Source organism: Cygnus olor, chromosome 2 (genome assembly GCF_009769625.2).
Source record: "Cygnus olor isolate bCygOlo1 chromosome 2, bCygOlo1.pri.v2, whole genome shotgun sequence".
In the NCBI taxonomy this organism is placed as follows: Eukaryota; Metazoa; Chordata; class Aves; order Anseriformes; family Anatidae; genus Cygnus; species Cygnus olor.
Genome location: NC_049170.1, coordinates 75,911,092 through 76,055,270, shown reverse-complemented (window position 1 = coordinate 76,055,270; position 144,179 = coordinate 75,911,092). Strand labels below are relative to the sequence as shown.

General features: G+C 35.0%; 1 protein-coding gene and 1 long non-coding RNA gene across 3 annotated transcripts; one reads left to right on the top strand and one right to left on the bottom strand.

Moving 5' to 3' along the window:
- Positions 1-30,116: 30,116 nt before the first annotated feature.
- Positions 30,117-126,652, top strand: CDH10 (cadherin 10). Of its 2 annotated transcripts, none has more exons than XM_040548166.1 (12): positions 30,117-30,354; positions 69,993-70,370; positions 90,600-90,894; positions 98,974-99,093; positions 99,740-99,907; positions 104,874-105,061; positions 108,030-108,283; positions 111,584-111,720; positions 113,949-114,070; positions 122,060-122,168; positions 124,115-124,366; positions 125,235-126,652. In XM_040548166.1, the coding sequence occupies exons 2-12, from the start codon at positions 70,140-70,142 to the stop codon at positions 125,726-125,728; spliced, it is 2,370 nt and encodes a 789-aa protein (XP_040404100.1). In that variant the 5' UTR covers positions 30,117-30,354; positions 69,993-70,139; the 3' UTR covers positions 125,729-126,652. The 2 variants fall into 2 exon arrangements, with proteins under 2 accessions (XP_040404100.1, XP_040404101.1); XM_040548167.1 differs by lacking the exon at positions 30,117-30,354 and adding an exon at positions 30,395-30,734.
- LOC121065368 lies at positions 104,876-108,255 on the bottom strand. Its single transcript, XR_005817015.1, has 3 exons — positions 108,195-108,255; positions 105,840-105,959; positions 104,876-104,951 (listed from the first exon to the last, which is right to left on the bottom strand). It is a non-coding gene; the product is annotated as an uncharacterized LOC121065368 (long non-coding RNA).
- Positions 126,653-144,179: the final 17,527 nt, after the last annotated feature.

Genomic DNA, 144,179 nt, shown 5'->3' with positions numbered 1-144,179 from the left:
TATACAACATACTTTTGTTGTTGAGGTTTATAGCATATAACTGGTGATTGTTCATGTTTTCCTAGCTATTATGTAAATAAGACTTACTACAAGCACAACTGTGTGGCAAGAAGCCATTTTTTTCTGTGGGTTGGCCGACTAGAACTTATAATGCAAAAAGACTTTGTTACCTGGGAAATGGTAACTCAGTCTTTGAAGTGCTGAACATCTAGTGTTTTTCTCTAAGTCAGAGCTGGGAGACCAAAAAGTATATTTTGCTTTATTTTAAGCATTGATTACACAGGAAAGATACCAGTGTTTGTGTCTTAATATTTTCTTTAAATCCTCCAAGTATTCCTCTAGCCCACAGTACTCGATGGATCTGTGGTAGTTTTTTGATTTTTGAGGCAATCACATAGGGGTGATAGGCCTGATTTTCCTATGAATTTCCTTGGCCAGATGAGGATCAGTGTGTCTAAAGCTGGTGTCTCTTCATTTGGGACTCTTCATTTAAGTGAATATGGAAAAAAAATACAGTTTTTAAATCTGAAATTAAACTGATTTTCTACATCTGTGTTATTTTATTCTATTTGAAATTTCTTAAAGCCTATAATACTGCTTTGCATTCAACAACATGCAACACTTCTGCAGCCTCAGTTGCAAAATATATCTGCAGTGTGAATTGGTAATGGAGTATTCAATCAACCTAAAACAAATTCTTTCTACACAGAATATATATAAGTAGGAAAAGTACTCTGAAGTCTAATTTCAACTGTAACTTTTTGCTTCAGATCTGTTTTGAACTATGCTTACTACAACTGTTTTTGTACTGGTTTATGTAGTTGGTAAAGGTAACTGGGACTGTCTAGCACTTCTGCAGAATTTGTTAATACAGAAGGAAAAAACAAATCAAATTCTGCTTCTTGATTTGCGAGGTCACTTGATGATAATTGTGTTGAAGGTCTATTTATTTAGTACTAATGATACTCTGTAGATTTGCAATTATTCTAAGACATACTTTGCAGGTTACTGAGCATGACTTTTTTATATTAAAATAGCAATACATAGATGCATTATTCACTAGAGAATATTCCATAAAATCCTGCAATATAACTGTCTCTTATTTGAGGCAGGATAATATATTATTCAGATTTCTCTTAAACATGTGTGAAAACATTACCTATACCACATATTTAGTGTAGCAATTATGCATTGATATTTCAGCTGAAAAATGAGCCATGTCATTCCTAGGAGTCTTCTGAGATTAAAAAACTTAACTATCTGTATGTAGCTTCGAAATTGTGTAGAGAAAAGTGTTTTAACTATTGTACTGTGAAGTTATTTTCAGAGTGAGCAACCAAGTAATGATGGTATGCGAACAACATAATATACGTAGCAATTTTACTTTTAAAGTATTTTTGTTGTGGATTTCCTGTATGTTGCAGTTTACTTCATTCCCTCCAGCCTCCAAAACTTATAAATTTAGCACAGACTGGCAGCATACTTCAGACTGAAAATATTTTTTAGGGCAAAGTGGTGATTACATTTATATCAGCTAGCTCAGAACATGTTTCTCTGAACATGAAAGGTCAGTTTCATCTTCTGACTGAAGAGACCTGATCCACTACAGTGTCTAGCATAGCATAACAAGTTATCACATTTCACCAATTTTACCTTTACTTTTATTACAAATAAAAGTAAGGAAAGTAAGGAAAAATAAGATATACAAAACACCTCTGTAGAGGATTGTGTGGAATATTTGTTGCAGTTCAGCCTAAATGACTTCTTTACCCTCACCAATAAATAAATAAATAAAATAAAATAAAATAAAATAAAATAAAATAAAATAAAAAATCTGTCTTGGTAAAAATAAAAATAAATCATTATTAATGTATAGACATTCTTGATCTTTAAAAGCATTCTTTTAAAAAAACAGATTCTTGATTCTTCTGTGAATTTTCAAAATGTAGATAAGTTAAAATTCTGAGAATACAAATGTCTGCTAAGGAACTTAATGAATTTGTGTTCAAATTCTGTATAGTTGGAAATGTGGTGCATGATGCAGAAAATGGGATCTTGTGAAATTATAAAATGAAAGATCAGAACAGCTATATACACTGGAAAACAAGCTAGAAACAAAGGAAAAACATATGTAAAAGCCCCTGAGATTTCATTTGTTCAAATGGTATGGATCCTTATATGTTTCTTTGAATCTGAAGAGCTTTGCAATACCCAACCCTGGTAAGGGAGTACTTAAATCTCCAAACTTAATGTATTTACTTAAGTGTAAATTATACTCTAATTGAAAGCAATCTTTAAAGAACTTGAAGCTTGTGCTGCATATTTTGATCAGTTTCGGCTCCATTGCTTTAGACATAAGGGTGTCTTCTCTTCCCTTGGACACTATTGTGCGTGCGTGTTAGTATGTGCTAATAGATCTTAGGAATACAGCATCTACACAGCTAAAGACTGGTGCAGTCTATGGCAATTGCAGGGGTTGGATTTGTGCTTCTGGTGCTGTTTCTTTCATTTTTGCATCTACTCTCTCTGCACAAGCACTTGCCATCTTGCCTTTCCTTGGTGTTAGCAGCAGCCTACATACCTCTCTGTGCAATAGGGAAAGAGGTGCAAGAGGAGGAAGTGTCAGGACACAGCAAAAGTTCAGGGATATAGCCACTGTCTAGAAGGACTCTACGACCTACTGACCCATCCACTCAGCAGCAACAATGTGCTGTCATTGCCAAGCTATAAGTAGCTATGTAAGCAGGTATTCCACATCTCTTTCAGGGAAAAGGCATCATGTCAGCCCATAATGGGTCTCCAGTGTAGGAAACACTAGACAGTGCTGGGCTAGTCTGTGTCTCATTAATCAGTTTTTGTTTTTTTTTATTGGTTATCAGAATGCACTCATCTCCTCCAGAACACTTTAAAATCTAGACAGCATGCCAAATAATGCATAAATGTGGCTAATGCAAGAGACTTTTTAGGTTGCACAGTTAGAAACTCAGAATTCACAGTTTCAGGCACACCTTTAGTTTGGTTAAGCCTAAGTGCCTTTATTTTTCAAGGAAGATGTAGGATGCAGAGGACTAAGACAAGATGACACATGAGTGGTATCTTTAAGAAATGGGTCCCTTTTTTATTTCTACTGCAGAGGAAGTACTGCAGTAGAAGACACCCAGTTAAAAGGATAAAGGAATAATGTATTTATAGGGGAACTGAATTGAAGGTATTGAAGGACATGATTCAAACTTGATTTATCCTTCCTGTTCAGTATATTAACTATACACTGGAAGAAGGAGAGCTTCTGTAGGAAATATCACCATGTCACTTAAAAACTGTAAAATGGCTTGCCGGTATGTAAGAAGCTTGACTGAACGTAGAAAGATAGTGATGACATGGGTATCTCTAGCTTTTGAAGGCTTTGTTTTGCAAGATATGATAGACTCCTGGTATGGAAATAAGATTTAGTATTTCTATTTTATTAGTAACTGACCTTTCACCTTTGAACTGTTTCAAGTTTCAAGGCAAGCAGAAACAGATGTTAATTGCTACTTGAAAGTAGAAGAACTAATAATTTAATAAGGATAGATATGGAAGAGTATCAGAGATATGGAAGAGTCTCTAGGTATTTTTCTTTTCATTCAGTTTTCCCAAAGCCACCTGTCTCTGCAGCATCATGGCATTCAGAGCCATCCCCAGAAGTTCCTGTACCACTGAGGTGAGGGTCTCCATGTCTTTTCTTTCCCTCTGAATCAGGAAAAACAGCAATAGCTGTAGAGATCCAATCAGCTGCTTTTTTCTCTCTCCATTAGGCTCCAAGCTACAACCTACAACATATTAGCTTTACATTTCATTTTTTTTTAGTATGACCAGTAATATTCAACATATATTCAGAATGATCTCTTTATTATGTTCCCACAATATTTGATAATATAAACCAGTATGTGTTTCTATTCTGTGGATAACACAGAATAGTCATATAAATTACTCAAGCAGATCTATGTTGAGCTTCAGTTAGAAACAAAGACTATTCAATATTCTCTTTCTCACACTTTCATATCTATGGCCAAGTTGTCAAGATTTTAACCTTCTAGTGGTCAACAGCAAACTGACTTTAACAGCTTTCTCTTTGAGCACAGGCACAAGTGTTCTATGCTCATGAAACAACAAAAAGCCTGGCTTTTGTGGATGATTTAAGAGTACCTGACAAATCAAAATAATAAAAGAAGTATGAATATATAGGTATCTTGAGTGGGCTTGTACTCTCATGGAAATAAATGTTACATTATAGTACACGTTCTGTTTCCTGGTTTAGAAACATTGGTCCTCACTATGGTTCATATTTAACAGCCTAGAAAGTTTAACATGAACTCTCTTCATATAGAATCATAGAATCATATAACTCATTTTATAACCAGGACACCCACATTCTGGTTCTACTCATAAAAAAAAGACAATTGTTATTCACTCTAATTCTTAATAGTTCTAATTCTATCCTACATAAAAGCCAGTCAACAAGATTTTATGAGAAATTTTCACTGCCTTCCAAATATTGAAATATTTAGATATCTTAGCATGTTCCTTTAAAAAATAATAATTAAAATACATATAAATTTACAGAAAAAAAAGACTTTTGCCTATGGGTAGGATAAAGGTAATAGAGGTTTAACTGAAGAAACAAATCAGTGACTCTCTTTTTTCTCATACAGTTAAATGCATAATATAAACGTACACAAATTAACTTTCCATACTATGCAAAAAAAAAAAAAATCACAAGTCTGACAGCAATTACTTTAGACTTTCTGTCAATATGGCAAGATATCCCTGCATTAGCTTGCTACCAGGCAAAATAGATGACATAATGGCTGAAATTATCAGTTTTGTGGTAAGACTCTCAAAGCAAGATCTTAATTTCTTGTACATAAGAACTAGCATGCCTCCGGAGGAAAACAACAACTACAAAAGTCTCAAACATGAAATGTTAACACTCTTAAAATAGAACTACTCAATTTTTACATCTAGTAAATGGAAAAAGTAATATTTACCATTTTATCCCAAACCTTTTGTCTTGGACCACTTCTTTTATATATCCAAGGATCATTTATCATTGCAGCCAACCCTTCTGAAAATGTGCAATATAATTTAAGAAAAAATGACCACTAGCAGAGTCAGTTGTTTCATACAACAATTCAAAAAAAACAAAACAAAACAGTAGAATGCCCTAAAAATGTGGTGAGGGAATTCTGAAGAGAAAAACCTATGAACCAACCAACCAAACAAAAATAAGAGTGTCATGCCTGTTTTACGAGTCCGAAAAGATGCCAGGTCTTCCAGCCATGTAGGGTACTGCATATTAAAAAAATGAGAGCAGCAAGTGTGATGTTTCTGTAGGAGCATGCTAAATGGTTTTTACAAGCTTCTGTACAAAAATGGTATGGATGGGAATTATTTTTATTCCGTTCCCTTATCTAAAATTTTATTTACAAGTAATTTCATCTACTGTTGCCAACTCTTCCTGCACTTCTCAACTTACATATTTCATTTAATAAATAAATAAAAATTACAGCATATTTCAGCAAAGATAGTGTCAAAACAATAGTACCGGTAAAGTTGTAAGTGCACTTATAGATCATTTTAGAGAAAAAGAATTCAAGTGTGTATTGTGCTTTAGCAGCCAGTATCGGATGCAGATGAAAAATACTAGCCAACATAAGTAGAAGAGTGGAAATTGTCCTGAATACGTATTGCCTGTTCTGTGGAAGTACTAATACTTTCAGAAATTTTATCATAAAAAATGTCATAAATTTAATTACAGGACCTTGAGGAGAAAAAAATCTGAACAGTTTTGCATGGAGATTCATCATTAGAAATGTAGGAAATGCAGTTTCCAACTGTTTTTAACTGCAGTTCTTCAAAGTGTGAGAAAAAGAATCAGACTACTGAGAATTGAACTTTCTGGGCTGTTAAGAGTGGCCTGAAACCAAGATCAGATGGGACAGAAAAGTGACAAGAGAGAATTGAAAGTATCTATGAGGTAAGCCAAGAAAAAGGGTTTTGTTGTTGTCATTTTTTTCCAGAACTGTGGAAACTTGAAGGTAGGATGGAAAAAGGACACAAAAACATTGAGAAGATTTTTTTTTTCTTTCATTGGATAAGGTGAGGAAGGGCTTGTGATTAAATTAAATGGGAAGAAAAAGTGAGAAGAAGAAAAATAATTAATGAGGGAAATACTGATTCACAGTGGCGGCAGCAGTATTTTAGAAAGAGGGGAATTTAAACAGGGCATTTAAACATTTAAAGAGGCATTTAAAGAGGGGCATTTAAACAGGGGAAGAAAGTGAATTTCTTCATGCTGGCAGCAGAAGTCAAAATTACTGATGAAGAGATTTAGTATCTTTATGAAGGGGATAAGGACGGATAACGCTGCAAAACAGAAATTAGACTTTGCTACTCTCAAACTAAAATGTCACTAGAATACTTAATAATTATTATAATCTGACATGCATAAATTCCCCTGATGTTCAGGTAATTCCCTGTCTTAGCATTTTCAACCGGTTTGATCTTTTAACTTTTAAAAGAGAAAAACTAATGTTCAGTAACATAGTGGGGCAACAAGATCAATATTACCAATGTCACTGTGACATTTGATTATGTAAAGTCTTGCCTGTCTTATCCTGAGAAAATGCTGGATTCTTATTGCTAGAACTTAATTAATTCCCACCTTTCTAATTTGATTACCTTTGCAAATTCAGCTTGCATTTTAATTGTGGGTAGTGTTTCAGAAGCTAAATACGGCTTGGATTTTCAGAACCTAGGAGATTTGTATAGTTTAGTCTCTGTGTTTCACAATGTGCTTGTGGGCTGTATCTTTTTTTTTTTTTTTTTAACTTGTCGAACTTAACTGTGGGAAGAAACATCTAATTTCTATTAGGGCTTGAAGGCTAAATAGATTAGATAGTGACATTACACTAAAAAAAGTTTTTAAACTTTTTTCTGCAATGAAATAATATCAAGGAAATCAGTTTTAATTTCAGGCTTCCTTTCTGTGGCAAAATTGTAGTTGCCATGTTGTCTTGTCTACTGGCTATCTTATCTAACCAATTAAAAGATGTTTTTTTTGGTCATCAATTTTGGAAATTTTTTTTGCAAGCTACAATCAAAATGATAAAATGATAAATAATTTATTAATAATTATAAAGGTTTTTCTTTTTGCTATGAACAGAAAAAAAAATATTGTATTGAGTCTCTGTGTACTTCTTCCAGAAAACACAATAGCTTGTAGCTTAGAAAGAAGCACATAAGCCAAATTTTCATATGGGAAGGTGTGTTGGGACCATGTGGGGAGAGGCTATGTCCAAGGTCATAAGATGAACTAACAGCCACTACCCACAACAACTAAACTTAGGTCTTATTATTACCTAAAGGTTTGGATTTATGTGGCCAAAATTCCTGAAGCTTAAAGAGACTTTGTGTGTTTCAATATTAGATGTTCATAATGTTCATAACTATCACAATTCACAAAGCTTAAAACCACGAGATGCCATCATATATTTTGCTTGATTTATAGAAATTTTCAGTTCACCTTTGTGCTATGCAGGAGTCTAAAGCTTTAATTCATCAACGTAATTCATGCTGTTACAATAATTTTCATTATTCATTATTGTTAAAAAAAAACAAAACAAAACAAAACAAAACATATTAGCCTTCATTTTAGCCTTAAAAGGCAAATTGTAGTTTAAAAACAGTTCCACTTGAATCTGCTATTGAGAGAAACTATTAAATCATTTTATCTTTTTTTTTTTTTTTTTTTCAAAGTGGGTTAGTAATAGTAGAAATGCTGAAGGTTTAAATCAGTTCAAAGAAATTGTAGATAAATTAGCACTAGTAACAGTGAGAGTTTCCTGCGGTGCATGTCTAACTTAAACAAGGAAGGTGGTAGACATTATGTCTTTTGAAAATTCACTTAGTTACACAGAAAAAAATATAAAAATCAGTCTAATTTTTCTTAGACTAACTCTTATTACAACTCTGAATGATATCTCACTAAACGATGATCTACCACAGAAAAATGTGATCTGGAAGTGCAGTTAAGCGTCTCTTGTAAACTGAAACATACGATGTTGGTAAAATTGCTGAAAAAAAAAAATCAGCAGTTGTGCTGAAGTAATTTGAGACAAAAGTTCATAAGGAATCTCAAATACACCTGAAAAGCAAACCAGGAAGAAGTTAAAGCTCTTTCCTTCAGGGCTCTTAAGCTTTTGAATATCTTGAAATGTCACTGACCTTGAAACTAGTAATGCATTTATTATTACTTCATTATATCCTATTTTCCAGAAAAATACATTTACAGATGTAGAATCTATTGTAGGCATTTCTTAATGATATTTCAATTGAAGTTTTACATCTACAAACAAGACAAGAATTTTTCATTGTATAAAAAATCTGAGTGGTACTTGTTGTTGTTCCCAAATCTGGAGCTTCTTAGAGGTCACAAGTGTGCTGACCATCCACTGATTCACTTCATATAATTATTTCTAGCATTTTTTCACAGCGAGGGTGACAGAACACTAGAACAGGCTGCCAGGGGGGGCTGTGGAGTCTCCTTCTCTGGAGACATTAAAAACCCACCTGGACGCGTTCCTGTGTGACCTGATCTAGGTGTGCCTTCTCCGGCAGGGGGATTGGACTAGAGGATCTTTCTAGGTCCCTTCCAATCCCTAACATTCTGTGATTCTGTGATAATTCCAAAACTGGCCTATAGAATTCCTAAAAGTTAATGTGAAACTCGTTGGTTAGTAAGACCTCCAGAGGTCTACCAGTCCAACCCCTCACAGCACATCCATACAGACCAGTTTGCAGAGGGCCTTGTCCACAAGGGCTTTCAGGGATGGAGACTGCAGAGCATCCCTGGACACCTTTTCCAGCAGGAGGGGCAAAAAAATTCCTTTTCTCTAACTGGAGTTTCCCAGGTTCATAACCTGTGCCTGTTACCTCTTGTCCTACTGCTGTCCACTTCCACAAAATGTCTGGCTGTCTTCCATGTATCCTCCCATATGGGTTGGGGGCACCCAAGGCTGCAGATGGGTGTCTGCATTGTTGCTGCCCCGTGCCGGCCCCAATGGCTCCACTGCAGGGCACGGCTGGGCCCAGCAGCCAAGATGGCGGTGCCTTGCCTCAGGGACAGCCTGGGGAAGAAAGGAGGGCACAGCGCTCCCGGCAGCTGGCAGAAAGAAAGAGAGAAAGGGGGAGAAACAGCCCTGCCGGCACCCGGGGGAGAAGGGGAGGAGGGCAGAAGGGGCTCCAGGCGCCAGAGCAGAGATCCCCCTGCGGCCCCTGGGCAGGAGGTGGTGCTGGAGCAGGGATTTCCCTCCCTCAGCCCCTGGGCAGGCCCCACGCTGGAGCAGGGCACGGTGTGAGGAGGAAGGGGCGGGAGAGAGGGGCTCTCAGGGACTGACCCCAGCCTCGGGCCCCAGCCCCTGTGCTGCTTGCTCGGGGGCAGGAGGTTGAGGGTTTGGGTATGGAGGTGTGAGGCTGGGCATTGTACGAAGGGCAGGTAGCAGGAAGGAGTTTTAATGCTGTCTTTGTTTCTCAGTATCCAAACCTATTTTAATTGGCAGTAAATTAAATTAATTTTCCCCAGGTTGAGTTTGTTGGGTTACTGTTACCTGTAACGGTAACTGATAAGTGAGCTCTATGTCCTTATCTAAACCCATGAGCTTCTCCACCTCATTTTCTGCTTTCCTGTTGTGAAAGGAGGAATGAGAGAGCAGCTGGGTGGATGTCTGGCCCCTAGCCAATGTCAACCCACCACCCCTCCATTTATGGTAGATGTACACAGCAATTAAATCCTCATTTTAAGGCCAAACAAGTCTTTTCCTTGTATATGTGGTCTTCAGCTGCTTAGTTGCTCTGGTGGTCCTCTGCTGGACTCACTCGAGTAAGCATTATCTTTCTTGTACTGGGGAGCCCAAAACTGGATTCAGTTTCTCAATGTTGTCATGTAAGTGCCTGTTGTTACTGAAATGGGACACGTGGTTCTGTTAATGTTAGTCTCCTAACTTTAAAAACAAATATTGTCATTTATGCAAAACACCTTTGCAATTGGATGTCTTTTGTCACAAAATAAACAGAGATGGAAAAAAATTGAAATAGCACTCATATTTGGGTAGCCAGAAAAAAAAAAAAAAAAAAAAAAAAAAAGAGTACAACAACATGAAATAAGGAATTCATAAATTATGAAGGTCATAAGTGATCACTGATATCAGCTAAAATAACAGTGTAATGGAACTTTAACACTGTCTTTAGCCTTTAATAAACCTTAACCTATTAATCTACTTTTCTAAACGCCATTGAAAGTGAATACAAAAATTGAAGAGCTATATAGACTTTACCAATATCTTTGGTAGTTTTTGGATTGCCTAGATAAATTAACCACTTTGGAAAAAAAAAAATAATAATAACAGGCATTAGATCTTGTACACATATGACTATGCTAGAACTTTTTTTTTTTTAATCTCTGGAATTACTTTGATCTTTTCTTTCTGCAGACAAATTAATCTTAGGGTAATAAAGTACATAGAAAATGTGAGAGAAAAAAGTTTGCAGAAAGTTCTTATGTAACACTGTCAGCATGACATTTCAGATATTTAAAGTCCTTAATTTAAGGACACTGGTTGGCTGGCACAATAGTATTCATAGTCATTTTAGGAAAATTGAAAAATGGTGACCAGACAGAAAGATATTACTGTATTTCTGTAATGTTAAAGTATTTCCATTTCTAAAGAATATTGCATCTGTTGAAAATTAAAAAATCAGCAGCAAAGCATAAATGTGTCTCTCAGAGCAACAAAAATCAGAACAGCTGTCAGAAGATTTTACAGGAAATAATGTACCTTTTCAATGGGATTTGTTAACTGCTTGTACTACTTTGCATACCAGTGGACCAGTAGAGCAGTTTCCCTGTGTGCTTTTCTTATTTATTTTTAATAGATAAGGAATAGCAGAAGAGAAAAATTTCCATCTTAGTGAATTACTAGTAATATTATCTACTAGTAATAGCATTATCTAATTCCCTACAGGAGGAGGAAACCTCTCTTAAAGAGCAGTTTCCCCCTTCTGTAAGGAAGTAGATAATTCCTGTGATTTTTTCCATTTTCCATATTTAAAATGATTTCTGAAATATATTGGTAAGAACTGGGGATTTTTAGTAAATTCTAAAAGAAATCAGTTGCTGTAAACTTAGAAATATTAAAATACTTCTCTTGATTCTCCTCTCTTACTCGGCTTTCCCTAGGTTACGTCATACACTTCTGGCTTTGAACTTACTACATAGTGATTGTGAAAACAAATGTGTCATTGATATTTTTTATTTAAATGGTTCCCATCCAACTCCTTGTCTCACACACTTAGACTGATCTGAAATGCTTACTTTCTTTTTACATATTTTAGGCTTATTATTAAAGCTAGAAATACTGAACACTGTAGTGCATTTAGTTAGCTAATAAAAGATTACAGTTTGAATTAGAAAACATATCTTCAAATTACCCTTATAAAATGGTTTAAGATAACTACATTAGGTACTAAATTTGGAGATTTGATACACACTTAGCAAAAAAAGAAATAAATAAAAGAAAATCCCACGATTTCTTCTATTTGTTAATGTTCCTCCCTTTGCTTTCGAGTAATTACTTTTCAGTTTCCACAGTTTTTAGTTCTCTCTTTTTTTGTTTGTTTGTTTCTGTTCTCATCCTGCCTAGTGTTCTTACTTGACTTCCTGTGAAGGATGGATTTGCTTGTTCAGTGGTTACAGTAGATGTGCATCTGCATTGCCTTGTGTTGAAAGAAGAGTGAACAGGAATCCTGCTGGCCTCACTGCTATTGTGGCTTCTGCCTTAGGTAGGTGGTCCTCCCTTGGAAGCTCAGTTTGAGGCAGGCAGAAAATGAAAATCACATCCAGTCCTCGGAGAGTGGGTTTGTGAACAAAGCTTTGACATGGTTGCCGTAACTGACTCTTTGTAAGGAGCCAGTAGATGCCATCTGCTGGGAGCTCCTTACAGATTGCTTGATTTGGCAACAAGGAAGAAAAACAGGGCCTTTTTTTTGCAAAGATGCTCAAGTCTCAGAATCTGTTTTCCAAACCTTTTATTTGTCTCACTCAGCAGAGTGGAATCTTCTTGATTTAAATAAGTTCCATTATTTCAGGCTACATTTTAATAAAATTGTACAAAAGATTGAAGATTTTGGGGTATCTCTTGATAGGAAGAAAATGATGAAGGGAGGTTCACCTCAAATCCATGAATGATGAGGGTTGCCAATGCAAGTCCCTTAATCTATGCATGTGCATCACCAAGATTATCATTGTGCTGCATCAGCCAAACATTTGGAACTGTGAATTCTAAAAGAAATTTTAGTTTGTTGCTTGAATTTGCAGTAAAACTATATCCTTCATTAGAAAAATGAATGCCTGATTGAACAGGCTTGAATACTGGCTCAAAGCTGTGTAAGGGTTTGGATGATTTTCTTCCTGTCTTCATAGTATATATCTTCCAAATTTTTGCAAGTTTGATCCAAGGCAGATTTCTACTATTTTCCTCTTCCTTTCAAAAGAAAATAAACATTATTGCTTTATTTCTTTTTCATATGCCGTTAGGCATTTTGATATCTTTTTCTTTCCGATTTTTAATTTTTCATTGTTTTTTTGACATTGACTTGTATTTAAAGCAAAACAAAAATTGTCTATGCTAATGCTTCTTTACATTTGTCTTTAGTACTTTGGATATTCTTGCAAGATGTTGCTTTGGAAAAGAAGACATAACCACTTCTAATTTTTATGTGGTGCAACATATAAAAGCGTACTAGTTAAACAGCATTATTTAATGTGTCTCGCCAAATGCACAAGGATAACAAGATGATTAAATATTCTAAGGCTGATTAAATATTAAGCTAAGGCTGATTTTTTTTTTAATGAAGAATTTAAAAGTTTCTAGCAAGAGGTTTTTCATTGAATACAGAAAGTCTGGGAGTATATAAAACAAAAGATGGTGGAGTGATAATGGAAGAAGCCTTAGTAGATACATTAATGCATGTATGCATTGTGAAAGAATACATAAAATAAATATGAGGTGAAAACCATGAGACTAGAAGTGAATAAGACCAAGAGGAATGCTGGAAAGCTTAAAGGATTAAAATTGATCAGAAACTCTTCTGTCTATAGGGAGGAGGAAATTGTAGAGGGGGCAGGAAATGAGAAGTTCTTACTGTTCTTACTTCAGTTTCTTCTTGGAAAAGGTCCAGTGTTCAGTCAAAGAAAGGAGAATTGGAGATTTGTGAAAGGACTTGTAGAGACTGCAGGAATAGCACTCACCTTAACTAGAGGAATAGAGGTCGGTCAATGGCTAAAGAAAGAGAAAAACAAAAAAGCATTTTAGACATGGGCTATCCACCCATGCAATGGTGGGAGGATGTTGGGGTGGCAGACAGTAGTTTGGAATGCAAGGGTACAGAGAAGAATTCAGAGTGGTCTGAAACTTGGAGAGGTTCATTTTCTGTTTCCTTCCTAGTTAATGCCAGCTCCTATCAGTTTCACAATGGCATCTCTTTGGAATGGTTGGTATAATTCAGAGAATTACCTTCTACAAAGCAAAGCAGTAGGGTTAATGTTAAGAAAACATTTTTAGGGAGCTGTACAACCATTCTGGGTTGGTAGTTCTTTCACACTGAGTCTCCTGTTGCCAGACTGGGACAAAAATTAAGGTGAAAACAACTCAGTATCTAACTAAATGATGAAAAGCCTAGGAGACCAAGAGTCAAATCAAGACAATAAATGAATAATTTTCCAATAGGCTTATATACCCTCTGTCACCTATCTAGTAACCTTAGGAGTAATGGATATCAAATTCCCATTGTGATGTATTTTCTTTATTATTTTAAGCAATGTACAGTAGCTCTGATGTTCCCAGATATTTCTATTTTTAAAAAGGAAGAATGAGGGAAGAGAAGGTGCTGGTAAGAGTGCAAATTTTTTGATTATAGGGAGAGAGATTCTGTATTATTAAATATATGAAAAATATATAACTATATAAAAACATATAACATTATTAATACTTAATACTTAATAAATAAATAATTTATATTATATTAATTATTAACTAAATTTATTTATTAATCAATAAAATAAATTATATAAAATATTAAGTATATTGCTTGTATCTGTATGACTCGATCGTTTTTTTTTTTTCTCTAAATTCTAGAATATGTTTCTCAAGAGATTTTAAATACTCTAGAGTGCACTGGTAGTTTGGAAAAAAAAAAAAAAAAAGCTGAACACTGACAGCAACCTTTCCAACTTGAAGAGAATGTAAAAAGTCTTGCTGTCCTAGTAAAAAAAGCTACCATTTCCACAGACAGAGAGATGATGGCTTTTGGCAAATTATGTCCCACTCAAAGAATTTTGCCTTTGACCAAATTAAACCAAGTTTTGGCTGTGATTGAGATGAAATATCCTTTTGATCTTCTTTAATAATGTACCCAAGGTTCAAATGTCATCTTTCTTTCATTGCACCTTTCTTTTCATTGCACATTAATGCCACTTTAATATCAAGCCCTCTATCCAGTGCAGATGAACACAAATGTACAAATCCAGGCAATGCTTAGCAACAGGTAATGGCTGGTGGTGTATGCAAGTGTCCAAGCCTCTTTAGCTTTATTTATATTTGACTAGAGTTATATATTTATTAAAAATTTGAATAGGAAAAATAATTAACGTGCCAATATTATCTCTTTGAAGCTGTCTCCTGAGCAGCCAAATCTTTTATTTTTCATTCATTCTTGAGTCGATACCTGTTAATTGCATTTTGTAGATATACATTTTTCCATATAAAGTGCAATATTTCTTTCTGGAATAAGTCCCCCCCCCCCCCCCCCCCCCTTTTTTTTTTATAATTATTTTGAAATTGTGAAACTAGATTGACAAATAGGTGCTACCTCAGTACTTTATGTCGGTTCTTCTAGTGGCATTAAAGCTTTCTTAGCTAAAGTCTCAGTCTACTAAGGTAGTCTGAGATAAATATTCAAGATCTCTTCACTTGTTAATGCTCCTTAATCAAACTTGATCATCTGCAGAGGGAGAGAATACAGTCCTGTCTTTTGGTCATTCAATCAGTTTGAAATGTAACTTCAGAGATGAAATATAATAAAATGTTAATGGGCTAAAAATGGTATATGATTTGTGTGATAACTCAGTTTCAGAGAGTCAATAAACTGAAGCCCTTCTAGATTTTATATTGACATAAACAATGCAAAATAAGAAATGGTATTTAAAAAGATCACATACATTATTTCATTTTTTTTTTTTTTTAAGAAGAACTCTTAATTGGTGAAAGATGTATGAGTTTGCAGGAGCCTAATTTCCAGTGCATTTGTTCATTCTGGTTGGTTGAATTTTTAAGCTAAATTACACTGGAGATTTAGTGTTCATTCATCCTTTATAAGACACAAGAAAACCCTCATTCAGGGGAGATGTAACAAACATTATAACACCAAGAAAGATTTGGGCAGCATCTCCTGCGGCATAATACAAGGTATACACTCACACTGCCATTGGCTATTACTCACCTCCTTCTACCCTTTTTTTTAGATGCACAAAATAACATTTTGTCCTGGAATAAGAATGATTCAGTATTAATTGCTTTTTTTCCATAACCTGTGTATCTCCAATTCCTGTAGGGTTTTGTTTCTTTATTTGTTTATCTGCAGATCATGCAGATTCCCACCCCATCCCCACCAAAATGTGCTGACATTAATAGGGATGTTTATTATATGTATTGTAATATAACATTTTTCTACATATTTCATAGGTCATACATGTGTTATGTGCACATATATAGTCCTTTTATTTTACGTATATCATAGAATCATAGAATAGTTTGGATTGGAAGGGACCTTAATGATCACCTAATTCCAACCCTCCTGCTATGGGCAGGGACACCTCCCACTAAATGAGGTTGCTCAAAGCCCTATCCAATGTGGCCTTTAAAACACATTTGTTTTTAATGTATCATGAAATAAAACCTTTCTAATAGCTTGTACATTACTGCCATTTCCTCTATAAGCTCCCAAATAATAATCATTACACAATATGAGGTATGTATATGTATCTAAATGACTTCAAAAGAGTATAGGAATGCCTTGAAAAAGGATGGCAAATCTCCTCTGAAAAGTTTATTAGGAAAAATTATATATGTGGCTAGCCATGTTTTATTTGATTAAAGAAGTGTAGCTTAATCAGAATCTTTAACTTCCACCCTGTCATTCACCTAAAAGATTTACTGCAGTCAAAAGTATGTCTTTTGGTTGAGGAAAAGCTGTGTTTTCATCTCAAGATGACAGTGCATCTCAAGATGCATTATACTGAGTCCTTATTCAGTTCCTTACTGTATCCTAGTTTGGCTGTTTTTAAGTTAGGAATTAGTTACCGCTGTGTACAAAATGACCCTGGTCCAAGACTTGTTTAATTCCACACTTTTCAGTAAACTGGTAAGAAAAGGATAAAACCAATAAAAAATAAATATATTTCCTAGTCACTTTTGCATATAATTGCATACTCTTCATTCTTAAGAGAAAAGAGAGAGAGAGAGAGAGAGAGAGAGAAACATGCTATACTTCCTCTTAGCCAAGAAATAAGAAGAGTTACAGTATCTATATAGCTTTTCTGTAGATCACGCTGGTGTTAACCAAATACTTTGCTTATTATTTGACATTTGTCACCTTACTTTGTAATGGAAGAAGAGGCTTTGGGGCATATGTAACCTAGCCCTAACCTACAGGTACCCTGTTTGGCTGACAAGTAACTTAAGGCTCTGGGAATAGTAATCAGATAATCCTCACGGAAAATGTCACAATTATATTACTTTAACCCAAATAATTTTATAAGCTCTTTTGCCATGTGGAAACTATCTAGATTGTGAATCTCATGAAAAAGTAGCAGTAACTATAAGTAGAAAAACCTCTGCTTTTGTCCTGAATGGTTCATTCGCTCATACACAAAATAAGCCTGTGTTCCCTGGTTATTATTGATTTTCTTATGCATTGCTGGAGAGAGATGGAATGATTTGCGCACAGTTGCTTATATTAGAAATATTCTGGTTTTTGAACTCAGTGTGTGATTTAGGTGAACAGATTTCCTAAATATAGTTAGCATATCAAAGTTTAACCCTCACATATTTTAACAAATACACCTAATGTAATGCAGTTTCCTTCTTTATCATTCTTTGTTCTTCCCTCTTCTTTTCCACAGGTAGACATAAATCTGGAAGTTTTGAAGCAGAGGGTGGATGGTGGTACTTCAAAATGAGCTAATCCATGGAATAGAACTGCTCATATTCAAGGTAAGTGGATAATAGTCTTTTTTTTTTTTTTTTTTTTTTTTTTTTTTTTTAAGGATTAGCTTGCATCTGGTTTTGTGAAGCTCTCTTCATAGACGAAGAATGTTAAAGGCTGACTGCTAGCTTGAAAGTAATACTAAATACAAATATCAGAGTTTACAAATAAGGCTTAGATCAATACAGTTTAAAATCATTAAAATATGTTATGTAAATTAGGAATATAATTAAGTACTGTTTCATTATGCTTTCCATTACAGTATATTCAAAGTAACATTTTAAAATATTCCAAGGAAAGCAGAGGGTTTTATTTTAAAAAATTGTACTGAGTTTATATGTCAAGATTTTGGTAGCCAGGGGGCTGGCTGCAGGGGTGGCCTCTGTGACCAGAGCCCAGAAGCTGCCCCATGTCAGATCAGAACCAGCTCCAGCTGGCTCCAAAAGGGACCCACAGCTGGCCAGAGCTGAGCCAGGGAACGACACTGGCCTTTGGGAGAGCAGACTTAAAGAAGAGAAAATACTGCTTTGCCACGTCAGCAGGGAGAGAGGAGTGAGACCCAGCCCTGCAGACCCCAAGGTGAGTGCAGAAGGAGGGCAGGAGGTGCTCCAGGCATGCAGCAGCAGTTCCCCTGCAGCCTGTGAAGAGGCCCCTGGTGGAGTAGGCTGTCCACCTGCAGCCCATGGGTCCCACATGGAGCAGATCTCCATACTGCAGCCAGTGGAGGAGCCCCCGGTGGAGCAGGTGGATGTGGCCTGGAGGAGGCTGCGGCCCATGGAGAGCCCCCGCAGGAGCAGGCCCCAGGCCAGAGCTGCAGCCCGTGGAGAGGAGCCCATGCAGGAGCAGGGGGTCCGGGGGGAGCTGCCGCTCGTGGGGGACCTGTGCTGGAGCAGTTTGCTCCTGACAGATGGACCCCGTGGTATGGAGCCATGTGGGAGCAGTTCTTGAAGAGCTGCTGCCTGTGGGCAGTCCCCGTAGGCTCAGTTTAAGAAGGATGGCATCCCGTGGGAGGGACCCCACATGGAGCAGGGGCAGAGAGTGACCGTGAAGGAGAGGCAGAGGTGAAGAGTTAGGGACCGGCTGCACCCCATTCCCTGTTCCCCTCTCAGGGGGAGGTAGAGGAGGGTGGATTGGGGGAAGGTGTTTGGTTTGCTTTTAGTTTCTTACTGCTTTAGTCTACTAGAGATAGGCAATAAATTATATTAATCTCCCTATGCCGAGTTTGTGTTGCCCATGATGATAATTTTTGAGTGATCTCCCTGTCTTTATCTCAACCCTTGAGCTCTTCGTGTCGTATTTTCTCCCCTTTTCCCTCTGAGAAGAGGGGAGTGAGAGGGCAGTTGTGGTGGAGTTCAGCTGCGCAGCTGGGTAAAACCACCAAAAAAAAAAAGCCAACTTAGATATGCATAGTAAACCAAATAGTGAAAGAAAGCAGATCTTGATATGGCTATTCACTTACGTGTATACTCTCAGCATATCAGTAAGAAAGTCAGTAGGTACATGACCTAAATGTAGTATCTCTGTCATATGACAGAGATTAGTCTACAAGGGTAACTCCATAGCAATACCTGTCATCTTTTAATAAAACACAATGTTCTTGCATCTCTCAGTTGTTATTTGCTCAGAATCTGAAGGGACACATTTAACATACCTAGAAAGTCAAAGATACTGATTCTAAAAGGACAGAAAGAAGACTCTAATCACAGTGTTGCATTTGATATTCTGGGCATTTTAAGGAGATTAATTTCTGTCCTTTATATCCACAAAGACTGAAAGTGAGAAATAGGGATTTAAATCCAAAATGGCTTTGAAATAATGCATGCTGTTATGAAGTAACATAATTGTACTTTGACTGCATGATGTGAAAATTAGACCAACAGGGCATATTGCCTTGTCTGGGAAACCTGACTTTCTGTTAGCATGACCCAGAAAGAACGCCATTTTGAGAAAAGCAGCATGTCTGTAATGAAGATAACAGTTGTCTTATTTGGGATTTCTTTTTGCATTATTGGTATGCCTTACATAGAAGGTTCATCTAATCCTAACTTTGCAGTGACCTCAGATCTGTAGGCTACTATGCTTTGGAGGTGGTTTTTTTATTTTTATTTTTATTTTTTGCCAATATTTCCTACCTATGCTTCTTTACTCAGTGAAAAGTTCACTGCTGCTCTCTGCAGGCATTGTTCCATCTCTGACTGAATCTGGAGTAAAGAATTCTTCTAGAAACATTCCTGTGTTCTGGGGAAAATCTTTTGACATTTCAGTGGGGGTCATGACCTTTCAGATCTGTCAAATTTACTGCAAATCCTAGACCTGTTCTTCTAGATGCAAATAAATCCAAACTGTCAAAACATGCTTATAAAAATATTATGCACTTTAATACCCTTTATAGAAAGCATATAGTCTTTGTAAATCTTTGTATTACTATTATTGTGAATATCCATTTGCTTTGTAATAACATGGTATGAACATCAGCATGACACTTCTTACAGTTCTTGGGAAAGCCAATGAATAAAAAACAAATAACGTGGTTATTTTGTAATATTTACTGAAGTTATTTCGTGTTCTTTAATGACAAATGAAGCAATATTTCCCATTATATTTCTGCCAATGTTTTTATCTTTCAATTTCCATAAATTTAGAAAATATTTTGTGGAAGGTAATTAGGAATTTATAGATACGTGTAGCTTGTAAGAAAAATTTAATTGGTTAAAAGCTATTCTCACCCAATCAGGAAAACAAACAAACAAACAAAAAAACACAGTATCATGTAGTTTTCCAGTCAAAATTAGCTGGCATTGCCTCAGTTTCAGTGACAGAAAAAAATGCCAGCTGAGAAGGTGAATGATTAATTATGCAGAAGAAATGCAAGGAAACTGTAAACTTTGCATGAACAATTTGCAAATTGAAGGTGAAATTTATTCATTCTGTAATTAATTTCTCCACTGTAGTGATGAACAGAGATAAGTGATTGGCCAAAATTCACAAAAAGGGTTGATGACAGAGGTGCAACAGAGGTGATTATCTCTAGATTTTTGCCCTGTGCAGTTCTGTTAGACTAGACAGCCTTTACAATTTACAAGCTATTGTATAATACTTATAGTGGGAATTTTCTGTTATTATCAGCTTCTTCCTACTCACATTTTTTTTCCAGCAAGAAAGACATTAACAGTGAGAGTGATGTCTCATGCATCATCTTCTAGCTTTCACGGTTTAGTGCTAATTCTTTTTTTTTTTTTTTAAATTCTTTTAAGTCATACTAGCCTTAGAAAAAATCAGGAGGGTTCTTTTCTTCACAGTTAAAACTAGGAAGCTGTCACGCTTTGAGTGTACTGTACTTTCTATTCAACTGCCCTGCGACCTACATTTGAAGAAATTTCCCATCTTATTTTCTTTACTTAAAAGCAAACACTAATCAAACCCACAGTACATTAAAAATGTTATACAATGATATTCTCTTCTTCAGGGTTTTGTTCTTTTGTCCTCATCTTAATTACCAATTCAGCATATGGCGTTTATGACAAAATGATTATTAAAAACTATTTGCTAGCTCCTAAAAAACTGTGCTAATAGTCTCCCGTAGGCCTTCATTATACCTTATAACTTCATGTTATGCTGCACAGTAGTGTAATTAAAAAAATGTCAGAACTTGGAATTCTTGAATCCTTGCTTTCTTGGGGATGAGAATGTAGCACAATAAATGACCTAATGAGAGAGTGTACCCAAGCCTCTTGGCTGCTGTCCAGCTTGCAGATAAGCTATAAAAGGCTGTTGGCTGTTTTAGGTCGTCTTTGCTTAGGTTATTTTTATTTATTTACTTATTTATTTACTGTCCTGTGGCTGAAATATTATAGTCTTTTAGAAAGCTGTATGCAAAATTCATTTCATGCTACATTGTGACATTTTTGAACGAAAGGAGAAAGCATTAAATGACTGAAGTGTGAATCACTGTTTGGAGGTTTATGTTACTATTCTTACCATATTGTGATGAAATGGTGAAGGGTCAGAGCTTGAAGGTAAATTCACTTCCTAGAACTTTAAGGCCACTTCCTGATTCCTGCATAAATACCTCATTAAAGAGGAAAACGTTTCTAGAAAGGTACATGTTGTATTTTTTTGATTTTGTGTGTGTGTGTGTGTGTATCAGTGTATTTTTCAAAAGCTAAGAAACAGTTGTAAGTATCACTCTATGTATATAAAGCCCAGAAAATGCTGGAATTTAACATCTACTTTTCGAATTATATCAAAGTAACAATTCCTGAGCTTCAAGTAATAACAAAAAGAAAACAGTTCAAAACATGTAACAAAACACAAAATAACACTTTTATCTTTGGATATGCCTGAAAACATACAATTTATACAAAAAAGCATAAAGTTGCACATAAATGTAAGTTAACATACAGTCATCTCAAAGCATAGTTTAAATCAAAGCAAGATTTTTCCCTTGTCTTGTTGAGACTAATCTGTGTAAACCAGCAAGGAAGCAACAAGCTGTGTGTTTTACCTTTCACTCTATTTAGGTACAACCAAACACAACAGTTGCTTTTTTTTTTTGTTTTCCCAAAAATTTTTGCTCATCAGATTTCATAGGCAGTTTTCTGTGCCAACATTTGTTCATCCATTTTTATTTTGGCATCAGATGCTATGCTGTCACCTAAGCAAAATCTCTTTTCCCTTTCTGTTGAGTCTGCCAACAAGGTTGCTACTCTAATTAGTAACAATAAGGATTTTTATGTGTGCATATTTATGATGTGGGTACTTATCCATTGGGCAGCTGTCCAATGCAATATAGTGATTTTATGTAAACCACTAACTGGACATTAGGTGACGATGATTTCTCATCTTAAATACAAAGTAAATTGTAGTATAAGGCACCTGCATTATTCTGTTTTCTGTTATATTTTTGCTTATTCTGATGATGTCCGTTTCCAAAATTAGACTTGCTTGTAGTTATCATGTGATTTGAGTTGTGCTTTAACATGCTGTTATCTGGATAAAAGTTGTCTTTTGACAATTAACCTGTTTCTTTTTCAGAAAGCTTAATGATGAAAGGCATGCATGCTATGTAGATGCTGATCTTTTAGATGGACTCAGTAAAAGACAGACTGGCTTGAAAATGAGACATTATTTCAGTGACACTTCAGTAGGATACTCTCAATTACAGAAAGATCAGATTTCAAGGTTTGAGAAGAGGCAACTGTGTCATCAAAATCTGGATCGGAACATTCGTTGACTTCAGGTAATTTGCCCCTGGGGTTAGAGTTGAGCACGTCAGCACTCTGAAGTCTTTTCTGCTGGGTGACAAAAGTCATTTTACTGCAGCCTGCAGTTCTATGTCTCTTTGGCATCCCACTCAAATACTAAGAGCATGAACTCAAATTCAGGGTGTTATTTCATAACCAAATCCCTGAAAGTCTCCTGATGATCTGTCTCTAGAATTGTATTTGGAACAGAGGAGCTGGTGATTATTTGACTGTTTCCCAAGGTGGGGGGGGGGGTGTGGGGGTTTACAGACGGAAGGACAGACGTGGAACAGGTGAATTTAAAGGTTAAAAAACAAGCAGTTCTGTTCTGCAGATATTGATGATAGTTTGGCAAACTCTAGTGGGTATTTTAGTTTTGATTTTTTTTTTTCTCTCTTCTTCCTTTCCTACTATTCCTGTAGCAAAGATGTTTGCTTCCCTGAGGAAAACATGCTACTATGAAAAACAAAGGATGTATGCCAATTGCAGCCACATTATTTTAGCATGAATGCAGACTTCTGGTGAATTATCTGGCACCAATTTGTTGTTGTTGTTGTTTGGCTTTTTTCCTTAATTCAGAGTAAATCGTACAAATGAGAGATTTAGCTTTGCAGTTGGGGACTTATGGTAAACTTCAGTGTTAACCTGAGGCACACTTTTTTACTCTGTTGCTTTGTTTCCTTTACAACAAGAATACAAAAACTGCCTAAAACTGCTGTTTGCTATCAGTCTTTTAACATCAAACTATGCAGAATATCATTTTATTGTTTTAGAATGTGACTAATGTCTCCCCGCTTTTGTTTTCCTTTACTTCTAATATAAAATATAACAGTAAAACTGTGTATGTCTTCTCCTTATAGTGTTCACTCTCACCCCAAGTTTTCTGACTTTAGGATACTTAGTTATAGCTTATCAATATGTTTGGTTCTTTCGGTTTGTTTTGAGCATGTCCCTAAGTCCATCCAAATTCTAACGTGATGTAGCTGTGTTATATACATATTGAAATGCAGCATACCTTTGGGGTTTTTTAGTTGATTGGTTGGCTTTATTTTTCTGGGCAGGGCTGTGGTTTTCTCTTTTTTCTTTCTTTCCTTCTTCTTTCTTACTTATGAAGTCTACATATGTAATTTCTGGTATTATTTAGATTGAAAAAGTATGCTTTATTTGATTTTGTTCTCTGCAAAAATATAAATTCTTTCAAGCCTGAGAACTGATCTAAAGCTGCTTATCTGTTTAGTAGCTTAGCTGTTCTTAAAATATCACCATCACATTTGCCAAATGCAAAATTGATACATCTAATCTATGTTCTTCCAAATATGTTATCAAGGGAGGAGGGGTTTTTGTGTATTTATTCATTTCCTTGAAATTGCATAGGCATGGACATTCTTATTTAAGTGAAATGGGATGGCACTAAGCCTCCTGATATATAGATAACAACATTGGTATATAACAGTAAAATTACAACCGTGCTGCTAAAGCAAACATCAGAATAAAACCTGTGTATAAAAATGTTATTTACCTGTGAATGCAGAGAAACATATTGATGTTAGAAAGGAATCAAACAGGTTGTTGGGATTATTTGTACCATTTCCATTGCCACTGTTACTGGATGGAAACTAAGAAAAGGAAAGACCAAAGAAAAGGAAGAACTAATAACTTTCACATTACTATTATCGTGGACATCTTTCATAGAAGGGTTGTTTACGCAGTATCATAATTTATATCTGTAAGTAAACTTCAGCAGTGTTTAAGCCAATACTAACAGAAAAATAACAAACAACTGACTGACGTGAAAAGGGGAAAGACAAAGAATAGTTCTAGTGAAATTAAGTAAAGATATTTTCTCTGTTGTATTTATTTTCATAGCATTATACAGAAATAATACCTTTTGTCCAAATCAGATTACATCTATTCTAGCAATTTTTTTCTGCTTGGTTGTATTAATACAGCATTATTTCTTTTTTAAAAATATATTTCTGTTCATACTGCTACAAAATATGTTAGGGTACTTGAAGAATGCTACCAATAATACAGTAATCTTTATGGATGTTTTAGATCTTTTTCATAATCATTGGATGAAACATAGACAAGTTTGTACACAATATGACTGTTTTATTGACGTCCTTCTTAGTAGTTTCAGCTTATGTGCATGTAGTCTTTCGTAGAAATTATGTTCTATTATACCATGTTTATGGATGTTTTCTAGGTAACTATAAACTTCTTTTCTTTTACTGTACTAATACTTACGTTTAGCCTCAGAACATTTGAACATTGTTACAGGACTCAATGATTTATTAAAACAAAACAATTTTAGCAGATAACAGTATATGTGCACTCTGGAATAACAGCAATGAATGAAAAAATGAGTAGTTCATTCCCTGGAGACTCCTTCTATGGAAGAACCATGATCATCCTTTGATAAGAAAGCTTATGGCTTACAATAATTGGGGGGGGGGGGGGGGGAAAGAGTTAAAATCAGATGCCAGAAAGTCATAGATCTCAAATAAAGGTATTTTTATCCATCATGACAGATTAAAAGAGACTTATAATGAATTCAGGACACTTCCCGGCATACACATTGCCAAGATTGCCTGGAGAATTAGAGCAAGTTGTGTTATTGTCAGAGCAGGAGGTCCAGCTGATATGAACATCACTGAGTGGAACAGAGTGGTGACATTGCTTTTAGAAGAGTGACATTTGGACTGGGTAGTGCTCTGCTTGATGTTTTTTGATTTTTTTTTTTTTTTTTTTTTTGCTTACTGCACATACTCCAAAATATTTTGCTCGTCCTTCCTTCATGAACACTCTTTTGTTCCTAGTACTATCTGTGTGTTCCTTCACAGCACTTAGACTGCCTAACATGGGAGCCTCTGTTCCCTTATTGCTATCACCTCTCTCCACTATTATCTCTATTGCTTCCCTGCTTTTTTACTTAGACACCGTTTTTTTGCTGTGATGTCCATCTTTTCATGTCTTCTTGGAAACAATGTCTCTGTGTGGGATCTGTTGTCATATTTTTGTCTCCACAGTACCTAGTGCATTCATGATCACTTAATGAATAAATAATAAAAATTTCAAATATGGATGCACACAGTCACTGTAAGAAAATAAAACAGACAAACAAAAATAACCTAGTACATTTTCAGATTCATGCATGCAGAAATTAGGAAATACTAAACCTATTTACCCTGCAGTTGACACACCATTGTGCATAACCATCATGATATTTTGCTACATTATTTTATTGATGGCACATAATTAGCAGTTTTTTCTTATTTAACAACAATTCTGCTTTAGCATTATTCAATATACAGTTTATGGCCTTGTTTGAATCCCACTTTTAAATCCTGCTGTTTAATAACATCCTTAAACACTTCTATAGTGCTCAACAGTACAACAGCTGAACTAAGTATTAGTTGATCTCCTCAATGCGTTTCTGAAGTGGGGGCATGATGCTGACCCTTTTCCACAAAATAGAATTTGAGGCATAGAGAGAGACCACACTCAGAAGTACAAGCTGACTGAGTTCACCAAATACAAGACATGGAGCACCAGCCCTCACTTTAACCATTTTTTGCCCTTATAATAGCAGAGTGTGTGCTGCAGGTGTGTGTTTAGCACTTCTTTATAACAGACCCAGCTCTTTAGTAAGAAACTTAGAAATCAGAGACCGTAATAGGAAAAAACCTATGAAAGAAATCTGGTTCAAGTAATGTGCTCAGCATCATGCAAGGATAAGTGACAGAGAATTAGATATAATCTAGTTCAAAGGGGAATGTTTTCACTGTGAGAATTTGTATTTTCCCCTCCATTCAGTTTTGTTCACGACACATTTTCTGGCTTCTGCAACATAAAAGGCAATCTTTTCTAGACAACTTTTGCCTTGCCATGGCTTACCCAGAGGCTAATCCATCTTGTGCAGTGAGGGGGGTGCTTTAGGGAGTGTATGAAGGAAAACGGAGAGGAATTAGAACAAACGTGATAATTGAATTGGTATCTTTAGTTGTAAAATTATAAATAGATAAACAATTCTGGCATTTGTTAATTACAGAGTACTTGTTTTTTATTGTTGGGTTTCTGTGTGTGACTTTATGGAGGTTAAAAAATACATCAAACATGGAATAAAAACAAGCAGAAATGGGATCGCCAGGTTCCACACAGCTCATTGCTAGGCTTGGAGTCTTTAAAAATACCACACTGATCTCTGTTTCCTGAGATCAGTTACTGATGAAGTAACTACTATGCTTAAACTCTACCTTGAGTGCAGAGAATGCTAGTAGGTTTGACAGCCACTTCCTGATGTGATACTTCAGAAAATGGGGTCTAATTCCTTTTTTTTTCTTTCTTTCTCATCTTTCTTACACTTCATCATCTTCCTACAAATGCAACTGTTGGCTCTTGGCATCTCAGCCAAGTTTGCAACTAGAAAAGAAAATAAAAGAAACCTGGTCTAGTGGGAGGTGTCCCTGCCCATGGCAGGGGGGTTGGAACAAGATGGTCTTTAAGGCCCCTTCCAACCCAAAGCATTCTACTATTCTATCACAGTAGACCCATTATTTTCAGAGGATAAAGTTGCCCACCTTGAAGACAGAGATGACATAAAGCCATCTATAATGCTCTGTTTCTCTCTTTCCAATGTTTTACTTTGCATTTTTTTTTCCCTTTTCTTTTTTCCTCCCCACCCCAGGTTTCCTTGTTCAATTTGCATGAATTTGTGTCTTAACCCCTATTCTGCCACTGTTTCTGCCACTGTTTCTTCTTTCTTGGTTCTTTATTAGAAATATACCTTTTTTTTTTCCTTGCTGGCCAATAAGAATGCATCCTCCAGCCTCCGCTCCTTCTGCTCCTAACACTCTTCCTTTATCTTAATGCTCATTGACCTAATCTGTCCCCATTGGTAAGCTTCTCTGACTCAAAGGCCAGCTGTACCCTGTGGAGTTCCACATTCTGCCTTCAAAGCATGAAGGTTGCTTTACTCCTGTGAGAAAATTCCAGCAGTATAATTTTTCCTCATTCTCTGAAATCTCAGTATTATTTTGGCTGAAATGTTTTTAAATCATTTCTGCCTGGGGTGAACCATCGGCATAGAAAATTTAGTCCTAAATAATTTGTTTGGTAAATTTATAAGCAACTATAAAAGGGCTCTTCTAATGGGAAGTATTAGGCAGTTTTATAAATGGGCTATGATGCCACCTTGTATTAAAGTTACTGCTGCATATAGCTAGATGAAAAAAGTGGATGAATGATTGTTTTGCCTGACATATTCCTATACTATCACTATCAAAAATGCTGACTTTTAAATAGTTGACCATACCCCCCCCAAAAAATGGAGTTAGTGAGTACATGTGGCTTTTCTAGTGTTCAACAGTAAATAGCAAAGTTAGCCCAATTTAAGGAAGTAAGTGTGACTAGCAGAAACTATGCGTGAATAAATTCATATATCTCTAGGATAAGATTAGTACAGTTTAGTCGAAAAAACACTAATGGAAATATACCAAAACTCTCTGTAGGGTAGGGTGTAAGTGCACACTTGGTGATGGTGATTCTGGAGTTCTTGTTCCTGAATAATTCCACTAGACCGTTGTTTTCTGTTTTTACTTCAGAATTTGTTGCAGCACTCTGTGTGTGTGTGCACGTGCGTGCATGTCTAAATTTTTTATATATACACCAACTGTCCTCTATTTCCCACTTCGTGTTTACAACTTAAATATCAGAAGACAAAATGTTAAAAGGAACTAAAGCTTTTAACTTTATTTTCAACACTTGATATGTTGTTCATTATCCAAAAAGTAATCCAACTTTAAAGAGATACTTCCCAGCCATGTATATTAATTTCCACATATTTGTGACTTTTTTCACTATAATTTAATTCATCTGTAGTACTAAGCTGAAAGTGCAGCTGCTATTCTGAGACAGTCTTCAGCTTTCTGCTGCATGGACCTGGTACTTTTAGGAGGCAGAAACATAGATCTTACAGCCAGAAAAGATGGTTCCTTATACCTCATCTTCAGATCAAGGTAAGATGATTTGCCCAAAAGAAGAGAGCTTTATGCTCCCTCTTTTTCATAAATAAATGGGTGAACTTGTAAGACAGTGCAGATGTCTCAATATTGTCAGTTCCACATGGATCACTGGGAACTGTGAATGTAGTGTAATGTCAAATGCTGGCAAAGAGAAGGAAGCTTGACTTAGATTCTACACTCTCCTCCTTTCCTGTGAAAGGACTGAGAATTAAGCTCTTTGGAAAGCAGGAGCAGATGGACATATGGCAATTCTAACTTTCATATTGGTAGAGCAATGGGAAAGAGGGAAAGAAAGCAATGGAAAAATGTTTACTGTTTGCACTGTGTATTTCTGTGCCCAAGTACAGCCAAAGCCTTAGAACATCATTGTCTTTCTTTGAAAGATAAAAAATCTATGATGGTAGATAAGTTTGTCAAAACCAAATCGTTTTATATGCGGTAGTAGGGTGACTTATTTTTCCCTTGACATTTTGCTGCTTTACTTCTGTCTATGGCGATGATGTGTTCATGTGCTAGTGTAGCATATTACTTAAATGCTCATTTGCTCATCTACCAAATGGTTGCATTCAGGTGATGGGTCATTTCTGATACTAGTTGCTTATATTAGAGATTGATACTAGGCAAGATAAGATCTTTGTTGTTGTTGTTTTTGTTGGTTTTTCTTTGGACTGATAAGTAGCAGTTGAAAACAAGCAAATAAACAAGCGGCCTAATAACAGCTAGTGATCTATCTATCTTGTATTAGATTTTCTAATGATGAAATAGTTTTATTGATACTTGCATCCTCACTCAGAAGTACAACATTTTTCAGATTCTGTTTAAGGGATTTTACTTTTTATTATTATTATTTTATTTTAGGAGGCCTTTTTTTTTTTTTTTTTTAAACCAAAGAAAGTCCTTTATGACACTTTCTGCATAGAGCAATACTGACATCCATTGGCTTAATCTTATAAATTTATGTGCCTATTTGTTAAATCTCTTCTAAGTAATGTACGGGGAACTCTCGACAGTATCACAATGATATGATCCAAGGAGGATTGTGCTGAGTCCAGATTGCTGTATTAGAAATGTGTAACCAGCACAGATTAACTCTATGGAAAGGAATATGTCTGCAAATTGCCAAGTCCAAATACAGTGGCTGAAATAAAATAAATCTAGGCATTGCAAGTATCAACTGTGGGGGAAAAAAAAAAAAGTGGGGGATTTGTAGTGATGCTGACATTTTTTTTCAGATGACCTCTGGAAATGGGAAAATATCTTGTATTATGTGAACCTGTCTTGTTTTTATTAATCATAAAACTGGCGAAGCAGGAGAAAAAAATGTTTCTAATCTAATAGCACAAGCAGCTCAGTGAAGAAAATAGCTACCCTCTGTGGCTGCATCTGAGCCCTCTGAGCTTGTAATTTAATTTGGCACCACGCTAATTTATATGTATATATATCTTATAACAATCGCCGTAAGATCACTGGTGGTATAGAAAAGTGGTGATATTTAATCAAGAAAAATACACCGCAAAAAGTGATGGTGTTCCCAGCATTACCGCGACGAGCTAAGTAGCTGAGGCTGATTACCTTAGACTTCAAAAACAGAGAACCATTCTGTCAGCGAAGGGAGGGCGACGGGCTTTAACAAAAAAGCTCTCCGTTGCTGTACCCTCCCACTGCATTCAGTTGCAAATCACTGTGTGCTTGGAAAAGCCTGCGCTTCCCCAGTCCGCAGCCTTCCCAGGGTAAGTGCTGCGGCTCCAGCAGCAGCGCTCTCCGCGCTCCCTTCCTCCGAGTGTGCCTGCGTGTGTCCGTGTGTCTGGGTGTCTGTGCGAGTGCGTGTGTGGTGGCGGTTGTGTCTTTTCCTTTTTTTTTTTTTTTTTTTTCCTTTCTTTCTAATCGGGAGCTCTGAATGAAAGCCAGGCAGAGGGAGAGCTCCCCTTAGCTTTGGGTCCCTGCTGTCCAGAGTTAAGTGATGCTAGGAGAAAAAGCCTGAGTTAGATCCAAGTGGGATCAGTCTTAGAAAATAACAGCAGAAAACAAACAAGAAAAGGACTCTAATAGCTCATTCTTCAGTTTTCTTTGGGGTGGACGCTACTTCACTTTCTCAGAAGCAGAATAAAAGGTAGGAGCCTTTCTTACTTGCATTTCCGTAAGCCCCTTGTAGTTGCTGTTGTTATTGTTATTAGAGCATGAACAGCATGGTATTTAATGTAATGCATAAAATTGCTCTACTGTATGCAACTTTTACATTTCATAAATATGCCTCAGGAGTAATGAAACAAGGGGTAGGAAACAGATGCTGTGTATTTTGTCCTCGAAGTAAACCGGTATCATATGTATTGAAGATTGAAATGCTCAGCATTTTATAATTTTTTTTCTTTTATTTTTCTCTACCAGTATCAGGCTGTCTTTGGAGCAGCAGTTGCAATCTGTATTCAGTTCTTGCAAATATAATGGGGACAACAACAATACTACTTGAATTGAAAAAAGCCCAATGTTTCATAGTGTAACTGTTATGAGCATAACATGAAACATACACATACGTGCCCACACTTTCTCTATGCCAGTGCAAGTCTGTTACAGCTTTCAGTGCTATTGGTTTTGCCCTGAATTGAATTTCAGAATAATTATATGCACTTAGAGCAAATGTTCCTTTATGAAGGAAATCCCTATGGAGAGGGATGGTGGGTGGATACAGGCAATATTTCAAATATAGGTACAGAGCTATATACACACCAATGGGGAAAATATTGCCAGGTTTGACATTTCAGTAAGGGGGGGGAAAGAGAAGAGAGGGAGGGAGAAAAAATTTAGTCTGCACCTGTGTGAGCATTTATTGTCACTGCTGCAATAAAATCCATATTTGATGTAGTGTTAAATTAATGCAGCACAATACAAACATAAATCCATGTTCCCACTAACTATTGGTGGCATTGTCAGCTGCATGAGAAATTTGCAGTAGACTAATACCATACATGATACTAGTTGCAGCCATAAAAATCTAACAGTCCTTCAGCTTAAGAGAATGCATCTGCACGTGCAATCGGTGACAAATAGCAACCAGCATTTTAAAACTGACCTATCATCTCTGTTGCTTCCACACAAATGGAGCTGTTTCCTATAATCTTCATCTTTCATTTCAGTAAAAGCTTCTGTATTACCCAACTACATATCCACTGCTTTGAAGGTATTTTTTGAATTATACAACTTGTGTTTGTATGTGTGTATATGTGTGGTGTGAGGAACAGGTTTGTTAAGAATTATGGTTTTTTGTTGTTTTTTTTTTTTTTTTCTTTTATGCTATAGGCTTTGCATTTACATGGCAGTGTTACCGGAGGGGAGAACATGAGTGGGAGACTAGAATGTACTTCTGAATCCCTAAATTATTTTAAATATGCCATGTACCAGCAATATCATGAGTCTGACACATGCATTTATTGAGATTTTCTAGTTAGTCAAACTTTTGTATTAATTGGTTACTTTTTGAATGTTATACTGGCCTTTGCTATTTTTGAGGAGAAGAAAGAATGAACTAACTTAGGGAACTGGGAAAGACGAATAAAAAAGACAAGCTATCTTTCCCTGAGTTGAAAACCAGCTTTTTACAGTCAATGTGGGCTTGCATCAGGAGAGGAATAGTTCTTGGATTATAAACTGGTAATCTAGTTTGTGTCTGGAAGGAGTCTTCTCAAATTTTTATATACTTTACTTTCTTAAACAATAATATGAATGAAAAGGTCATTTCTGTAGCAGTTTTCTGTTAATTTTAGTTAAGCATGAAGATATAGCTATCTTGTGTGCTGCCAAGATGATTTTATATTATGATTTATATTATGATTTTATATAGGAACTTTGTAATGTTTGAGTGTTGAGTATAATACAGATATTTAAACTTGAGACTGCTGCTAAGGATTTTATTTTTGTTTCTTTACATAGCATTGGAAAATATCTTGATTGCGTGCATTGCCAGCAATTTATATTTATAATTCTGTAACAGTTAATGTCAAAGAAATGGCAAGATCCGTCTTTGAGGGACTGTATGTAGGAACTTATATACTCTGTGAAATGGTCTTGTTGGTTTTGCATTAGAGCAAATGAGTGTAGATCTACTAAAACTTCATATTTGCTTGTTCTCAGTAGACAAAGGATCTGTGAAGAAACTGGTGAAATACTAAAATATGCTCACAGTAGACACTGTGGTTTCTGTTCTTTTCTGTGCTTAGACTTTATTGAAAAGCATTCAAAAATGCCATGTCAAAGCAAGTGAGCTCGTCATTAATTAAATGTAGAGAGATATGTGCACACCAGTATACAAATTTCAGCTAAGTGATATCAGTTCTAATTTTTCTTTGTTAAATAATTCATTGTAAAAGGCAGAAAAGGTTAATTTGACATGATATGTACCTCTATTTCTTAGAAAGTAATTTCCTGATCTCAACATGATTTCTCAAGGAAAAAAAGGACTGAGACAGAGCCTTCCTCATCTGGGTAGTTTCTGCAGATAACATAGTTTCTATGTCTGTTAACCATATTCACAGGCAGGTTGCAGGTGAAAATTAACTACCTTTGAAGTAGAATAATTTTATATACCCACTAGGTTGCAGCACTAGTGCAAAGGGTCAAATTAAGATTGAATATTGTTGAATTGAAGCAATGGGGTGAAGTTTCTGACTATAATCATAGTAATATTTTGAATTAATTCATTATTATCACTTGAAACCAAGTTTGTAAACACCAACACATCTTAATTGTATTTCACAATATATTATTGCTCATACGTTGGAAAAATCTGATACCCAGTTAATTATTGATATTACATAAGAGACATAAATGGAAGGGAAAGACAGAGTAAATAAAATGTGAGTTAAGAAACATTTCATGATTTCTTATAATCGACATACACATATACTCTGTATTACTGTTATTATTTATTATGGGATATTTAATGACATATTAGTTGATGTATCATTTATAGTAAGAGAAGAATATTGAAATTCAGATACAAAACTTCTTGTCAACGGTTTAAGAATGCCACAGTAAAATAGTATGAAGGGTGATTTCACTGTACATATGGAAACCATAGAACATTGTAAATTGTTCTGAATAATGCAGCTATCAATGAAAGCTCATGTTCAAACTCAAGGTACACTTCACTGAAACCTTCATTGACCATACTTTATGACACACACACACTGCACATCCTGCAGCCTCAAATCTACTAATGTGGACACTTGCTTTTTCACAAAACATGCTTTCTCTACTGTCCAACTTCTGGCAAAACTTGAATGCAAGAAACAATGAAGAACAGTATTCTGAATTCTGTCTTGGACTAAATGTTGCCCAAAACTCTATTCAGGCCAAAAGGAACTCCTCTGTTGAATGTTGTTTGTTTTTCCCTTCCTGGATTTACACCTCTTCTTATTTGAGTCCTTGGCATGATGACTTGCCTAACTTGCCCATGTCTGTGAGTTAGAACCTCTACAGTAGAGCAATAGGAAGTAATCCTCATCTCTGGGAAGCTGAGTGTTTACAGTCATCAGGATGTATTGCTGCACACAGGAAAAAATCAGCCAGATCCAAGCACTGTGTTTATTTATTTTTTTTTTCTTTTCTTTTCTTTTTTCTTTTTTCTCTATTGTGTTTTGATCTGGTGGCCAGCCAGAACACCACCCAACCAAAGAGCTATTGAGCTTATACATTCTGTTTGCTGGCTTATTGGTTGAGTTTTTAGTATGTTGAGGATTTGCCAAAAATCTGCCAGCTGAGGCTTTTAATGCCTTTCTTTGTACATGCAGTCTTCCTGATTATTAAACATCAGAGCCAGTTACATCAAGTGTGTGTGTGTGTGTGTGCAGGGGAAAGGCAAAACAGGGAATATCTTTGCTTTGTACAGGGATTTCATTCTAGCAAGCAGAATACTGTACAGTTTCTCTCAGTTTATATCAGCCTTTTATTCTCACTTTTCCTGTAAGCTCCTACTATCACTTCTTGCCTCTACTAACTTATATGAAATAAAGGTTTATCAGCTTGTTGATAAAGGAGTGCGTGCAGTAGGAGACATAAAGCTCTAGCAGTATCTCAGAGGTGTTCCCAGCTTGTACTGTCATACGGCATCTGATCTGGGATATAAACTCAAGTTGGAAGTGTGCAGTACTATGTCTTTACCAACAGGCTGCATCAAGGGACACAAAGATATAATGAAAAACTATATGGCAATTTTCCCTTTTAATGCTGTCCCCCATGCATATCATTCTTAACATGATGTTTTTCTATTTTAAACTTTATTATGGCAACTCTTAATGGTAACTCAAAGTGAAGTTTGAAACATGTATCAAACAGTAGGAAATCATGTAAGGCAGAGAAGGCAAGTGTATGTGTGTTTATGCAAAGCCAATCATTCAAAAAATATGCATTGAAAATAGATATTTTCAGAATCCCGTTGGTCAAAAGCAAGAACTGTCCTCTTCTGTTTTACAATAATAATTAAAAAAAACCCTTTCTGAAATACGTTCTCATGAAGATTATGTATTATGTGATATATATTTCTGTACATAGTGTATGTTCTATGATTTTTCTGCTGATACGCCATCATCTGCCACATTACAGATTGGTTTTATTGTATTATCCTATTTCAGTGTACTACATTACAACATAAAGATCATGATGTACCATCACTTAGCCTGACAGATCATGATCCTTAAAAAAGAATGCAATCCTCATGAAACCTGCAGTGCTACAATACCTGATTTTTAAGACATAAAGAATATACAAATGTAATTTACTGCATTATGAGCAAAACTCAAAATGAAACAGGACTGGTATTCCTCCCCTGGCCTCCATATTAACATAAAATAAAAATAGATACTGAACTGTTATTTTGGGCTTGTCAATCACACTATAGTAGTTCATACGATATTTACACCAGTTTAATGGATGAAAAGGTTATCTTATTAGTTGTTGCACTATCCTAATATTAGCACAAATAAAACATTTGTATGCCTGTGTCTAGGAAACTTGTAGTTGCTGTACTGCAATGACCATCCTGTCATTGGTTCCTATATGTAATACAAGTGTACAGCTGATTTTTACTTCTGCTGGAATAGAGAGGTATTGAATGTATTTTTTTTCTTGAATATGTTTCATATTATAGACATGAGACAAAGAAACTGCACAAAAACTTTTTCTTTTGAAATGAGGGTGAGAAAAGAGGTAGGAATGAAAAGTATTTGTAATTGTTTGGAGACAATATTCAGGACAGATAAGGTTTATTTTGCTTCTAAGGTTTCTTTCTTCTAAGAAAAAAATCCCTTAAATGTATACATTTTTTTCTTACAAACAGTCACCTGTTATTTTTCTGATGCCTTTTTCTATGGTAAGTAGAACTGGGATCATAAATGTATACAAGGTCCAAGATGTGGGACTCAGTCGACATCAGTAGCATTGCTGTGCATACAGTGTTAGCATCCTTGCCTGTGATCTCTGTCATGGGGCAGTGGATTCTCCAGGGCTAGGGGTCCTGTAACCTTGCAAAGGTCTTTGTACTGGTACAACTACCACAGATGAAGTCTCCTAAAGAGGGGTCTAAACAGCCCTTTGAAAGCAGCTGTGGGCAGCAGGGAGAGAGAGACCCCTTCCTCCATCACAACACTGAGATTTTCCTGGCTCTGTCTACTTGGTTTAATGGGCACATCATATTTTTTCTTGTTATGGCTATCATTCTCAGAATATTCTTTTAAAAATATTGTCCATCACTAGGCCTTAAAATGCTGTCTGATGTAGTCATGACAGACTTATGAGCTTCAATTATGAGTCAGGACTGTAGTGTATAATAATATCTACAAGTTCCTGCTTTCTCAGTGAAGAACTGTCCTGTTTCTTCCATATATCTTTCTACGCCTTGGGTAGAGATAAAGAGGGGCCTATACTTCTTTAAGTCTTGGTTGAAATCTGTGGATAGTGTTACAACAATTAATTTGAAATAAAAGATGGCTTCTTTCTATCCTCAGGGTATTGTTGTATAAAAGGACACCTGTTTATATTTTTAAAATATATTCATTTAAAGTCATGTTTTCATGTTTTACTTGTCCCTGGAGAAATATCTGAGCCTCAAAACAGCAGACGAAGTGTGAAAAAAAAGTTTATATTTGGGTCCCTCCCTGTTTTCTTGGTATATCCCTTGAAGATTTCCAATGTGTCATCAGTAAATTAGTTAAAGTAGATTTAGATGTCATCAATTTCTATACATCATAAAAATTATAAGTAATCCATTCACTGAAGGTGCTAATGAGATAAATAAGATTTAAACCTTAAAATAGCGTGTTTTATTTTTTATGTTGAGTCTACTCACAAGATAACCTGCATTTTCAGTAGAAGATTGACAGTTGTTAGGAATAATTGCAAAACAACACAAATAGAAAGAAAAAAAAAAGAAAAAACAACAGAATGTGTTTAAAAGAATAACCCCCAAACATGACAAATTGAAATAAGAAAATAAAATATTTCAGTCTTATTTTCTACCTGTAAGAATATATTGTAATTACAAATTATGTGAATAGACTTTAAAAACAAAACAAAACATCATGTTATAGATCATATTCTGATTATCAGTGTAGATGTTTTCTAAATTCTTGTATATTTTTTAAGGGGAGGGCTGTTATATGTAAGTACTGTTATACATGATTTTTTCTTTTTCATTATAATCTTGATCTGCAAAGTAAGCTGTTTAGAGCTACTATCCTGCTCTCATGAGTATCTCTTAAAAAATCAAAACAAAACTAACTAATTAAGCTAACTAACTGTTGGGCTATCTAATAATGAATTCTAGTTAATATATGATATTAACCAAACAAAGCAGTATTATATTAACATCATAGAATCTATGCAATCGCTGCCATAGAATACGGTGAAATTCAGCTCAGATCAACAGCATTTAGCCATTTAAAAACAGTTTTTAATCAAAACAGTACTTTATTAAATGGTAAGTAATAGTGTAGACCTAATGTTCTGTATGAGTTACTAGGGTCTACCCAGTAATTTTGCAGCTGTATGAAACATTTTGCTCTCTTTTAAGATTAGTGAAGTAAGGAGTGTCATTATTACATGAAAGATAGTTCAAGATCTGGTTAAGCATATTATAACCAAGTTCGCTAAATATGTTACTGCTACCGCCTTCCCAAGAGCATCTTTTAAACACTATTTCTGTCTCCTACTTCTAGTTTCTCTTTGGGATAGTGACCACAGCCTTGTGGCAGAAATATGTAGTGTCCATAAAAAGTAGGACAGAAGTGTGATTTTTTTCCTCTTGTTGGATGAAGTTTTTCTGCCATTAGCATGCCGAGATGTGCTCTTTCCCTTGAGTAAGAGTTTGGTGCCTGTGGTCAAGACAGCACTGAAGCTGACACCTTGATTAAAACAGGTGAATCAAGCCCCAGGCGTATAAAGTACATTTGGTTCTCTCCATGACTTAATACTTGGGCACATTTTATTGACAGTTTTTGATTAAGAACTTGCAAGCTTTTGTGTTATCTGTTACTAGATCCATTTTTTTCTGGTAGTTACATCTGCGAATGGCAGATACACAGATATAGATAGATGGATTTTCCTTTGTAATATTGTTCTTTTATAAATGATACAATTTTTTTCTTGTTTACAATTTAATTCTTTCAAATTTCTCTTTGTAAGTGTCTTTAATGAAGTAGTACCCAGATTGACCATATTTGATAATTTGAGAAAATCTTTCTTAAGGTGGAAATGTATTACTTTTAAAATTTATTTATAATATTTAGAAACTTTAATGGAATAACAGTCATTCTGATGATGAAAAGAAATCGATCTCTTTTCTAAAATTAAAGTATGTGTGTGATACATATGTACAGAATGGAAAATGGAGAAAAAATCATGCATCCCTTCTTCCTCTTCCTGTCCTTGACAAGCAAGGCATCTGAACCCATAACACGTGTTATTTGTGATATATTTTAATTGTGATGTGGTTTCCTCTACCTTTCTATTTGAGCTCAGAAAAATGAGAATTACAAAAGAATGATGAATTAAGACATAGTTATTATAGTAATAATACCATTAAAGTTTTGATGAGCATAAATCTTCAAGTTAATTCAGGAATTTATAATGTGAATGAGACAGGTCACTGGGCTTGAGCTGCTCTAAATTGGATACCTAAAATATTGTGACAAAGAAGGAGAAATCAATTATTTAAATTCTGAAATCCATAGTTGTTCAAGAACAATTTGTTGTATTTAGGTGTTTAAATTACACTTGATATGCTTAGAACAGAAATTACAAAAAGCCATCAAGGAGCGAGTTTGTTAGGTTTTCAATTCTAACAACACCCGCTTATCTGGAGTTAAATACAAATAAAGCTCAAAGTAGTTCGGCCTTCTAAGTTACAGGATGAAAACAAACGAACAAACAGCTGTGTTAACATGAGAGCCACTTCTTGCTACATTTTGGGTTATGTATATTCAGGAAAGGAAACACCCACCTTTTCTCTCCTCCATGGCTGCAGCCATCAAGATCCAAGCAGCAAGTACCTGCACATAAAGTCTGAGCTGTTTTGCCAAATGGACAGCCTGCAAAAGTCAGGTCTAATGGGATAATGTCAGGCCAGGTGGATGAGTCCCACAGCTCCCAGTTAGATGGTTCCAGCTCAGTCTCTGGAAGAGCACCCAAACAGTCTTGTCGTACAGGAGTGTATGACTATGGCATCATTTTAGTGTTGTGACTGGTTCCTTGTTACTCCTCTGTGTATGCTCACTGGAATCCATTTATAACTCTAGCTAAAATCCCCCTTCCCCCCCCCCCCCTTGTTTTTTTTAATTAAAAAAATGTACACAAGTAAATCATGCTACTTCAGCACTAAAAGATTTCTGGAGTAGTTCAGAAGCTATTTTGTTATCATTAGATAGATTAAAACTGGACTATTGGATAGCAAGCAGAACAATAACATAAAAATGTGTCATAATGGCTTGATGACTGCAAGAAAAAATGATTGTTTTTGAGAATGAAATTCTATTTAAGTAAACAGAATTCATCTTAATGATTCCAATGTGTAGTCAAGCACCGACTTCTCCAGAGTAGCCTATTAATACTTTAAAATATATGAGCTAAAATGAAGTGATATGGAAAAATAGTTTAAAGTTAGCTAAATACATTTCTGTACAATCAGAAGTACTAGCAACAAAGCTCAAGATAATACTGACACAAAAATAATTCTTTTTATAATGTTGGTATTGTTCAGGGTCAGTTTCTAAAGGAAACATTACAATGACTTACAGCAGTTTGCTGATGAATTAGTATTTCTGTGTTGTGAGATGCTTGGTTTCTTTCTGGCTGAAGTGTTCTGTGAACACTTTTTATAGTTCTTTCTTTGTTTTGTTTGTTTGTTTTCTTTACATAAGTAAAATCTATTACACAAAATAATCACCAGTGAAATAATCACCAATGAAGTAACTATGGTTTGAAATGTTTCCTCCCACACAAGCCTTTAGGTTTTTATCTTGTTTTGTGTTTACACTGTTATTGCACTCTGACCTGTTCCTATCATATATAGGATACAGTAATCCCATTATATGTCCTATAATAGAATCATAATCATATAATAATCCTTTGTGAAGGATGGGGTTTTGTAGTGGAAACTGAAAAGCATTCATCTGACAATGAGATATCTGATACACTAGAAATATTGTTTCTTCACTATCTCTCACATTATAGCTCATTATATCTCCCACATGTAGCTTTTTTAAGAGCTCGCTATATTTGAGATTAACTTCTTTTTTTTTTTTTTCTTAATTGCAACTGGGAGGCAAAATGGAGTGGAGAAAAAGACATTCTTAATGAAGAAATTGTTGAACTTTCATAAGGTTTTCTTTAGGGGAAACTATAAGTTGTTGATAGGTTTGGATTTGTTTTTTCTTGTCTGTTTAGTTTTTATTCATACATTTGAATATGTTCTCACTTCCCTGTCTGGAAAAGGAAATATATCATTCTAAATTCTCATTCCTTATTCTTCAGAATTTGTAGGAAACTTAAGCTTTAGTAAAACATTCTTTTTCTCAATATTCATTAACCCCATGGTAAGTCTCCACATTTCAGCAGTTTGTCAAAGTAAGCAGAATGGTGTTTGTTACTTACTACTGCAAGTAAAATGTTGATGACTTTTCTTGTGCAATTCCCTGAAAAGTTTCTTCCAGTTTTTTCAGATGGGAATCTTAAGAATGCAGATATTTTTAATCTTTTGGTGCCATCTTGTGGCAAGACGATAATTATATGAAAACTAGTTGCTCTTTTCCAGCTTACACTTCTATGCCTACCAGCAAAATACTTTGCTTTGGTGATAGATATGTATGAATTTTTATACTAAATGTAAAATATCAAATCAAGTCATGCACAGGAAAAAATCTTTTTGGTTGTTTCTTTTCTTGATCTTTTCATGTACATTACTACAAATATTGATTTGTGAGACTTGAGAAATCTCACAAAAATTGACTATAGTTACCACATAGAAATAGATTTTTAGTCCTTAATGCATTAGAACTCTGTAGAATGCTTAAATGCTTTACTAGTTCAAGGCAATTGTCAATAGATTTTTATTGTATTAGTTCATTAGATCTCTGTAGAATACTTTAATACTTAGCTAGCTCAAGGCAATGATCACTTTAGCATCCTGAAATGTTTAGCAAAAGCCAGTATCCATGCTAGCATTCTTATTTTTCATTTTATTTTCTGGTTTAGGTTTGGGAAAATTCATACCAGCCTGCATGCAATAAAAGCAATAACAGCACAGGAATGCTGTTTATTTTCCTGGTATTCACACTGCAGTTCAGCAAGATCAGTGTTTTTGGTTTTGAGCTAAATGAATACTAGTTCTTGTGTTTTTGAAGGTAATGCTTGTAGATGTTTGCAATCAGTACAGATAATTCTCACTCAATCTCATAAAGAGTTTTCTGTGTGGTAGTCCATATTTGCTTACTTATTTGTCTCTGAGTTCCAGTCATGCTGAAAGTCTCTAGATGCAAAATATTCTTTGTCAGTAGATGGAAAGGAAATCAAGATGTCAGTCCTGCTTTCACGTAAGCCAGTGATTCTCATTCTTTCAAAAGAAAGGATGATTTTCTCTCTCTTCCTTCTCTCTCCTTCCTTCTCTCTTCCTTCTCTCTTCCTTCTCTTCTTCTTCCTTCTCCTCTTCCTTCCTCTTCCTTCTCTCTTCCTTCTCTTCCTTCTCTCTTCTCCTTCTCTCTTCCTTCTCTCTTCCTTCTCTCTTCCTTCTCTCTTCCTTCTCTCTTCCTTCTCTCTTCCTTCTCCTCTCTTCTTTTTTTTCTTTTTTTTTTTTTTCTTTTTTTCTTTCCTGAAAGACATTTATTTAGTCTGGTCCAAATAATGTCCAAATATCTTGATGTCTTTGAAGATCAGTTGCTGGTTATAACTTAGTGAGATATTATAATACCCTTTTTTCTACTTAAGGGGTCTGAAAGCATATAAGAATTATAAGTTCTCATATCTTAGGGCTACAAAACACTTTGAAACTTTGAATTTCAGTCCAGTACTATAGCCACAAATATTAAAGAATAAATAAAATAAAAATCTTACAAGTGCTTCTTTTGTGTTATTTTCCTATCTTTCAGAATAGAATTTACTCATCCAGATTAATCCTGGCTGAAGGAGGACATACTATCAAAATGAGTACCAAATGAGAACACTTTTCAGGTTCTGATATTTAAAATGGAAGTAGTGTTCCATTGGATATTCTTACATTGGAAGATGCTTCCATCACTTTCTGTACACAAAGGCAATACTGTTTCATTGTGCATGCTTTGTAAACTTATACAGAGAATAAAAATATGATAGAAATGCTAATACAAGATACGTTTTCCAGTAATTACTGGGTATATTAAAATGTTGTTCACTACAATGTGTTTTGTAATAGGCAGTCACTAGCTGATGTACAGTTGTATGCTGCACCAGCTAGTGAGTAGATAAATCAGTCAGTTGTTGAAGGGTTCCTTTTGGATGGTTAGAGACTGTGATTTTTCTGATTAGGTTAGCTGGGTTAGCCAGAGATAAAACTCTTGCCTGTCAGCTAGACCAGAGGGAAGAATCACAACATTAATGCAATAGGATATAGGATCTCAACAGTTTTGTGTATGATCAAGAGCTGTGTCCATTCAAATTTTTCCTCCTCACACCAGTAAAATTCTCTTGAAAATTAGCTCACTTGAATGCTTCACTCTTTCCGTATTTTGTGGTGTTTTGTATAGTATGCTTTACATAAAAGATTAAAGTGGTAAGTGACCTACTGAAAGGAAGAATTGCAATTGCTTTTTCCAGTGCATTTACTTGGCATGAATGTCCTTATGAGAGAGACAGACCTAAGTCTAGGGTATAGACTTTTTGATAAAAATGTTATTGATAAATGTTTTAATAAAACGTTATTGATATTGATAAAAATAATATTTGCATAAATATATTTAACAATATAAAATTATTATTATTAAGACATTAATAATATATAAAATAATAATTGCACAAATAATGTAAATATTGTGACATATAGAGTATGCCAATATTAATTACATTGAAATCTACACTATTATTTGTATTTTTGTACCTTTTGCAATGCATATAAAACCAGTTTCAATATGTTTCTATCTGGCTTTCTAGATCTGACAGAGACAGTCTAGGCCTGGAAGAGATTTTTCATTTTGTAGCATCAGAAATATGTAGTCAGTATATCACAGAACAGTATTTTTTGTCATTTCAGGGTAACTTGTCTATAAGAATGAGATCTTTAAAAGCTTTCTAGAAAGTTACTTACCAAAATTTCAGTTTCTCAACATCTTATTCTGGATGAATCATTTTCATTTGTGTTGTGTGGTACTGTAATTTTCTTGAGGTTATATTTAATGCCAACCAAGGACAGAATATCTCTAAGAACTTTCAAGAGGGGAAAAGTATGCTATGCTATGTATATTAAAGGTCTTTTCTTTTTTAAATTTGATTTTTTTTTAAATGTGTTTACCTATAAAAACTGGAGGTGAGGCAGGACATCATACTTCAACAAACATGGAGTGAAATAGGCAACGAATCAAGCACAGATGCAGAACAACATGTAGCACATCATAAGTTATCAAAGAGAAGGTCCCCAGTGAAAAGCGGTTGTGTATATGCAGCACAAAAAGAAGAAACTGGTAAGCCAAAAGATGTTGTGAAGCAACAGAGAGAGAATTGCTTGGAATAATTGGTATGTATACCTGAAGGACTTCACGAAATTAAATGGATGCTTAGTTGAACAGAATTCTGAAATTTGAAGAAAAGATGTTAAAAGATTGCATCTCTTAATCCATCTAGGACAGGAGGAAATGGCCTCAAGTTGCACCAAAGGAGGTTTAGGTTGGAATTAGGAGAAATTTCTTCTCAGAAAGAGCAGTCAGGCATTGGAATGGGTTGCCCAGGGAGATGGTGGAGTCACCTACTTGTGGGTGTTTAAGAAAGGTTGGACGTGGTACTTAGGGACATGGTGTAGGGGGTAATGTTGGTGGGGGGGGACGGTTGGACCAGATGATCTTGGAAGTCTTTTCCAATGTTAGTGATTCTGTGATCTGAGAATACACAGCACCAGCCTTCAAAAACTGAAGTGTTATGGAAGATTTCATATGCAAAAAAAAGCACAATGTTCAGTGACAGAATAAATGATAGTTTGACCAAGGATTTAAGCAGAGATAAAGTTGACATAAGGTTAGGAGAATTTACTGCTAGATTGGCTAAGAAGGATGTAAAATAAAGGCAAGGGATAAAAAGATGATGTAGATGGTTAGGAAAATGTTTTGGAAAGATGAAATAATTCAAAGTATCATTGTCTTCACTGAAGTTAAAGAGCAAATAGGAAACTGTCAATTAAAGTGATTATTTCCATTTGTGGAGCTTCTAGAGGTGAAAAGAGAACAGAAGTTGTTAATGATTTTGTGACCGTAGTCTAGAACTTCTGGTAATCTGTCTAGTACCATTCAGAATCTGTTTTTGAAAGAAGCAGAATTGCTAGAATTTCTTCATCACAATTGCTAAATCCCTTGCATGTCCCTTCTGCAAATTGCACCTGTTGAATCGTAGATTTTTATATTTCAATCCCAGTGTGCTTCATTTAGGTAGGTAGGTAAGTAAATACAATTTATGCTGGGAACTGTTATATCCTGTGTATAAAGGGGAGACTGAAAAGTGTCTGCCACAGAACTTGTCTAGATGATCAAAAGGAACGAATGTTTTTTAAAACTGTTTCTGAGGTTAGTCTGTCAAATAAGATTGATTGCTGATCTGTGGAACTTGTATATTTAGTGTGTTCTTCTTCTGACTGTCAAAATTATTTATGTCTAGTGTGACTACCAGCTAGACTAAGCAATGTGCACCTAGGCTGTGGCAGCAAAGGAAGAAAATTCATCCTCCTGTACAACTGCAGTAATATATAACTGACATGTTTCAGGGTCTGACTGCTTAGAGAAATTCTAAACAACAAGGCCACAAAAGCACAAGATCCTAACAACCGTGAGTGCTGCCCTTATGTAGAAGATAGAGGTGTGCCATCTTTTCAGACACCTGCAATAGCAGTCTGAATGAGTTTGTTACTACGTCTTTGCCCTTCAGATTACAATAGTTAAGGCAAAGCAAGGAAGTGCCATTTAAATTGAAAAGAGAAGTGTTAAAACAGGAGCAGTGATACTGATATTTTGGTTGGAAGAGCTTTCCTTTACCAAAGTAAACTTGGCTGTTTCGTCACAAAGGTGAACAGAGAAGCCAAGTACCTCTCCTATGAGGAAGAGCTGAGAGTGTCGGGTCTGTTCAGTCTGAAGAAGAGGCTCGGGGGATCTTATCATTGTGCATAAATACCTAAAGGGAGAGTTCAAAGAAGATGGAGCCAGGCTTTTTTCAGTGGTGCCCAGTGACAGGAAAGAAGTAGTGGGCACAAACTGCAACACAGGAGGGAGTTGGACCAGATGACCTCCAGAGGTCCCTTCCAACCTCAATCATTCTGTGATTCTGGAAATCTGTGTATATACACTACCTGCGGATGAAGCACTTGCTTCCTTCACTACCTTCTACAGTGTTGAAGTAATCTAGACTGGCTTTCAGGTATGAATATGCAGCACTAAAAAAATAAAAATTATCAGTTGGACTGATATAACAGAGTCCACATGCTTCTGAAAGAAAATTGTATCTTTCTGAAATGTACTTATATACATGTCTTTTGACGTAGAACAAACTGAAATGCTTACATGGAGTTAGCTGTTATTTTTGCGTATTATAAAGAGAATGCAGGAGACCAAGGACAAAAAATTTTATTTCATTAAAAATGGGAGCAGAAGCCCTGCTGTAGCAATTTTAAAACTTTATTTTCCTAATTTAACAATAATTCAGTAATAGCCTCACAAGATCTTGGTGCAGGAAAGAAAATTTTCAGAGAAATTACAACCTTGTGCCTGTAGAATTTTAGCTTTCTCCAACAGTATTCAATAAAGTTCTCTTCAGGTAAAGGTAAAAAAAAAAAAAATCTCGGTAGATAATCCAGTAGTTTTATGGTAGTCTTAGACCAAGCTACAGCTATTTCTAGATGCTCAAATAGTTTGTGACAGCTGATTTACATGAGTGGTAACTGACCAGTTCTTGAGCTTTCTCCTGGTCGGTACACATTCCTGTCCATGAGATTGTTTTGCAATGTTTACACTTTGAAAAGACCAAGTCTTTCTTATTAAAAAATAAATAAGTAAAAATAAAAAGCCCTGAAGGGGGATAAATAAGTGTTAATTTACACTGCCTCTTTCTGTGCTTTTTGGTACTTTCTCTGAAAGGCATTTTGTTTAACAACAACAGTCAGGTGCTGTTGTCGATTAGGCCATACTTGAAATAGTAAGAACTTGTTCACATGTAAGAACCCTGTGTCTAAAGAACCAGAAGATGCAGGGATAGGAAGCACTGCAGAAGCTCCTCATCGTCAGCAAATTTCTGATGCTCTCTCCCTAATTAATGGAAGAAAAGAGCTTGCCTGTGGGCCTGTGAGGAGGATTAAAAGCCACCTCCTACTATGTATTACAATCTTGGAGTGTACTGAACTGCAGAAGTTGTGACTTTATGCATGGGAAACCCCAGCATTTTGTGTATGACTTAAGTCTGCGCTTAATTTCCATTGTGTTTGACAGGATTTGATCATATATAAACGTAAGTACATTTAAATTGTTTTTAACACTGTGTAGATACAGATCCATGTGCTTTGGCCAACTTAGTCCTTAATGAAAGCTGTGCCTTGTTCTGAGACCTTCGTTATCTAGCAGAAAATTAGAATAAAATGGCTCTGTATTTCTGGTATTAACTGGGTGTTAACCATCAACCTTACCTGTTTGTGTCTTAGTCTCTGCTTAGTGCTGTTATTAGTGGTGTTAGTCAAGTGGTGTTATGTTCAGGACTTCTAAGTTTTTCAGACATTTTACTGGTTTCCACCTAGATTTTAGTAGAAGGACATTTTTAATCCCTCACATAATTCTCAGATTGCAGTATTTTATTTTTTTTCATAACCTTTTAATGATCTCCAATAAATATTTGTCAGGTAGTTGGTTTAATTGATTTAAAGACCAAGGTGAGCATTCTGTCTCCATAAGGAAGTGCACAGGACAGTTGGAATGAATGAATCTATAAATAGAATGTATGTGACCAGAACTACTTCTGGAAGAGAAGCACAAAATGAGAGCATATGCTGAGCTGATCATTCTTACTTCCCAGGAAGTGTTTAGTTGCACTTTTGCTTCAGTGTGCACCAAACAGAAATTTTCATATCCAAAACAATATAGAATTATATATTGGATAAATTATCTACATGCTCTCTCACTTAAAAGGCTACGTTGCTGTAAGTCAAACACCGCCAAATATTTTAGAATTATTAAATCTTCAATGTAAGACTGACATAAAATTATGAGGGAAATCAAGCCACAAGCTTTCATTTCTTTGCTTTTATTTTGATCATTTTACCCCTAGGACTTTCATGTTTGTTGTGTTATGCTTTATGTATTTCTGTTCATAGATTGCCAAAATTATATGCATACATCAAATAGTGCTCAACTGTTCTGTTGAACAGAACTTGTTTCTCAGAACCTGATCACCTGCTTTCTTTCTGTGCAGGTGTTCCTTTTTTGTGTGTGTGTTCCTTTTTACGTATCCTGTTCTTTGCTTACAACATACCTATGGTATTTGCTTCTCACTTTGTTTTTCCTACCAGTCACAGATGTGTGACTTTCATCTGTATGATGTAACATTATGATATTTTGGATACCCTCACAAATAATTTTCTTTGTGTTTTTATTATTTATTTATTTTTATTTATTTTCATTCTCTTACTGGTTTTTAAACATGGATTTTATGGTATGATTTGCAGCTTTTCTACATTTTAAGAATATTAAATGTTATCAACAGTGTTCATGCTGTAGAGCTGTAGTTCCTGGATAATTTTCAGTATATAATAGATACTATTTATGAACATGTATTTAATGATAAAGTAAAGCCAGTTTTTATCATATATCACTAATCGGCTATTAATAGCTTAATAAAGTACTGTGGCTTTTTTGTTTGTTTGGTTTGGTTTGGTTGTTTGTTTTTCAGTTGCAACAATGGTTATGCTTAGGTACTGCCCTTTCATCTATTCATCCACTCTCTGGTTGATTGCAGAACAGAGAGAACCTTGGGGTCACTGAAGAGCTTTAGGCCTTCTTGTTGTCCAGAGAACACTTTATGATTAATGAATACTAAAACAAATAAACAAAAACCCACCAATAACAAAAAACATACTCAAACCACATCCATTCTACTTCATTTGAAGTGCTGTTAAATTCTAGAAATTTTCTGACCTTGCAGATGGTCAGGCAGTACACAAAGATTATTTATTGAAATGTGAAGTAAGTTATAATTCCATAACCATTTTGTTTTGAATCTGAACTGAATTAACAATCAGTATTCATTCTAGAGAGGGAGCACTGCTATTATGATGGTATACCAAGTAAAATCTAAAATCAAGTTTTCCTTGACTATTCATGGTCATCAAATAATACAGTTATGAATGCACAGACATTGAGAATGGCGTTCTGGTTTGCTTTCACTTTGGAATTTGTTCTACTAGTTGGGTTGCTCTAGATACAATCACTGGGATCCCTTCTTTGTAAAGACACCCTGGTGGGACTCGTCTATCCTGCTCAATATCCCTCCATCTGCCCTGAAACCCTGCGCTATGAGAATTGCTTGTGAAAGGGTTGAGGAAAAGTGCTTGTAGGGGAAGGGAAGAAACAGGAAACCTGGATTCCCTACTGGGAGCTAGTAAGTAAGTAATTTCCCTTTAATCAAATTTTGATTTTTTTTAATCGTTTTAGATTTTTTCTCTACATTAAAATTAATTATTTGTACCCCCCCCCCCCCCCCCGCAATTACTTTGGAAATATAACATTTTGTGTGTGATGATAAATGACATATCACATTAGAGCTAAGCGTGATTCAAAATGGCTGAAATATCTAAAAGAATCAGACATCATATTGGAGACAGGTCATCCTTAATAGCTATGTGATTGTAGCTTTCATACTATTTTCCTCTTTCAGACAGCATCTCTTCTGCATGCTTGGAATCATTCCATCTTCCTCTCCTTGAAGACACAGCGGGTATATAAGCACCATTGTGTGTTCTGGCCCTTGGGCTATGTTTCCCATTTCCAGTGATGTTAAAAGGTACTTCTGAAAATCCGGTATTCTATAGTGACAACCCTGAAAAAGCAAACATAGAGTGAGCTGCTACTGAACAAAATATGAGTAGGCATTTAGTTTTTCAAATTATGTTTAATCCCCAGAGGGCTGTAGAAGACAGCTACAAATATTGCTTATTTTATGTTGCATGTAGGTTAACAGACTTTTTTTTTTTATTTCTCAGAATAGGATCTGAGTAATTAAGATTGTCTCCAAAAATTTGTTTTTCATACTTTGTTCACAGTTACTGTGTGGAAGTGAAATATATTTGAAAGTAAATGTCATACATAAAGGCTTTTAAACTTTTTCCAGTGTAAATAAAATGAAGTTCTGGGTTGGTCTTCTGGGTATAGCACTTACAAGATTACGGATGGATAGAGGTGGAAAGGGGATTTAATCTCCAAGACAGTCTTAAGAGATGTATTGTACTATGCAAAGTGTGCTAGGTCTGTCTGTAGACGTGATTATCATTAAAGTACCAAAAGAAAAAAAAATCATTCACTAGGCTGGACTTTTTTTTTTTTTAATCCTACCTCTCAGCTACAAATCATCTAAACCATTACTTCTTGTCATGTTCAGTAGATATGGATAACGGATTATTCCCCATCTCTTTGCAGAAGCCTTTTACATATTTGAAAGTTGTAACTTGCTCTCCCTTCTCACAAGCTTTTCTGGTAAGACCTATAGGCACCAGTTTGTTCAACTGAATGACAGTGGTCATGACACTTCCTCTTTCACCCTGGCTTGTCCACACCTGTCTTGAGGTGCAGTGTTCACAAATGATCTTACCATTTTAGCTGAGCCTTTCTCATTGTTGCCTAAGTAGTGAAGATATACCTCATTTTTCTTATAGGTAGCAATCTTCTTCATATATATATATATATTTTTTTTTTTTTTTAACAGAAGATACTGTTAGATCATATTCAGTGATACAACCTGTACAACCTGTATATTCAGTAATCCATTTGCCTCACTAGCATTAAGATGGTTGGCATTTAACAATTTTCTCTGTCCACAAGGCGTGATAATTATTCAATTAGAAAGAATTTAGGGTGGAATTGGAGTGGAAAATAAGTTTTTGAATAAGAGAATCTCTAATTATTCTGAAACTGCTTCAGACAATTCTTGTTCTAATAGCAAATTCATTAGGCTCAGCACTTTAAAAACCTGTAATTTGCAGTGGCTAGTGTGTGTCCCTTGAGCCATGCCTGATTCCCATGCTGATGTGGTTTCATTTTATCAACACAGGAATGCACTGACAGACAGTTGATGGTTTTCCTGACTGTCTTGCCACTGAATGAAGAGTCCCATCACCTGATATAATTGGTTTGCCCTGTGCACAGCTGCACACCTTGTCCATCACCATTCTGTCTCCTTCAGGAGGAGTTCATGTCACTTCCCACCTAACAGACATTTCTGGATTTTTCTATTGCTTCTTGATATTTGGTTCTTACACAGATGACAGGATTGCAGAGGCTGGCTATTTTCTTCAAAGTTCCCCAATTCATCTTTATTCTGACATTTTCCTGTTTAATGTTGAGATCATACCATCTTGCTGCCAATATTAACTAGCTACATAGTCTAAATTTACCGTTAGAAGTAACGCTGCTGAGAGAAGACATTGCACTCTCCAGCTTCCTCCATTCTATCTGTAAAATCTCTACTTCTCCACTGATTATTGAACTGATGTTTTTAATCTTCCTCCTGTTGCTAATGCTCTTACAGAATTATTTTAGATGTGGCTGACTTCTCATTTTGCAGCTTGACCATGTCCATTTTACCTCTTTCTTCGCCTGTTTCTCCCTTATGCTTATATTTAGCAAGATGATGTATTTAATATTTATGAAATTCCTTATGTTTTGAATGAAAAGATAGTGGCCTAACCAAAGTTTGTTCTTCATTGCATTTCCAGTCCTACTTTTGGACTAGAGAAGCTTTTGTTAGTGCCATGTAGTCTCTTTCAAGAGCTGCCTCCTCCTTTGTTCTTCCTGCCTATCCTGCACATATTATCATAATCTTCCAGGCCTACAGGATACTTCAGTATTTCTCTTATGCTTATACGATTTTTAGCTTCTAAAACAGAACCCTTCACAATTTTCTAGGTTTGCTCTCTGTGCTTTTTGTATTACTGTAGGGATGTCAAGAATGTTTGATATATCACTAATGTAGTATTTTTTTCATCCTTCCTGACTTGCTGTCATGTGTTCATCTTCTTTGACCATGGAGGATAACCTGGACTGATTTCCAGGTATTTACTTTTGTACCTGAATTACCTGTTTCCGTTTAGCATCCTCTTGTTTCATCTTACTTTAAAATCCTCTTTACTAATTTAGTAACTCAATCTTCTTTCTTTGTTTCCCTCCATGTCCCATAAGAAAGAATCATCTTCACCTAATAGCTCACTGAAAAATGTCCCCTAAGTGGGGAAGCCAAAACAGTCAAGATGACATCATTAGTCATTAATTTATTTCCAGAATATCACGTTTCTATAAAACTGATGTTTCCTTCCTAATGAGAGGGTTCTCTGAAACATAATGAATAAAAGCAGCTTGCTAAAAAGAAAAAAAAAAAAAGACAGTAAGAGGTCATTACAGATGACGATCATTACAGATGATCGTCCATGTACTGTGGACGATACTTGCATACCTTCACGTAGATAAGCATTTGTAGCAGATCTCAGCAGTTTACATAAAAGGTTTTGGGGGAAGGAATTTCCAACTCAATTTTGGAACAGTTTGTAGAACAGGAACTGGGAAAACTCTGAGATACAGAGGCTTTGAAGAGGCTGCTGTCCAACTGTAGACCAGAAGCAGGGGCACACGTGCAGTATCTTTCAGGACTAAGGATGGAAAGAATAGTGGCAGTGCTGCTGCTGTGGCCCAGGAGCTGCCTGACATTACTTGGTGCTGACCTCACTGTCTGCCAGGTGCTATTTGATGTCTTCCCTCACAAGTTGCCAAAAAGGTGCAAAGTTTTCAATGGTATGACTTTCATCATCATATTCAGTATGTGACCATTTTTTAAACATCTGTCCCTGTCTTTTAGATCTGATGAGTTGCTTTATTTTTTCTTTTCACTGTCATCCAGTAGCATTGTTACATTGAGTAATGTGATGAAGTACTGGAAATGGTAAGGTTTGTTCATAGGCACAGGAAAACTTTACACTTGATTTCTTCAATCTTCACTCATATAACAATTATTAGAGATGATATATCTATTTTACTGTATAACAATATTTAAAGGAGAGGGAGGAATTCATTGCTTGACATTTTATCTAAAGCTTTGCTAATGTGTATATATATATATAATACCATTGTAGTTCTGTGCTTCTGATCACTTCAAGAAAAAATCCTTGTAGGTTTGTTTTTTTTTAATATGCTAACATATACTTTAAATATATATCACATAGTGCTCTGAGTGACATCAGTGAATATCTTCACCAAGTACACTTCAGTCACTGAAGTAGCTGTCTTTTTGTTGCTGAAACTGAGAACAGATCCTTGACATCCCTGTAGTAACATAATGCTTTTATTGATATCAAATTCTTATGCTAGCCTGCCTTTCTCCAGCAAGTGTTTGGAAGAGGACTAAAAGAAATACCAGGAATAAAATGAAAATGTTAGGAAAAGAAGGGAGCACTGTCAACATACCAATGAAAATCTGTGTTCAAATTATAGGGTACAGTAAATAACTTATTGTGACTGGCATTGTATGGAAACTGGTGCAAAAGTGAACCAAAGGAGCCATAAGAAAAACAACGACATCAAAAGCAGTTGATGGGTTATATTACCATTTAATTGATGTGACCTTTACAGCCTGTTAAGAATCACTTTTACTTCCAATTTGGAAACTGGGGGTTTTTTGGACCTTGATGAACATTCTTCTCCTACATTCATCTGAAGTCCTAAGCTTTTTGCAATTGCTTCTTTTACCATAAAGCAAGCTACAAATAGACAGCTTTAAATTCAGCATTGCTTCTCCATGTTGATGCTAGCATTGGGTCCATGCATTGTTCTTGGCAGGTATAAAAAATAATGCTTGGAGCAGTATGACAAAGATTCAGCCTGCCATAAGCCTTCCAGAAGTGAGAAGCTGGGTGCTGTTCTGTAAATATATCAGGCAGATTGGACAAAACTTTAGCGACTAGTTAAGTCATAGTATGCCTTAGAAGGAAATGGATTTGCTTCCTCAGCAGTGATTTTGGTCACAGAAAGTCAGCATTTCTTATATCAACACCTCCCAGAATATTTTTTCCAGAAGGTATCTGGGTATGTTGTATCTGTATGTGTACTTTTGTATGTGTTTCTTCGTAGATTTTTTTTTCTTAGCCAGCATTTAGTTGATAGTGTTAGTAGAAGACCTGAGAGTCAGATTTTTCTGATGACCTTGCAACTCAAGTATGTAAAGGACTGTCGGTGACAAGCAGTTCTGTGTACTTCTACAGTGCTTCCCTCTCTGCAAGTGTTCTGAATGATGGTAAAAATGTTGGTAAATGGACAGGTCTGGTTCCTGTTTTTCATTCTAAATATGGAGTAAATAAATTTTATGTAAAATGTCTTAGCTGTGGAATTTTGCAACATATTATATATTGTCACACATATGCTACTTATCTCATATAAATATTTACCACATAAAGAGATGTGTATTTCAGTTACATTATTTGCTAAAATTAAGGAACTGATTCCTTCTTTGACAGACTTGAAGAAGTCTGCCTTTAAGTAGCCAAATTCCTGATGTCCTAAGAATTCATCTTTGTTCAAGGCAGTTTACTCAGGGAACTAGATGATGTTTACATAATTAGTATTCACTTAGGAGGAAAGAATGAGGTGGAAGTCTGTTTATCACAGAGAAGCCACTTTGTTTGAGTACATGGTTGACTCTTGGAATTAGAGAATTATTTTTCTGCAGTCTCTGCATGGTTATCTATTTGGGTTCTTTACATGAGAGATTTCTCTTCACTAGCTGTTATAGACCTTTGGTAAGCTTACTGAAGAATGTTCTGTAGAGAAAAAATGTGTACATATTACCTAAGACGTTACCACACGTTAAGAAATCGCACTGAAACGTTAAATATAGAATCATAGAATATCCCGAGTTGGAAGGGACCCATAAGGATCATCAAGTCCAACTCCTGGACTCCAAACTCCTATAATACAGCAAGGTAGGAATCATCCCCTGTAACACTTTAAAGCTTTTTGTAGAAAAAAAATGCTTTGTGGTCAGTAAGCTTCTAAAATCAATACATCATTAATTATTGATAATTTGTATCATTTGAAAAAAAGACAGTTTAAAATAAACTTGATGTTAAATAAATAGCTGCGCACATTCTGATGAAGCAGTCTCTAACTCTAAACAGAAACAAAAGCTAGAGACTAGATAAAAATTGACAAAGAATTGCAATAATTTATGTATTTAATTTAATGTACTATTTGATTTCCAATGACTATTTCCAAACTGTCATTTATTCATCTTAGCTTCAAAATACCAAAAATAAAATGCAATAAAATAAAACAAAGGAGGGAGGTAATTAGAAAATTTTATAACTACTGCATGGATAATAAAACAATTTCTTCACATGTAAAACCACAGAATTCATGGTAGATCAGGTATATTGATTTAAATCAACGATTTTCCCTGGGCTAAATGTAATCCTACATTAGAATGTCAGGAAAAAAAAAAAGTATTGCTTTTCTAACTATATTTTCTAACTCTATTTGTAAAATATATATTTTTTAGCTAAAACTATTCATTGTTTCACAAAAGAAAGAGTTAGATAAACCTATGTCATATGACTCCATTTTCCTTTGACCATGACAAAGTTATCTTGCAATTGTAGTGCAGCATCCTAAGTTGTCTTGCAGTCTGTTTTAGTTGTTTGTTTGCTAGCTAAATGGTTAAAACAATATACAGTATACAGTGTTTGCATTTTGTTTTCTGGTTGATATGGGTGTGGCTGGAAAATCATTTGAGCAAAACAGTAGTAAGACTCGATGCCATTTTGGATAAGGTGTGGACAGGCATAGATTCTATGTAGTAGAGCTTTTCATTTCTAGTCTAGAGATTGGTGTTACGGAACAGATAATTTGCCTGGATGTGATGAAGAAGGACAGGTTATTATTGGCAGGATAGTTGTTCAGGATAGTTTTATTGGTTGTTACACTCATGTCCAATTGCCATGGAAGAGGAATTTGTGACTATAGTGATACAGGGGAAAAAAAAAACAAATGAAGCACAGCTGAACAAGCTGATCAGAGGGGACTTATGAGAGAAGCAGAAGTAGTTTTACTTGAAACAGAATATTGAACAGAATTATTAATCAGATGTAAACACTGAGAAGAATTCCGTAATGTGCTGCCTGCAGAAAATTTCTAAGATGGAAAAGGAAGAAAATATTCATATATACAAAGCAGTGGTCTGTACTTATTTTGGAACTGGGAATAAAACAAGGTCAAGATAAAAAAGAAAAGCTGGAGGAGTACAGCTACAATTAGATATTTTGACAAATTTTAGTATTCACAGATTTCTTTCTCTTGTTTAAGTTGGTTTTGGTAATGGCAGAACACAGCCATTTTAATTTGATGAAATGTTTTGGGGTTACAAAACTAGAGCACGTCAGACTGTAATAGTTTTATAGTAAGTGCTGTCTGATAGATGGTTGAATGGCTTATAAAGTTTTAAGTTATCCAGGTCTGGGCACAGTTAATTGTTCATTTTATTTCTATGTATGTTATGTATCTACAAACAGGTACAAGGATACTTACTCAGCAACGGATATATAGCAATGGAAATATTGCATACTAAAGAGACAGGAAAATACCTGTTTTAAAGGGAAGCTAACAGAAAACAAAAACCATTCAAGATGCTGTTTAGGTTTTTAAATTTTTGTTCTCCTTTCTTTTGAGCAAAAAGGATGAAAATTCTTCAGCAGATGCTGGTTTCAAGTAATACATGGATAGACACTAGTTCCTGTATATTACCTGCAAATTGCTAGTTCACAATATTCCAGTGTTCCAGTTTTGATGTCTGATTAGACAAAAAAGACAGCATGTTTTGTAAGAACAGAAGGATAAATTCTGTTGCCAAAGTAATCCTCACCTGTCTCACACTCAAATTACCATTTTTTAAATATATCAAATGCCGACAATAAAAGTAGAAAATTCATTTAGTATTTGAATTATCACTAATATAGAAATTTGTATGAAATTTCTTGAATTATCTGCAAATGACATTGAATCCTCATTCGTTTAACTACAGAATGGTGCAAAAGAAAGTTGAATTTACTGCACAGATGTTACTATGCGTTCAGTAAAAAAAAAAAAAAAAAGATAAAAAATGGAAGCCAAGAAAGGTTATATTCTGCTACCTACTATCAAACAGTTTAATGCAGTCTGTTGTATGATTGCTTCATATCTATCATTGCTTCACATCCCCAGTGACCAACAAAGAGAAGAAAAAAAAGAAGTCTTTTCACTCAGAAGGATCATGAACAACCTAACCTGTTCAGGTGTTCCCAGTTTAGAGTGCTTCACTTCTCAAGTCCCTAAACAGAACAACAAGAGTAGCCTGAAATTCACGGCCAGTTGGAGTTATTTGTGATTGATACATGGTAAATTAGGTCTTGCAAGTTTTTTTTTTTTTTTCTTTTCAAAAATGTGTTAGCACCTTGGAAAATATTGATGAAAACACCAGTTTATTCTTTTTATTATTATTATTATTATTATTATTATTTATTTTGTGTGGTTCCTAGGAAAATTAATTGGTGTTAGAAAGTAGAAAGCAAGAGAAGTGAGATTTTGCCAGAATGCAGATTAGCAGCAACTATAATACATTACCTGGCTACATGGGTTTGATTTTTCTTCCTCAGAGGCTGTCTTGAATGAAATGACTACTAGGTGGCTGCCACTCTCTACCTTTTTTTTTTTTTTCAATGTTTCATCAACTATTAAAACTCTACATAGCGTTGAATAATTTCAGTGTGAGGGACTAAGAGAGATCCTCAGACCTGGTGATCAGAACAAACTCCTGGAGATGAATGAACTGAGTTAACATCTCTATCTGATTAACTGCCATATGTATGAAATTTGTGAATGATTTTGGAGTTAATGAAGTCATACTTTGGAGAGAAAATATGCTGGGCTCCTTTCTTGCATTAATAAATTTTTAAGATCGTATCTTACAACGTATAACACCTAGTAGGCTTAATGCCATAAGACAATGCTTTTTTTTTTTTTTTTTAAAACACACTCTTGGCCAACTGCCAAGCCAATACATTCAAAACTTGAATTCAAGGCCTCAGATTGAGTGGACTTTTCTTAAGGATCTGTCTGTCGTCTTTCTCACTTCAAGGCAGTATGGGCAGACCACCAGAAAACATCTCAGGTCAACGCCAAGGTCTGGGAAGTTTCCCAGTCTCTTTTTCTCTTCCCTTCACAGCTCTTTTAAGAACAAGCTTAAATTTAATTACACGGTATTATGCCAGGCTTTCTTTAGTCCAATCACTGAAATGCTGACTTTCACTTGCACCGGAAGATCTTTCCTTCCCAAGGTAAAACATGGGAAGGAAAACATGCACACATACAAATATGGGATGAGCATTCCTTTTAAATTGTACCGCAAGTCAGAGCTATTTTCTTGCTTGCTGTCTTACACCTCTGCTTGCAAATGTCATTAGTCTGGAATATCTTCTTCATGTTGTATACGAAGGATGTTACTGCTTCACTACTTGCTGCTAAGCAAGGTTTGGGAGGAGATTAGGAAATGGAGGGTGCTCATTCTCTGCAGTCTTCTTTCTCTCACACTCCATTTTGTCCTGTTTGTCAGCATAGGCCTTGTTTAGCTATCCTTTCTCCAGTGATAACTGCCCATGCAGGAATCACAAATGGATTCCTGAAATTGTCTTAGATCTCACATCTTTTGAAGATAAGCGCTGCTCATGCTTACCCACAAAATTCCAGTCAATATTTCATTTGACTCTTAGGTTTCTTTACTTGGGGCAGTGAAGCAGAGAGATAAATCCTTCCCGTGTACCAAAAGCCATTGAAGTAATTTCAGTTTTGAGTAGCTTCTTTAGAGAGAACAATGTCTCTCCTGTATGTCTCTTTATCAGTTCCTGACACATCATGATTAATTCTCTTATTATTTATCAGTCCTTGGTATTCATGTTTAAATAGGTTACCACCTTCCTCTTTTCATATATAGTCTGACAAATTTTAATGACAGCCACCATGAAGTGTTACATTTATTTTATACATATTTGAAAGTGATACATGGACACTTTCTGGTCTGTACATCCTCTCTCATATAATAGCATAGATACCCTCTGTAAAACACGGTTAGTCTTGTTACAGACTATGGACATGCTGCTTATTATTCCACTGTCTCGTTGCTCATCAGGCCACACTCAATTACACCAATGCTCTATTATTTAAGTTATATATCTACAATAATTTAAGTGTATTTATAGCTCTTCAGAGCATAGCTTTATCTTACAGAGAGGTACTTGGTGCTTTATCTTACAGAGATTACAGAGTATTTTTTCTTTGTCTACACACACACATACCTCATTGAGCAGCTGAATGATTTAACTTGGCTAATACTATGTTCATTACAATTCATAAACTTGATGACCTCATCAAACAGACTTGAAACAGGATGCATAACTACAGGCTACATAATAGAAGTCTCTCCAAAGAGGATAAATGAAAGACCGTTCGGTATTGTACCTTGAAACTTCAGAAGATGCAGTTTGCCTCCCTGCCCATCACATACTTGCTCTGCAGTCTCAGGTGATCACTTAGTCTGTATTCATCTGAGTTTCTTCTTCACAGAGACTAGAATAAAATAATAATATTTTATTATTGTCTTCTGTTGAATAATAGGAAAGAGTATATTCTTCCTCTGCTACTTGGATGATGCAATAATGAATGCCATAAGGACTGTTAGTGTTCATAAGGACTTGCTGAAACTGTAATGATACAAGGACTTACAGATGAAGTGTAGCTTTTCGAAAAAAGAGCAATGTATTTTATGAGCCTCTCTGGATGCATTTGGGAAAAGATTACATTCTTTCAGACATAGATGACCTTTTTTTAGATCTGAAATACAAACAATGGACTCAAAGACTAAACGCAAGTTGAAGACTATTTAATTTTAATTAGATAGCTATCAATTACATCTACTCTGAAAAGAGACATATATATGAATATATAGTTGCCACCAATGATATAGACTGATTTGAAAAGAATGCTGAGGAAACTAAGAAAAAAAAATATTTATCTCTCAAAGGAAAGAGATAGGTAAATAACCGTTGGACATACAGTGGTTAGAAGGGAAGGGAGAAAGACTATGAAGTTCAATATTATCAGAAACTCATTTGAATCCATTGTTTGTGGTTTCCAGCTGAATTTTGAAGTATAGTTCCAGGCATATATTTGAAAGATACTTTGTTGGTTTCCTTTGAAAATTGGAAGTGAAAGATCAAAGATGGAATGACTGTTTGGGGAGGGAAAAAAAAGGGGGCGGGGGGGGGTGTTTCCTGCAGAAGCTGGGTGTAGCCCTTCATCAATTGTTTATGCAAGCTCATTCCAGTGCATAGGGCTGCTATTTCCACCAGAAAAACATGCAGCACAGTGTGTCAAGCACGTTACATTAAGGAAAAAGAATTCAGTGATCTGTTTCTGCAGAAGTGTGTTCTTACTGGGAAGAGTTCCTCTTCACATTGCTGAGGTGGGTGTTACAAGTGTTCTTCAGCACATTGATTTTTTTTTTTTTTCCCTGAAAGAGTAATATTTTAGGTGTGTGTTTTATCAAGCAGAGTTCTACATGTATGACATCTGTACTGGAAGAGTGGGCTCAAACCTAGCATCTTTCACCACAAATTCAATAACTCTCTTTAGGCTCTCTCTGGTCTACTCCAATCTTATTATCATTTTCCCAGGTTCTATGGTCAACCACAAAACCATCAAACAATTGTGCATAGAAAAAACAGCAGACTAACATGTCTATTCCTGTATAACCAGCAACCATGAAAGACATGTCAAAAAAGCTGCACTATGTAAAGTTGTTTTAAATATAATCAGATTTGCTCAGAGAGTATTCCTGAAATCCACAACTTTATCTGACTTTTCCAACAATGCTTGCTGGTCCAATTGAAACATACATTGGCCTAACAAACACTTACCTTGAAGACTGAGATGGTAGCAGAGATTGTATAAAGCATAGAACTATACAGATACTGCAGAAGACATTCAGAACAGTCTTGATACAAGTGTGGTACCCAAGGTCATACAGCAGAGTCAGTAGGTGCATAAGGAATATTTAGTGACTGGGAAGAGCTGTCTGAGTGTCAGTATAATTACAATGCAGGTGGAGTTTTAGAGTAGATAGAAGCATTCCAAAGGTAAAATTTCCTCACTGCTGAAGTTTCTAATTGACCCATGTCATCCAGCGGTTCATCATGCCCATGTAGGATGCCATGCTGTAAGAGAGATGTGCTACTTAAGAGTAGATATCTGGTTTTGAAATTAGTCAAGACACATCCCTTTCTCTTTCAGATATGGAAAGAATGGTGTATTTTTATTATGTGAATTACAGGTCTATAGTTAATGATGGTGCCAAACTAATTTTGGAAAGATGTTGGTTTGAGCTTGTTGTATACTGTTTTAAAGAAAGGACCATTTGGGGCAAAAATATAGGATGTGATCTCCTAATTAGCTGGTATCATCAGGCATACATCATACAGCCAAAAGCTTCGCATTGCATAGGCAACACCAATGAATACCTGATCTACAGTACTTCATTTTGTTGATGTTATACATCATACATATATATCATCATACATATATACATCATACATAAATATATCTTCATACTGTAGATGGTATGATGTTAGGCACAGTTTATTATACAATATACATATACATAGTATATTCTTAACAGAGGTTTCTCATAGGTTAACACTTGATACAATTTAAAAACTAGTTATAAAGCAGGCTTTGTAATTCTAGCGTACTAATGATGATTAAATTATAATTGTATCCAACCAGAGCAAATCAGTATCAGAAAAGGTATTACTATTCCTTTTTTTTCATTATTTCAGATCATCCCTGCCCCAAAAAAACCCTCAGCCATCCCACAAAGTGATTTTTAATTTATTATGTAAACTGAGAAGAATACCAAGAGCCATAGTAGCACTTTTTAATATGTTAAAATAATTATAATGGAATTGAGCACAAGATGAAACTCCAAGAAGTTTGTTTTCTATGAATTTTCAAATGCATTGTAATTATAAACCTTCTTGTCATTTGAGGTATATTTTGTAGTGCCATATAATAACATTTCTGGTATTTGTGAATACTAAGCTGCATTTTTCAACACTAATGTTTCTATTCTAATAAATTTGAGATATAACAATGATATGACTGAACTAGTTTTCCTAAAGTGTTTTCCTTTTGTACATTTCAACTGTGAGTTTCCTTGAGAAGTGGTTGTTTCCATTTCTTCCTGTCTGCTAAGAAAGAATGTAATCCTCCTGCTATCATCTAATTAGGAAGAATAGGACTGTCCATGCTGCAGGCACAGGCACTAACAAGTTTGAGGAGCCACTGAGTAGACATCAATGAACACTTTATTAAATTACACAGTTTTCTAAGCAGGCACGGTATCTCAATGCCCCAATTCTTTATGCTTTAGTGAACTGCCTCTGCTCTCTGAAGCTGTAACGTTTCAGCCTGAGCTGAAGATATAAACTCCTGATGAGATTATGGTAAGTTTTTAGATATTTGGCATGCTTCTGTGCTTATTCTATTTCTCTAATACGGCTGATAGTTTGCGGGCAGGTGAAAGCAGTGGACAGCAAAGACTAGGAAATTTAAAATCCCACCTGCCCTGAAGGAAAATGTCTTTTTCTGTAACCATTTAGCATTACTCATTACAACTTGCCCTGTTTGGGAAAACCCTTCAGGATAGGGAGAAAGAATATTAAGTTCCCAAGTCTAGATATTCAGTGGTCTCTCAGTTTTGGCTCTTAACAACATTCAGACAGAATGTGCTGATCTTTTCATTTCCAAAGAAATCATGGCCTATGAAATATGTATTGAACTGAATAAGAAAAAGCAAATATGGTGTTAACAAGGTCCGCACAAATACCCTTCAGTGCATGCTCTTGTGTCCAAATTACAATGTTATTACGCCCTCCTCTCCACCAACACCCTCTTCTCCCCTTCCCCTAGCATACATGCTAAATATCAGAACAGTAATTTTTAAATTGAGGTGCATGTTTTATTAAAGAAAGAAAGAAAGAAAGAGAAAAGGAAGTGTAATCAAATACTAAAACCTTCAACTGCTTTTTGTTTTTTGTTGGATGGATGGATGGATGGATAGATAGATAGATAGATAGATAAAGAAGAGGACCACCTTTATAAAAGGACTCGACTAATAATGGAATATGGATGTTTTAAAAGGCAGCATGGCCATGGGCTAAACACAATGGGGGTAATCATTTAGGAAGTACATGGAATGAAGTCAGGGAGAAGTAGGAGAGAGCTAAATTCACGTTCAAACTGGAAGAATATAGCAGACAATTGATGGGATAAATGCAACTCCAAAATCTTATGAAGGAAGACTCAGGGGATTGGCACAGTCCTTACCTAAATGGCAGGGAATTGAGGGAACTGTGTGGCTAGGGCTGTTCATGTTATGTGGAAAAGCATGATACGCTGTCTGGAAAGCAAGAGAATTTAAGTTGTTTCAAACCACAATAGTACATCTACAGCTGGTTTTGAGATGAAATCAGATAAATGGAAAAGGATGGGGTTGAGCTGATCAGGAATGAATAATATGTATTCATATTTTAGAGAATAGGGTAACCACTGGTGACAGTAAAAAGACATAATGAGAAATAATGACATGGAAAAATAGGGGATGGAGTTCTACAGGACAGAGCTAAAAAAGGGGACTATGAGAAATCCTCTGCTCACACCAGCTGCATGCAACCCATTCCTGAAAGCAATCTGCTCAGCTTGCTCTTCTGAACCTTCAGTCCCACCTCATTTCAGCTGCTGACTACATCTGCTAATAGATAGGAAGTTTTTCTCAATGCCTAACCTAAGTCATTCATACTGTAACTGAAATCATTTGCTTATACTATCTGTGGTGGACATTTAGAGTAATTTCTTATTTTCAACAGTGTTTCTGATTTTGAGAACTACAGTCTTACCATCTTCTCCATCTTTTTATGAATATTAGGCAAATAGATGTAGTTATCCTGTCCTCAAAAATAACATTTTATTTTTGTTCTGAACACTGTTGCCAGCCTGATTTCTAACTATTTACATATTGGAGCTGTGATGCTCAAACCTTGACACAACATTTGAAATGAGGATCAGTGGAGAGGAAGGATTATTTCATAATTTAAAGTAGTATTCCTGTTCATATATCTATTTTCCCTATGTGAGTTTTGTTTCATGTTTTAGAAGATGAGTGATAAAAAAATACACAATACTGAGATTGTTTGGACCTATTATACTCCAATGCCTCAATTATATTCTCCAGAACTGTGGATATTCAGTTTCTTCCTAGACAATCTATTATGACTTTTCCATTTATTTTTAAAAAAATCATATCCTGCATATTTTAGATACCTTCTTTAGTTTTGGGTGGAATACTCTGAATTTTAATTTTTTATTTTTTTCCCCAGTGGTCATCATAAATATTGTAAATAATCTCTCTACTTTTCATCCTGAAAAAATACTGAATAGTTACCAAGATATATGAAAGTTCACTCAGTCTGTATAGTCAGATAGGAAAGAGGCATCTAGAAAGGAGAACAGTAGAAATAAAATGTTATGGGTGCCTGACAGGGGTCAGAAATGATAGATTTAACTCACTTTTGCATGTCCACAAGTCACCTACATTTTGTCACCACTGCATGCAAAACTTCCCTCCCAAAATTTTAAGGAGAAAAGCAAATTTACACGTCAATGCATAAGTAGTGAATTACTGCAGTGTGCTACTCTTGATGTCTTCCTGTGAGAAAAAATGATGTCATCATATAGAGAGAGCAAAGAATTATTGTCAGATATCCAAGTGATGTAATTAATATGGAAGAGACTCACTAATAGACAAAATTGTACTGCAAGAAAACTTACTAACATCTACTGCCTTTTCTCTGTGCATGCCCAATGTCCCGCTGTGTCCTAAGACTGAGGGTTTCTGTCTTCCTCAACAAGAACAGGGAAGGGTTGCAGCTGGAGGCCATTTACTGCCCTGCCAGTAGATAAAACTGAATTTTTAACCTTCCACTTCAAAATTAGTATAATGCACACTAGTTTTGTTTGTTTGCTTGTTTGTTTTAATAACAATTAGGATTTGTATTATACATATATGCTTAAAAATAAGATATAAGTTATGTGTCTATGAAATCTCTCTTGTCTAAAATATTGCTTAACTTTTGTAGGAAAAGTTATAGTGTTCAGTATTTCCTCTTTATTTGTTTCTTCTGCTTGTTTTTCAGTCTTTCTCTCTATGAACTATGAAAGTAACATTAGAAACTCTCATTTGAGTGAAGTAGCTTCGAAGATAGGAAAATAGGATTGCTATTACTAATTAAATTGCATAATTCCTGAAAGGTTAGCTGCTTTTTTTTCTGAGTTTAGCATCAGACCATGCATACTCTAATTCAAATTCCTAAGTGGATCAAGTGTTGCAGGACTTCATAAAGAGGATTGAATTCTAAAGGTCAAAGGTACAGCTGACTACTTTGCAAATTCATGTTATAATTTAATAACTGCAAGTGTGGTCACTGCAGTGTGTAAGTGTTATGCTGGAGGCTACAAAATGAGCAGCTTATTGACAATTTACCGATTATCTCCTTAGTTCAGAACTAGGCAATTACATTATGAACAGCTTCAGGCAATTTCATTGGAACAGAATAGATAAAGCAAGGAACATAAATCTATAATAAAATGAATGAGATTAGAATCCATTAAGAACTGATCATTTGAAAGAGCTCATTTGTTGGCTTCAAGTAGTCTTAAAAAAAAAAACTTTATAAAAATGTTGTCTTTTTCCCTTAAGGGATAAATTACACTTGTAAGTTACACTTACAGACAAGTATTTTGTTGTGTTTTGAAAAAGAGCCTCTTGCAAAGGTATCTGTTTCAAGTACATGCTTCTACAGCATTAGATCTTTCTTCCCCGTGTTAATAAAGAAATGGCAAAGAAAATTAAAACTAAATTAGCTGAGTTTGGGGCTCTTCTGAGGCTTATTTAGAAATTGAGCTTTTTCTGCATTTAGCTGTCATTCTGCTTTCATTTCTACTAGTTTAAGTAATTCAGATTATTTCAAAACCTAGCCATAGTTTTGAATTTGTTTATGACATCTTAAACTGGGAGTCAGATTTCTACAGGAATAGAGAGAGGCATCTTACCAAGAGGAAACCAAAATGGTAGCAATATGTCTTACGCCTGATACCTGTAGCCATTTTGAAAGAGGATATGCAGCCTGTGGTGGTAGCTCTGTACTGGTGACTGGAGAGGAAGCAAAGGCCTTGAGGCATTGGACAGAAAATAAAAAATGTTTCTCACTCAGAATGTGCATGAGGAACAGCTCTATTGGTGTCACCTCTGTAGAACAAAAACAAAACAAAAACAGAGTATGCAGCATCTTCCACTATAAAAAAATAAGGATTGTTCTCCTCATAAAATTCCAATGTAATTTAACCTAATTTAATTTGTCATGAAGCATCTCCCGTTCCAAAATTGTTTTCCTTTAGTATGATGTAGAAATAAAGTGCTGAAAGACAAGATTGGAGATGTTGGCTAGATTATGCCTCCCAAATGAAACAGAAATAGAGAAATCAGAAATGGAAATGCATAAGTGTTTTCAAGCAAACTATCTGAATTGTTCCAGGCTTTGACCAAAGCTAAATCTGGAACAAAAATGAAAGATGGCAGCTATCCCACAGAAAATCTGGTGATGGTTGGAGTTGCCCTTCACAGGAGAGAGAAGCTCACTAAAATTTCTTTGATTAAAAGACATTAGACAAGCTTTTGATCCATATTACAGTTTTTATTTTAAATGTAATTCTGCTGACTCCAAAAGCAGCTACACATTAATGCAGAAAGACTAACAAAGAGAGGAAGTCATTTACTACAGAAATGTAGATTTCTCAGCTGAAAAAGATCAATGGCTAGGAACAACCAGTAAATAGAAGTCTAACTGATAAGAAGACTGTTCTTCATAGTGCATCAGTTAAGGGTACTAATGGCCCATCTTATGTATCCATTAAATCTCATGAGTTTCAAATGGTATGAAGTATGTTTTAGTATCATTAGGGGGTTTGCATGGCTGACCAAGCAAAATACAGTATTTTACAAATTTTGAGAAAATTACATCTGAAATGACAGGAATTTTGACAATGACACAAAAAAAAATGACAGTTGAAGTTGCATTAAAATGTTTTTGCCTAAGTTCTGAGAGATACAGAAGTGATTAACATGTGAAAAATGAGAACTGCTTAATTATTTTAAAATTAGTAGCTGAAAGCTAAATGTGAAATGATTTATAGTTTTGCTGATGATACATCTCTTACATACTGGAGATTGTTCGAAAAAATAAAAATAAAAATAAACCCAAAACAGAAACACACATAAACAAGAGTAGAAAAGGGCACAGTGTTCCTCTGTATATATTTAATATAATTTAAAGGGGTGTTACACAGAAATATGGAATCGTGGCACCCATTTCATAGGTTTTAGCAAGCTCTAAGTTTATGGTCTTTTTCTTTTTCTTTCTTTCTTTTCTATTTTGGGAAAAATTGGAGAAGTGTAATTTGGAAGAAGAATTGGAGAGAGTTTTATGGAGGACTACTAGAGAAATAGTATCATTTAAAGATATTTAATGCTATTTAAAACTTTCACTTCTGTAGAAAAAAAAAATATTTGAAGCCAGCAAACCTTACATTACAGCTGAGTTCTCAGACCCTCTTTTAAGATACGAATTTCACCAATATTTAGGCTTTTTTCCAATTAGTTTTTCAGGAAATTGTAAAACATATGATAAATTTGACTGCCCCGGTTCTGGCAGCATAGCACGCAACTCAAATGTGTAAAGTATTACAGAACTGGGATTTCTGTTTTCTTTACTTATATATTAAAAGGTTTCCTTCAAACATTTCCTTTATTCCTGCGCTTTTATTTAATGATTTTTTGGCTATTCATTGCTGTTAGTGAAGTCTGGGTTTTCTTGTTTGCTACGTTATTTTTAAAGGTAAATGTTATTGCTTTAGTGTAGATGACTATCAAACATTTAGGGCAGGAAGCTGAACTCTAACAGGATTCTCAAAGGAGGGAAAAACCTTACTGGTACGTACATCCATTAAGCAGCCATGCTTGCCAAGTCCGTGTACATTAGCGACTTCTGTAACTTTAACAAATTTCATCTGAGCTTTCATTCTGCTGACCTAATTTAACAAGAAGGAAATTCAATAACAACCCATAATATTGAAGCATTATTTCCCAAGAGGAATTTAACAACACTTCTACATCAAATAATAATGTGTGAATAGTGGATTATATATAGTGATGGCAATAAGAAGGGGAAAAACTAACCAAAAGAAAAAAAAAAAGAGAGAGAGAGAGAAAGAAACTATTGAACTACTGTATCTCCTTTTCAAACAAACCAATAGCTTTCCAGTTTTTACAGAAACTAATAAAATCCTGAAAAGTTAATTTCAAGTTTGAAATTTCTGTGGTCTTTGCGAAGAAACTTTTATAAGTATCTGAGAATAAATCGTAGCCTTCCTTTCTCACTGAGTATACCTTTGATTCAAAAGAATATGAGTTGTGACAAATAATTTTTGGTGTGGAAGACCACAACTTCAGTATGTACACGCTGATATAATTTGACATATGTTATTAATGGCTTATTTTAGAACACATTATTTTGGGTAGTATTCAAAGTTCACAAATAAAGCAAATTTAATCGTTTTTTAGGAGAAAGGAAGAAGGGGTAAATAAAAGGATACACAATGTGGTGTTTATTTAGATAAATAGAAATGAATGCCTGTGGACAGTCTTGGGACTGAAGTCCTTGAAAGCTGTGGCTGTGATAAATTCTTTAGTCTTCCAAATGTTGGAGGAGAAGTGAAAATGTTCTCCTGAGAGAATTTAATTCTGAAGATAAAAGGTGGTTCATGAACTGAATCTGTTCAGTTATTAGTTTAGTACACATGCACACATTCTTTTATCTGTAAGAAACCACTATATTTTATAGGCTTTGCACTCTAAACTTCTGACATACTATTGTAAACTCTTTAAATCAACACAGACTTACTGGAAATATCTTATGTAGTACATCAATATCAAAACCAAACAGAATGTCTGAAAGTTTTACATTGTTCTATTTGGAAAAATAAAATAAAACTATTTAAGATGATAGTCAACTATAGTATAGTGCTATTAAAACCAGAGGACACATGGGACTGCTGTGTGCAATGTTACTGATCTACTGAAATGAGAAAAGAGGAGAAAAGAGAACCCATGCTCTTTACCATTTGAACTTTTCTGCCACATGTGGAAGAGTATACAAGGAACTGTAATCCCAATCCATACATTTTTTTCTGTGGACATTTTAAAAAAATGATCAAAAGCTGATTAAAATTTCCAGAAACTATATCCTATTAAGAAGACAAACTATAGGTTTTCATGATTTAGTGAAGGAAGAAATCACCAGATGATCTCACTAGCAAAATTTGCTACACTTTGAATGCTAGGGTTGAAGTAAAGAAAAGAGAACCTGGCAAAATTTGTCTTGATGAAATGACCTATCATGGTTCTGTTAGAAGAAGAAAAACCTTAAGCAAAGCAAAGAAAAAAGTGGAGACAAGCCAAAGATGATTTAGGAGATTGCCTTCTTTCTGCTAAATCACTTGCCACGATGAGATTCATTTCACTATTTTGCAAAATTAAAATTATTCAGTATACTTGCAAAACAGGTCCTCATTTTTAAAATACATCCCAAGTTTTAAGGCTAAGTTTGCATCTCTCCATATTTTAAGCTCTTCTCAAGAACTTTTTATATTTAAAAGTTTGCTTCTTGTCATGTTGTATTTCTTCTGATGCATATGATGTTCTCTTTTGCCATTTAAAACACTCTGGAGAACTGGTGTTTTACCATTTCCTCATTTCTGAAACTACTTTCTGTTAGCTTTTCAGTCCTCTTGATAGTAAGATTAATAAAACACTGGAATTCTTGTAAATCAAATCAGGTGGAAAACACTTGAAGTAAAGACTGCAGTATTTAATGTGTATGTTCCACCAGTATTAATCCCCCAGCCTATATAAAATAACATCTTTGAAAGTTTCTAAATTATAAGGTTTTAATGGGAAAATACTTGATCATCTGAGTGCACACTTGTTCTTTCTTAGGAAGGGCTTTCAAAGCAGCTACCTAACATATTTGCAATGTTCTCCCTTTGCAAGACAGCCTTTATATTCCTAACCAGGTTGCTTTCTATGTCATAATGCTTTGCATTTGCAGGGTAGCAGGGATGCTGGACACTAGGGAGTAAATGTATTTCAACTTACATTGTCTCTTCTCTGCTTTCAGGATCTGGCTACTATGTACAGTTCAGAGATGAGCTGCTGGAAACTTCTTGGCTGCATCACCAACTAAAAACATAAAAAGCAAGTCAGGAAAAACAAAACCGTAGACTCCATTGCTGACCAGCTTGAAGAGTATCAGCAGTGGAGAACTATGCCAATACAGCAAGTCCTGTTACTTCTGTTGCTCTGGATGTGGCTGCTACATCCCTGCCGCACAGAAATGCTGTTCAGAAGGACTCCTGATCTCAGACACAGAAGTTCTGTGGGACGTGCATCAGGCAGCGATGGAAAAGCCCTTCACCGCCAGAAACGCGGCTGGATGTGGAACCAGTTTTTCCTTTTAGAGGAATACACGGGATCTGATTACCAGTATGTAGGCAAGGTAGGTTCTTATTAAGATTTCTGCATTATTGTCAAGTTTACTTATCTTTCTAGGGAGCTCTATTTTCTATGTTTTATTCTCATGCATAAGAAGCAGATTTCCAGGCAATATATACCACTGTTAGTACTCTTAGAATCACTAAAAGTAAAGTTGCTAAAGTTATTCAGAAATATTTGAATGAAACAAATGAAGACATTTCTGACAAATTTGTTTTCTTTAGCACATCTTTCCTCCCAGCAGCCTTCTCAGTTTCTCTTCTATATCAAAAAATATTTTATAACTTATTATAACATCATTTTTCAACTATTTCTTTGAATATTTCATGTTTCATACAAGATAATACATCCATTTTCTGTGCTTTTGTTTGAAGAATGCAACCTATTTTAAAAAAAAAAAATATTCTCCCTCTTCAGCTCTCCCTGCAAGAAATTGCAGTGAGTAAAATTCATTAACAACCATGTGATAGAAATGAGGTGGTTAAGAAGCAAAGTACAACAGAAGTCAGCCAAACTGCTTGTACGCCTGAGGAATACACTGAATGTATACTGTCTGGAAGTGTCCTTTAAATTGTTTTTAGTCAACAGTTATGTTTTGCCATGCAATTTATTGAAAAATATATAAAGTGTAACGCCACAGTAATATTCAAACAGGTACAATAAAGTAATGAATTAATTCAGAATGGTAATGTGCTTGAAAGCAGAAGTTAGTGGCAGCAATCATGGGTACCAGTTAGTAACACTGGCTGGTGTTAAACACAGAAATGTAATGTTCTATAATCAAGATTTTCATATCAGCATGTTTTTTAACTTGTAAAATACTGCAGAGAAGTGCCCACTTGTTGAAAATGACAAAATCACAGGATAGCTGAGGCTGTAAAAGAGCTTTGGAGATCATCTAGCCCAACTCCCCTGCTCAACGCAAGGCCAGCTACAACTTGCTTGGTGCTGTGTCCAGTTGGGTTTTAAATATCTGCAAAGATGGAGACTCCAGAGTATCTCTGGAGTATCTGAGAGTATCACAGGTTTGTTCAAGTGTTTGACCACCCACACAGAAAAAAAGTTTTCTCTTATATTTCACAGGAATTTCTCTTGTTTCAGTTTGTGCCCATTGTCTCTTGTCCTGTCACTAGCACCACTGAAATCCTGGCTCTTCATCCTCACTTCCTCACATCAGATATTTATACACATTAATAAGGTCCCCCTGGGCCTTCCCTTCTCCAGGGTGAACAGCCCCTCAGTGGCTCCTCATAAAAAAGATGCTCCAAGCCATTAATCATCTTTGTGGCCCTTCACTGGGCTCTCCCCAGTAGCTCCATATCTCTCTTCCCCAAAGGGGGATCACCTCAATCAACCTGCTGGCAACACTCTTCCTCATGCAGCCAAGGATGCTGTTGGCCTTCTTTGTTATGAGGGCACATTGCTGGCTCATGGTCACCTTGCTCCAATGTCCATCTCTGGAAAAATGCTTTCCAGATGGTTGGTCCCCAGCATGTACCTCTCCTGGTGCATGACTTGGCATTTCCCTTTATTGAATATCATGAAGGTTCTGTCAGCCCATTTTTCCAGCCTATTAAGGTCTCTCTGAATGGCAGCACACCCATCTGGTTTAATAATCACTCATCACAGTTTTGTGCCATCTGCAAACTTACTGAAGGGGCATTCTGTGCCATCAACTAAGGTTGTTTAGCCAATAAGTTTCTGGATGTTTCCTTTTATCCGATTTTCTCCAAAGCCAAAATGATTTGGAAAGGTGGATGACATAAAATGACACCTAACTGTTAATTTCTCTGCAATATGTTTTGAGGTGGTGTTTGGAAGTCATATGAGATAGGAAGGAGCACAAGTTAGAAATAAATTATTTGTGACCAATGAGGAGAGAATGTCATGAACAGGTTTCAGTCAACAATAAGTACTAAGTATGATTTTTAAAACTGAGAATAATAGATGACAAACACGTCAGCGAAAGGATCAGCACAAACTGCAAACTGAGGCTACCAGATTCATCTGGATTTACAAATTTACATCTGCTTGCTTTCTGAGTTCATGAATGATATATTTTTTCTTAGGTTTCTTATCCTGCATCAATATATCTGTCAAGGGAGCTTGAAAACTGTTGAATATCACATTATTCTCAAAACCAGTGTCTAAAATTCAGAATAGAATTTATGTATTCATTTATGCACTTGTTAAGTCAGCTTGAGAAGTTTCTACTGGAATAATGTTATGGAAATGGGGTTCACTGAATGAATGGGATATGTAATCCAGTAAATGTTGAAGAGTTCCTTAAGTCATCCATGCCTGTGAAACAGTACCATAGTCTCAGCAGCAAAGTACTTACTGACTGGTTCTGGACATTCACTCATTGCTTCAGGTCAGTATTTATTATTTTAAGAAAGAAGGATGGTGTAGGGGCTGGCTGTCATGTGCCCACCAAGCCAATCTCTCATTCCTCCTCCTCATCAGGGGAAGGGAGGAAAATATGATGAAAAAACTCATGGGTCAAAGTAAAGACAGAAAGATCACTTACCATCTGGTCACAGGCCAAGCTTAGGGGAGATTAGTTTAATTTATTGCCAATTAATAACAGAGTAAAATAGTGAGAACTAAAACTAGAAACGCCTTTCCCCATCACCACCCCCTTCTTCCCAGGCTCAATTTCGCTTCCAATTCTTCTACCTGCTCACCTCTGAGTGACACAAGGGAGGGGAGAATGGGGGTTGTAGACAGTCTATACCGTTTTGTCTCTGCTGCTCCTTCCTTCTCACTGTCTTCCCTTGCTCCAGCGTGGCTCCTTCCCTTAGGATGCGATCCCTCCACAAACTGCTCTGGTGTGGGTCCTTCCCATGGGCCACAGCTCTTCAAGAACTGTTCAAGTATGTGTCTGTACCATGGGGGTCTATCCTTCAGGAACAGACTGCTCCAGCATGAGTCCTCCATGGGCAGCAGCTCCCACCAGAACTCCTGCTCCACCATGGGTTACTCTCCACAGGCTGCACTTCCTGCTATGAGCCTGCTCCTGCAGGGGCTCTCCACCAGCTGCAGCCTCCCTCTGGGCATATCCATCTGCCGAGGCATGGGGTCCTCCATGGGCTGCTGCGTGGAGATCTGCTCCCACACGGTTCTCCACTGGCTTCAGGGGGACAGCCTGCTTTACTGTGGTCTCTCCACAGGCTGCAGGAGAATCTGTTCTGGCACCTGGAACACCTCTCCCCTTCCTTACTGACATGGGTGTCTGCAGGGTTATTTCTCTCATTTTTTCTCACTCCTCTTGTACAGCATTTTCCACCCTTTCTTAAATATTTTCTCTAAGATGTGCCACCAGTGTCCCTGACAGGCTCAGCAATGGCCAGCAGTGGGTTCATTTCTGAGCTGGCTGGAAGTGGCTCTGTCTGACGTGGGGGCAGCCCATGGTCTCTTCTCACAGAGGTCACCCCTGCAGCACCACCAGCTATGAAAATCTTGACACGTAAACCCAGTACAGATGGTCATCCTTTCCTTCATGTAATACATAGCATCCTGGAGGTAAATGAACTGCATAAATGAAGTGTGATCTGCTTTATCTGGAATTCTACTGCCAAGGTGAAATAGGACATCTTTTTGTGTAACAGATTTAATTTGGGATTTTTGGTGTGACTAGTAGATGCAAAAAGCAAGTTGTTCACAGCTCTGTATCTTCAAAAACTTTGTCTCATTGAAGATACTGCAGTGTAGTGAAACTGACACCTGAGGGGCATCAACATTTAGGATGTTGATATATACATAATATATATATGTTATATATATAATATATATGTTATATATAATATATAAATATGTTGATATATACAGAACCTAACACAGCCTGTGAAGGCTTCTAGTGGAAGGTGTCCTTGCCCATGGTGGGGGTGGAATTAGATGATCTTTAGGGTCGCTCCCAACCCAAACCATTCTATGGTTCTATGATTTTATAACAAGAATATGAGAGATTGCTATGGGGGATACGTTGGTGGGCTTCTAAACAGACTGGCAAGTGAGGTATTGGAGGAGATAGAGCAAACTTCAGTCTGAGAGAAAGAAAGTAAGGTGTGTGGGGGGTGGATATACGGAAAAATAGCAAAATGAAACAAAAAAATCCTACAAAATTGAAAACAGGCTGACTAAGCAGTGGTTCCATTCAAACACTAGCTTAGCAGAGAAAATCTGGTTTAGCAGAACTGAAAGACAGGGTGTCCTTTATGTTTATTACTGTATGAGTTGGACACGAGGGAAAGAGCTCAGAGCATAATGTCTATGTAGGTGCTGCTGGGGAAAAACTGTTGTTTAACAGTTCTAATCTAGTTATAATCAAAGGGATATGCCTTTTTTTACCAACCAGTATGGTGAAAAGAGAGTAAGCACTGTCGTTCCAGGTTTGTATCTGCATCACATCCTCACTGGCAATGAAGTCTGTGGCAGTTGCCAGTTCTAGACTCACATCACTTACACATAGGTAGCTAATTGCCAGAAGACCTTGTGTCACACAGCAAGTGATGCCCCAGTAAACAAAATGAATCGTCATTCCAGGGAGACAGAAATCATTCTTTGTGCCTACAAGACTCCAAGTATGGAAGCAATGCAAACTACATGAAAAAGAATTGTAAGACACAAAATTTCTTCAGTAGAAACTTCTATGTCTTAGGCAAATGCACATTATGGTGCAGACAGACAATTGGTTGAAAAGCACTAAGCTTGATACAGGACCTTTTTTGTTTTTTTGTTTTTTTTTGATGGTTACAGTTTTATATATATCTAGTTTGCATCATTTTAGAAATCATGATAACTGGGAGAGTTACAGTGAATAAAATAGGATATCATCTCTAAAAGTTCTTCTCTAAAGGGTTGAGGTTGCTCAGCTTTCAAGCAAATACTGGTTTTATAGTCTGTTTTTATTTCTCCTTGGCCTCTATGGGACCATAACTATTAGAACGCTTGACACTATTAATGATCTTTAATAGGAAGTGAAAGCAAGGAAGCTGTAATTGTTCCTGAAAACAAAATGAAATGGTATTTTGGGGGACAGTTAGAATACAGGCTTTGTTATAATTACTCTTTTTTTTTCTTTTTTTTTTTTTGTTCCCTTAAGGAAAACAAATTTTAAAGTTTGAATTGCCATTTTTCTAGGAGGTGCAAACTAGAAGAAGCTGCTCATTTGAAACAGGCCTTGAAATATTAAATTCTGCTGTACAGAGTTATTAATTTGTTGAAAATTAAATGAGCTTTCTAGGTTTTCCTCGCCAAAATGACCCTTAACAGGCATTTAAAAGGTTTCTATGTCAAGCATGTCTTTCACATGCAATTACTGGTATATTTAACTTCTGAGTTCAAGCACTGTACTGTATTTCCTATCTGTTGTCCTATGTCACTGGTTCTTACTGCTTAATTCATGAGGAATCATGTGTGGAAAAGGATAACTGTGATGGGCTGCTTTTGGTCAGACCCTGAGAGTCCTCCTCTGCCGCCCCTTCCTCCTCACACCATGCCCTGCTCCAGCGTGGGGCCTGCCCAGTGGCTGAGGGAGGGAAATCCCTGCTCCAGGGGGATCTCTGCTGCGGCAGCTAGAGCCCCTCCTGCCCTCCCCCTTCTCTCCCCTGGGTGCCAGCAGGGCTGTTTCTCCCCCTTTCCTCCTTTCTTTCTGCCGGCTGCCGGGCAGCGCTGTGCCCTCCTTTCTTCCCCAGGCTTTCCCTGAGGCGAGGCGCCGCCATCTTGGCTGCTGGGCCCAGCCATGACCTGCGGTGGGGCCCTTGGGGCCGGCACAGGGCAGCCATGGCATGGCCTCACGCTGTGGCAACAACGCAGACATGCACCTGCACCCATGGGCACCCACACCCCGTACAGTAACATACTTAGCTCATATGTGTTCAAACAGTTTTTTTTTTTTTTTTTTTTTTTTTAATTTCCTTTTCCATGTATCAACAGATAGAATATTGTAAAATCATGTAGCATACATGATCACTCTAATTCGAACCTGTTACAAGTGTCTCACAAATAACACATTCAAAACAGTTGGGTGGGGCATCGGGGAATGTCTTCATGAATATTTCTGTGTCAATCTGATTGCTTTCCTGTGCCTTCCCAATCTGCAAATACATTTCAAGTTTACTAAGAAACTAATGCAAATATGAGTAGGGACTAGTAGCTGAATATTGCTTTTTCTTTTTCTGTACAGCAGCTGACAGCTAGATCTAATGGTCTGTGCTACAGGGTATGACAGCAAATGCAAGCCACTGGGGAGGAAGTGAGTGGTTTTAGTGAAAACCTGGTAGTTTTGATGAGAGAGTAAAGATTATTCAACTTCTCCACTTTTTTCTTTGATATTTGAGTGCAAACAATTTATAAATATACTCAAATTTTATTTTTAAATAAGAATAAAAGTAGGCACATGTCCATAATGAAATAGAAGAGTTCAGTTGGAAGGGACCCTCAGAGATGTTCTAGTCCAACTAGATCTGGTCCATTAGTAATAATAATATAGATTCAGAACCTGGCAACTCAAACTGTGATACAGTTTGTCAGAGAGACTTCATCTGTAATAGTGCATGGTTTTGAAGAGCACTCTATAAGCTACAGAGAAGGCAGAGTTTCTTTTCTGAGTGCAGGACACATCTTCCAAGTGCAGTAGAGATGGCAGTTACAGTGTAAATACTCCATTGAATAAAGGGTTCTGGTTTGAATTTAGTGACAAGTGATAACAAAGCTGAGAGGTCAGTATGGTTCTACTAATCTTTGGAGTATGTTTCCTGCCATTGCCTTTCTGAGTCTCTGAGAAAATTGTTTTTAAATGTTTGGGTTTTTGGTCTGTTTGTTTGTTTTCTTTTGTTTGTTTTGTTTGTTGTTTGTTTGTTTGTTTTTCTTCCTTATACTCCCAATAGCAGTGATCTGCCATTGCGAATCTAATTTCTAAAAAAAGATGATTCACCTCTGTGCAAGCACAAAGTGTTGATCAGTTTTCAGGAATATTTAGAGGGGAGATAGTCAAAGTTATGGACATCCTTCCAGCAGGTGTAAAATCACCAATAAGATGCGTTTTGCTACTTTCATGGCAAAGACTCTCATAGCTCTCTTGGGTTGTTTCCAGACTCAGAGGTTGTATGGGTTTATGCATTGCCTTCAAAATAGCATCATGCTTTAAAATAGAGTAAAAAAAAAATTAAAAAAAAAAAAAAAAAGACAAAACAAAAACAAAACAAAACAAAAACAAAGGAAAATAGTTTGGTCTGAACTCTCCAGTTCCTTTCAGTTCAATTTCTCTTTCAATTCTAAAATTGTACCTGCTTTTCACAGTCAGATATTCCAAAAATGAAAGAACTGATTAAACTGCAATGATTTACATTCAAAGCCATAGCTCAGGAGAAATAGAGTCCACTTCATCAGAGTACATTCATTCACTCAAAGAATTGAAAAAAAAAAACAAACATAATAGAAGAAGGAACTTTAGGAATGTTTAACCTACACCTTGTTTGAAATGACAATTGTATACATAGCTAATAGTTTCAACAGCAATTTGAAAGTCTGATGCTTTATGGGACTTTTTGTCTTTTTTTTTTTTTTTTTTTAATCAGATGCAGATGACCTTTTAAATATCCTATACACACAGAAAACAAGGATGAGCCAGGGTAATACTGAGGGAAAATCGGCGGCTTGCAACAAAACACCCATGAGGGAGAGAGTTCTAAGAAATTAAAAGTTGATGTTTACCCTTTTAAAATGCATTCCTGGAAGCATTGCCTTATATTTATGAGTGTTTTTCTCTTTGAAGATAACTAAAAATAAGCTTAACCAAAAAGGCTGTAATGGCAAGTTTTATCAAACCCTCCAATGCTCCAATGCCTTCTGTTTTGAGGCAATATGTAGTCAATGTATCTGAAGTCTCTGGTGAACAGAGCAGTATCTGTTCTCAGGAGTAAACAAACATCATTTTCCAACCCATTATTAATTTTCCTGTTCTTCCTCAAATTAAGTTATTTATTTTCTGAATCTTTTCACGGCTATTTATTAGAAGATGTTAAAGCAGGACTTGGGGAAACAATTGCCCTCTAGTTTGACAATATTTCGGTCTGTAGCAATTTTAAATGTGCAACCATAGATGAGTCTATATACTCTTCAAGACTGAAAAGAGAAGCTGTTTTAATTGAAAAGATGCAATTCACAAACCACCCAGTTGGCTGAAACGTGGGTGCAAGGTACCTTACATATCTGAACACAACTAACAGCTTAGAAAGACATTAATGTATAATTGTTGTGGCATGCTAAAAGGCGTATTGAAACATACAACATAAAACATACAACAAGCATACAACAAACATACAACAAGCATCTTGATGGAAAAGGTGAGCTGAAATAAAACCCCTCATGTTCTGGGATACTGTACTTCTGAAAACTATGTAGTTACAGATGCTACTGCCTGGAATTTAAGACTCAAATGGCTGGGCCCACACAATTTCTGTGGGGGAAAAAAATATCAAAATACTTCCACTATTATTCAAAAATTAAAGAAAACCTCAGTGCTCAGTTGCAGTTTTGTTGATTTATTTTGTTCACCTTTTCCTAGATGAAGAGAAGACTTTTCTCCTTCATATTGGCTCTTTCCATTTTTGACCTTTCTGTCGTAGATCTGTGTTTTCAGTACATTTTCGCTACCTGGATTTAGCATTATTGTTTTGCAGGCAGTACAGACCCATGATGTCTGGGGGGTCATTTTTATTTAGGCAAAAAGGTAGGTGCTGTCTCTGCTTTTTTATTTTTTTATTTTTTTATTTTTATTTTATTCCTTTGATCCTGCCTTTCCTTTTAACTTCACTACCTGTATATCTCAAAGCAGTGGTGGAAAGACATGAACATATTACAATTCCTCTTGATGTAAAGCATGGGGTAAGCATACTGTCTTTCATTGCCAATATTTGGCTGAAGGATGGTTGTGCTTTCTTAAAAATTCTCAAGCAAATGGAACTTATTAAGACAACAAGGCTGGAAGTAGAGGTTGGATTTGGTGGATTTAAATATTTTAGGGTAAAACTGTAGTGGTAAAAACAAAATAAAACAAAACAAAACAAACAAACAAAAAAAACACAACCCGCCTACTTCATAGAAGAACTTGGAAGATTGCCATTGTGATTCTAGACGCCCTAGTACAAGAGGGACATAGAACTACTGGAGCAAGTACAGAGGAGGGCTACTAAGATGATTAGAGGACTGGAGAACCTGTCGTATGAGGACAGGCTGAGAGAACTGGGTCTGTTTAGCCTGGAAAAGAGAATACTGAGGAGATGTCATTAATATATGTAAATATATGATGGGAGGGTGTTGAGAGGATAGAGCTGGTCTCTTTTCAGTTGTGCCCAGTGACAGGACGAGAGGCAATGGGCACAAACTGAAGTACAGGAAATTCCAGCTGATTATTTGGTAAAATGGGCACGTAATAGACTAGAAATGATTATAAAATGATTTATAATATTTTTTCTCTCCCTTATCCAAAAACATCCATGGAAAGAAGTGACCTCTCTTTCCTTCCATTTACTTTAGAAATTGTTTTGTGTTCCTAAAAAGTTCCTTTTCTAAAAAGTTTTAGTATGGCTTTTTTTTTTTTTTTTTTAATTACTAATATGTTATCGTAAATAGAGGAATAAATTATACTAGACATGCAGAGCCATAAAATAGTAATAAAGATTTCTTCCTGCTATAGTAAGAAACACATTTTTTTAATGAGAACTTTCATGTATCTTTTTCTGAGGTATGGCATTTGATGTAAAATACACATAAATTAAAATTTCTGAGTCTCTATTTACTACCTTTAAGAAGTAAAAATATTTAAGAAATATTATTTGGGAGTGAACATAATGATTAACAACTGTTACTACCTAGGCAATCATGGTTATAAATTATCTAGTTTAGTATTAAATGATTAAAATGGTGTTTATGTTTCAAATTTTGACTGTGAGAAAAATGACTAATGCAATTGTGTGTAAGAGTTGAAGTAAACAGGCAGAATAAATGAGAGAAGTTCCAATAATGTTTATAATTTAAAAAGCAGAAATTTAAAGAAATGTCATTAAATGATCTACTTTGAGGAAGGAAAACGAAAGGATGGGTAGAATAATGCAGTGTTCCAGGGCATGTTACAAAAATTTAGGTAAGCTTTTAATGAAGAGGAGGTAATTGAAATGCTAAATTAATATGAGAATAGAATATATGAGCTGCAGAAGTGGCTTAAATTGGTATAACCAAGTAGCATATAAATACTTAAGGACAGAGTTGGGAAAGATACGGGACTTCAGTAAATTTATATCAATTTATTTACTTGTAAAATATCACACTGACCACTCCTTTTGATCTTTAAAAATAGTCTGTCACTTGTAAGAACTACTGTTCATTAATATTGCTACATTTTCACATGGTGGTGCAACTAAAGATGCCAGCTCCACACAGGATTCCTCAGAGGATTTAGAAATACCTTAGCAATCAGCAGGATGTCTTAGGTCATTCAGAAATGATAATGAGTCTTCTATATAAATAATGCAGTTGGAAGATTAGGAAACTGATTGCTTAATTATCTCTTTAGTTAGGTCAGGTTATGTGGCAGACCATTCTCTATGTCAGGAGTAGCACATTTGCTAATAAAAGCCCAGTAAAATAAATGTACTGGCTAGAAGACCATAGAGCAGTGTGATGCTGAAAATTGCTGCATGGGATTAAACCAGGTTTATCATTTAAGAATAATGGTAGAGATTTCGGTATTACTAATGTATTTGCTAGGAAGGGATAATGACATGCTATATAAAACATAGTCATTGAAGGAGCAAGGAATACTATTTCAGGTGCCATGTAAGACTGCATATCATAAAAGAGAATTAGGAAGTTTACTAGGAATAGTGTGGAATTCTTTTTACTGCAAAGAGAAGAAAGCAGGAAGTATCTTGCACAGGGCAAGAACTAAACCTTCATGAAACTGGGTGTAATTTGGAAAAAAAAAATGCAAAAGCTCTCTGTGATTCTATAGACAAAACAAAAAGAACGGAAGCTTTGGTATAAGTAACCAAAGCAAAGAGATTTAAAATAAATAAATCCCACAACATAACCAATATCAGTATATTTTACAGGAAAACGGGAAAAGGGAGATAGAGTGGTACTGATGTTTTACAAATGCCAGAAAATGTATGGAAATCTTGACTGGGCCTATCAGCCAGTTACCAAAGTTGGAAATAATTTTAAATCAGTGAATTAGGACACACAATACATTACTGAATACAGCAATTAACATTGCAAGGAAAAGCAATTATTATGGAGTAGTGTTTGTAGCACTGTAGATCAGGATAGGCTTTCTATATCCAGTACAAGTAGATGAGGAATATAGTTCACTGGGCTGATGATATAGTCTTGTATATAACATAATGTATGACTCTTGCCAAGATTTATATCGAGATCTGGTTATGTTGGTATCTTACAGTCTGATAGAAGAATATAAGTTGCTGGTTTGGTATTTATTTTCATTATTTTATTATTTAATTATTTTAAATTTTAATTTAAATTTAAACTATAACTACCAGTCTATTCTTATTACAAACATGATTAAATTAAGTTGCATTTACTTATGTAACTGTAACGTAATTGCGCGTAATGTTTTAAACAGTATCTTTACTTAGTAATGGATATATAGTTAGGATTTTCTTGAAAGCATTATTCTCTAGAGTAATTGATTTCATAACTTAATGAAATAAATTACTTAAATTTGATGGACAAATAAAAATGTGAGTTGCAGTTAAGATTTTATGCATGTTCTGCCTCTCTTATCTTGCAGATCTACCTGCGGTACCTTGAGTACCACTGTAATGTTACAAAATATGTATACATCTCTCCTGGACTGTGCATCTATTACATTAGTTGCCCCACTGACCTCAGGATTGATCCAAGACATCTTTTTTCCTCATTGTTTTTAATCCTTTATTAGATATAGCATCAGTCCAGATTCATCAGTAGCTTCCTGAGGCAATAAGAAGCCTCTGAAAAATATGTCTACTTTCTCTCCCCTCTTCTCCCTTCCTTGGGATAAAATTTAACCATAATGCTATATAATCATGGAAATCAATGTATTGTAAATTATTAAAATATCCCTTTTTTATTATTATTATTCTTTAATTCTAATATATATTTCCGCTCTTTCCCCTTCGCTCCCTTTAGATAACATTTGCTGTTTTGGGGTTTGGCAGACATTGTCATTCAGTTCTCTGTGAAGAAAAACGGATTTGCTGTTGCCCCAAGTATACATCTTCCAAAGACACATATACTGTACAGTATTCATGAGGAGAAAATGCAGACATAATAAAGGCAGCAAATCTTCACTGCTCTCACCAATTTGTATGTTATAGTGATTTCAGCTGGAAACAAAGTATTTAATGTGTTTTTATATGGCTTACAGCAGTAGGCAAAAGGAATTCAGCATCAATCTCTTAATGAAGTTCTGCATTTAAAAAAAAAAAACAAAAAACTTTTTTTCTTTATATATAGTACAAATTGTGCATTATTATTAAGATATAAAAAGTATATCTTAATTTTATCTTATTATAAATATAATAAGATAAATAAGATAATATTATAATAAGATAATATTATAATAAGATAAATAATATTAAATATAATAAGATAAATAAGTTTATATAAATATAAGCTATATCTTATTATATCTTATCATTATATTAAGATATAAAAATTACAGTTGTTTTAATGCTTATTTGGTTAATACCTGGGCTACTTTAGGAAGACATATATAAGTTGTAATAAAAAGATCCTTGTTAACATAAAGAAATGACCTAAAATTGCATCTTAATTGTTTCTTTGATTGTTGTCATCAATGCAGAGAGCATGAGGATTAGTAATGAAAAAATCCCCCCCCCCCCCCTCAAAAAAAAGGAAAAAAAAAAGCAGTTCCACATTCAATAAAGCTATGTGCTGTTTTAGCCTATTAGACTTCCTAGGTCATTCCATGGTGGAATAAAGAGATCATTCTGGAAGCTGTCTAATTTTTTATGCGATATTATGTACCGTCCAGAATCAGTCAAACAAACAATATAAAACATACAGAATATATATTAAAGTCTGAGGAAAGTTGTATTTGACATATTTCCATCCCAAGAGAACAGTTTAATTTACAGATATTACTTATTGAGGTAGGAATATAGGCTTGAGCAATCAATATCAAGATGAGTAGGAGACAAAGGTTTCTTAATTTGGTATACATCCTTAATTAATGTGAACCTGAAATAGCATAGGTTGTTTGTTTTTTTTTTTTCCTTTACCTAAACAATTCCCTTTTGCCTATTAATATGCAATCACCTACCAGAGGTGTTAGGCCACACTACCAGAAAGTAAGGGCATTTCAGTTCCAGTGCCAGTTCTATACTTTCTGTCCGCATCTAACGTAGAGGCTGTATTTATTACATTAAAATTGGAAGAAAACATGCATACTGGTTCATGCAAGAAGCCTTTGGTGTATAAAATTCAATTAGTCTCAAGTTCATGGTAGCTCAAAACTTGTGGATCTTCTGGAGTGGAAGCTGTGACAGACTAATGAAACCAAAACTTTCTTGTTCTAGCTCTCTGAACATCAGCTAAAGACCTTGGCTTGAGGAAGGAGTTTGATTATTGGCATGCTGATTCAGAGAATCTACATAAGTCCCTCAGTTTCTCATATGATGCACTGCAGAAAGGGAAACTACCTTTCTCAGCTGAAATCCTAGAAGTTGTTATCAGTGACAAGCCCGTCTACCTTCTCCAGACTGTGATTCCTCTATTTAGAATAAGTTACAGTAGTGTGCAAAAGATGCAAGTCTAGTGATGAAGAAATACCATTCCTGTATGATTAGTCTGGAATCTGAGAATCTTGCAGATGACATCACTTGGTTGTGATGTCAAACAAAAATCTTGAACAGCACGTAACAATTGCAATCTCTCTCTGTAGAAATAACAATAATGACGTTTATCTTCTTTGGATAATGACTCAAGTGAGTGTAAGCTAAAAATGCACTGCAGTCTGGAGTTTTTCATTACTGTTTGTTGCTTCTTCTCAACAAGCAAAAGAATTTCAGGTCTCTCCTCATCTTGCATTATTATGCTTCCATTTTAGTTTACTCTCCCTTTATCTTTCCTGGTCTCACAAAAAATAAAAAATAAAATAAAAAATAAAATGAAATATGCCTTTTTCCTTTCCACCTTTCTCCTCTTTTAAATAACACATAATAGCACACAACTTGCAAACTGACAATATGACTAAGTGAGAAAATGAAATGTATGAGATGTCTCGTTAAAACTTAGTGGAAAATCTTGCATCACTGAAGAGAGTAGCTTTAAATATTTCCTTAAGGATGAATTGAAATAAGCGAACCTCTTTGGTGAGTAAAATTTGGCTCAAAGCCATGATAGTTAAATCTGGCAACTAGGAGAATATTGCACAGGATGTATGAGCTGGTGAAAGTCTGAAGGTCTTTTAGAATAATTGCAGTTAATGTTAAATAACTGCATAATTTAATAGCTCAGTTCATGAAGCTTAAAATCAGTATCCCCACTGTGGGAATTCTATGCCAATTATTCTCTGCTGATTTCAGATCAAATATGCCCACTGTTGAAATTATTTTTGGAGAGACTATTATTATTATTCTAGGAAGCATCCAGTAATATTATAATATGTACTGTAGAAAACTTGGAGTGAAATAGTGAATACTTCCATGAGTGTATTTTGGCATCATATGACTAATATGATTACTTAGAAAAAAGTTAATAGGTCACACTCTAGCCCTAAAATTGGTCCTCATAATAAGGGAAAAATCAGAATTTAGTTGAATAAAACCTAAACGATCAATTAATTCAGGAGCATACCAAGTTCTCATTGTTATTGTGATACTTGGATTAAATGAAATGTTGACAAATATTTTTGCAGAAGGAAGTAGGAAAAATGTTTTCTAGATTATAAAAATAAAAAGGACATTATTTTAATGTAGCGGAGTAAAAATGTGTTTAGCAAGGTGATAATAGAGCAGTCTGTCATTTCATGAAGACTTCAAAAAAAGTGCAAACTGTTTTGGAAAGTCTTCTATATATAATAGTGTACTAAAACCACGTAGAGAAATTACTTGAACTGTATTAATTCCTACAGTAAGAATTCAAACTAAAGACTGGTTTGTTAGTACAGTCATATTCAGGTCTTTAGTTATCTGAATACCAATCACTGAAAATTCATAGAGGGACTTCTGAATCTGAATTTCAAATACAAATAGATGTTACAATATTGAAGCCTTTATCTGGCTGTCATAAGTCATTTCAAGTTCCAGAAGTTGTTTATATGGTAAAATGGCTCTAGTGAACCTGAACTGCTCTGTTTTCACAGTAGCAGCTACTGGGTTTTCAGACGAAAATAGGGTTAACTCTTTGTATATTAGAAAAATGTTCACAAAATTTATATTCAGTTACAAGATTTCAGACTTGGCTAGCATTCAGAGGGGAAAAAATAAATCACTCTTGGAATTGGCAACTTTGATTTGCATCATTGGAAGACAATTAAGATAGAATTCCCACACTGTAATTTTCAAGTCATTTTTAGAGGAGAATTATTATGTTGTTCACCTAAAGTCTTCTGAAGGATCTTTACATATCTAAAAATATATTGAGCTAAATTTGATTCTGGAATCTTTTCATTAACTAATTGTATTTATGGCTGCATATACCTTAAAGAACAATGAAGCATATCTGAATTAATAATGTTTTTATTTTAATTGAAGCTTAAAATTTTCCATCTTTAAATTTATTTTTCTCTGTGTCTTGGATTGGTAACAATTTCTTTTTAAAGTATTCACGGAACATTCTACTTTGTCACCCTTCCCACTCTAATTATTATCTTCTCCTTAGCAATACCTTTCTTTTTGATTTTTATGAAATCCTTCTCAACTTAAAAGCCTGTTTAACAGTTTAAATAGGTGACCAAATATGCAAAATTGTGTTTCATAGTAATTGCAATTACTCTGTGATGAAACAGGGCTATATACATTTAAACCAACAGGTATTCTGATTTTCTGCACAGTGAGGAAAAATGTATATAAAATATATATACTGCTGACAGCTGAAAATGGAAGTATTTCTGTTGAAAAGAAATTCACTGAAACAAGAGTTTGCAAAATATCAGTGACAGATATAAAAACAAAACTGCATCTTCACAGCTGATCATTTTGTGCAATAAAATTGCTAAATGAAACAGATGTCTCTCCATTTCTCAGCTGGGCTGACATGAAACACAGATGCCCGTTAGCCAAAATAAATGTTGGAAACACTTTTTACTAAAAGTAGGCAAGAAATACTTAACAAAAGTGTTTTTTTTTGTTGTTGTTGTTTTGTTTTGGTTGGTTGGTTTTTGTTTTTAATACTAGAATAAACTGGCAAAACCTTGCAGTGAAAATTAACACACTGCTTATGCATTTCAGAGCTCGGTAAAGATTCAGTTTTCAAGGCTGTCAAGTACACAGGGCTGTCTGTAGCCATGTTGATTCATCTAACAACATCTGGATTGAATTATGAACTAAGAAAATGAAATGAGAAGTATTCTCTTTCCTTGCTTATATAGAATATGCGTTTTTGCCTTTTTAATTATTTCCTGAAGACTTGTTCATAGCAAAGTTTCTGTTTTTTTTTTTTTTCCTTATCTCCCAAGATCTTCTGAAATGTCCTTTTGAATTTGAAGTTGTTCTAGGATAGCTGTGAACTGTTATGTGCATACATAGAACTGAAAATAAATTACCTGTTCCAAGTGGAATGATTAACAATTTTTAGGAAATGTAAAGTGTTATATAGCTTAAAGCATTCTTCTAAATGATGCAGGAGGATATTCCTTATGAAGTATTCCTTCTGAAGTGCAGCTATCAGCTCCCCAAAAGCCTGTATGTGTATGTCTCAAAATATGTTCAGCAATTTTTGTAGCCTTCTGGCTGATATAATCTATTTTTAAAAATCTATAAAGTTTGAATATGAGGGAGAGAAGAGATTAATGATATTCTAAATGGCATATAAATAACATTTTTCACTTCCAAATAAACTTGGTAAGAATTTTTGACATACACAGAGCAACAGGAGAAGTGAGAGAAAATCTTGAGTATTTATGCTACCTTGCATATTAGTCAAATAACGTGATAAAAGATCTTACACCCTTAATTAGATCTAAATATAGTTTTCACTTTTATAGTTCACTTTTTGTTGTGGAGAGGTTTTCGTCTGTCTTCAGATTTAATTCTGTTCACTACACTGTGTCTGTGCGCCTAGTGCAAGACAACATTCCCAGGCACCACAAAGGAGTTATCTGGATTGCTAAATTATTAAACCTTGGCATACTTTTGCTAAATATCACTTTCCCCAACAATTTTCACCTTTCAAAGGTGATTCACAATTGACTTGTGAGTCACCTTTGGCCAGATACTGTTCATTGGGACAGTTTGCTATTATTCTGGAGATAGAAAATTTGTTAGAAATATGTTGCCAGACTGCTAACTGGCTTCTGAATTTTCGGAGAACGGGCACTTTAGCCTCAATCTGCTATTACATAACCATTTAGTTTGAGTTTGTAAGAGTTTATATTATCAGCCCTGAGTTTGGAAAGAATATGAGAATATTTTAATGCTCCCGTTAAAAAATAAAAACAAAAAAAATAATAATAATAAGTTAATATTTTGCCCCAATCTTTCTTACTCAAGTAGACATTTATTTTTTATTTCTGGTGCGGATATCTGAGGAAGAGCAGTCTTCTGTAACTGTCCTTCACCACTCTGCACTAAAAATACTGTATCTAGTGGTTATTGGCCACCAGTGAGCTCTTGGTAGCAAAACATTTTTCAAGAAAAAGTGGTATCCTAGGAAGCCCTGGAGAAGAAAACACTTAGTAGGCTTTTGAGAACTAGTTACACTAAAAGACATTATAAAATGGGCCACAGCCTGCAAGACTGTCTAGTCCCTAAAAGAAATGTGACTTAAAAGGGTGAAAAGTCTCAACTGTAATGGACTGATGGAAAAGAGCACAAGGGATTAATGTTCAGTATAAAAATTCATTTCCCAGAAGAGGGATTGAGAATGGCTTGAAACCTTCAGTTTGAAGTTTGTGAGAGAAATGGAAGGAAAAGAAAGAACAGGACTTGCTTGCTAAATATTTTTCTTACACTTTCCTACTCATAATGTTTGGTGGAGCCTCCTGTTTATTTCCTGTGGAATGAAATGAAGAAACTAATATGAAAATATGCATTTTGTAAAGTAAATATACATGTAATGCTTACATGTGATGTAAGCAAAGCTTAATTTGTCATTCTCTGAAAAATATTCACAGTGTTTCTCAGAGTTTATTTCAGAATTGAAAGAAAATAAGAAAACCATTATATAGAAAATCAAAGTTCAGAATGATGGTAGTTTTCTAAATTTCTGCCATTAAGGTTTTAATCCAAGATCCTGCATGAGCTCTGTTGCCCATATTGCAAGAGTCTGGGAAGCATTCTGTGTATGAAAATGTTTCACAGCAGGGAACTTTACTGTTTGACTTGAGCTTAACCCACCACACCATAGTGTTTTATTTCAGTACAAAAGGCAAGGAAAGCCACATTCAAAAACATAATAGTATAATATTCTACCCCTGGTAATGACTTAAAATAGATACTATGGAAAGCAATATAAGGGCACCAAAAAAGAGAAATATTTCCATGATACATGTCAGTGGGGATATTTGTATCGAGCTGTGTGTGTGATGTTTTTCATGAACTGAAAATGAAACTTTCATGAGCTTGAATTAACAAAAACCCTTCACATGATTAAATATGATCTTGGTGTAATTCTAAGTGATGTTGTTAATGTGTATTCAAATAACTGTGTTTCAAAAGGAACTAGTTCTGTCAGACTTCTTGGAACATTCTGATATATTTGAGTCTGATTTTTAAAAAACAGTCTTTATATTTGCATTTTAGTTTTGTGCTCTAAAATATATATTAAAATAATGCAAACAAATTAGAAAGGTTTAGAGCTATCTGTTTCTTCTGCATATATATATTTGTACTAATACATGTGCACTTATGAATGCTTTTCTGGATTTACAAAATAAAACTTACTAAATTGTTGTCAACAATGATTACATCACATGCGACTTTAACTCGAAACTAATCATGTTTATCATTTCTATATGGAAGTATAGGTTTATGAGCAGGTAGTTAATCTACACAGGTAGCTTCTTGTTTATAAAATCAGGAATATTCAAAATATTCTTAAAATTAATCAAAGTTTCTACTTGATATGACCCTTCTGCTGAACCCAAAAATAAAATACAGATTTCATGGTGACAACAAATCTGAATACCAAAGTCTTTCTGTTAGGTGTGAAATCAATGATATTGGAAGGAACTTTGCAACAAAGTGATGAGAGTAATTATAGTAAGTGTCTCCAAAAGATCAAATAAGCCAACTACATTAATGTACTGAACAAAGCAATGTAATAGATTTGTTGTTGTTGTTGTTTTTATAGATGTACTGAAATCAGTTAGTACAAGTTATTAATAGGTGAAGCTATGCTTTACATTACTTAGATAATGGTTATAAAATCAATACTGAATGCTTAGTAAATCTGATTCTTTTCTTTAGGTTATTTACATTAGTTGATGGGATGAAAATGATAATGACTATAAATGAAATATTCTCCAGTTTAGGAGAAATACAAATAATATGAAATATAAAATTTAAAATCAGTATGACATGTATCCAGTTGTTCAATTTTCCTTAATTGTCATGTACCCTGCCATGTTCTTTATCTGCTTAGTGAATTTACAACTAGCACAGCAGGTTGTGAATTTTTTAATAGGATCTCTTCAAGGAAGGAAAAGGTCAATATTAACATAAAAATCTTCCTTAAGAACTGTGGTGCAGAGGTTTCTTAGCAGAAAACAGGTGTTGCTGCAAAACTGAAATTTACCACAACAGTTAAATTAAAAGATTCTTGGAGCTAAGTTAGGAAACAAATGCCTCAGTATAACACCATGACTGCTAGTCAGTGGTGACTGAAAATTACTTTGTTTTGTTGGGATTAAACTTGGTTGCTGCATTCAAAATGATTTAATATATAATAATGATAACAAAAACCAAACCAAACCAAAACAAAAAAACAGCTTTTGATTACTTCTAAATAAAATGTTTTATTTTTTTTCCTTTGTTTTTCACTTCAGCTTCATTCTGACCAGGATAAGGGAGATGGATCCCTCAAATACATTTTATCTGGAGATGGGGCTGGTACTCTTTTTATAATTGATGAGAAAACAGGTGACATTCATGCCACTCGGAGAATTGACAGGGAAGAAAAAGCCTTTTACACCTTGCGTGCCCAAGCTATTAACAGAAGAACTCTGAGACCAGTGGAACCCGAATCTGAGTTCGTCATCAAAATCCATGACATTAATGACAATGAACCAACGTTTCCAGAAGAAATTTACACTGCTAGTGTTCCTGAAATGTCAGTAGTGGGTGAGTGCTTTATACTGAGGCATAAGTGCCTGCTCAAAATACATTATTTGATGGATATTTTCCCCATCCTCTGAAAATTCGGTCATGATGGGAATTCTACTTCATGGAATAAATACCTTTCTTTTTGATTTGCTTGTTCAAATACTAGATTTTCATCCAGAAACAGATTTTGTGATATGAGATTATTTCTACTTAGAATATTTAAAACATTAACTTACAGTCATTTGGAATATAAATAGTATATAATGGTGAATCACCCTCCTCCTTAAGAATTATTAGAATAAGATTGATAAATACACTACATGGAAATCTGTCTCGTCTTTCACTCTTTCCGTGGCTGAGGAGAGTTATTTGTTTGCTCATGTACTGTTGATGCACTGCCTGCAGGTAGATACACTCTTGATTCTCCTCTTCGCATTCGGTTTTTGAATATATGAACAAATTCTCTTGTACTTTCAGTGTTCCTCCCTTAACATATCCATGAATGGCCTCTTCAGGAGCCTTAAAAAGCTTTTTGAGTTCATCTTGCTTCTGTTTGTACTGTACTTTCAGTTCCCAGGGATGAGCCTTCTTATTGCTGATTGTATTGACAAGGATTGAGTAGATAGAAGGCAGAATGCTTAGCTAGAACTTTATATTAGGAAAACCCCTGCCATTCCTTGATATATATCATCCCAGAGCCTTCCAAGGCTTTTTCTTCACTATGATGCTGTATCTGTGAAACACTGAACATTTGTGAAAAACTGAATTAGCGTGCAATTTGCAATAGTAGCTTTTTTTTTTCATATATCATAGAACTTAATCATCTTTTAGAACAGAAACTTATGAAAAATGTATAGAAAAAGAAACATCAAAATTATATTTGTATTGACAAAATAACTTCTGCACATCAAAAGGTAGGAAGAAAAGGTTAGGAAGAAGATCTTGGATTCCTGGATTGCTGTAGTTTGCTCTCTCCAGATTAATTCTGTTGAGTTCCAGTATTACCATTACTTACCCAGTATTGTTGACTGTGGGCTAAGAGATTATCAGACTTGTTGATGTAAGGAATGCAGAGAGAAACTTCAGTCTTGGATTGAATTGTACTGTTGCTTTGTATGTGTCTCCTGCTATGGTACTCACTTTTGTGAGCATATAAAAACATAAAATCTTTCTATAAAAGTCTGAAAACATTAAGCAGAGTTTAGGATACGAATATTATCTCAAGCATATGTACCAGAAAGAGATATTACAAAGCCAAATTACTTTGTTTTTTGGCTGGTCAAGTAAATAGGAGGTATATCGTTCAGTAAAAAGTACCGTGCTAATATTGTCTGGCATAGTCAACATAGCACTGCATTGTGCTATGAATTATCCACTAAAAACATAGCTATATATTTATAGAACGTCTTGCACTCCTGCTGCCATCATGTGGGAAGGCTGGAGCACCAGGCAGGCGCATACACTTAAACGAATGTGTACGTAAAATCACAAACTTTGTTCTTCAAAGTTTTAATTTATTTAAACCAATTATATAACTGTTTTTTTTTTTTAAATCGGCTATATAGATTGGTTTAGAAAGATTTATATATATTTTTATATATATATATAATTGCTTAGTGGTAACATGAAAATGTGGTGAATAAATGAAAAAGCATGTCTCTTTCAGTATCAAAGGTGAAAGAGGACCTGCTGTAGATAGATTGTGACATTGATCAGAAGTAATGTATTTTATTTAGGGAGATAACTTTTTTTGTTTTGTTCATTTGTTCCAATTCTTGTAGATGTTATCATTGTCTTTTATATCCTCTAGTCATCTTCTCCATATTTTCACCATAAACGCGATGTTTTATGTATTGTGGTTATTTGTTCTTTGTTTTCTTCGTTACACTCTAAATCCAGGCTAGTCTGTAATATGATTAGTAACTTGCAACTTGTATTTATGCCTTTGGGGCCTCTTGTACATTATTCTGGAACTGGATTCTCAAGACCTCTGTTACCACCTGGTGCTTGAACTCTCAGTCCCAATACAGAATATGACTGTTTCAAATTGATTGGCTTAATCCTATCTAAGAAGTGTCAAAAACAGTAAACTATTTTGCAGTTTTGCTGCTGAGTTGTGCATACATTTGGACACACCAGTACCACAAGCACAGTGCTGAGATGTTCGTATTAACTCTATATGCATTCATGTGAATACCAGAAAGAAGACAACTATGGCAGCATATCACACCATGTAAGATTATTCATATGCTTCTGCTTTTAGAGCTGTACTATATAACGTAGCTAGTAGCTAGTGTTCAGAACTAGTGGGTTCCTCCTCACACATTTTAACAGTTTTCAGCAAGATTGCATGAGTCATTCATTTCATGTCTCTGTTAATTACTTACTGAATAAACTGGTAAATGTTTAATCAGCAGTATTTCTTTACCAATTCATATATGAAAACTGTTACTGCCTAATGTCCTGCTTTCTTTACCAAATTACACAAAAGAAGTGCACAAGTAGCAAAATATGCAAGCATCAGCTTGAAATAATTGAAATCTGTGGCATCCCTTGAAGTGCAAGGCTTGCTCCATGCTAAAATACCCTGTATTATAAGGTACAAAAGGGGAGTAGTACCTTATAATACTACTAAGCCTGTATCTGCTCTCTCTGCCCCCCATTCAAGGTATCAAACTGTGACATAGCTGTATGCAAGTCTTTCAGACAAGAGACAGCGGTTGTGATTTCTGCCTCAGGCTGTAGTATTAGCTTGATGGATACCTGAGAATGGGCCTATTTTTATTATCAATTACAATGTCTTGACAAAGGCCCATAAGTTCTTTCTTGTCTTGTTCATCTTTCTTCTACTGCTCATTAATCATAGTAAAGGCAGAGATAAATGGGCCAACTTCGGGATCTCACATTTAAGTCAATAGCCTGGAAGACATCTTGCTCTCTTGAAGTCTTTGTACAGATTTCCAAATATTTTCTCCTCTTTTACTTTTTTTCTTTCCTTAATCTCAAAGTTTATGACTCAGAATATTCTGGCTTTGACCAAAATCTTCTGTTCTGCCCATTGTATTATTTACTTGTCTCTTCTTGCTCATCCAAAGGCTTCTTTTCAGAACTGTGTAGACGAGTCTGTTTTAATCTCTAGAGCTTTTCCTCTGGATTTTTTTTTTTCGTTGATATATTTTAGACAAGCTTTCAGAAGTTTCTGCTATTTAGGCTTTTTTTTTTTCCCCTATCACCACATCATTTCTGTTATTTAGTGATGCTTCTCTGTTCATCTGTTGTAGCCTAGATATTCTCTAATCATTCTTGATCCTTATTCCATCCTGTATCTTCAGTGCTAAGTAACTTTTCCTATGAATTATTGTCTCAGAAGCACTTTGAGCAACTATTAGCTGTCATGCTCCCTAGCTGGTATTTTCTGCTTCTGAATTAGCGTTATCAATGTACACTTCAATGTAACCTCCCTCTGGGTTTACATGCGATCTACAGGTTGGGCGTCCCACAGTTAGCTTGTCATCCCTACCTGTGGTTATCTTTGTCTTTCTCTTCAGACAGCATTTAGAGCTACTATTGCTTGGCTTTCTCCCCAGGCTTTTTGTTCAGTCCCTCATTAGTGCTGTTCCAAAAATTCCCAGTGCTTAATCCTTTCCTCTGCCATAGCATTTATTTTATTACACTTCTTTATTGTTTCCTGTTAACAAAGATTTTCTTTACTTTTTTCATAATTATCTCACTAAACCTTTTGCATCTCATTTTTATTTGCATAATGTCAATCATGATAGATTTTGAAAAAACATGATTATATTACATTTTTATATATTTTACACATGCACTTTGATTTCACTTTGCATATAAATTGTGCCTCATAAAGAGAAAAAAATATATATATATTTTTTTTTTTTTCTTAAAAAGGACCATCTTAAAAGAATTAGAAGCATCCACTGACATACTTTTCCCCAGCTTATTTTCTTCTAAGTTACAGGAGTACCATGTAACTAAAGAGCTTTCTACATAGATTTCTCTGAATATGGAGCTCTTTCCTGTTATTCTGCTGTATTAAATAGTTTATTTCCGGGGAGAACATATCTCATTATTTCCTCTCTTTCCTACTAGAAAGAGCAGAAAATTCCTGTTAATTCAACTTGTTATTTTAATGTATAATTTACTATGGAGGACACTTGTTGTAGTTAAATATCACATAACTCACTTGGGAGTGAGGAAATACAGGTTACAAATTCAGCTCCATAACAGATACTCTGTTTTTTCCCCAGTTAATTATCTTCAGTGATTCTTCTCTATTACTTCTATATCTTAAATGCTCTGTGAGGTTAAAGGCATTAATACTTGTATGATGTTTGAAGATATTTGCAAGGAAAGCATTAAAAAGAGCCAAGTACATTAATTACTATTATAGTATGAGACCTTAGGGAAATTCAAAGGTTATAATTAAAATTATGTTCAAATATGTCTTTTGAGAACTACAGTAATCTGACAAATGGATGTTGTTTATTTCTAGGCCTAGTTCACCACCACATGATTCTAGTTAATTGTATAATGAAACTCACAAGTATATGAGGAGGAAGGTAATTCACAGTCTTTTTCATGATCTTACTAATTCCATACATAGCTGGTGCCACATTCTCCAGTAGATTGTCACTGTGTCCTTTATGCCCTCCTATAGACTTCAGATTAGGCTTTAGATCCTGAAGGCCAAAGACTTCATCAGAAGCAACCTGTGCCCATGTAAAAGATAGAGAGCAAGGCCTGGACTGAGTAGTGCAGATTAAGTCACACCCACACTGTGGTTTGTAAACCCCAACATGAACAGTCAAAATCAGTGCCTTGGGTACTAGTTAGTTCACCCCAGGTTTCAGACTGCTTCAAGCAATATATTAGCAGTATTGAGGATCAGTGGTCTTCAGTGACTTCAGTGAACTGAAGCAAAACAAGAATTTTGATAGTTTGACAGCTGATGTGCACAATGTAACTTTAATGACACAGCTGAGGGTTTTCTTTCTTTCTTTTTTTCCTTTCTTTTTTTTTCTTTTTTTTTTTCTGTCTTTCAGAACTCCTAATCTGCTTTACTTGATGTACATTGTCCACTTCCATAGCCCGCAGTTATTTTTTGCTGATACTAGCTGAGAAGAGAGGATTTGAAATTTATTTTGATTCAAATGGTAGCTTGCTGTGTTAAACATGCTATTTTTACTTCAGTATAAAGCCTTTCTGAAAATCTCCCATTGTCCCAACATATCAACTAGTATGTCCCAACATATCAACTAGTATACAACTCTATCCCACTCATCCTTTCTTTCTTCTGTCCCTTATCCACCAAGCAGCAGTTCTCAGTTTTATTTAGCTGTAATAAAGAGGCTATTCCACAATTGGAAAAGGAAATACAAATATGAGGAGTTTGTTTTTTTTTTTTTTTTTCTGACTGGAGGGGTGAGAAGAGACAAAGTCTTATAGTAGTGTAAATAGTGGACTTGTTACAGATGTGGCTTTCATTTAGGATAACTTAGCTTGAAATGATTTAAAAACTAAAAATACTTTGTAATATAAAAAGTAGTATAAAACTGAAAGATACACAAGTCCTGAAGACCTGGTATGCTTTTATTTATTTTTATTAGTTAAATTTATTTAATAAACAAAGAGGAAGCAAAGAAGCTTTACTCAGACATCAGAAATACATTTGGTATTTTTCCTGTAAAGAGGACAGGGCTACAAAAATTTGAAACAAAAAGCATGATACAGGGTAATGTTCTTGAAATACATTGAGATGGGCTGCAGGTCAGAAATAAACAGTTGCAAAAAATGGAAGAATACTGGGAAGAGGCTAAGTAGCATTGCACTATTCATTTACAGTGTATTTTCAAATATGAGTGCTGCAGAAAATAGTTTGTGTCAAAACAGAGAAATGTGCAGGTAAAGCAGAATCAACATGGTTGGTAATTTCAAACGGATCTCTGCATGTCAGTCGTCTGGAGTGACTAGCCTATTGGGAGACTGAGCAAAGAGGACACACAGTGATGTGACTGCAGCCCAGAATAAATGATGCGTGGCACTGGTCATACTGTTTGCTGGAAGGGCTCCCAGTCTAATATGCTCTTCCTGATTGTTTCTTTGCATGGTTTCTGTCAGGTTTCATATAGGAATCTCTGATCCCTCTGTGGATGCATAGAAAGCATGTCCCTCTGCCTCCGTGAATAAGGACTACGACCAAAGTGGTGACTTCTGTACCCTGAATGGCAGGCAGAAATGCAGCTGTGCCCTTGCTGTTTTCCTGCCACTACCAGCCTGGTGGCTGGCCAGCAAAAGCCAAGGAGCTGAAGCAACAGTAAAAGCATAGTTTATCCTTTCTGCTTCGGGGTGATGAGGTATACATTACCCTGAGCACAGCCGATGGAGTAAATCACTGTTGTGACAGTGATTTGAATTAGGGACCCCAAGTGTATTCCCACAGACTGTGATGGGAACTGGATATAATCTCTTTTTGGAAGCAGTGTCTGATATATTTTATTGGGTGTGTATGTGGGTGTGTACATGTGATTACTCTAGAGAGTAATCTTGAGAACAGGACAGCTGATATGATTTGTTTCTTGCTTCATGTATGTGTGTTAAAATAGCGTGAAGTAATATATTGTATATGCATTTTGACATTCATAATTGAGGGGGAACTATTAGAGACATTATTACATCGCAAAAGGAAATTTTATTCCATTTATTTATTTTAAAGTTGCTAAATATGCTCTTCAGTTTTCTTCCAAATGATACATTGAAGTAGATTGTTTGTTTTTTTTTAAATAAAAATGAAATAAAAATATGATACAATTTACTTCCTATTAATAACTGTATATATAACTATCTATATATTTGACCATATAAATGAAATATAAAAATCAGAACAAAAAATAACAAAGTTGCATTAATAGCTCCAAAATATCACCTTTCATGTTTGTAACATAATCTTTTCTCATTAATACATGTGCTGTTATGATAGGCATCATAGAATCATAGGATCATAGAACAGCTTGGGTTGGAAGGGAGCTTAAAGATCATCTAGTTCCAATCCCCCTGCCATGGGCAGGGATTCCACCCACTAGATCAGGATGTCCAGGGCCTCATCCAACCTGGTCCTGAACACCTCCAGGGATGGGGCATCCACAGCTTCTGGGCCTTCTGGGCTGCAAGCTCGCATTGCTGGCTCATGTCAAGCTTTTCATCCATCAGAACCCCCAGGTCCTTCTCTGCAGGGCTGTTCTCGATGAGTTCTTTTCCCAGTCTGTCCTCATGGCTGGGATTGCACTGACCAAGGTGCAGCACCCTGCACTTAGACTTACTGAACCTCATTAGGTTCACGTGGACCCAATTCTTAAGCTCATCCAGGTCCCTTTGGATGGCATCCCTTCCTTCTGTTGTATTGACTGCACATCTCAGCTTGGTGTTGTCTGCAAACTTGCTGAGGGTGCGCTAAATCCCACTGTCTATGTCACTGATAAAGATATTAAACAGCACCAGTCCCAAAACAGACCCCTGAGGGACACCACTCGTCAGTGGCATCCACCTGGACATGGATCCATTGACCACAACTGTCCGAGTGCAACCTTTGAGCCAATTCCTTATCCACTGAATGGTCCACCCTTGTAATACATATTTCTCCAATTCTGAGATTTTTTTATATCACATTGGCAGTATTGTAAGAAAACATGACAAAACAGAACAAAAACTGTTGTGGGTAATTAAAAGCAGAGATGTACTGCAATAAAAACAAGTAAGTCCTCTGAAGAGAAGTGAGTACATAAGTATGAATGCATGATAGCAGGGTAGGGATAAAATTCAGCTCAACCACTGCTATTGTTTACCTTTACTGACTAGGCCTTAATCATTGTGGAATTATGGAAGTTTAGGTTCAATTTGTGTAGAACGAGACCCTGAAACAGGGAAGAGAGTATCTAAAGTTCACCATAAGATAATAAACATGCTTGAAAAATCCAATCAACGTTAGCTGAAACTTTCTTTGGGTTCTGCTCAATCAGAAATTAATGTTGTTGGACCTCCATTTAGTACTATCTGAAACTAAATTGACTTTGGATGCTTCAGGTACTTCTGTGGTGCAAGTCACAGCTACTGATGCCGATGACCCTTCCTATGGAAACAGTGCCAGAGTCATTTACAGCATACTTCAGGGGCAGCCATATTTCTCCGTGGAACCAGAAACAGGTCAGGAAATTGTCATTATTTCCATTTACCGTAAACTTGTTCTTTCATTTTAAAAATCTCAGATCACCTAAAAAAAAAATAACAGCTAACTGAAAATAAATAATATTTCTTGCTTTTTCCCTCATAATTTATAGTTCTTATACTAAATAAAAATAAAAACTAAGAGTTATTACAGCTAACACTATGAAGTAAAAGTATTGTTGCAGTGGTACAATTGAAATAGCTAAGACAGTGTAAAGTTCTAAGTAAGAATATTTTGGTGAAGGCAAGATGAAAGGTTTGTGTCCTAGAAAATGTTGTTCTTTTATTCTTAGTGGTTCTACTTAGACTAATAAAAGGTGTTCTTTCCACCCACAAATCTTGTCTTGCATAAATATCTTGAACCATTTTTATCATGAAATGTAAACTGGAAAGGGAGCTGTGATGAAGAACTAAGATTTTTTATAACAAACAGATAGCCTGTTCTGAAGACTATTTATAAAGCTCATGAACAAATTTTTGTACTTTAAAGCATGAAATGAATACTTTAGGAATACATTTCACAGACTAATACCAAAAAAAATGTAAATAAATAAAAGATGCAGCAGATAGCTGCACATCAAAAATAAAGGCATGATTAACAATTTTTGTTTGTTCTTTATTTAAGGCATCATCAGGACTGCTTTGCCAAACATGAACAGAGAGAACAGGGAGCAGTACCAAGTTGTTATCCAGGCAAAGGACATGGGAGGCCAGATGGGTGGATTATCAGGGACCACCACTGTGAACATCACTTTGACTGATGTCAACGACAATCCACCTCGATTCCCCCAGAGTAAGCTGCATTTAATAGTTGTCCTGCATTCTAAGAGCTTCAAACTAAAGAGTTTAGCAATCACCATCTGGTTTAATTTAGAGTAAATCTAGATTACAGGGCACACATGAACAGCAACAAAAAAAGGCTTATGTACTGACTTATTCACTATTATTAAAGCAGAATATTAAATGTTACAGTATTTGTTTGTTAGGAAAACAGTTACATGATCAACTGTAACTACAGAAGAACTGGGATACCGTCCAGTACTATGGGAGGCAGTTGGAGGTGAAATAATAAGAGCATTAGAGCAATGCATTTCTTTCCCCTTACCTATTGCTTAATTCCTAGACACTCCCCCATTGGAAAATAAAACATGTAGTAATTGTAGGTATGCAGAAATGTTTGAACTGTTTTATCTGCTTAAACATTTAATCATGAAGAACTTGGAAAACAAATTACTTGAAGGAAAACAAGCAGATTTGTATTTTTCCAGTTACTGCTACAAAATCTGATAGATAGAAGATTTCCCAAAGTGAAATAAATGGCATTTAACTTTTTTTTTTTTGATTGCTTATGTTTACCAAAGGTAAACAAAAATACAGGTTTTCTTCTGAATCCACAAAACTGGAGTACAACGCCACTAAATCCAGTAGTTACTGATGATCAGCCTTCAGGCTCATAATAACAGAACCAGTTTCAAATGATTCTGATTTAAGCATGTTCTTTATAGCACACATGGAGTACATAATTTTGTTCAATGTAATTTTGTTGTTAATATATATGCATTTAGCTAAGATGTTTATCAGCATGTGATTTCATATACTCAAAACAGAAAAATCATGAGGAATTGAGCATTTACAGTTTGAGCATTTCCCCATAGGCCCTATTCTGGACAGAATTTATTGTTAATTTGTCATTTTAAGTCCCTTTGTAATTTCACATTGTTTTGATTTATTACATTTTTAGTTTACATTTATATATGTAGGATTATGGTAATTCTAGTGCTGTGTAGGCGAGGAATGCTGTTTTACTGCTCTCTGGAGCAATTTAGGAAGACTTTTCAAAGATGTTGCATGTTCAAAGCTTTATGGAAAAGCTAATTTTAACAGTTATACTTAGGACAGCATATAAGCTATGCACTGTTATGCTCTTCTTTTCATTTCTTTTTTTTTTTTCTTGTTTCTTAAACACTGTGTGAAATTAATAACTAGAATGGCTTATTGAACTTTTTCAACTTTCTAGACTGTTTTTATACGATTTACATGGCAGTCCAACATCATATTCATTGGATTAAGATGGCGATCTGCTGTTCCAGAAATATCTGTGCATTTTTCTGTTGTCAGTGTAAATCAGATAGGACTTTTGCTTTAAAGAAATTTTGTCTTACTCTCATGGTTGGCATTTTTATGTTGTTTTGTTTTATTTGTTTTTCTCTCTACTCTCCACTGATAGTCATGCTACATACAAATGTATGTTTCACTAGAAATGAAATCTAAAACATTCATAAAGCTCAATGTAATTTTACAGGTTGTTTGAAATTAAAAAAAAAAAAAGCTGTTGACTTTTAAAAAATCTTTATATTTAATCTAAAAATGCTAAGAGGCATTATAATGATTCCTGATTTTCATAGAGTTTTAGGAAACTACTGGAATTGGTACTTATTAAGTTAAGTTATTCTGTCCTATTGATAACGGATTTGTGTTGGGTTCATGAGATGACCATATTCATATCAGATTTATGAGTTACCAGGAAAAATATTAAAAGTTTCCTTAGATTTTCACAGGACTGAGTAGCATACTACAGCTATATATTAATCAAAGGACAGATTAAACTTCTCTTACAAGGAAATTCATAGTAGTATTGTGAAGAATTCCACTTTTTGTTTTGTGTTCCTAAACAAACAAACAAACAAAAAACAAAACAAAAACAAACACCGTACCATTGATTCCTCTGTGATTTAGAGAGAGCAGGGTCTCTTCAGGATATTTTTCTTCTCTTAAAGATCACCTGAAAACCATATATATATCAGTAACTGTTCCTCTGAGGAAACATAACGAAATTTAACATTTTATCAAGGTTCTGCACACAAAGACCATCAAAGACCTTAGATTTTGCATCTGTTTCAGTTGTCATACTTTCAGGAATTTTCAGTATTAAGGACATTGCATTGACATATGCTAAATGGAAAAGAAAAGAAGAGAAAATAAAAGTAAAATAAAATAAATAAAAATAAAAATAAAATAAAAATAAAATAAAATAAAATATTTAAAATAAAATATAAACAGTATCCTGGGTTCAGATGGAAGAGATTTTGAGAATAAAATTGTTTGGTAAGTACTGTATTTTAGAATTATATTTTTATTTTCTTGATTTTGTAGATCAGTATTTTCAGTGTGTATTTTACAAATAGAGCTATGTAATTCCTTGAGTTAATTATTTTAGGATAAATCAGCTCATTTTTGGAGTCTGACTCTTATTTTTCAAAGTGGTTTATGGACTTCGGAGCCTGACTATGGCTGAAACTCATGGCAGCCCATGTCTCCTGTAAGAGAGGCTCCTGTATAGAGCCTATATTGCTCTATAAAAATATTTACCTTTATACTATTCCAGAGCAAATGGGAAGAAGGGTAAATGTGAATAAAGTTGTTCTTCCATTCTTTATGACTGAGTGACACAGGTTTGTAGACTAAATCTTCCACCTAACGTCCACTTTTCTTCATCACTCAGTGAAGTAAATGCAAACAGTAAATGACTCTCCTTGGGGAAAAAACAATGATAGAAAAAGGATTTACAGAGGAATTTTGCAAGAATAATTCCAATTTTTGTAGTTTACATTCTGATCTGATGCCTTAACTTGCACTGCATCCTGTACGTAGTCAAATGATTTATAGTCTTCAGTGACGAAAATAATAAAAGGGAGTATCACATACCATGGTAGAGATTTCTGTTAATGGATAGATTAACCATAAAATTAAAATAGTCTTTCAGATGATAGATTTCTGGTTATTTTTATTCTTTATTTCCACTGCCTTATTAGTACTTGAGGTTATGAATTCTTAGCACTTTCTAGATAAATAAATGAGTTGGGTATTGCAGTGGGAATCAAAACAGTGTCCACAAGGCACAGCTTGGGGTTGTGGTTTAAAGCACCCCAAAAAAATTAAATAAAATAAATAAAACAAAATAATCAGAGAATAGTTGACACACCATAAAACTAATTATAATGTATAAATTTTAACTGAAAAAAAAAAAAAAAGTAGTCTTTCAACATAGTCTCACATAGTACTGAAAAATACTAAATGGGAGCAGAGGCTACTTTTTCTTTTTTTAACATTAACAGATTACAGAAAGATTATATACCAATGTAGCAAAGTACACAGATTTAGGTTTTAGAGAAAGGTAATGAAAAATATCAGAGCAAATGCAAGATAAATCACTTGATTGAAACACCAAAATGTAACTGCATGAAAATAAATTCATTATAAATAGAATATGGAGTGTATATGGTCATAAAGTATTAATTCTGCTGCTGTATATCAGTTTTATATGAAAAACTGATGAAATACTATTGTAAGAAATTCAATTTTACTCTTTTCCCTTTGAGATTTAATAAATAAGCTATGTGTTTATTTTTTTTAATTTTTGCCTTTTTTTTTTTTTTTTAGGTTTGCAAACTACAAAATAATGGCACAGAAAAATAGTTCTGCAGAATGAGAGAAACTCTTAAACTTCCTAGTGAATAATGGGGCATTGTTTTTTTTTTCACTGTGTCTCCTTAAAACTAAAAACAATCCCTCTGTCATTCTCTAGTTGCCTGACAACATACTCTGTTAAAAGACACTGATAATCCCCACCAGTGTTTTCCTGAATATATGATAAGGTCATGTTGCTACTACTCTCTCCCCATGATTCTTTCTGATCACACAAAACTATTAACTTAACTTCCTTTATGAACTTTTCTGTACTTCTTATCTGTAACTAGGTATGTATGTGCTGCCTTTTGGGTAGCCTATTCCTTTTTCCTGTTGATGGTACTGGCCTTTATCACTTCCACTTTCGTATTACTGTTAACTGAATTGTCTTTCTAACTCACTTTACTTAGCTCATGAGGTGTTTAAGTAAAACAACTAATCTAGAAACACTTAAATAAGGGCAGAAAAGAAAATGTTTTTCAGTAGAGCTTAGATGACTTAGCATTTGTCATTGGAATGGCAGCTGTATCTGTATTCATTTTAAAATCTTTTTTTGAGAATTCTTCTTAGTGCATTATGTGTCACACACCTTTTGCTACTCTACATTCTGATGGATGGGATCAGAGATCTCAATCCTTATTTACAGTTTAACAGGATGGCTAAGACATAGAATACTAAAATGTAGAGTAGGATATTTACTTTAATTCATTGCAGCATTTCTGAATGAGGACAGTTTTACTCCTGTGTTTTTTATCTGCGCTATGAAACCACAATAAACAGATGCAACTGAGCCAGAAGAAGGACAAAACCAAAATTGCAGTGTTCATGAGTCTTAATCAAGCATGAATTACTGCTTTAACAAGTGTAGGCACAGTTTCTGCTTGTGGATTTTCAAGAACCTTTCCGTTTATTTATTTAATATTGTATCTGACTATTTAATTTTGAAGACTGAAATTTCAATCTGCTTCTTATAGTTGGATGGAGAATTTAGGGGAAAGTACAGATAGATATAGTTGATCCTTCTTTGGGATAGGAATACAGAAGGGCTTTTAAATCCTCTTTTTCTACGATTTTGTTTTTCTACAATTTTGTTTTCACTCTTCTACCTAAACTTTTTTTCATGCATAGTTCTCTGCCTCATACTTTGCCCACCCCATCTGTATTAAAAGGGAAAATCTCTAGAATAAAAGATACACAAAAATATGTAATCAGCTATTGTGTGACACAGACATTACTTAATGCTTGTGTAGTGGCTTGTGGGGCTCCTGAGTGGCTCTTTGTTTCTTTGGCAGGTACCATCCACCTCCGCATTCCTGAGTCCTCCCCAGTTGGGACAGCCATTGGCAGCGTCAAAGCCACTGATGCAGACACTGGAAAAAATGCAGAAGTAGAGTACAGAATTATAGATGGTGATGGGACAGATATGTTTGAAATTGTGACACAGAAGGACACTCAGGAAGGCATCATAACTGTGCGAAAGGTGTCTATTCAAAAAAATTCACTAAGTGATTTTGTTGTCAATGTTACGGTACAAATGTTCATTGTAAAAACATGCTTGGATCATGTGATGGCAATTCTAACTGCTTAGCACTTGCAAGCATCCCCCATTGGTGACTGAACAATACTATTTCCTTTCAAGATGAACTAGAAATAACAGGTGGCAGCAATATCTCCAAGATACAGAGTAGGTTTAAAGCATTAACAAATTGTGCAAAAAATGGACCATCCCCAATGTTAGTATCTCTGTGACTTCAAATAAAGATTTAATTAGTATTCATGCAACCTGTTTTCTTCAGCAAACAAGGCACAGTTCACTCATTACAGAGAGACTTGGGCATTCCTTATTTAGATTTTCATCCACACAGAGTCAAATTAGGAGACCAATGATTGACAAAACACAAATACACTCATGTAAGCTGTCACAAGCTATATTATTTTGTTCGTATTTCCAGCAGGTCAGCTGGTACAGACATAAGCAGTGCATAATGATGGTGTTCTTGTTTCAGAGCTAGCTTTAGTTCTGCCCTGTTTTTCATCTCAAAGCACTTTCAAAGGTTTAAGATCTCAAAGTCTGAAATGCCATTCTCCTACTCCTCAACATTTTCCCTTCCAGAAGTCTCCCAGTCCTTTTCTTTGGGATTGTGAGCATTTTTAAAGAGTCTAGGGAGCATTTCTAACACAAACTATTGCTTATATTAGCTTTTTAAATAAATCACCCTAAGCATAGCATAACAAATTAAACACTACTATACCACTACCTCTTTCTCTGCATCTCTTCATAATGGCAACCAAGGTAAAGATAAATTCTGCAAAGATGACATTGAGTTCCTTTTTGACCTCTATATTCTTCATTGTTCATAGTCAGCATTGTAGTTTATCTGGGAAGGTATGGAAACACCAAGTTAGGGGCCAGATATTCTTCCTTTTCATAGAAGTTTGCAAAGGCGTCTCTCAAGCTATTCTCTTCTTGCCTGCTTGAGGTTTTCCATGCAGACTTCTATTATATTAAATCAATATAGTCTTGAAAAAAAACAGTCTAATAACTAGATCAAGCATAAAAAATTCATGTTATAAGACAGCAGCTCCAAAAGTGTCACCAATAAGTAATAATGAACAAGATCCTCTCATTTTGTTATTAGCAACCTGACACACTCTAAAATTTTCAGGATGCTTTCTCATTGATAAATAAGTAGCTTATCATTCAGATCTCACAGACTAGCTAGTATTGAGTAGCAAGGAAGAAGATACCATGCTCAGTTTGTTCTTTTATGAAATTATTCATCATTTATTTATTATTTAGCCACTTCGATTGTGATTTCTGTTTTCAATGGTGAATAACTACAAGTAACTGGTGTTCTTTTACTGAGCCCTTCAGTTACTGTCTCAATGTAACACCATCTGCAAAAGAACTTACAAGCTTTTCTACATATGTTTCCAAAGATAAAATAATTGCTTAAGTTCATTGTTGCTTTGCCACAATCTCATATTTGTGGGCAACACTTTTGTTCAGTACTGGCAATGTGTTGGGATACCCTTATAATCCACACATTTCATATCAATGTTTTGTGGTGTAGCCTGAAGAGATGTCCAAACTGTATTTGAATGTACTAGTAGCACAGTAGATATATCTGTGTGATGCACCATCTGACAAATTAAGCCTGCTAATTAGAAAAAAGTAGGACTAACATGGCTTCTTTGCCTGTAGGCTTGAAGATAGCATCCCTTAATAGCAGCATGCTGCACTTCATAGACACACCAATAGTCTCATATAGCAACACTGTTCAGAGAGTTTCAGATAGTTCAGATAGCACCACTGTGTTGCAATTCCTGGCTATATTCATAGATATTCTCCTTTCTGCTCTGACTGCTTTTTAAAACAAGTGTGAGAGTAGAATTCATTGTCTGGACTGCATCCTTCTGCTCTTAAACAAACAATTTAAACTTCTAGGCAGGCATTCTGGCATCTTGCATGAACAAGAATTTGTATTTAAAAGCAGCAGAGAAAAATAAAAAAAGGCATGTCTTCTACCACTCGTTTTGATGAATGAAAATGACTAGTTCAATAGCTCCCTGAGATTTGGGCGGAATTAAAGATGTCTTCTTTGTGTTAGAAAGGTAAATTCTCAGCCTGCTCATCTCCTCGGTATCATTAATTAGCTAACACTTTACATCTATGACAGTTAGAAACATTTGAAGAAATAGAGGTTCTTTTGTACCCACTAAGGTTTCTAATTATAACCCTGAACCTTTCCTCTTTCTATTTTAAAAAGGAAATGCTGACAAAAATGTCAAATCTATTTTGAAAAAAGAAAATCTCTGATGTTTGATCGATGAAATTAAATGAAAAGGAACAAGATTAAGCTCTTAGTACATGTAGAGAATTTTGACAGTTCCCCCTCCCTTAAAAATAATGAGCAAACAAATAAACGCAAACACATTGCTGATATTGAAGGCCAGCTACATTTGTTTGACAATAAGGATACTCAAGCAGTTTTGAGTACCCAGGCATTTATAGTATTTCCTGAAAAAGTATCAGTATTATGCACCTTGTTCTGCAATTTCAATATGTCCAGTCTGTATTTCAAATTTTTATTATTTTAAAAAAAAATTTTTATTTTAAATACTTTCACGATTATTTCATATCCTTATGCTTGTGAAAGAGCTACAAAGCTAACCAAATAATCAGTAAATTTGCACTGAATATCTTTTTGTGATTGGTGCTATGTTAATTCAGGTAATATGTAGGAACAGAATCTCCCCCTAAAGACACTGGAAATTTCCTACTAGAGAAATTGGTCTTTATGTGGAAAATTTGAACCACAATAGGGTTCCCAGAACCCAGAACAAGATCTGACAAGACTTGAGTCCTTCTCATTTTCCATTATTTATATAGGTCAACATCTGTTCATACATAATGTAATTTAATAGTTTATCATCTTCATTTTTAGCCACTGGACTATGAGACGAGAAGGCTTTATACATTGAAAGTAGAAGCTGAGAATACCCATGTGGATCCACGCTTCTATTATCTTGGGCCTTTTAAAGATACAACTATCGTGAAAATCTCTGTAGAAGATGTAGATGAACCTCCTGTCTTCAGCAGATCTTCTTACCTTTTTGAGGTGCACGAAGATATCGAGTTGGGGACAATAATAGGAACGGTAATGGCACGGGATCCTGATTCAGCTTCAAGCCCCATAAGGTAATACACCATTCTCTTCATATGCATCATTTGATAAAGAAATTAAGAGAAATAGTAAGAAGGTGATTATGTTTTTTCTCCTATTTACTAGTGTACAAGTGATAGACGGTGTTGAGAATAGTGCTATCTGTAAGCCTCAGAACACCTCAGGGAACAGCCATTGACTTTACACAAGACATAAGAAATGCTTTTTAGTATGTCAAATCTCAGAAAACTTATAAAATTACACACTGATTTCAATTAAGCTCTTCAGGACTACCTGTTACTTCAGAATATGAAAAAGTGCCAAACCAGTCTTGGGGCCAGGAAGGGGACAGAGCTTTAAATTCTTCCTTCCATCACTCCTGGAAAGTATGCAGATCCAATCTCATTCTGCTCTGGTTGGAGCTTCCTGCTGCCACTGTGATAGCTACACGGGATAAAATTATCTTGGTGTGTGCTCAAATACCCTAAGGAATTAGACATTAAAGAGTAATATTAAAAAAAAAAAATCTTCTATGTATATATTGCTTGATGCATTTAGCTAGATGATATCTAGCTGAATGTATTAAATGACACTGTTTTCTTTTGCTTTTGTTATGCTACAATGCATAAAATTTAAGAAACAGGTAAGACAAAGATGGCCAAGTTGGTTATGTCTGTCTGAAATACCCAACAAAGTACAAAAAATACATTTTAGCAAAAGAACTTTATTTACTGACTTTGAAGTCAATTGCCACATGCTTCTTAATGAGGCCCAGGTGGTAAAACTGGATTAGGAATTGAAACTGAATCTAATTTTCTCCTGTGGTTATTTGTGTGCATAGAAAAGATAGCAGATGAAAACACCAAGCCTCTAAAATTTAAGACTATATAAATGACTTAGCATTGCATCTTTATCCACTCTGCTTGCATGAGACAACTGGCAATTTTACCAGTTATGTTTTCATAGTCATGACTGGAAAAAGAACAAACTTGGTGTTTTTCCTCATTTTGTGTCTGACACACATGATTAATTGAAGGACTGTGGCAGGTATTTCTCTCATCAGTATAATTTACACAGACTAGCAATTTAAAGACTATTTTATATACTTTTTCTGTGTCCAGTTGACATTTCTGTCATAATTGTGAAGAGGCAGGTATAGCAAATAAAAAGGGCAAAGAAATTTCTAGAAAACAACAACAACAACAACAACAGCAACAATAACAACAACAACAACAGCAAAAAACAGGGGGATTATTTAGACTTAGTTCATTAAAAAATAAAAAAAAAATCGAGTTATGCATGATAATTTGCTTCACACACAGTTCAGTCATTTTTTTTTATCTTTCATTTAATGCTACCTAGCTGAAGACACGTACTTTAAAACAATTTGTACACTATAGATCAAATTCTTTTCTTCAGTATTGGCTCTATCCCTCAACTTCCAAAGCAACATTACATACTTACTAAAATAATAATTAGCTAGAATACATTTTCATAAGCTTTTAGTTCTTACAACATCAATATTAAATACAAAGAAAAATGCGTTCACCCCAGAAGTGAACAGGTAACATTTAAACTAAATTATTTTGAAGTTGTCATGTTATTTTGAAATTTGAGCAATTTGTATCATTCTTTAATACTGCTGTTAAACAAACAACAACAACAACAAAATCACAGCTTCAGGTTGTAGAATTGGCTCTGATTTTTAACTTTTTTTTTTTCTTTTTAACTGTTGCTTTTCAAATATTAACTTCTTTGTATTAAAATTCTAGGTAAGTTAGAATTCCTACTGTGCCTGCAGCTTCTTGTTGCAATATTTCTTAATTTCTGTTCAATAAATATGGAGGGTTTTTTTTGAAACTAATAATTTCATTAGCATTTGCTGACCAAATATGAAATGGTATAGAATTTTTAATGAGACAATGTGGCATAGATTTTGTTAGACAGAGAAGTGATTATTGCCTGTTGAAAAACTGTTAGATTGCTATCTAAATAAGCTATTTTCCTCACTAAAGTTCTTCCATGGATGAAGTAAAATCACGTATTTATCATATGGGCCAAATAGTCGTAAATATAAATTCTCTGAAAAATAGATTTGTTCAGGTAACTTATAACTTAGTTGTTATGTATAAATAGGCAAGAAAAAACATTTAAGCAAGTCTTTCCTGCAGTTTCAGATGTCTTGTTTTTTGGCTGTTCTAACTTTTTTGGGATTGTTTTTTGTATTCATTTTGGTGTTAGCTTGTTTGTTGCTTCATTGTTTTTATATATTTATTTTATTGTGAATTGAACAAACAAAACCCACCAAAATGTTACAGATGTTATTTTTATATTACAACATTTTTTTTTATTTGGCTCAATCCAGTTAAATACTGTAAGTAAAAATAGATACACTTTATGAAATGTTTAGGTCAGTCATAAAAGTTCATAAAAACATGAACGTAAACAATTGTTTCTATCAAATTGTACAAGTACAGTAGATTTTTTGATAAATTGACCCAATTCTGCCAAAAGTAGACAAATGTTCTGTACCTCACAAAATATTACACTTAACTCCACATCAAAGGTTTGATCCTAGCTTTGAAGGTCGTGCTGATTATTAGAAAAAATGATGGAAAGAATAATTTGCAGATTGTAGTTTAACATTTCTGCCATTTTATGTTAGTAGAACTTTTGCCCATGGAATTGTAGCATCTATAGCACCATAGAAAGTCCTTTGACATCAGCATGTTCATAAAAGTGAAATTTCTGCATATGAACTTATTTTTTATATATTTTTTTAAATTTAATCTCCAGTAAATTAGCATATCCTAAAGTATATAAATGTATAAGTAAAGTATAAGGAGAGCTTATAACACTACTTTTGAAAAGCTCAGAAATTAGCTGTCTGTCTCAGTCTGAAAGAACAGTACATCAAAGAGAATTCTCCTTTATGGATTAAAGCAATCCTTGAATTATTATATTGAAATTCTGACTTATTTTTTATGATTCTCATACAGGTGTATAAAATTTCAGATGATCAAATACTATGCTATTATATCATATTTATGAAATTCTTTCAATTTTTATTCCTCATTCTACAGAATTAATCTTAAGAATTTTTAGAAATGTGCATATGCAATTTCAATTTTAGAAACAATCATTAAAATAACTATCAATGATCAGTGGGGGAAAAAAAAAAGAAGCACCAAATTTACAGAAACTAAATATTTGTTTTATAAAAAGCAACCTTTTTAATGTAATGTATATAACCTGAAAAGTGTATTGACTTGCTGTGAAACATGCTTTCTTCCATTTTCTATCCTTTTAACAATAATTTCTTTCTTTCTGTGCAGGTTCTCTCTGGATCGTCACACAGACCTTGACAGGATATTCAATATTCATTCTGGAAATGGGTCCATCTATACTTCTAAGCCACTTGACCGTGAGATATCACAATGGCACAATCTTAGTGTTATAGCAGCGGAGATCAGTAAGCCAATTTTTTTTTTCATTCAGTTTTCCTTAGCCTGCAAAGTTACAGCTGTAGCTCCATGCAAAAAAAAAATAATATATATATATATAATAAAAAATAATAATTTCCTTCCTCCCACCCAATTCTGTAAGATATTCTTGGAAATTAAATTGGGGGTAGCTAACAGCAGCTATCTCCACGTTGCTTTTTTCCCCATCTTCTTCCTTCAATGACCTTTAATATCCAAACTACTTCTGAAATGTCACCCAATTAAGTAATAACACTGGAGTGATTTTATTTCCTTTCTTTCCTTTGAGGAAAATGACAGATTTTGATGTTACGGTAGCAGAGTTCAAAATGGTAATCTATGCTTATGTCTCTTTAGGTTTCTTCATTTCCTTAGAAATAATTTTGTTATCTCTTCCTTTGGTATCTACCTCTACAGCTCTTGGAATCTTACAAGTTAGTTAGGTTCCGCTTGACCCCTAAGTTGTAACATTTCTTGGACTGTTTACATCATCTTTTTGTAGATATTTTCATGTTGAAAGTAGAGAGGAAAGCAAAGATCCCACTACATGGTTGAGATTAACTCTAATCCCTCTGCCAGAAAATTTTCTAAGGGACAAAAATCTGGTGTTTGAAATCAGCTAGTGAAGGTCATGTGTTTTCAAAGACACTGATTTTTAGGGTTAATTCTAAATCACTCAGAGAAGCAGAAGTTGCTGATCAGCACAACTGGCAGGAACTACACTGCAGAGAACTAAATGGAACATCATGTCCAGGCAATTAACCAATCTTAGCCTGCCCGGTACTATTTCTGTAGTCAGAGCCCAAGTGTCTCCTGCAGTAGGCTGGTTGTATTGAGCACACCCAGTAGCTGTATTTTTTTATTTTTTTTTTCTTGCAGTGCATGTTCATGAGCTTGCACTCCTTCACAGTGTTGTCCACTGTTGTAAAAATACTTATCAGAAGCATTTATATACTGAAGAAACCTATTATCATTTTATACCTATATCATATCACAGTGTTCAACTTATTTCCTGCCAGGATTTATCTGGAACAGCTAGGCTTCTCTAAAGAGGTACATTTGTTTTGGAGAAAGAATGGAAGGGGGAGAATAGTTTTTAAATATTTAAAAATATTACCTTTGAAACATGAGACAACAGGAGAGCAGTGATAAGAATGGAATGCACTTGGAAAGCTAGTATAAAAATGCAACAGGCTGTGAAAAAAAAAAATGTCCCAAACCTGCCACTTTAAACATTTCAGCATGTCAAAAAGATCCACATCACATTTCAGCAAAGACATTATAAATCACATGTGAACTTAATGTCAGTTACTCCTGAATATTTACTGTTTTCTTTGCTTCAGCTTAAAATGAAATAAATAAATAAATAAAAAAATTTGAGTCATCCCTATTGTTATTTATCCTATTCCATTATGGTAACAAAATCATATAAATTTTAGCTACCAGCCAGCAGAATTCAAAGAAATGGCTGTACTTCTTTACTCCCAGGCGTTATTCTTGCTAGATCTGCAAGTGGGAGCAATGAACTTCTATTAACTGAAATTAACTGAATTAACCTATAGTAAGTAATGAGAGGGCACTCTAAATAATACTAGGGCTTGGGCATCTTGGGAGGTAGAGGGAGTAACTATTGTTGGTTTTGAACCTAAGGTCTGAAAATCTACATTTGTATTTTTAAGGCAATTTAAACATAAAAAACTCTAATTCTAATCACTTCTGATTTTTATTGGGATATTTATATTGGCTTTATCAGAATTTCTCCCTGCTTAATAAAGGCACAGGAAAGCTTTAATCATATGTCTCTTCTGTGTAAAACAAATCAGATCGCAAATCATTTTAAAATTACAAATCAAAACCTTACATCAGAATGATACCCTTGAGCCCACCAAATTAACAATTTTGTCATTATAGTAATGGGCATACTTTTCATATGCTATATTTGCATAGAACATTAGCAGTGGCAGCCCCTATTTTCATGTAAAAAAATAAAAAAAAAAATTAATTGCTCTCTAGATAACAACACATTGTTCTTTTTTTACTCTAAGCAAGACATCTCCTTACTTTTCAGCAGACCTGATTCTTACCTGGTACCAGTTTATATGCTACATTTTGATCAATTCCAAGCCTAATTTTAAATGTCCATTGCTCATTAAATTTGGAAGATAGAATAATTTTAGTAGGAAAATAAGCTCATTATTCTTCTATTTTCTCTTGTCAGACAACCCCAAAGATACTACTCGTGTTCCTGTCTATGTAAGAATTTTGGATGTTAATGACAATGCCCCACAGTTTGCTGTATTCTATGATACCTTTGTCTGTGAAAATGCAAGAGCTGGACAGGTATGCCTTTGATACTTTCCACTATCCAACTTTGCTATGGCACTCAATTGTAGATCATACTTGCGTGGTGCTTGGGATAAATTATGTCAAAATTATCTTTTGAAATGTTGAAAATGAAAGTAACAAGTAGCTCTGTAGGTGAGGCTTAGAGTGAAATACCAATGTATTACAACAGCATCAGTGTGTGAATTACCACTTTCATCAACCTAACTCTTTACTATTGTTAAATCCTAATTAGATAAGCCCAAGAGACATGGACATAATTAGCTTTGCCATTACCTTCACAGAGAAAGCAAGATGTTATATTTATCTACTAAAAGGCTGATTTATTTTCAGTAACTTACAAGTGGCAAACCTCAGATATATTTCAGTTCATTCTGATGGTGATTACAGCCTACATCTGTCACCTTTGTTTTTCTTTTTCTTTTCCAGTTGTAGTATTTGTCTTATTATCCCACCAAAAACTTTTGAAAATAAAATATAAACCATACATTTTTCATCTGGGAACATATGATTTTGTTTTGCTTCTTACAGGCTACAGAAAGCATACTTTAATTTATGTGAAATGACTGCAGTGCTTAATATCCAGTCCCTAATAGGCAGCTGCTTATTAGAACTGTTAAAAAACGGTTTTCCTGTTACAGCACAGCATGTCCCAGAGCACAGTCAGCCAGTAATAAATCCTCTAAAACAATCACAATAGAACCTCAGTGTAAGCATTTCAGCACCTTTGAATAGAACGTGGAAGAAGTGCCAGCTTGTCTTAACTGTTTCAGTCCTACAGGTATCACATTCAGGTTGCATCACAAGTTTTGCATTCAGGTTGCCATTTGTCTTTCTAAAGCAACAGTTGGAAATTATAACAAGGGACTTAAGGTTCAAATTTATAATATATTAAATACTTAACAATATTGAGTAATATTTGCCTCCTAGTAGATTTTTAAGATAATTAAAGCTGATGGATGAATGGAAATTTCTGACTAAAAGTCTAGAATTTCTGACAGTTGTAGTGTCTACTATGAATGCTAAAATAACATTTTAATGAATTCAAATATAAGATATGGATTGAGAACTGAAAATGTAGAAAAGTGAATTTTCTTTTGCAGTTTCACCAGCATCTCTGGTTGAAAAAAAAAAATTTAACAGAGAAATCTTATTCTGTTTGAAGTTTTAGAATCTGTTTTGTTCAGGTTTAATAATGATAGAGAACACAAGCAGCGTATTTTCTATATAACAGTTGTATTTTCAGGTAAGCGTACTTTGAGATATCCTTTTCTTTCTGAGCTACCTAAAATATTTAAGTTAATATAATTTTAAAATAAATGTAAAACTTATTTCTGCATTAAAACTCAATTTCTGTTTACACTCAGAAATGGCTGTCAGACAGAAAAAAAAAAAGACTAAGTATTTATAACTAATAAGTAAGCAGCTAAATAAGTGTACATACCCATACCCATTTATTTGAAGTGTTATAATGCTCAGCAGTATCTCCCTTGTCAGAAGGAAGTGCCATGTTATATATATTATATAATTATAACTTATATATATTATATAATTATAACCATTTTTAAACAATCTGAGTTGCAACTGAGTCTTTAAAAAAATCAATTCACAGGAAGAGAAAAGAAAAATATAACGCAGGATAACACGAATAATCTATTTGAATGTAATTATATTCTTGCTAACTGGAAGATCATTAATAAGACGTTATTTTGGAATTCAGTCTGTCTTGAGGGATTGAATATAATTAATCTATACTAAATAATGTTTGGTTCCTTCCATGTGTGTTATTTTTCTTTCCTGTTTGTTTTTCTTTTTCTTCTCTCTCTTTTTTTTTTTTTTTTTTTTTTTTTTTTGCGTCTGTGTATGTGTGTCTTTGGCTCTTCACAATCTTCTCCTACTCTGGTTATTTTAATTCATATATACACGTATCTTGGGGATTATATATATATATTTAAAACGTAAAAATATTGAGTAACAAACATACACCCCATGCCACAGGCCTTGAAGTAACAGACCTGTACAGACTCAGATGCCCAGCACCATTCTGGTCCTTTCAAAAACCATGCCCTTTCTCCGAAGGACTATCTGCCTGAGCCAGCGGTAGCAGATAGGAAAACAGCATGGCTCCCCACAGGTTTCAAAGCAATGAGGAAAGCTATGTTTTCATCTTTTTGGGTCCCCAAGAATGCTTGCTTAGTTTTACCAAATCTATACATATCTACTCCCTTTTTAATTTGTCCGGATGTTATATAAATCAGTCTAGCTCATCATAGATTCTCTTTCAATGATATTTTAAAATATGCCTGATTTATTCTTTTTTGTTTGTTTGTTTTTCCTGAATCTTCATCATAAATTATATAATCATGCTAGGTTTCTTTCACCGATGTTCTCTTTATGTTGGTCCTCTTCTTATCAACTCATTTGACCCATACATAAAAAAGTTTTTTTAATCAGGTATATTTACCCCAACATAGTCTTGCTTAAACATGGCTTTTGTTACCTCTATATTTCCAACAATTTCCTTATTGTATTCAACAGATGTCTTTCTATTCATTATTCCTCTTATTGAACAAGTAATTAAAACATATATCTATTTAAAAACTAAATTATTTCCTAATTCATTTTTTAGTAATTTAATTACTTCTCATTTTCTTTTTCTCTATATGTTTTTTTATAGAAGTTTCTTATATCCTTTGATATAAGGATATAGGTATTAGTTTATCTTTCATTTTTGCATCTCCCTCCTTTCTTAAGTCATACTACAATTTGTGGTCAATTTACTTCAATATTTTTTTCTTTCTTCTTCTGTCTCTTTTAATCTACTTTTACTTCAGTCTCTTCAGTATATTTCCTTATATTTCATGTATTCCAGTGATTTTAGTGGTACTAGAATTTTCTTTTTGCACCATTTTATTCAATAACTCTCAAAGTTTTACTCTGGCTTACTCCAGTAAAATAAAGTTTTTGTAATGGAAATCAACATAGAGTTTCCAAACAGCTGTGGTTTTTTTTTTGGTTTTGTTTTTTCTTAATAACACATATTTTATTTTATTTGCACAGAATTTAAAAGCAAATGTATAGTGTGTTTCAGAAAAAAAAAAAAAAGATCATTTACATTTTCAGAGGACCTAAGCACAAAGGCGAATTGTTTTGGAAAAAACAACCTACACAGCAAATTTGTTTCTACTGTTTTATCTATTTTTTTAGTGGCTAGCAACCCTCTTTGGCTACTTTAAGGCCCTAATATTTCTGGCTGGTTTCAGCTGGCGTAACGTTCTTGGCTTCCCTGCTGTTGTCACTGCTTTGTCACTCCATACTGTGGGAGTAGTGGAGGTATCCCACAGCTGATCAGTACAAAGGGAAAACCACGCTGTATGAAATGTAGGGTATTTCACATTAATACTAATGACATCAGGAAATCATATATGAAAACGTGATATAATGCATCCAAATTTCGTTTATTTGTTTTGTTTAAGGTAAACCAAAACCACCCCCTCTCTCCCCCCACCCCATACCATGGAAGTTAAACAGAACAAAGGACAAACAGTAACATTTGTGTTTTGATACACTGCCTGGAGCAATGGAATACTCACCAACCAGGCTTGCCCACCACATCTACAACACAAAATAAAAATAAATTTATGTGACTATCACATTCATATTATACCATGTAAGAACCCCCTTAGATTATTAATATTGTTTTGTGTCAGTACACCAATGCAGTTGCTCTGTCTATAAAGGCTACGAAAAATAATTTTATTACCATTCCAAGGAAACAAAAATTCCCCAGATTTCCATTTTTTTGAAATAGCTGTGATAGCATTTAAACTTCCTCAGATTAGCTATTTCCTGGTAGGTGCTCTCTTTCTGAAATTCTGGTATGTTAAATCAGTTTATCATGAAAAGTCAAGGTGATAGTAAAACTTGATCATATTTATTTTCTCCTTTACTTTCTCCTTCTCCTAACTAAACAGCATTTCTAATGAGACATGAGTATGTGGATGGATATTGTTGTTTGTTTAATATCATTAAAAATAAACATAGTATGAAATGGTATAGACAAATATAAAACTGAGGACTAAAGCCTCTAATGTTACAGTATTGGTTAGTTTTCCTATGAAATAACAAAAATGTATGTTACCAGTGGCAGATATGCTGTAAGACATATTATCTATATTTACAATGTAACTCTGGGTGGTAGATGAACTATAAGGCAGAGTTTACTCTCTACCATTTCAAAGGAGAATGCTGCTGGGAAACTAATGTACATCTTGATTACAAATAAACAGGTGTACTCAGTGAGGAATGTCTTTTTGTTCTTCAAGTCGATTTGCATATATTTAATAGTTACCCTGCAATCATTTACTGCCCACAGTTTTCAGAGTCAGGCAAACAACAGCTAAAAATGATTATATTGAAGGCTGTATCAGTCCTTGAAGCTTCAAGAATGAGTCTATCTTTGGTAAAACATAGATAGTATTCCAAGTGGCTGCCTAGCAACTGTGCAGAAAGGAAAGCTCATGCAACACAGCTCCCATGGTTACTTACACTCTTAATTACTTCCATCAGTTCTGTGCCCACAAACAATGGGATAATAACCAGATGGAAATTGTTGAGTTACTGGATTTACCTGCAGCAGACGGTGGTAAAGTGTGCTTAAAGTGTTTAGATTTGTGGAAAAAAAAAAAAAAAAAAAAATGGGTGAACAAAGACCCATTTTCATAAGATCCATAAATTGCCCCCAAGATGGCTGAGATTGAAATACTGGAGGAACAAGACATGGACCAGAAAATACAATACACTGAAAGTCTGGAAGATAACATGTCTTATGAACCACTTTCACCTTGCAATCACTTGGACTAGGTTAGAAAAAGAAGAGTCAAACACAAAGAACTATCAGATACAAATGGTATGGGTTGGAAGGGTTTGACACCAATCCAAGTCTTGATTAGACAAGTCTTAGAGAAGAGGAAGAACCTTTAGAGTCTAAATGGCTAATCTGGAAAAAATCTGAAAACACAATTTCCTGTGACACACTGGGGTTATCGGTGTCTCCTCTCCTTCGTTTTGACCAGAACCTGTGAAATAAAGGAATGGAGGAAGCAAATACACAAGATCTATCATGAAAACAGCAAATAGTAATGCAGCTGAGTGAGATTCCCGACCTCACCCCACTCTCAAACAGAAGTTGTGATAACTCTTTTTGTTCAACAGTCAACAAGTCAAACATCCTATTTAGGTCATGGGACCTCATCTTCCACCCAAACTTCCAATGCTGCTATAATTGTCTGCAAGAGAGATGGAGTAGGCAAGCAAAGAAATCACCAAAACGATCTGTATCACTGATTGTGGCCTACACATCTGTATTTTGAGTACTTCTCAGCAATATAGGAGGAATCTGCTGTTTCCCTTGCTCATTTGTATGTTGAGGCCATGTATTGTCTGAAGCCTGCTTCACATATAGGCCTTGAAAGAGCATATGCAGTGCTTCAGAAAGTTGACAGGAAGATGCTGCTCCCTCCAAAGACCACAGGCCCTGATCTAAATAAACATCATCCACATTGGTGAAAAGTGTGTGTTCCCTGTGCTGACATACACCAGGATCTCAGGTGCACCAGAGATACTGCAAGGAGAACTTTCCAGTCTTGCACAGGAGATGATGAGTGCTTGTTTTATGTGTATATGCATTTATTTGAAAAGGAGCTAGTAAAGCACTTCCAGTGTAAATTATCAGTAATATCTTCATCTGCAAGGATTGTTAAAAGCTTAGGTTCAAATTGAGAACAATAGCAAAACAAATAATGCTGTTACTTGTGATGTACTTGCGACATGCTATAAATGTGATAATGCACATAAACACATTGTTTCAATAAGACTGTCCTTAAAACTTTGCCTTTTAAAGATACATATCAGCAACTAACAGGAAACTGCATAATATTTAGTCAGCCAAATATTTGTCAGCATTTCCAAATTATCTGTACATTTTCATATCTGAAGGATGCTTGCAACCAAAAAAAAAAAAAAAGCAGAAGATTTTTTTTTCTTCCTAATATAAGCTTGCAAAATGCATTATATTGTCAAACATGATCAGTATTCAATTCAGAACTTCAATTGCTACAAGAAATGATGGATGGGAAAGTTAATAGGTGACTTTTTTTGCAGTTCGTTCTGCTAAGGGTTTTGGACACTGGTTGATATTGTTGTAGTAGGTTAATAACCTATGTAAATTACATATATAAAATAATTAGGCAATAAAAAAAATGTAAATACTTATTCTAAATTATAGGTATGGACAATCAGAAGTATATAACTGGATTTTCATCATCTTAACACCAACAACTGACTGTGTTCATGGTCTCCACTTGTGAAGTAAAATGGACTAGTTTTTTCTTGACTTAAGAAATATGTTTAATTTTGCAAAAATCTCTAAAGATTTATTTGCCAATTACTTATAAACTCACTAAATAATTTAAAGATTCATTCTTTAAAAGCAAATACTATGCTACACTTGTATTATCTGTTTTGCTCATCCAGTAAGATATTGGAGTTTTATGTGATTAAACAAATTTAGAGAAAGACAAAACTCTACATGAGAAAGAACATAAAGTGCTGTATTAAAATAACTCCAATCCTTGCCTCATGAGGAAATTTGTTGCTGTATTCTGGATGTGCAAGAAAGAAATGGGGAGTTAATCGTGCATTTGTTAAACTGGAGAATAGTGCAATCATTGATGTTAAAGATGATCGGTCCTGACAAAATCTGAAAAATGGCTGTATCTGGAAGAACGGGAAGAGGAAAACCAAAGAGTTTAACAAGTATGCCACAGGGAAGGAATAGTGTCAAAAATTAGAAGTTATTGCATGCTCGAAAAAACACTGCAATTTAAAATGATGGAGCAGAGATGAAGAATAAAAAAAGATCTAGGCTAAAGATTAATCTATTTTTGGCAAGTTAAACTTAAGAAAATAACTGAACATTCTCTCTCTCACACACACACACAAAATAGCCATAGGTATTGTTTTTATTGCTAAGGTGTAAAACAAAACAAAACACCACACAAAGCACTGAAACAAAGCAATGAAGATGTCAAAAAATGTGTTTTATTTGGTAAGTGGCACCTTGATAGTCTTAGGTCTAGAAATGTCAGTGGAAAAAAAGCCAAACATTTATTTACCTGACAGATAAACAAACATTGATGAAAGTTTTACTATTACTAGCAAACAAACAAAAAAAAAAAGTAGGGATTGCAGAAAGCACTCAATTCAAGTATCAAACAGATCTGATGCAGCTCATTCAGAGAACAATGACACCAGATTCAGACCCCAGTCTGAGGTGCTGAATCTGTACGGTATTATGTATTATGTGTTTCACAAGTAGAAATATATCCATATAATTTAACTGGCATTTTTAGTTTCAAGAATCTTATTTGTATATTTTGCTTTACTAAGAATCAGAAAAATATTACTTTAGAAACAAATGTTCTTATTTTGAAATTTAATTTGAAACTTTAACTTCCTTACCAAAAGCATCTAATAAAATATAATATCTGATAAAATAACATTTTTATCAACTATATATATATATGTATATATACATATATTTATCCTCTGAATTCCTCTTTTAGGTGTTGATTTGATCATAGTTTTGTTCTTTATGTAGTTACAAAAACATATATGTATTAAAAAAAAAGAAACAGACGAGGACTAAGTTATAAACTGACCATTTTACATGTGTACAAGTAACACCATATGAAATATGTATGGGCTCTCTTGTTGGAAAACTTGTATGATACATTTTTTCAACATTTGTTCAGTTAATATGTCCTGCAGTTTAAGTATTAAGTCAATATGTACATAGTTTGAATACAAAGTTTTCTTAACTCTTCTAGTCTTAAAATAATCACAGTTGTATAAAAAAACTAGATGTATGTTTGTTTGTTTGTTTTGTTGATGTTTGTTTGCTTGCTTGCTTTTTCTTCCCTTTAGCTTATTCAGACCATAAGTGCAGTAGACAAAGATGACCCTCTCGGGGGACAAAAATTTTTCTTCAGTTTAGCTGCTGTTAACCCTAACTTCACTGTTCAGGATAATGAAGGTAAAATTTATGCCTGGCCAAGGAAATTTTATCTTTACTATCTCGTATACATTCCTATAATATCTTGAATTTTCTTTTATATCTACCAATACATAGAGAAGCTTTTTAGGCTACTGCTAATAATAATAATTCTGCATGAATGTTTGTGGTTTGGGAATTCTATATTTTCATCTATGCAGGGAAGGCAAAAGTTAGTTTGGTAAAAAATAGAATTAAACAAGTTATAAAGAAAATCAGTGAAAGTGTTGGTTTGGGGTGAGTAACCAAACAAAGGGAGGAGAAAAAAAAGCTTCAAAAATGACTTCACCTCACAAGGTTAGATGTTTCACTTTAGCCTTCTGTCTGATTCCGATTCCCCTGTTTTTCTGTTTTGCTTCTTTGTGATGATGAATGAAAATGATGACTCAAAGCACCAGTTTGTTTCTTCCTTTGATTCTTTGTCAGTCTTTCCTCAGCTTTTATCAGGTAAAAAAATTCAGAAGATTCTGTGGGACAACAAACCCATTTTGGCCTTCATTATCCGTACAATTAACAGAGATTCTGTAGATCACAGAAGAAATAAATGAGGGGATACAATCTAACATATTCAAATAAGTTAAATTCATAAAGGCAATGGGAATAATTATATTTTAATGATGAAGAATACAGGAAGTAACAGGCTGCAAACAACTTGAGGAAGATTTCGGTTAGATACAAACTATATCAGTAGGGAGAGTGAAGAATCGGAGTCAAACTGTTTGCGTACCTTATGAATTCCCCAGCAGCATCAAATTCAAAATCAAAATCAAAAATCAGACAAATTCTTTTTGATATTGAGTGAAACAAATAGCATGCAAATACCTCAAAGCAATCAAGGGATGCAGTAAAGAAGAACTTTGTATTTTCCTTCATGGAGGCCATGAAAAAAAAAATCAATTAATTTTTTAAACAAATATTACATCCTGGTGATTATGTCCTGAGCATGTAGAGGTATTGACCATGGTGTTTCTTTTCTATCCGAAATTACTTTCTTCCTTTTGCATGAGTTATTTTAATTCAGCCTGACATTGGCTGGCGAGATAGCTAACCATTTACCTCAAGAAATCCACGTGTGATGGAAATGATATCTTCCTTCTAATGTCCATGTTTTCCCCCTTTTGGACTAAAAACTCCAAAACTGTAGTGTTGACTTACATTTTCGTAAACATAAAGTGGCTTTGACAATAGAACAGTCTCTTCCTGTTGCTCATTTCTTCCCAGTACCTTTTTCTTTCCTTCACTGCCCTCACATTGAATAGATTTGATGCTCAAGTGTGCTATGTAGAATCAAGATTCGTTTGCCATAAATACAATTTATTAAATTCACATTTCAAAACTGAGCAGGAATACCATCTTTCGCTTTTCTGAATTCCTGAAAAAAATTTTCCAACAGAAATTCTACGCCACATGCTAAGGTACATAATTCATTGTTCTACAGCATGTTGAAAGTGTTTTAGTGTGGAAAATCTCATCCTGCATTTACAGATAGCATTCCCCTGGGTGCTGTCACAGAAGATCCATGGAAGGAATCTTTCAGAACAGAGTGCTTGTTAAACAGCGTGAAGTGGAAGGTTATTTTTTCTCCGTTGGCCACTTCACTTCAGGGCTTTAGCCATGGAATGGAACTGTGTTGTGCACTGCATGCATTAATCTATAAAACATTTTAAGCTTTGAGAAATCCTCTTTTCAAATCACACTCAGAGGTGCTGCAGAGGCACAGAGGAGCAGGCCAGCTGTACATAAAAAATCATAAATAGCTTTCTGATTAAATGTGAATGTCATTGGAAAAGAGAGGGATCACTATGATATGAGGAAAAGCCCATTTCAAAATACTGCCAGTGACGTAAAATATCATAGCTTGCATGTACTATATGTGACACACTTTCTATATTCCTATACAATACAACAGTGTATTTTGATCAATCTAGATAACACTGCCAGAATTTTGACGAGAAAGAATGGCTTTAGTCGACACGAAATAAGTACGTACCTTCTACCAGTGGTGATATCAGACAATGACTACCCGATCCAGAGCAGCACTGGCACGCTGACCATACGCGTATGTGCCTGTGACAGCCGGGGAAACATGCAGTCCTGCAATGCAGAGGCCCTGCTCCTCCCTGCTGGCCTCAGCACAGGGGCACTGATTGCCATTCTCCTCTGCATCATCATCCTGCTGGGTAAGAAAAAGAAATGTGTATTTCCCCCCATGAGCAAATGTGTCAGGCCTGACACATTTTACAAAGCTATGCAGGTTGGTAGCATTAATGACCAGGGGTTTTGCTTCTTTTGCAAGAAACATTCAAATGCAAATTAAAAGAAAAAAAAGGCAAAAACTGTTTGCCTGGAAACTGGACACAGTAAAAATGAAATCAAGTTCCAGAGTGTTAAATGTATCAGTGTGCAACCAGCAGCATTTTTATTCTTTTGTTGTCTTTAAAAAACAGGATCAGGCAGAAGGAATAACATAATCAAAAATTGCGTTCTTTCATTTTAACTTATTTGTTTTGAGAGAGAGAGAAAATATTGTTTTATTTAAATAAATACCTAAAGTCAACGTGCAGTATATATTTCACACAGAATATGCTAGTGAATAGTTTTACTATAAATCACTGTTTATCCAAAGGTTTCTGTGTGGCAACAAAAAAATTGCAAATTTTGTAAACACACTATTTTGTGGTTTTTAGAATATCACTTACTGATCGGCTGGAAAACAGTTTGAACAGTATACTCCAAGCTTAAAAAAAATAAAAATAAAAAAATTTCAGAATAAACCTGGCTATTTTAACACTCATCAAAGTTATTAAAAGAGCACTAGACAAAGCTCATGGTTCTGTAAAGCAGCACACACAATGTTTGCATAAAAAAAAGCACATTTTGATACAGCCCTTACTGTGTTACTGTAATGCAGACAGTGAAATTTATCCGTTTATCAGGCAGAAATGAACTGGTGAAATGTTGCTGAAGTAAAGCTGTTGTATCTGATGGATCTGCTACTAAGAACTTGTTATTTGAGATCTTTACCCATTCTTTCCTTCTCCCTTTAAGTTATAGTGGTGCTGTTTGCTGCTCTGAAGAGGCAACGAAAGAAGGAGCCTTTGATCCTGTCTAAAGAGGACATCAGAGACAACATTGTGAGTTATAATGATGAAGGTGGTGGAGAGGAAGACACCCAAGCCTTTGATATTGGCACACTGAGGAATCCTGCAGCTATCGACGATAAGAAGCTTCGACGAGATATTATCCCTGAAACACTATTTGTACCACGGAGGACTCCTTCAGCACCAGATAACACAGACGTCCGAGATTTCATTAACCAAAGGCTAAAAGAGCACGATACTGATCCTTCTGCACCACCGTATGACTCGCTTGCAACTTATGCCTACGAGGGAAATGATTCAATAGCTGAATCCTTGAGCTCCTTAGAGTCAGGTACTACTGAAGGAGACCAAAACTATGATTACCTCCGAGAATGGGGCCCTCGGTTTAATAAGCTAGCTGAAATGTATGGTGGAGGAGAAAGTGACAAAGACGCTTCTTAACCTACAGTAGGCTACATTTTTGGTTCCTTTGAGTGGAAGTAATTTTACAGACACCTTCTGCACTCAACAGTATTTAACATTCAGGAAAATTTTCCTGCCACTCAGCACAACAGTTTCCTTTTAAAATTTGTTTCCAGTTTGTCCATTAACGTCATTCATTCTTTCTAGTAGGATGCCACTTGGAATATATACAGCATTTTATTTAATCACCTTCCAAGAGCCAAAGCTATGGAAATTCAGTGTTGTCCATTTTAGTAATTAAAATAAAAAATACCTTACTTTCAGAAATTTGAACAGGGTGATAATCCCTTAAGCAACCTCATGTACAAGCCGCTTCTGTTAGGTACATGTTCTACCCTTGCAAGTGCAGCTTTTAAGATGGCAAAGAAGAAAAAACCCAGTATGTCCTGTTCTGTACATTAAAATTTAAACAAATTGTACACGTGGTGTTAATAAGTGTAATATGCAGCTGGTTTAAAAAAAAAAAAAAAGTTTGTGCAACTTCATTTCATCAAATTCTATCTGCCAATGTTTTATATTTATATTTTTGTATTTATTTTTAAGAAATAAACCAGTTTTTACAACTATGTTGATGCTTGCCTGCCTGTTCTGGCCATTGATTCCAGGCTTGAAGAAAGCATGACATTTCTCCAGTGACAGCACAGCCAAGTGCCAATATCTCTGTGCTGCATGCATATAACACGGCTAGAAGTGCATGTGCTCACAGGGAGAGGATCAAGTCATAGATCTATTTGCTTGCTTGAAAATGCTACTTCCTAAAGTTGTCGTTGTGTAGGAGAAAATTTGTTTTGTTATCTTATTATAGAACGATGAATTATTATTTTGTCTCAACATGAATTACACAATTCTAAAAACACACTGATATAACTAATCCATCAAAAGCAAGAATTAATTCTGAAAACTCAGATTATTTGTTCTATCGTCCTCCATTTTGAATCACAATTGCATCATTAGAGGTGATCTGTAACTGCAACAAAGTGTAAAAAGATGTTTAAGCTGCTATTTTTAAGCACCAACCCTTTTTTTTCCCAAGGCAAATCACTTGATGACAAATCACTGCATGTTATTGCAACTATCTGAGGGTAAAGTAATCTCTTTTAAAACTGCCAGGCTGAAGGCTGACAAAGTGCCAGTAAAACTAGCACACACTGCCACCCAATTTACTGAGTTTTCTGATGGCTTGGAAAAGTCTAGTAAAAAGAAAACTGAGCAACTAGCCAACCGGAACAGAAATCATAGCCTAGCTATCACAAAACAAAGTATGTATCCCAAGACATTTTAGGATGTCTCTTTCTTCCCACAGTCTTCAGATTACACAAATCCATTTAGCAAACAAGCACTCTGGGATTTATAAACATTTCTGAGAGGAAATAATTTCAGAGAAAAAGTAGGATGTCAGGTTCTATGTTAACTTTTTTACTGTGGAAGAAACACATCTGAAGGACAATCTCTCCTTCTCTAACTCCCTTAACTTCTTACTGGCATAAAATCAACAGATATTGAAAATTCATTAGTCCTTCAAAAAGTGCATTACTGCATTCTTATTACACCAGATATTTCTTCTCCTAAATGGAGAGATTAAACCCAATGAAGTTGAAAGCTGAATACAGTGCCATTATGCAAGCTACTTTGGTGCAATGAAGACCGAATTTTTATTGACTTGATATCAAATGAAAGTATTTGTTCCATTAAGAAACTTTGAAGATTATGGATTTTTCTTCATTTCACTCAATAGTACCTTTATTAGCAAAGGAATTTTGATATTCCTTAATAGAAAAATAATTCTGAGAATATTAAGAAGCATCTTAGATATTCAGTATTATAAAGTTTTTTGAAAGGCCGTATGAACTTTTTTTTTTATGATTATGATCTTTTTTTATGATTATTTACTGAAATGGATCTAATTTTTTCTTCCTTCCCAACTTTCATTTGTCCTTCAACAGCATGTACTAATAGGAAATAAACACATAAAATTAATCCATTTAACATGTATATAGCCAAAAGGCTCTCTTCCAATACTGTTCTCTGTGTGCAACAACACTGAGATCAGTGACACCCTGTAAATTTAACTGACTATGTACTAGGACAGAAGATAAAGGTGGTAATACAGCTGCTTGCCATCGCCATCCTTTTGCTAAAAAAAGATTTGGGTTACACAAGTCCAGACAACACTTTTACATGCAATTCAGTAAGGTTCTCTGTTTTATTCCTGAAAACAAAACAAAACAAAAAAACAACGCACCCCCCACCTACCTTCCTTCTTAAATATATCAGCAAATATCAAATAAGACTCTATTATTTTGATTTGAATTGCAGTATTTATTTCTGAATCTTGATGATATTTTTTTTCTCTGACACTACCTTTAAGGAGGTTATTTTATAATGATTGAGCAGAATTTAAAGCTAGTATTTAAAATTTAATCCTCCTTGGCCTATTAAATAAAATAGTGGTATACCTTGTGGAAACATATAACAACATATAAATATACTACTAAAAATATATAAATAGTATAAATGAAAATTACTTTTACCCCTTGCCATATCCTTGGAGTTTTATTTCCCAATACATTTTAGAATTAAAAAGAAAAAAAAAAAAAAAAAAAAGAAAAAAAATCCATTTCAGCACTATACATGTTACTGTACAAATAACATTTCAGTTTACAAATATCTACCATGTTACTGTAAAAATACTGCATCCCAGTGAAAGTTTCCTTAGGAGCATGCAGTCATCCATGTGGACCAATGATAAAAAAATACTCAGGAAGTCATAATTCATAATTCTTTGTCATATTCAATTTATTTTAGGAACTGGATCATCAGCTGAGTCTGGTCTTTAATATTGCACTCAAACACAGAATAGTCCATAAATAATGTGTTCTCCATGCCATAAATGAGTCACAGCAGCTTAGTAAAACCTAGGGCCTTAGAATAAGAGATGAAAGCCATGACATGGAAAAGGAGAAGAAAGGAATCAAGGACACTATCTCAATGTCTCCTATTCCATTGAATGGTGAAGAATTGGAAAGTGAAACTCCCAAATGACTTGAAAAATGTAGAGAAAATTTAAGAGAGGATACCTCCTTCCCAATCAGTACCTGATAAGCCTAGTCACATGCGTGCCTGAAATATAGCAAAATGTAACAATGTGATAAACAAGACTCTGGTACTGTTTAGTCCAAATTAATTCTCTATACATTCTTATGATAAAAATGGTACAAGACCAGACAACAAAGTGAAAATTCAATACTGCATTTCAGGTGGAACATCTGAATGACTTACAAGACAAATCTAATGAATGTTTAAAAATTCAGAAACTTCAAAACTATTGTAACCACTGAATCCCCAGGGAACAGTGAGTTCTTAGTGCCTGTTCTACCAAATATTAAATACATACATACATACATACATACATACATACGTAAACTATGAATATTGAGAAAGGAGGGCTGTACAAGATCTTATGTTAAACTGATGTATGAACAATAACAGATAAAATAACATTTCACAGGACCTTCAGGGAAATGGTTGTTGGTAAGAACTGCTTAAGCAGATTAAATAGGGAATAAAAATAAAAATAAAACCACCCAAATCATCAAAATTGTCACATTGGGTATCATCAAACCAACAAATCCACCACTTGCCACTCCTGAGTATGCAGCTGTTTTTTACTCATTCACTGTCACACAGTAACATTTTCACCAATGCTACTTCAACAGCATATAAAAATACTATTCCTAGACTGGAGGGAAAAAAAAAAAAAGTTTTGCTCCCTGTCAAACTATTTATCAATAACATTGCCATCTATCAAAAGTGTCTACCCTTCATTTCTTTCACTCATTGCCCAGTGTGATTCCCTCGAATCAGTTTTTCCCACAACGGTTTTTGACATTATTCTTATGCTACCTATTACACAAAGTTGCAAGAAAAATAACCAAATCTGCTACATTATTCTCCTCCAAACCTCTTATAATTTGTTCCTATTGGAGTAATTACAAAAATATCTGTTAAGGGCTACAGGGCTTCTCACTATGCTAATCAAAATCATTGCCCCCATGTTTTACTTTCCAGACTGGTATGCCATTATTGTAGCAGAAACCAAATTATTTGAGTGTTCCTCTAAGCTTCCAACATTTGGGAAAAAAGTAAGTACTTTCTTTCGCCCCATCACTAATTCCTCAAAAGAAAAATCAATTATTATTTTTTTAGGAAGACTAGTTAGTGACATGTATGTAGTATAAGCATATCAACAAGAGTTTAGGCTTCCTTACTTTTCTTCAAATTAGAAAACTACAGATCTGACTACAAAAAGTTACTAGGAGCTTTCAAGCACTGCATTATTTTATCAGGCTCTCTTGAACATTACCAAAATTACCCAAAACTAATCTCTTCACAGAAAGGTGAGCAGATAAATGTTCAAGCTAAAACAATTTCACTTATTCATAAGTGTCATCTGTTATTTCCAACATATTATGGAAATAATAAACATAGAGAGATAATAGCAAATATAAGAAGATACATGAATGTGATTTTTTCCTAAAAAATGTCATGGGCTTGTCTACTGTCTTTACAGTTTTATTGAGGCCTATTCAATCTCTACTCTAATATGGTTGAAGTGGCTGAGAAATCACATTACACATAATTGAATGTACATTTACATTTAATGTAAAAAATAGTAGCAATATCAGAATCTCTAAGTACAATAAGCCTGACAGGACTTATTTAATTCTTTGTTCTTCTGTTTTCTCTTCTTTACAATTATCCAAATTTCCAAGTTATGCAAATGTCTCCTTTTTCAAAACAAAATTTTCAACACAAACATTTAATTTTTAAGAAATCTTCATTGGTTTTAAGTTGACGTCAGCCTAAATAAACAATGAAAAAATAAAATAGCTCTTTGAAAATATAATTGACAATTGACTCTTTCTTGATTTTTGGCTACAAACCAGAGATTTTGGACAGGTTAACTTTGAGTCTTATCTGGTAGATTGTGACATCCTTATAATCTCATATATATAAGCATATATATATTGAACGTATACTTGGCAAAATACTACTGAGCATTTCCATTAACGTTTGCACAACAACATGTTGATTATCAGCTAAGTATGGAAGAAAGCTTTTTTTTTTTCTTCTAAAAGTAATTGCAAATATGTTTAAATACAGTGCATGAAAGACTCTCAGCAAACCTCCTGTATATCTTTCTTTTTTAGGGAAACAGAGCAAACTCTAATTACATAATATTCATCAAAATGCCAGTGGAACCCAACAGTTTAATCCAAAGAGTATATTTTATGTTCTAAACATAATGTTCCAAATCCAAATTACAGGATGAAAAAGTTGTGTGATTTGCAGCTGTACGGTTAAAAATAAATAAATAAAAATACAGCAAACCCATATCCAAGAAGTGAGTTAATCGATGACTCATGCAAAGTTTTGGAAGTCACAGAAGTGTTGACAAACTTTAATTTACAGAGGAACTTTGGTATATTTAACAATGGTGCATAAAGATTGGCTCTGTTGTAATACGTCTCTATGATTCATCACTGCCTCCTGAATTTCATCATTACAAAGAAGCAATGAACATTTGTGATTTTGGGCTGGTTTCCAGATAGTGTGGTAATCTGCTTGATCACAGGGACAAAAGCTGTCTCTGAACCATTTTTTAAAGTGAAAGGCACCTGCAGTACATCACCTTCACTTGCTATGAATCAAGACAGTCACATGTGGAGGAGGGAATTCCAGATTACACAGTCTGTTTAGTTTTCCAAAAGGTGCTTGACAAGATCTGTTATCAAAACTCCTAAAGAATTAAGCTGTCATAGTCTTCACCTGGGCAAAAGATAGAAAATCAATGATAGGAGTGAACATTAGGAGTATTAGTGGAGGTCACCCACCAGTGGAATCCTTCATGATTTGATCTTTTGACCTGGAAAAGGAGATGAATAAAGGGGCAACAGAATTTATCTGTCATTATAATTAAGACCTGTAAATAAAAGGGCAGTCATAAGAACTGCAGGGACACGTTGGCAACATGTGAAAACATGAATATATACAGGAGAAAGGGAAGGAGCTACTGTTCACTGTGTTTTTCAACAGAAGAAATAGAAGCCATTCCATCTGCCCCCCAGAACAAATCCCACCCTATAATTCTGAATGCAAATGGATTTGTGATCCTTGACATTCTTAATTTTTGTATCTGCAACTGCTGCTGAATGATCATGGGATAATTTTCCAGAAAATGCTTTAACAACAGTATCCAGAAGAGAAGTAAGAACGCAATAAGCTGTAATGATAGAAAAACTTTGTCTTACTTGTCAAACCCAGTTAATCTCACCTTGTCTTCACTACAGTTGCACTTTAACATAAATTGGCCCAGAACATGAATTTATTCTATGAAAATGTATTGTCTACATATTCAAGACTTTGCTGGCATAAAAGCTGTACAGTCATTAGGTTTAATGTGACTATATTTAAAATGCCATTTAAATTATTTTTCTGGATAAAAGTCCATCAGACATCCTGGAGGATAGTTAATTTATCTGCCATTGGCAGCAGTTTATTTAGTAACAGAAGTTGGTGAAACTTATTCATAACTTAGAGGGTGATGAAAACTGTATTATTAGAAAGCACCTTGCCCATCTTCTCCCCTTCAAATTTTCCAGGTTTGAGAAGTATGGTTTTGCTTGCTATTCTTTATTGATACATTCCAGGCAGAATAGACAAAAAGAAAACATTATTTTGAATGTCAATATTCTATATATGTTCTCATATCTTTATGTTCTTTACTTAAATATGCATATACTTATATATATATATATATATATATATATAGGCATGGGAAACAAATGTTATTATTCATATTAACAAGAAACTGTTTTGGAAATGTCACAGCAACCTTTCTAGATGACACTTCCAGAAGAGAAACTTTAGACAGGTACTATGCACAATTATGCCAAAGATATATACCTTTCTGTATCAGCATCTCAAAAACAGTGACCTAAGCAGCCTTGGTATAAATGAGGCTGGAAGATAAAGGCAGAAAAAAAAGAAAAAAAAAAAAAAAAGGCATGAAGGTTGTCTTCTGGCCTTTAATCATTCTGTCTGAAAAACAATTCTTGTAAAAAGAGACTCCATTAAGAGACTCCATTACTCAGCTAAGGGCTCAGTCTGGCCTTCTTCCATATTAGTGCACTATTGAGCGAGGAAGATAACTTCTTCCTTAACACAAATTTCCATATACTCCAAGTATTCTCATAGCTCCTACATTGTCAGCTATGTTAGTTCATATTGCTCTGTTTTCCTTGGTTATGCATTGGATAGACTGCACTGGGAATGATTCAAGGCTACTGCATGACAACCTTTCTGTGCAGTCTTACCTCTTTTTGTACAGTTTGCAGAACAAATATTCTAACCACACTGCATTCTTCCCAGACAAGCAGATTTCTACTTCTACTACAGAGTCTTAATATAAAAAACAAAACAAAACAAAACAAAATAAAATAAAAATAAAAATAAAAAAAATAAAATAAAATAAAATAAAATAAAATAAAATAAATAAAATTAAATAAAATAAAACAAAACAAAATAAAATAAAATGTGTTGGTAACCATTACCAATATAATTTTGATTTACTGACTTCCAAACTTGTGTAAAATCATTCCTGATAAGCAAAACCACCAACCCTTAAGACTGAGAATGCAGAAGGACATATCTCAACTAAATGAGATTTTCTTGCTTTAATAATTATTCTTCAACTTCTCATTTGTAAAATACAGATTAAGAAAAAACAATCAAACGAAAGCAAACAAACAAATAAACAAAACACACTACCTTAGGCTTTGGAGATTTTTCTGACTAAATTGTGAGACACTCATCTTCTATAGTGATGAGCACCACAGGAATGACTGAAAAGTCTGCTTGACATCCCACTCTAAGCAGAACAAAGCAAATGAAATGTATGGATGCCCATTGGTCAAGGACAATAGTTACTTATGAAGTGCATGATGGCTATTCTTCACATTCAGTGAAGCAGAAACTGGAACAAAAATACCACGACTATGTATTTAAGAATTAACTCAATTAGCATTCTTAAAAAAATGAATTTATTTCAAATTTGATAAAAACTGCCTTCTTTCTTTGTTCCCTGCCTAGCAGATGCGGTTCTACCAGGTATGTATGTCCTAAAAAACAGAAGCTTCTATAAAAACACAGAGTAAAACTTCAGAATGTTTTTCTGCCATATACCAGGGGAAAAACAAAACAAAACCAAACAACAACAACAAACCTTCACAAATAAAACACTAACAAAATCAGAAAGGAAAGTTATGTGAACATATTCTGACATCTCAGTCAAATATTATTTTCAATCAAGAATTTTTAAAAAATATATATATATAAAATTCACACAAAATATGTAATAAGCACCATCAACATGCATTGACATGACCATTATCTCTAAACATTCCTAAATTGCTGACTAGGAAAGTGTCACTCAAAACACCTCCTGTTCTTATTTTCTCTTTTCTATCATTACTGGACAGAGGTAGATCATTGATGTAATTGACACTGACATAATCCAACACAGCAGATTTTAAGTTTCTGCATAGAAAGACTATAACTAAAAGAATAAAGACTGGGAAGTCAGAAGTGGGTTTTCTGAATCACCCTTATATAATACATTCATTTCTACTGTATAAAGGTCTTCCTAGGCAAGGCCAGTGATTTGGGGCCTCCCTTGAAGGACAGCTAAGCACAAGTTTGATTATTATGCTGCTGTGGATCGATCCTGGCCATCTGCTAGACACCCAGCTACTCACTCACTCACCCTCTGCAACAGGACAGGGAATGAAATGAATGGTTGAATCTTGTTGGTTTAGAAAAGGCAGGGAGAACACTTACCAATAACTGCCACAGACAAAACGGACTTAACTTGGGGAAAATTAATCTAACTTATTGTCAGTTAAAATACGTTTTGGTAATGAGAAACAAAGACAAAAACTATAACATCTACCCACCCCTCCCACCCCCTTTCTTTTCCCCACACCAAATCTCACTCCTCCATTCCCAACTGCCCTACGAGCAGCACAGGAGCTGTCCATAACAGCTCCTCTCTGCCAATTCTTCCTCTTTACACTGGGCCCCCTGCATTTCTAACTTCAAATGAGGAAGTACAAATTCTTTTTAGTTTTAGTTAAATTCTGAACAACTTATTCACTTTTCCACAGTGCAGCTGACATATACTATCATAAAAAGTCATCTTCCTGAATTTTCTACCAGCCAGGTAGAACTTCTTGCCCCTTACACCTGCCTTTTAGAGTTTCCTTTGTTTTAAGATAGTGGAGTACTTGTGGGGAAGGAGGAAAAGGAAAGGCTGTCACAAAAGGCAGTTTGGATACAAGATTCATAACCAGCGTTATGTAGCAAGGTGTTGAGTGGAAGAATGCCTTTTTGTTTTCTTAGTATCCATTAATTTATTCTCACTGAGCTAAGTAGAAGACAGATATAAAGCTGAATTCTAGGGCTATGCTCCCAGTAATTCACCGTAGCCTCTTCTGGAGCTCTATAGCTCATCCTTGACTTAGATTTGATACTTGTTAGGAGAAAGGAGTGAAATACACCTTGGGATAATTAAACTATGAACGCTTGTTGTCATATTATTCACAGGCATGTCCTGACTAATAGGACTTCCCTATACTCTCAAAGACTGTAACAATAACATTAAATTTGTAATGCAAAATTACTCATATAAAAGTGATGTACCTTGGGTTCAGGATATAACATAATTCTTGTAGATAGAAAACATGTTTTCAAACAGAAAGTGTGTATTTTAGTTAAAAGAACAAACAAGCTTCAGAGTATTTGCCTTCAAGGTTCAAATCTGCATAGTTCCAGACTATAAAGCTGATCGATTGTTCATCATTACAAAAGGGTGCTAGTGCTTTAATCATTAAGGAAAGCATGTGCTACAAAACAAGCAAGGCCCATCTATTTCTCAAGTATGCTTTAACATAATTAACATGAATGGCAGTAAGCTTTGTGGAAGACAGCTAAAACAGATTTGAGAGTAACTTTAAAGACCTATAATGGGAAGAGAAGGGGAAATCTTCCTCAAAGTTTTGAATAAGAAAAACAACTCACATAGCTAACAAGAAAATACATTGTCTGAATAGTAAACCTTCAGCCTTGTAGTTATTTGTCACCTCTCTCCATTTCAATGAAGACAAAACATTTCTATGATTACATCCATTAATTTAATTAATTTCACTAAAAGCAATGCTAATCAACATGTATATGTGTATACAGTCTCTGTAAGCACACTGAAAATAACTCCTCCCAGTCATTTTCAGGTATTTATAAATTTCTAAGCCATTTAATGCACAAACATTTCTCTTACATGAGTTATTAAGAGGAAAACAATTCATTTTCAAAAGAAAAATGTCAGGCAGAAGAGGGAAGCAGTCTAGTTTTTGTCTACCATCCAAACACCCCAAAACTGTGAAATGAATGAAAATCAATTCACGCTGCAACTGGATTAATTCAGTCTTATTTATAAAGTAATGGAAGCTGAACAATAAGTTCCACTGATTCTTGAGCAGTGTTAGTAGAAGACAAATAGTAAAATAATATAACAACAGAATATTGCTGCATTACTTGCGAAAATGGCAAACATTTCCTTCTATCAACAGTTAGGTTTTATTTCTTCCATGTTAGCAGTAGATGTACCTCAAATAGTTGAGAGGTTCAGATCAGTTCTGATAAGCACAAAAGTCAGATGATTACATTCACACCCTACTTGAATGTTTTTAGGCCCTAGTACACCTTAGTTCCGTGATGTTACAGTAAGTAGAGCACTAAGTCTAGCAATGGAGTTTGATTTACCATAAGATGACATCCATGTAATTTCAGCAGCATCCAATTAGAGTTAATTAAAATCACCTACTTTATGATTTCTGAATTTTCCATGTCTCTCATAGCTATAGTGAGTTTTGTCATGCACCATCACGGACACAGAGAGAACAGGGAAAGATGAAAATATAAATAAATAAAAACTTCCCATTCAAATATTTTGTACCTGAGAAACAAGAAGGTACAAGGTAAAAATCAACTTGTTTATTCATTCTAAAAGTCTACCAGTCCCTCATATGTCCCTCGGATGCAGATTTCTTAATGCTCTTCTTAAGCCCAGCTGGTCATAAACTAATCTGTGCTTGTCCTGGTTTCAGTTAGGACAGAGTTAATTTTCCTCCTAGTAGCTGGTAGAGTACTGTTTTGGATTAGGATGAGAAGAGTGCTGATAACATGCTGATGTTTTAATTGTTGTAGAGCAGTGCTTACAGCAAGCCAAGGACTTTTCAGCTTCTCGCTCTGTCCTGCTAGCGAGCAGGCTAGGGGTGCAGCAGGAGCTGGGAGGGGACAGACCCAGGACAGCTGACCCAAACTGGCCAAAGGGGTATTCCACACCATCTGACGTCATGCTGAACAATATATAGGGGTGGCTAGCCGGGGTGGGGGGCTGGCTGCTCAGGGATAGGCTGGGCATCGGTCAGCAGGTGGTGAGCAATTGCATTGTGCATCACTTGTTTTGTACACATTATTATTAGTAATACCATTATCATTATTATTATTATTATTATTGTTGTTATTATTATTTTCCTGTCTTAATAAACTGTCTTTATCTCAACTCACAGGCTTCACTTTCCCGTTTCTCTCCCCCATCCCAGAGAGGGAGGGGGGAGGGTGAGTGAACGGCTGTGTGGTGTTTAGCTGCCGGCCGGGTTAAACCACAACAGTGCTCTGAGCATGAAAAGAATGAAATTTGAAAAGACACTGTAATAGATTCTACTACTATATTCTGGTGTAATTCCAGATGGAAATGCCATTAACTTTAATGGTATCTACATCAGATGGATAAGGAGAAAAACAGGAAAGAAACATGAAAAACAGAAAAGACAGTGGAACTCCGAAGTCTGTCATGATTCATAAAAGCAACCAGAAACAGTAGAGGTGTTTTTTACTGATTAGTCCAAAAATATATATATATATATATACATATATATATGTAAAAGATTGAAAATCACCTATATTTCTGCATGGCATTATTAGCATTGAAGATCACCCATATCTCTGACTGGCATTACTAGGTGTCAGCAAAAATGTTGCTCTCAATATTTCATAATTTCTTTGAGAACCAAATCTGTATGTTAATACCACACCACATTTATTAAATGATTTTAATATAATTGATTACAGGTTGCTTATCCAGAAGACCTGTGAAAGATGGCAAGAAATACAAAGACATGGTCCATTTTGCAATCTTCTTTGTTAAGTGCTTTTCCTAAAATGTATGCATTTTGATAATGTCACCTAGGCCACTAAGGAGAGGTTCAAGACATGACATTATATATGCCAAAATTCTTCTGCCTTTCAGTGAAAAGCTCAGTATTTCTAATGTCTATGGAAGATATCATCTCTTTTGCTGAATATGCAAAGATTGGCATATTTCAGTCATATGTTCTCGAGTATACTCAAATAAAAGCTGAGATGCTAAATTTAAACACTACCAACAGTGATCCATTGCTTTCTTGTTAAGTCTTGAAGAACATAAAAATATATCATGACATTCAGCAAACAAGTGCTATTTTTACAACATGAAAAAAAAAAATCTGTTAAATGTTAAGTATTAGGATATTGCCAAGAACTTGCATCAAACTGAACTCCTGACTCCCATATTAAATGCACATGATGAACAAAACAAATTTATACAAATGCATACTTTATACAAAGTATACGGATATCTAATAAAAGCTTTCAGAAATATATGTCATAACATTTGGAAATGGTATGTATAGCATGCTGTAGTCTCTACAGCAGAGCCCAGCAGCTGCCCCATGCCATATCAGAGCCAGCTCCAGCCGGTCCCAAAAGGGACACACTGCTGGCCAGAGCTGAGCCAGGGAGCAACCGGGCCTCTGGGAGAGCAGATTGAAGAAAGGGGCAGCAGGGAGAGAGGAGTGAAAAAATGTGAGAGAGGCAGCCCTGCAGACCCCAAGGTCAGTGCAGAAGGAGGGCAGGAGGTGCTCCAGGCACACAGCAGCAGTTCCCCTGCGGCCTGTGGAGAGGCCCCTGGTGGAGCAGGCTGTCCCCCTGCAGCCCATGGGTCCCACGGCAGAGCAGATCTTTACACTTCAGTCCATTCAACTATGGCATTGTAAGCAGTCATGTTAAGCAACAATGCTGCCAAACTGCTTTCACCTCAATATTTTGGGCTCAATCACACTATGAGAGCATTCATTTATTCTAAATAAATGATTAGATTGCTGGAATAATAGTTTTTTCAACTGTATTGTCTTATTTAAAGTGTACTCAAGTACTAGGTGTCCTATAGTAGCATTATCAATGCAATCCATAGAATACTAGGAACAATTAGAAAAAGGATAAACTTAAGGCCTTTCTTACGTGATTTTGTTTACTAACGAAATATCTGTAAGAATGCTCTTAAAAAAAAAAAAAAAAACTTTTTTGGAGTTCATGTTAAAATAATATTATCTTCATAACAAAAGGTCTAATATCCCACTCTCACACTGCATCCCTCACTGAAACTCTCTGAAAAACTTCTTAATACATTTCACACAGACTGCAAGTATAGTGACAACTTATGACTCTTTAGTATCTCTTCTGAGATGAAGTCTCATAACTGTTTTAGCTCATTTTCAACTGGCAATGGCATCCTGTTCAGGACTCTTAGACATTCCCGGTCAATCATAACTTATGTCTGATGCCTGAGGCTATAACCATTCTAGCCGTCTTTCCATGGAAAACCCATTTGGAAGTCCCATTTATGGTAAAAAGATCTGCTTTGTTTTTCAAACAGCAAGATATGAAAATACAATGTTATTGAAAGCTTTCCTGAAACCATATCCCTTTTCTTATTACATGTGAGCCATTCTTTATTATGGTATTCACAGTATAAAAAGGCCATATCATTTCTCTATGGAAGCTAGATCAACTGTTGCAGAAGGCTATGAAACATATTTTTCAGGCTGAGACAAGATGTAATTTTGTACAGAATATCATCTAGCATAAAATGCTTTCTAAAACATGGCAATTGAACACCTGATTTAGCCAATTGTGGCCAATTCTGGCATCATAACAACTATAGCAGTGAAACAGATCTCATTTTCCTCCATGCAAATTTTAAAGAGAGCAAAAGTACAATAAAGCTAATTCAGATTTTAAAAGGACTAAATTAAATTTTGGCACACTATTTTTAAGTAAACTTTTTTTTTTTTTTAATATCCTCTTCTTTTTTTTTGGTAAAATTTTAGGTAATAGAGGGAAAATAGCCAGGAGTTTCCTTTGAAAAGCACAAATCCTAATGTCCTTCAACCCTTTTGAAAAGATGTTTCACAGCTCATTTCTGTGAATGTTATGCCCTATGAACTGCTTCTTACTTTTCATGTTAATTCATTGTCTCAGACATTTTTCATAGTTTACTCTGCTTCTTTTTTTATTGGCAATGTGTGAGGGTTTGCACTATAAAGTGAATGGCATCAATTTGTGAGGGAGAACCTTTCCTTTATTAAAGTCAATTCAAGACCTTAATTCTGACTTTCTCAGCAACACAATGGTATGCAACCTGTTGTGCAAGGCTTGACTATCTATAAACAGTTTTGATTTTGTCCTGGTTATTTACTAGATTTTCACTAAGAACTGAACAGATGTGATGAAGGAGGCATCTACTAATGTACAATGCTAGCCTAGAAGAAAAATGGCACATATAGCATATGTACAAACTGTTACTTCCAAACTTACTTTTGCCAAACCACAATACTCTTGTGGAAGGCTTTGATTTACGTGTGATTAAACATAATGCCACCCAAACAGATGGACAAGGAATGTAGGTAATCAGAGGACATACATGCACATCTGTCATTGGGTGGGGTTTGATTTGGGGTTTATTTATTTATTTATTTATTTAGTTGTTGTTGTTTTTATTTTCAGGGGGTTTTGGAGCAACATTTTCAGCCAGGAATTTTAAAATTGACTCAGTATTATTTATGCATAAAATATATGTTCTAAGACACTAAATTATAGACAGTTTATGTATATTATATATACATATATATATATATATATATATATACACCTAACATTGCCAACTGCCAATGTTTGGAAAAGATGTTTGAAAAGCTTTGCACTCTAGTTAAATAAAACTTCAGTTTTGATTAGGACTGAAAAAGACCCATCTTTCTTGACAGTTCTTGTTTTTTTGTTTGTTTGTTTGCTTTGTGTGTTTGTTTTTACGGGGTGAGTCATTACTGATCACTTTTGATAAATGCACACCATGTACAAGTATGAAACATAGTTACCTCAGCAATTAAACGGACTTCTTTAGGGTCAAATATGGCTAAACTTCCATTCCTGTAACTTCTTCCTTGCATTTTTGAATGTTGTTACTCTCCCATAGAATATCAGAAAGATCAAACACTAAATATGTATTTTTTCAAACTTGAAAAAATGAATAAATTATAACAACAATTATAACAACATAATAAATTATGACCAAAAATACATTAATTATTTAACACAGAAGGGAAATAAACCATTACAATAGCTCTAACACTAAGAAGGTACTCACATGGAAAGATGTTAACAACGTCATATGAATATCAGAAACGTGCTTCCTTAAAAAAAAAAAAAAAGAAAAAAGAAAAAAAAACGCTCAAGAGATAGCATGGTAAATAGATCAGATTAAATTGTGCTACAAGGCTGTTCTTTGGTTGGAAATGCTGTTGGTCTTTACATCTTCATTAATTGTTTTTTAAGCTTTCTGTACCTGTGGCATAGAAATGCCTGTCTAAAAATAAAAAATCTTACATGGTGTTCCCAAGATTCCATGAACACATCCTTTCCGCACAGAGAAAAAAACTCAGCACTCCAAAATATGTACAGCCTCATCAGTACAGTGTGGAGGTCAAGCTAATCCACTTTGCCTCTTGCCCTTGTGCTAGCTATTGCCATCAGGATCCTTTCACAGTGCCGTTCCTCTCTGGCTTACTCCAGTGGAAATGAGTATGAAAAATGCACACACTTCCATGTCTGCAAAATTCCTGGCAGACAGATTAATAAGGAAGTGGCCAGTCAACTGCTTGAATACTTCTGTACCAAGAGATACATACAACTATTCTTTGACTCCAGGGACTGACATCCAGCCAAGTTGTATTCAAACTTTTCAAATTGCAGGTGTGAGTCCCATCTCTCTAATCCTGTTTTCACACCTTGCTGCTTTTCCAAGTGTAAGCAACATGTCAGCAAGAGAGACAGAACTGCACTTTCCTATTTAAGGCCAGAAAAAATAAATGTCAAATATACATTTTGCATAGATTGTAATAAGTATGGTAGTAACTTGCAGTGCTCTTCAGTATCTTCTGGGATCAGGCCTCAGAACTGGCTTAGTAAATTTTCAGCTGACAGTGACATCCTACTTAAGGCTCCTAGAGACAATTCTGACCAGTTATGCCTTATAAGCTTTCTCACCTCATTATATGTTGCTTCTGTTGTTAACTTTCTCGGCTTTCCTGCCAACCTTTGGAAAATGCCTAGTTCTTAATCTGACCGTGCATGCAGCAGCCTCTTCAAAATTAAACAAATGCCAATTTAAGAATCTTAAAAATGTCCCTGGAAAGCATGAAATAAAGCATCAATAGCTGTTTTAAACTTTGTAATAATGTGCCAAACCAAAGCCATGCAGATGCCTGCAGCATTAATACGTGACTGATTGCCGCTACTGCACAAACTTTTGACAGCTACCCTTTCCACTTTCTCCATATATGCAGTCATCTCTGGCTATAAAAACGCTTAAAATTTGGGTTTAGCTAACTGTGTCTCAACAGCACTATTAGATAAAAATAAGCTAGCAAATATATATATATATATATATATTTTTTTTTTTTTCACTAAAAAACTGCATCAGGCAGTTGCAAATGGTTGTTGATAAACACAGTAGTTTTAACACATTCTGTCATATCTGTTTGATCCAGAGAGCTGGATCTACAAACAACTAGGCACAGAGTGACTGTGCTCCTTAAGTTGGTGGGTTACAATACATGGCTCCAGACCCCACATGTAATCACATGTAATTGCATTCTCTTAAATACCTTACCACAGCTTGTATTTAAAAACTGCTACTACCCAAGATTGCTCAAGATCTGGAAACCTACTCAAATATTCTTGTTTGGATTTTGAATAAGACAGAATAAGAAAGAGAGTGTCTGCTCCTCTTTCTCCTTCGCTGCAGCCTCCTCCACCAAAACACTCTCACTTTTAGTCTCACTGTAGACGATACAGACAGATACAGATGAAAACCATAACTAGGGAAAACAATAAAAATGAGTTTGTTTGTTTTTTAACATAGGCACTGAGCTCTTCAAGTACATTATGACACTATCATCGCACAGCTGGAGGTGTAAATGCTTTTTGTGCTAAATGAGTCCAAGTGAGCTTGTGGAGACATTAACCTTTCAGGAGAATGACAGTGATGATTAACATAGGCAAGATGTCAATTTAAATATCTTTGTATCTTATCAAGACAGAAAAGCAAAGTACTGAATTAGTTGGTGGGTGGATTTCTTTTGTCTAATGTAGTCAGAGGTGCATTTACAAGAGGTTTTGAAACTCACAGGAAGAACAAACAAGAAGGCCTGAAACATAACACAAATATTTATTTATTTATATAAGGTATTGAAATCACATGTCACAGGGACAAGGCTAAATGATACATTTGAGAAAATTTAGTAGCTTGTTGACACCAAAAACAAAGGTTTCACTCCTCACAAGGTTCTCCTGTTCCCCTGAATTTCTGTATCATTCTGCCACCTACTTCATGCCAACTTCAGCACTTGTTAAATTGAGTGTAGAGGAATTTACCAAAAGATGAATAAATTCATCTCAGCAATCCAGCAGATTTATTTTATTTTATTTTATTTTATTTTAATTTATTTTATTTTGTGGAGGGGGCAAAATCAGCTTTCTTTCAGTTGTATTGACTCAAAAAAAGATCAGAGGATCATTAGAGCTGTTGCAGAGGAAGCAACAGAAGCGCATGCTTTCTTCTGTTGGAGGGAATCTTGAGCAGCAGCAAGTTTGTCTCTGAGGACAGTCATATTAAGATTATTCAGATGAACTGAAGATATAGAATCATAGAATCGTAGCATGATAGAATATCTCGAGTTGGAAGGGGCCCATAAGGATCAAGTCCAACTCCTGGCACCGCACAGGTCTACCCAAAAGTTTAGACCATGTGACTAAGTGCACAGTCCAATCGCTTCTTAAATTCAGACAGGCTCGGTGCAGTAACTACTTCACTGGGGAGCCTGTTCCAGTGTGCAACCACCCTCTCGGTGACGAACCTCTTCCTGATATAACCTGGTAG

Coding starts and splice junctions, on each gene's coding strand:
- CDH10 (XM_040548166.1), top strand. CDS start 70,140: ATGCCAATACAGCAAGTCCTGTTACTTCTGTTGCTCTGGATGTGGCTG. Junction 70,371..90,599: donor ATTACCAGTATGTAGGCAAG/GTAGGTTCTTAT, acceptor TTTTCACTTCAG/CTTCATTCTGACCAGGATAA. Junction 111,721..113,948: donor TGTTATAGCAGCGGAGATCA/GTAAGCCAATTT, acceptor TTCTCTTGTCAG/ACAACCCCAAAGATACTACT.